Source organism: Nymphaea colorata, chromosome 3 (genome assembly GCF_008831285.2).
Source record: "Nymphaea colorata isolate Beijing-Zhang1983 chromosome 3, ASM883128v2, whole genome shotgun sequence".
Classification (NCBI taxonomy): Eukaryota; Viridiplantae; Streptophyta; class Magnoliopsida; order Nymphaeales; family Nymphaeaceae; genus Nymphaea; species Nymphaea colorata.
Genome location: NC_045140.1, coordinates 4,451,269 through 4,594,836, shown reverse-complemented (window position 1 = coordinate 4,594,836; position 143,568 = coordinate 4,451,269). Strand labels below are relative to the sequence as shown.

At 37.8% G+C, this 143,568-nt stretch overlaps 14 protein-coding genes and 2 pseudogenes across 16 annotated transcripts in view; 11 read left to right on the top strand and 5 right to left on the bottom strand.

Moving 5' to 3' along the window:
- The window catches only part of LOC116249616 (biotin carboxyl carrier protein of acetyl-CoA carboxylase 1, chloroplastic-like), a 4,654-nt gene extending 2,616 nt beyond the window's left edge, over positions 1-2,038 (top strand). For both annotated transcript variants that reach the window (XM_031622777.1, XM_031622776.1), the window contains 3 exons: positions 48-119; positions 1,623-1,688; positions 1,770-2,038. In XM_031622777.1, coding sequence (XP_031478637.1) covers positions 48-119; positions 1,623-1,688; positions 1,770-1,793 — 162 coding nt within the window. In that variant the 3' untranslated portion in view covers positions 1,794-2,038. The remainder of the gene's footprint in view (positions 1-47; positions 120-1,622; positions 1,689-1,769) is intronic.
- A 6,814-nt stretch (positions 2,039-8,852) lies between these two features.
- LOC116249952 (agmatine coumaroyltransferase-2-like) lies at positions 8,853-11,559 on the top strand. Its single transcript, XM_050076589.1, has 3 exons — positions 8,853-9,388; positions 10,674-11,014; positions 11,082-11,559. The coding sequence occupies exons 1-3, from the start codon at positions 8,888-8,890 to the stop codon at positions 11,557-11,559; spliced, it is 1,320 nt and encodes a 439-aa protein (XP_049932546.1). The 5' UTR covers positions 8,853-8,887.
- A 3,247-nt stretch (positions 11,560-14,806) lies between these two features.
- On the top strand, positions 14,807-19,593 carry LOC116249873 (agmatine coumaroyltransferase-2-like). Its single transcript, XM_031623180.2, has one exon. It carries the CDS (start codon positions 18,037-18,039, stop codon positions 19,408-19,410), a length of 1,374 nt encoding a protein of 457 aa, XP_031479040.1. The 5' UTR covers positions 14,807-18,036; the 3' UTR covers positions 19,411-19,593.
- Positions 19,594-28,396: 8,803 nt separating this feature from the next.
- LOC116249949 (agmatine hydroxycinnamoyltransferase 1-like) lies at positions 28,397-29,019 on the top strand. Its single transcript, XM_031623269.2, has one exon. It carries the CDS (start codon positions 28,410-28,412, stop codon positions 29,004-29,006), a length of 597 nt encoding a protein of 198 aa, XP_031479129.1. The 5' UTR covers positions 28,397-28,409; the 3' UTR covers positions 29,007-29,019.
- Positions 29,016-29,709, top strand: LOC116249948 (putrescine hydroxycinnamoyltransferase-like). The gene is made up of 2 exons (XM_031623268.1): positions 29,016-29,231; positions 29,329-29,709. Exons 1-2 carry the CDS (start codon positions 29,016-29,018, stop codon positions 29,707-29,709), a joined length of 597 nt encoding a protein of 198 aa, XP_031479128.1.
- A 3,897-nt stretch (positions 29,710-33,606) lies between these two features.
- On the bottom strand, positions 33,607-40,405 carry LOC116249947 (probable UDP-arabinopyranose mutase 5). The gene is made up of 4 exons (XM_031623267.1): positions 40,123-40,405; positions 39,834-40,021; positions 34,500-34,570; positions 33,607-34,303 (listed from the first exon to the last, which is right to left on the bottom strand). Exons 1-4 carry the CDS (start codon positions 40,403-40,405, stop codon positions 33,607-33,609), a joined length of 1,239 nt encoding a protein of 412 aa, XP_031479127.1.
- On the top strand, positions 40,406-42,974 carry LOC116249946 (agmatine hydroxycinnamoyltransferase 1-like; annotated as a pseudogene).
- A 5,739-nt stretch (positions 42,975-48,713) lies between these two features.
- Positions 48,714-49,398, bottom strand: LOC116249945 (probable UDP-arabinopyranose mutase 5; annotated as a pseudogene).
- Positions 49,399-49,893: 495 nt separating this feature from the next.
- On the top strand, positions 49,894-51,451 carry LOC116251083 (agmatine hydroxycinnamoyltransferase 1-like). Its single transcript, XM_031625154.2, has one exon. The coding sequence runs from the start codon at positions 49,955-49,957 to the stop codon at positions 51,260-51,262; it is 1,308 nt and encodes a 435-aa protein (XP_031481014.1). The 5' UTR covers positions 49,894-49,954; the 3' UTR covers positions 51,263-51,451.
- A 2,448-nt stretch (positions 51,452-53,899) lies between these two features.
- LOC116251259 (probable UDP-arabinopyranose mutase 5) lies at positions 53,900-55,338 on the bottom strand. Its single transcript, XM_031625419.1, has one exon. The coding sequence runs from the start codon at positions 55,256-55,258 to the stop codon at positions 54,209-54,211; it is 1,050 nt and encodes a 349-aa protein (XP_031481279.1). The 5' UTR covers positions 55,259-55,338; the 3' UTR covers positions 53,900-54,208.
- Positions 55,339-57,500: 2,162 nt separating this feature from the next.
- Positions 57,501-58,789, top strand: LOC116250912 (uncharacterized). The gene is given in 3 exon segments (XM_031624901.2): positions 57,501-57,919; positions 57,922-58,072; positions 58,485-58,789. Coding segments are annotated over 3 exon segments (687 nt in total). The 5' UTR covers positions 57,501-57,532; the 3' UTR covers positions 58,634-58,789.
- A 14,630-nt stretch (positions 58,790-73,419) lies between these two features.
- LOC116250523 (importin beta-like SAD2) lies at positions 73,420-94,664 on the top strand. The gene is made up of 22 exons (XM_031624202.2): positions 73,420-73,818; positions 74,712-74,847; positions 74,927-75,014; positions 77,629-77,778; positions 78,028-78,190; positions 78,291-78,475; positions 78,557-78,730; positions 83,007-83,152; positions 83,237-83,360; positions 83,467-83,647; positions 85,447-85,606; positions 85,703-85,744; positions 85,839-85,957; positions 86,032-86,230; positions 86,525-86,656; positions 89,025-89,128; positions 89,328-89,507; positions 91,112-91,251; positions 91,332-91,471; positions 91,607-91,761; positions 92,826-92,952; positions 93,922-94,664. The coding sequence occupies exons 1-22, from the start codon at positions 73,729-73,731 to the stop codon at positions 94,071-94,073; spliced, it is 3,087 nt and encodes a 1,028-aa protein (XP_031480062.1). The 5' UTR covers positions 73,420-73,728; the 3' UTR covers positions 94,074-94,664.
- Positions 94,665-98,064: 3,400 nt separating this feature from the next.
- LOC116250648 (probable UDP-arabinopyranose mutase 5) lies at positions 98,065-104,270 on the top strand. Its single transcript, XM_031624442.2, has 3 exons — positions 98,065-98,270; positions 102,492-102,621; positions 102,963-104,270. Exons 1-3 carry the CDS (start codon positions 98,160-98,162, stop codon positions 103,997-103,999), a joined length of 1,278 nt encoding a protein of 425 aa, XP_031480302.1. The 5' UTR covers positions 98,065-98,159; the 3' UTR covers positions 104,000-104,270.
- An 8,969-nt stretch (positions 104,271-113,239) lies between these two features.
- On the top strand, positions 113,240-115,633 carry LOC116249621 (uncharacterized). The gene is made up of 2 exons (XM_031622785.2): positions 113,240-114,054; positions 114,974-115,633. Exons 1-2 carry the CDS (start codon positions 113,545-113,547, stop codon positions 115,031-115,033), a joined length of 570 nt encoding a protein of 189 aa, XP_031478645.1. The 5' UTR covers positions 113,240-113,544; the 3' UTR covers positions 115,034-115,633.
- Positions 115,634-121,111: 5,478 nt separating this feature from the next.
- Positions 121,112-126,463, bottom strand: LOC116251495 (cytochrome b-c1 complex subunit 9, mitochondrial). Its single transcript, XM_031625804.2, has 3 exons — positions 126,222-126,463; positions 122,731-122,778; positions 121,112-121,415 (listed from the first exon to the last, which is right to left on the bottom strand). Exons 1-3 carry the CDS (start codon positions 126,339-126,341, stop codon positions 121,365-121,367), a joined length of 219 nt encoding a protein of 72 aa, XP_031481664.1. The 5' UTR covers positions 126,342-126,463; the 3' UTR covers positions 121,112-121,364.
- A 992-nt stretch (positions 126,464-127,455) lies between these two features.
- Positions 127,456-143,095, bottom strand: LOC116251489 (ATP-dependent DNA helicase 2 subunit KU70). 2 transcript variants are annotated; one of them, XM_031625797.2, is made up of 19 exons: positions 142,814-143,095; positions 142,562-142,636; positions 140,842-140,958; positions 139,628-139,742; positions 137,687-137,792; positions 137,486-137,603; positions 137,323-137,406; positions 137,170-137,228; positions 136,430-136,563; positions 136,293-136,336; positions 135,691-135,767; positions 134,233-134,380; positions 134,065-134,126; positions 132,611-132,671; positions 129,920-130,012; positions 129,687-129,807; positions 128,169-128,274; positions 127,895-128,081; positions 127,456-127,816 (listed from the first exon to the last, which is right to left on the bottom strand). In XM_031625797.2, exons 1-19 carry the CDS (start codon positions 142,934-142,936, stop codon positions 127,703-127,705), a joined length of 1,944 nt encoding a protein of 647 aa, XP_031481657.1. In that variant the 5' UTR covers positions 142,937-143,095; the 3' UTR covers positions 127,456-127,702. The 2 variants fall into 2 exon arrangements, with proteins under 2 accessions (XP_031481657.1, XP_031481658.1); XM_031625798.2 differs by having other exon boundaries at positions 142,871-143,094.
- Positions 143,096-143,568: the final 473 nt, after the last annotated feature.

The window sequence follows — 143,568 nt, the reverse complement described above, 5'->3', positions numbered from 1 at the left end:
TGTCCCTACCTGTTCCTTTGTCAACCTTTGTTAGCACTGTTTGTTAGATTGGAGATAAGGTGAAGAAAGGACAAGTCCTCTGCATCATTGAAGCAATGAAACTGATGAATGAGATTGAAGTAAGTCTTGACCTCCATAATTGCTTTAGCCTTACATTTAATTACTCAGACACCAAACTGTGTTTAAATTTCTTGAGATGATACTAGTCATTTTGCTTCGAACAAGCTATTTAATGTAGATTTTAACGTGAAAGTTTTTTCCTCCAGTAATGAATTTCTATTGTTTGGTATCTGATGCTAAATATTTGTGTTTAAATGAAATCTCCAATACAACTTCATAATGACAGTGAGTTGACATTAAATATAATAATCTAGTTCATGGTCGTTTTCCTTTTCTTTTTCATGATCATTACTCCGGTAAACGACCCTTGAGGATTTGATGGACTTCAAGCCCCAAGAAACCTACATGGTTGGTGCCTGGCTATCACAATCAACATTTTGTATATACTAGGTTTGCAGCACAAGATCTCTTTTGTTGTTGAAAAGATTAGAAATAGATTAAGTATCATGCAGACAAACACATGCAAGCCTTTATTTGTGGAGAGAGAGAGAGAGAGAGAGAGAGAGAGAGAGAGATTATGAACGTTTCTTTAATGTTGCTTCTGACTTTCTTTGGATGGTCATGTTTGCCACGTGGTAAATTTAATCTTTTGCGCTGTTGGTGACATGTTCCAAGCTGCTATACAAGCTAGAACTGTATCTGCTCTTATGTGCCTATTTATAGTTACATATTTGTGCCACAAGTTGTTCACATGAAGCAATTGCTCCACTCAATTGAAACCTCAAAGTAATGATAGTACTTGTGCTAGGAACTATTATCTTGCAGTATATAATTTTCATATTTTTGAAAATATCGTGTTGGTGCACATTGGTTGGTTTCAATATCCTAAAGACATTTTTTTTATCATGTTTGATTCATGTATTGCCTTCATTAAGGCTTCTTGTTTTTATTGCATTTCAACGGTGAGAGGAAAAACATACCTCTCTGTTATGTTTGTATAAATGATGTATTGGAAGGTAAACTTTAACAAGGCTACCTTCTTTCTTATGGCTAAAAGCATGGATAAGATATGAAGAATATGACTGTTAACTAGTTTATAGTGACTTCTTTCTTGTCAAGATATGACTTATTTGTTTGCATCAATGACAAAGGCATCGACTAAGTTGAAAAGCACAGAGACATCTGTATGTGTGTGTGTGTGTGTATGTGTGTGAAAGAGAGATGTGGTTGCCACCTATTTCACCTTCTTTTGTCACCCAGCCATAAGACTTGTCAGGGTACTGTCATCAATACACTGCAACCCTGATGGGATTGGGTGCAGGTGGTGACCTGACCTCAGATTGTGTGTAGATATGTGCATGTGTTTTGGGAGGGATGTAATTTATTTACCTTTCTTTGCAAAAACAAGTATAAGCATACACTATCTTATTACATGCATCTTAAGATGTACATGTCTAGAGTTTGTGCATGATAAGATGTATGATTACTTTTGACTTTTAAGTGACTGTATATGTGGAGCACTCGACATTATGAGGCAGTTAATCCAATTTTTAATTGCACAGGCTGATCAATCTGGAACAGTGGTTGATATCCTCGTGGATGATGGTAAACCTGTCAGTGCAGACACGGTAAGGCTGGATCTTTGTTGGAAACCTTCTTTTGACCCTGTTATTTCCTGAATTTGTTGACAGTTTAACTTTCACTTGCAGCCTTTGTTTGTGATTGAGCCATGAAATTTTGACACGCATCTGCTGAACAGCGAAAGCTTCTGTTGGTAATGTCTATATAGTGGGGAAGGGAGTAGAAGGATGCTTGTTTTTCTATTTTCTGTGTTCTTTAGTATCGAGAGAGAGAGAGAGAGAGAGAGAGAAGCGGATAATTTATTTGTGTGTTAACTTTAGTAGAAAGGAGAGAATTCTTGTTTGTGAGGAGTTACATTTTGATTAAATTAAGTTAAAGAGGTTATTTCCTAATCTAACCTTCTGCGACTGTGTTTCTGGAATCTAGTTTTCCGTCAATGAGATAAATGACTTTATTGATCTCATGTATGTTTCTGTTTTGTAATTGAAGTCTGAATTACTGCTAGGGCTCCTTAGACCTGAGTCGCAGCTGGTCTAACAATTGGCAAGGTTCCAACTTTGAGATACGCACACACACACACACACACACACACACACACACACACACACACACATATATATATATATATATATTATATATATATAACGGTAAAGTCTTTTTCGGTGAAGTTCTCCGGAAAATTTTGACAATTTTTTTTTTTTAAGAATGAAAAGATCATAAAGTCATAAAACCCTTTTAAAAATTTTAAAAATTAAAATCTCAGAGAAAATCGCAAGTTTTTCAAAATCACTTGATTTTTTGACTTTCAACAAAAGATGGTGAGATTTCGAAAATCTTGTGCTATCTGATATATATATATATATATATATATATATATATATATATATATATAGCGCATGACTGGTAAAAAATTATCTTGCTGTTGATGTTTCCAAAGAGAAAATCAGGAGAAAAAGTTACTAATTAATGTTATGCGACTAATATATCTCATTTCATTTTTTCCCTTGATTCTCTTTCAATTTTCTATCTTAAAAAATCGACGGCCATGATGAATCCTGGCATGTTATACCCCTGATCTTAGCATAATTCTTGACTCTCGTCATGAATGTTGAATATTCGAATGTAAAAAAAAGACAAAGAGGTGTTTGAGTTGTTCCTATATGTATTTGGATATTGGTATTGGGGGTCTCGAGCGAGTAAGCCTGTCTTTTAGAATAGTAAAAAATCCAATCACATTGATGTTGCATGCCAATGTTGCTGTTGTCTTCGTGTTCAAAAGCGTGGAAACGAACACATAATTCAAACTTGGTGGTTGTAACTCTTAGATAATCTTCTGCCCTTATAAAATCTTATAATATGTTTAACTTTGTATTCTTGAGCATGTATATTATACCTGCGCAGTTTAGTTTATGACTGACCAGCCCATAGTATGACCTCACTCGTAACTTGTGGGCCTGCAAAACCTGCAAAACCATGGGTGAGGGTTTCTGGGATTCATGTCATGAAAGTTGCTTTTATTTACTTATGAGTTGTTTGGTTGGTAGTACTTATATTTTAGAAATGTCATAGTTTAAACTTTGTCTGGTTGTTCTGAGCTAAGTGGTCTTGGAGAGAGAGAGAGAGAGAGAGCACCCACAGGAAATGATGAAGAATTTTGTTTCTTGTTGGATAGTGAATGTGATCTTAAATCATGAATTTCAGATGTTCCATACCTTGTTTTCTCTTTTCTTTATGCTGAAAGGCAATCTTTCTAAAATGCTCTTCACCAACATTTGTGATGCCTTTAAACCATGGAGACGCAGTCTAGGCCGTTGGCTTTTAACGACATGAAAAGCTGAATAAATATTTGGGCGCCATAATTCGGAATATATAAGCCAGCTATATAAGTATCCTGTCAACAAATCCATGGATTTGTTGACACAATCGTGTACAGTAAGCATTAGAATGAGATGAATCAACTTGTAAATGCAATTTTGAAAATTTGCATGATGATTATTCTCATAATGTCTCAACTAATATCTTAAACACACATAAAATGTAAATGTGAACATCTCTCTAAGACAAAACATCTCTGTATATTATTCATGACTCATATTCATCTCAAGGGCTAAAGGTTGACATCAAACAAAGTATTTTTATAGAATTTTTATTAAATCTACTGTTTAACTCTACTAATGGAGAAGCAATGACAACAAAAAAAATATCTACATGATAATTATATCTCACTGTAATAAAAATAGGTTTATAATGAGAACGTGATCATTTGACAAAATATTAAGCATCTATATAGAATGTGGATATCATGTGTTATACAAAATACTTTCACAGTATCTACAAATTTATCCTAGCTAGTCTCTTTTAAGTTCTTATAGGAACTCATTAGAATTGTAAACCATATACATTGCATTTAAATGTCTTGTTCTTGCCCTTATAATACTTCACAAAAAGTATTAGTCGGTCCCAAAAGTTTTTTTACCAAATGCAAAATAAATGCAAATTTAAATGATGTGATCATTTTGTATGCTAAATTACTTTGATTACGTGCTGACCCAACCCATTGTTTCGTGAACTTTTTGAAACAATACAAGTTGCATAAAATATTTTTATCAAACTGCAAACAATATGCCCTATACATATTTTGAGAATATCCTAACCATGTAAAATTTTGAAACCACAAAACTTGAATTTACGAAGATGATCTAAAGGACCTAGAAATGAATATTTATAAAACTTGTGCTAATATAACTCATAATTAATATAAGCTCGCCTAACTTGCCTAACTTGATCTGCCTCATTTCCTAATATCTCCCATATAACATGTCACAACCTTTAATCACACACCTCTTTCTACAGTTTGAATTTTTAAATACTTGAAAGGTATAGAATCGTTTTCAAAAAAAGCAACATCAAGAACTTTTAGAGTTGAGCAGTGATAACATATTTGTTTTGCCCTTTGCAGCATCTTAGTTTTCTTTCTCTTGCTCATTAACTTGTTTTTGTCTTTGAAATAATCATAAATGCTTTTCATCACCTTCTCAATAAACTTACACGAAAAGTTCGAAATTTGAAATCTGATTCCAAGTATAATCAAATAATTAACTAATTGCAGACCATGACATTATGACAACAAAGAAATTGTTCATATGGCCAAATCGCGCTGCTCTAGTTGGATATTTTTTCTATTAATATGATAGACAATGTCTCATGTTTCTACATTAGTATAAGAATATTAAGAAAAGAATGCAAATGAAATTATAAAAATTAAAACTATATAAAAATATGACATATACTAATATAAAAGTTTGAAAAGAAAAATCACTACTTTTAATCTCAATCAAAACTCCTAATTCTCAAATGAGTCTGCGTCTATCACAAACAAAACACCTCCAAATCTTCTGAATAAAATTGAAAACCCTCGTTGAAATACAAAAAGCAATCAAAAGGCCTTAATTAATCTAATTATATGCTTAATTCAAAATAAAAAACAAAAATTTAAGAGAGAACGAAGGAATTACTGTGAGAAAAAATAACATAAACCGATTACCGACTTAAAAAAAGGGAGAGGAAAGCGGGCTCACGCTTCAGCAAACACTGCAGCAGACAGCAGTCTCGACGGCCGGCTCTCTCTTTGAGTCTTCTGCCAAGCACGCATACAGGCGTAGCTGCATCACACAACTGATAATAAAAAGAAATCAAATTCTGTCATGACATATGAATATGATGTCATCTAAGAAGAAGACGAAATCAAAATAAGGAGACAGACCTCAGACCTGAAGGTCGAAGGCTGAAGCAGGCGGCAATGGGCAGTAGCACTCGCCATTTGGCATCTTGGTGGCTCAGAGACAACGTTATGGAGTTGGGCGTCAAGCATTCTGGCGAATAAAGCCACAGTGGCCGGAGGGTTTAGCCTCATTAAAATAAAAAATATATTTTTAATATAAAATAATATATAAATATAATTATTTATAATATATATATATATATATATATATATATATATATATATATAAATAACATTAAAAAAACTTATCTAGACGAATCAAGCCGAGAGCCAACCCAAACTGAACCAATACACATTTTTCAAGCTCAAGTCTAGGCTAGAGTCAGGCCAAGTATCATGTACCTGACGGTACCATCTCTAATGCCAGCCTTAACTGAACAATAAACACAACCATGAGAAGGTGTAGAAAGTTCTATACTGAGCATGAATCCAACTTGAGTTTAATTCGGTTTATATATATATATATATATATATATATAAAATAACCATCCCAACGGGTGAAAAGGGTGGTCATCAATACTGGTGGAGCCACAAAAGGGTTGGTGTGGGCCATTGCCTACACCAGCCAACATAAATTGCTTGTTAATGCATTAAAGTTTTAATGTGTTGATGACTAGGGGTGGAGCCAGGGAGCTGGCAAAACATGTAATTTTACAAAATTTTCATTCAGTCAATATAAAAATTTTGAAAAAATTTATATTTTGGCACCTGATAAAATTTTGAAACTATAGATCAACTCCATAAATGAAAAATTCCTGGCTCTACTCCTATTGACAATACAAAGATTATCCCTCCATATGGACCTGTAATATAAAGGCACATCAGTTTCCATAGGCCATTCTTGTTTACAGTGAATTTTAGATCCTTGGTGACATGAGATATTTTTTCCCCTCTCCATTGTACCTCAAATGCTAAGTTTTAAAGAGGCAGCATGGACCTTACACCCACGTACGCTGCTTCAAATGCTAAGTTTTAAAGATGCAGCATGGACCTTACATCCACGTACGCTGCCTCAAACGCTAAGTTTTAAAGAGGCAGCATGGACCTTATATACTAGATTTCATATAGTACTGATTTTAGATATCCAACCTGGGAAGCAAACATGCATGTCCTTATTGTGTTTGTTTAGTTGCTATATAATGCGTATGGGAAACATACCAAGATTTATAACATTAATGATGTTGATGAGGAAAGACGGTGCGGATCCCTCACCTTGCGATTGACTGTTAGCTGAGTTTTCACCTACCTTTTTCTATGTATGCCTGTTTCTTCTAGATGGTAACTGTTAGCTGCCCTTTCCATCTAACTGATCCACCTTGTAGGAGGATTTAACTACAATGTCATGGGAGTGTATGCCAAAACCTTGACATTGGATATAGAGTATATGCCAAAACCTTGATTCTATTACTAGTATATTGTTTATGTGACATGTGTATATACTCAATTTGTAAGACCATAAATATGAAGTTTGCAACCAACTTTTCAGGATGATGAATCTCTTCTGGGTGCGCCCTGATGAGTAAGAGCATCAACCGATTGGATTTGAATCTGATTCAAGTTAGAACTAAGAAAAACACATCTAAATCTGAATCCAAAATTTGATTTTTTAATTCTAATCCAATAGAAAATTTGAACCGAATGTCGCCGATTTTCACAAATTATAAGACTAGTTCAGTTATATATCCAATTCAAATCAAATAATTGACATTCATATTCATGAATTCTATGGAACGTTAGACTGCCTCCAAATGAAGCTCTTAAACCCACCAGACAACTAAATCTATTGTTGACACAAATTTAAAAAAAAAAAAACTTGGTATAGGTATGAAATCTCAACATACATTTTTCATTTTTTCTTCACCTTTTGAAAATCAAAAGTTAAGAGAATTACCTACTTAGTTTTGGTTTATCTAGATTGAATCCCAAGGTGAAATGGTTCAACTATCTGTTGGGAGGCATCCGATAAAATTGGGACAACATTGATGCTGATGTCAATAAGATGGTGCTGAAATTCCTTTCAATGACTTGGACTTTGCAGAGTATGCACCTACCTCTTTCCATCAGTTCTTCTAAATGGCAACCGGTTAGCATGCAGCTGCCCTTTCCATCTCTTGAAGAATCCACTGAGTATGAGTATGAAAGATTTAGGTGCAATGCAGTGAAACTTCTATATACTAGCTGACATACATTGAGCTCACATTAGGCAGTAAGTATTGACACAACTTGGGCCCTAGGTGCGAGGGATATCTATGCGGCGTGGGGTGGTGTTCATATTCGTAGGTAGTTGACTAACATGATGGTCATCTTGTGACACTATGGCTGTTAGATGTATAGACAATATTTCATGACATAAAAATTTTCAAATCTTGGACATTGGAATCTTTTATAGTTCTTAGGAAATTCTACCTACATATTCAAATAAATCTATTCAAGAATGGAGAGACAAAGTTCACATACCAATAGCTTCGGGAGAGAAAGATGGAGAAGGGGCAAGGGCAGAGCTAAAAATTTTTTATGAGAGGAACCAAATGAAAGTTTTTAAGTTTTAACAGAAGCCAAAATATAATTTTTCAAAATTTTTATATAAGATAAGTAAATTTTTTTAAAAAATTTATACGTAAATTAAAAATTTTTTGAAATGGGGTCAAGCCCCATTCAGCCCCCTTGGCTCTACCCTTAAAAAAAAAAAACGAGCTATGTTGGCAGGCCCTCTAGCATCGTCCATGGACGGCATGGTGGATGGAGGAAGGGCGGGAAGGATGGAATTAGTGGTGCGGCCACACCAGGGCTGGTGTGGGCTGACATTAATGATAACATTAATGATGTGGAGGACGTTTTTAGGAAGTGGAAAGACTGGCGTAGGGTGGAGATGAATAAGAGATCCACACCTTGGCATGGGCTGTCAGCTCAGACATTTAATCAGCTTCTAATAGAGATGTACAACCAGTCGACCCCACTCCAGCTTGACCTGAACTCACCCACCTAAGCTATGCTTGAGCTTGGCTCATGTAATAAACAAGTGGAGCTAGAGCTTTAGTTAAAACTTGATTTCAAACAATACAAGGTCGGCTCATTTAAATTTTTACAGACATGTTGGTAATTGACTAATTTTAATACCTTTTTGTGGTTTTTAGTAACACTAACTTAAATGTGTCGAACTAGATTTCGAACTCCGGTTACAAAGTTGAGCTTGAGCTCGAACGTGCCTCATAAAGTTAGATGCAGTACCAGCCGACTTGGGCTTGCCAGTTCTACATTCCAAGATTTAAAAAGTAGGTAGTAGGTGGAGACCACTGATATCTCTTACGTAAATGACAAGTAACCATCGTTATTTAGGACGTGACAATCTAGGGTTCTGGATCCTGCCTCAATCTTAGGTCATAAAAGGTGGACGGATCCGGCAGGTGGGAGGCGGTCACTCCGTCGGAGGCCGCATAAGAAAAAAAGAAAAAGAAGCAGCGAAAAATGAAGATCAATAGAGAGAGCTCAAGGCTGCTCAAGCCAACCTATTATACCCCAACCCACCCTCCTACTGATGCCTTGATCCCACTGAGCCCCTTTGATAATGTCACATTTCAGACCAATGTTAGCTTCTTGTATGCCTTCAAACCTCCCAACCCATCAAATGAAGTCATTGAACAAGGGCTCCGCCGGCTTCTTGCCGAGTACAGAGAGTTCGCCGGCCGCCTTACTTTCGATGGCAAGGGTCGTCAGTGTATCCTTCTCAATGACGAGGGCATTCGCTTCGTCGAAGCTACTTCCGGCTCCCCTCTTGGTAGCTTGATGGACAAGCCATCTCCATACTACCTCGACTTGCACCCACATAGCACGGCCATAGAGGAGGCATTGTTTCAGGTGCACCTCACCAGGTTTTCTTGTAGTTCCTTAGTGGTGGGCTGCACCGTCCACCATGCAGTCTCGGATGCGCTGTCTCTCAGCCTTTTCCTCACAGCATGGGCCCAAACTGTACATTCCTAACTCGAGTAGGTAATAGGCATTCCTAACTCGAGTAGGTAATAGGCATAGTGTTGGTGACCCCTGATATCCCATACGTAAATGACAAGTCACCACCGTTATTTAAGATGTGACAATCTAGGCTTTTGGATCCTAACTCAGTCTTAGGTGAGAAAAGTGGATGGATCTGAGAGGTGGAGGCTGTCACTCCGTCGGAGGCAGGATAAGAAGAAAAAGGAAAAAAAAACAGCCAAAAAATGAAGATCAATAGAGGGAGCTCAAGGCTGCTCAAGCCAACCTATCATACCCCAACCCACCCTCCTACTGATGCCTTGATCCCTCAGTCCTTTTTTCAATTAGAAAGAAAGCATTGTTCAGACGACGACCTGCTAGGCTACATGTGCTTTCGGCTTCTATGTCAAGGATCATAATCTGTACTATTGAAATTACAGCGGAAAGTTAATGTTCTGCACTTTTCTTTAAAACTTTCAGTCGTCCCTTGTTTTTTCTCTGTCCAGATTTGTATCCAGAAATCTTTCGAGCTCTTGCTGCATACTGTATCAGATGGCTGAAGAATTTCAACTCATATAAGTATCACTCTTGAAAGTTTATTATGCAGTTCGAAGTAGTCTGTGTCTCATTCATTGCCCATCTCCACATGAATGATAGCACGAATTTCTATTGTTGTACCGGTGGTCCGTATCGGGGTGACCAAGAACTGCTGATTTAATCGATGTGATTGGCCCATTCACATTATTTTATTTTTTAAAAATAATGATTTTTACTGTAACACTTAAGAAACTTATAAAAAGGTTTGTCAAAGTTCAATTTTAGGTTTTTTCAAGTTGCAACCAAAACTGCTAGGGATTGGTTGGGATTTATCGAACCAAGGTTTAATGGTTGGTTGGGATTTATACAAGAGTCGTTACATTTACATTTTAAATGGAAAAACTTTCCCTGTTTATTTTGATATGATTGGAAAATAATATGGATTTGATTGATCTAATGTTGGCAATGATGGAAAGCTTGCATGCGGGATTCCAGCCCACTCTCAATGAAAGCTTGCACGTGGGCCTGATTGGTTATCTGGAAAGCAAGAGAGTCCTTGAAAAATATTTGTTATACCAGCACATGGAAAGACAATAATTAGGCCTAGAGTGCAAATATATATATATATATATTCAAAACTTTATACCAGCACATGGAAAGACAATAATTAGGCCTAGAGTGCGAATATATATATATATATATATTCAAAACTTTTATTAATAATAATAGTTTGTTATTTCAAAACCAGCTTTGCTTGTGGTTCCTTGGTGGTGGGCTGCACCGTCCACCATGCAGTTTGGATGTGCAGTCTCTCAGCCATTTCCTTATAGCAGGGGGCCAAACTGTGCGCGATGGCATCCCAGTTCTTCCACTCCCACTGCATGACCGCTCCATCTTCGTCCCTCACAACCCTCCTCACTTTCAGTTTCAACACAGCGAGATTGAGTATGCAGCCCATCATCGGACCGCCAAACACCCAGAGCTACAACACACTATTGTGATGGAAGGGGCACACTTTTCTTCTGAATTTTTAGCCAAATTCAAGTCCAAGGCCTCTGGTGAATATCCTTATGATAAGCCTTACACTGCGTTTGAGTGCCTTACTGCCCACCTTTGGAGAAAGATTACCCGCGTCAGCAAACTAAAAGGGGAGTTGACTACCGGTGAACGGTTGCTTTAGAATGAGGAGTCCTACTGTGCCCATGAGCTACTTGGGCAATCAGGTGCTATGGGCTTGGCCTCGCTCAAAGGTGAAAGACCTATTGTCCAAGCCAGTGGGGCATGCAGCTAGGCTCATACATGATGCAGTGGCTCGAGTCGACGAAGACTACATCAGGTCATTCATCGACTTCTCAAGCTCGAAGGAAAAGATGGAAGCGCTGATGCCAAGCGCTTATGGGAGAGACGTGGTGTTGAGCCCCAACTTGGAAGTGTCCTCCTGGTTGAATATCCCCTTCTATGACATGGACTGTGGTACAAACTCCCCTTACCTCTTTGTACCTTCATATGAGAGAGTAGAAGGGTTTTTGCATATCGTGCCTTCCTCCACTGGCGTTGGAGATGTTGATGCCTTTGTTTCTCTGTTTGACAAGGACATGGGATCCTTCATAGATGCACTGTATTATTTAGATTAGGACTGCTTATATGCCAAACCTAGTGTATGTTGTTAAACCTAATTTTCCCTTTCACCCTTTCTACTTTCACTTGTTTAGGTAGTCCTCATGTTGTTTTTATGGACAACGTCAGTGAATTGTGGTGATCATATGACTTGGTGTCTTTCTTGTGTGGTTATCATATGTTTCAATTCAGGATGTAATTTTAAAATGATCATGGATTGGCATGATAAAGCCAATTAAACTAAATTTATCACATGGGCATGAATGCTAATACAAGTGCCGATACGACAATTTATCAAAAATAAAATTGGTGTGGATGATGAATATTATATAGTTATTTAAATATTAAGCAGTCTTATTTATTTGTATTTACCTATAAACTTTTCTTACTGGTGCTAGTTTAGTTTGGTGCACATTTGACATGATGAGCTTTGTCCCAATTCAACCAACCACATTAAACATGTCCTAATTCAGGATGTACTTATATATGTTGTTAAAAAAAGTGCACAATGAGAAGTCGTTAGACCTACTTATTCATGTCTTGACTTTTGAACTCAATTAATGGATGCGAACATAGCTGAAAGGGTCTTATTCCAAGGCATGATAAAGGAAATTTGGGACAGACTTCACAAGATTTCTACATATCAACTTGAGCAATTGAATTCAAAAAATACAACAAGATAACACCATGTTGAAAAATGAAGACGATGTTGTTTTGGATGTATTCTTTTAAACTCAGTCATACATTTCACTTTTAAAATTGATTTTTCTCGGGTTATAATTATACATAATAAAACCACTCTCCAATAATAATTTAACCAGATTCACAAGTACTGAGTGTAGGGTCGAGCGCATCGAACAGAAAAGTAAACGAAAAAACTGCGTTGAACACATGGAACACATACTGAGAAGAAAGGTAAACAAAGAAGTTGCGCTTTTATTGTTTTAATTACTAATAACAAATGTCAATGACATGATCTCTACCTAAAAAATAAAATAAAATAAGAAAATGAATCCTAATTCTTGCTTCTAGAGGAGCTCTAGCAAATCAAGAATTAAATCTTCAGCTTTAACTCATTCAAGCGCTGGGAACAAAACCCCCGAGTACACCTCAAAGAGATAGCAAACTAGTTTATACCACAAGTAAAATAGAAAAAACATGAATAATTTCTAAAGCAAGCAAAGGCAAACCAACACTATACTTAGCACGACTCTAGATAAAACAATAAATTGTAAATTAAAATGATAAAATTTTCAAGCAAAAGCAGAATCTAACCTGATGAGAAAAATCACTTAAAATATTAGAAAAATATAAAATATGATGGATGGCAAGTTAGAACAATGAAAGGGGACACTTAGACCTATGACACATGAGAGACACGATATCAACACACCTAGTACATTGCTAGGACATGACACTATGGTGAGTCATAGAAAAATTATGAAATGCCCTAAACTATATGCATAACGCTTATAAAATCTTAAAATGCCTATTACACCTAGTACAATCCTTTTCCCTTGTGGTCATGGTTGATATCATATGATCGTAACTTGTTTTTATGTAAAACTATGTAGGACCCATTTCTTTCTCTTCACTTTTCACTTCTTAAGAATTAGTTTACATGCCTCAAGGAGGCATACTGCAGCTCGGTGTGGTAAAGCTGTTTACATCAAAAGGGGTCCGTGGTTCAAATCTCATGGTCGTTGTCATGCATTTGTGCATTACATCTCTAAGCTGCAAATAGTGGCAAGCACAACACTAAACTAAAAAATAAAAAATAAATAAAAAAAGGAATGACCGCCGACGAATATTCAACAGTTTTAGGCAAAAGCACGGCCAAAATCCGATCGATTTGTACTCAAAAGTCCATCAAGACCATTCCTATAACTCCCAAAACTATTCTTAGACTGATCTAGGGCAAGAGAAACACAAAAAAGTAAAATCGCAATAAATCTTTGTATCTTTTTTACTTTTCTTCCATTTCCAATCACAAATAAGCATTCCCAAGATCTAAATCTTGACTTTAGATTCAAAACTAGGTCTACATCTGATCCCAAGTTCCAGAATCTAGAACCTCAATTGGGTTTGGATCCAAAATCCAAATCTACACCCAATCCCAGTTTCAAAACTTGGGACTGATTTTCTATCCATATTACAACAACCAAGATCCATTTCAAGTCTGGGTCCATATTTGGATTGTTATCCGACGTACCAATACCATTTTAGAATCACTTCAAAGACCTAATCGGAGATCCAAAGTCAAGCTCATTGATCCAAGTTTTAGCACGGATCCTTCCAAACTCTAATCCCAATCTAAAGAGCAGATCCAAAAGCTAGATCTAAATATAGGATTGAAATCCAAAATCAAAAGATCTTTTCTCAATTCCCAGAGAAGAATTTTCAAATCTAGAGCTCAAACAAAAATGCATGTATATTTCAAACCCTAGTCAACAGATTTTTTTTAAAAAAAAAACAACAACAACAACAACAAAATAATGGGAAAAAAAAAGGACAAGAGTAGGAGAGCTGACCGGTCAAGCTGACCTCCAGGTTTGGTGGGCGCTTGTCCCACTAGACCTTGGGCCTCCTGGGCAGACAAAAAACCCCGCCAGTGGCAGGGTCTTTGCTTCAACAGCACTCACGCACCCTGCACCAACCTCTAAATTTTCTTGATTTTTGTACAGGCATCTTTAAATATTTACTTGTATATACTTATGGGTGCCCCTCCATATATGAGCACTTTTAGATGGGTGCCCCTCCAAATAATTTTTGGACCTCCGCCACTGCATTGGACCTCAAATTATTAGTTCTAAAGTGGCAGCATGGACCTCAGATCCATGCACGCCACTGCTTAGTGCTGATATTCATTATTTGTTTAAAGAGTAGATTTCATATAATACTGATTTTAGATCTCGAACCAGTGAAGCAAGCATGCATGTCCTTATTGTGTTGGTTTAGTTGCTATATAATGTGTATGTGAAACAACTGAAGTTAAATAACATCAATGATGGGGACGATCATGTATAAGGTAATGGAAAGGCAGGTGCAGGGTGGAGATGAGGGAGAGATGGTGCCGTTCCCTCACCTTGAGATGGACTGTTAGCTGAGGTTCTCTTTCCATGAGTACCACTCGCCTACCTCATCATAAATGGTGGTTGTTAGCTGCCCATTAATGTCATAGGAGTGTGTTGTATTGGCTGACATAGACCATATATTGAGCTCACACCAAACTCTATGGCCTCCCAGACATTTAATCAGCTTCAAATAAGGATGTAGAATAAGTTAACTGGGGCTCGAACTCGCCATTTACATTTATTAGGTGGACTGATACAAGGGCCCATTCGCGTAGTTTATAACAGATATTCCTCCCCGCCATTACTTGGTCGGAGGCAACATACGAAAGAAAAAGGAAAAGTGGCAGAAAATGAAGATCAATAGAGAGAGCTCAAGGCTCCTCAAGCCAAGCTATCACGCCCCAATCCACCCTCCTACCGACGTCTTGATGCCTCTAAGCCCCTTCGATACCTCATAATTCCAGGCAGCTTGTATGCCTGCAGACCACCCAACCCATCAAACGAAGTCATCAAGCAAGGGCTCAGCTGGGTACTTGCCGAGTACAGAGAGTTCACCGGCCACCTCGTTTTCACTGACAACGGCCACCAGTGCATGCGTCTCAATGACGAGGGTATGCGCCTCATCGAAGGTACCTCTGATTCCCTCTGATTCCCCTCTCAGTAGCTCGATCGACAAGCCATCTCCATACTACCTTGACCTGCACCCAGATATCACGGGCACAGAGGAGGTGGTTCCAGGGTGCAGCTCATAGGGTTTGCCTGTGGTTCCATGGTGGTGGGCATCACCACCCACCAAGCAGTCTCAGATGGGTTTGCTGCCAGCCATTTCCTCGTAGCATGGGGCCAAACTGTGCGAGACGGCCTCCCTGTTCAACCTCTTCTACTTCATGGCTGCTCCATCTTCATCCCTCTCAACCATGCTTTCCTTCAGTTTGAACATAATGAGATTGAGTATACACCCCGAGCTACAACACACTATTGTGATGGAAAGTGCACACTTCCCTTCCAACAGCCATTAACATGGGACTGAAGGGCTATATGGGACTGATTTTTTAAGTTTTAGGTTCAGAACCGGCACTTTCGTGCAAAAATCCGGCACCCCTGCTTTAAAAAGCGCCGGTTTGCTTTCAAAACCATATCCGTTTTGCACAAAACGGATGAAACGATCTTCACGTTTCATGCTGTTGTAAGAAGCGAACGGACGCTTTCATGCAAAAACGGATAATGCGTTCTATCTTGACCCTTGTAACCCTTGTAAGTCATGTTTTTTATTTTGTTAAAGATATACCTAAGTTCTTTCATAGTCAATAAAAATGTTCATAAGATTTTTCTATGTGAAAATTAATCTCTAAATCAGTAAAACTTATTATCTTATCCTAAAGAAGATGAGAAAAATACGCCTAATTGAATAAAATATCCACTTTTTTTTGTTGCCTCTTTTAATGCACGTATCCACATGACATAGATATTCTGTCGGCCATTTTGTTGTTTCTTCGGAAAAGGAGGGTGACTCTGTGTGCTTTGGGTAGATCAATTTATCAATTCAATGCTAATAACTTAGTTGTCCTTAACAGAAGTGTAATTTCATCTTCTTACTCTGCATGACAAGGCATCTCCTTGCTTATTGCTAGATTCATAAGATTTTCTTGATTTTTGTTCAAGCATCTTTAAATATTTACTTTTATATGCATATAGGTGCCCCTCCATATATGAGTACTTTTAAATGGACACCTCTCCAAACAATTTTTTTGGCTCCGCCACTGCATTGTACCTCAAATTATTAGTTCTAAAGTGGCAGCATGGACCTCAGATCCATGCACACTGCTGCTTAGTGCTGATATTCATTATTTGGACCTCAGATCCATGCACACTGCTGCTTAGTGCTGATATTCATTATTTGTTTAAACAGTAGATTTCTTATATTACTGATTTTAGATCTCGAACCAGGGAAGCAAGCACGCATGTCCTTATTGTGTTGGTTTAGTTGCTATATAATGTGTATGGGAAACTTACTGAAGTTAATAACATCAATGATGGGGACGATCATTGTTTGAGGTAGTGGAAAGGCAGGTGCAGGGTGTGAGATGGACTGTTAGCTAAGGATCCCTTTCCATCACTTGCAACTTGCATGAGTAGGCACTTACCTCTTTCTATATATCAGTTCTTCTAAATGGTGACTGTTAGCTGCCCTTAAAGTCATAGGAGTGCATTGTCCTACCTAACATATATTGAACTCACACCAAACACCGATACAGCGTTGAACCTTGGGTGTAAGGTATAAACCAAAATTTTGCACGTAAGTAAATATTGACTATTATTGATGTCCAATCACGTCATAGTAATAATTATTTGTCCATCGGTAAAATTATTTACTGACATATAACTAAACGTCAGTAACATTTTTTTATCGACAAACCACCTGGACATCGCTATTACTATTTATCGATGCAAATTTATGCATCGGTGAATGACTTTTAAGTTTTTTTTTCCCTATCCAAGCCTGACATATATTGGGCTCACATTAGGTAGTTGACACCGACACAACCTTGAACAATAGTTGCAAGAGGAAGGGGTGAGGTTTTGACTCACTCTACGGCAATGAGTAGTTTGGTGCAATATTGCCACACAAAAACAGGTGACACTATGCATATCTAAACAACACGCACATTCCGCATTCCAGGTCAGAATGCCATATCATGTTTCCTCGTGGTGTGCGTATCGGTATCCATTTTAATTTTCACAGAAGAACGATACAGCCGTCAAATCAAGTAAAGAAAAATGTCCACCTTCTACAAATGGTAGGTTGTGAAGAGTTTCTTCACAGTCTTGGTGAAAACGAAATCCAAAAACGATATCTATTTTCAGAGCCTCATTGGCTACAAGTAGATAGGAATCTTGAGGATAGCCGATTCTTAAGTCAATCAACTTATTATGTTCTGTGAATTGAAGCAAGGTGTAGTTCTTAGAACCAAAGATATTCATGTTTGGGTTTTACTGGTAGGTGGAAGAATTGCGGTTACGTTTTAGGTGCATATGCTTCTTTTCTTTTACGTAAATATATAAATTTTATGTATCAGTCCCCTGCTTATTAGGAATTTATATTTCTAAATTATAAAAAAGAAAATTTGTTTTAAATAAATGGAGAAGAAAGATCAAGATGGTGAACCTTGTTTATTATGGTACCAAAGCCCATAATTAAATTAAATGGAAGTAAAGTGTCATCATCATTATTTAAGACATGACACTCTGGGATATTGGATCCTACATACAGTCATTCTCGCTGTTGTAGAGAAAAAAACCAAAAAAAAAAAAAATAGAAGACTAACTAGAAGCTGATTATATGCCTTGACGTATAGGTCTTGCACGTACCGAGCAGCTCACACAACTCACTCTTCATTTACATTTATTCAACGTTGACTGATGGAATGGCCCAATCGCCTAGTTTATAGCACATCTTCCTCCCCGCCATCACCAGGTCCGAGGCAACAGAAAATGAAGATCAATAGAAACAGCTCAAGGCTCCTCAAGCCAAGCTATCAAACCCCAATCCAACCTCCTACCAACGTCTTGATGCCTCTAAGCCCCTTCGATACCGTCACAAATCAGACCCATATTGGCATCTTGTATGCCTACAGACCACCCAACCCATCAAACGAAGCCATCGAGCAAGGGCTCCGCCGGGTTCTTGCTGAGTACAGAGAGTTTGCCGGCCGCCTCATTTTCAATGACAATGGCCACCAATGCATCCTTCTCAATGACAAGGGTATGCGCTTCATCGAAGCTACCTCTGACTCCCCTCTCGGTAGCTCCATCGACAAGCCATCTCCATACTACCTTGACCTGCACCCAGATATCACGGGCATAGAGGAGTTGGCTCAGGTGCAGCTTACCAGGTTTGCTTGTGGTTCTATGGTGGTGGGCATCACCACGCACCACGCAGTCTCGGATGGGCTTGCGGCCAGCTATTTCTTCGTAGCATGGGGCCAAACTGTGCGAGACGGCCTCCCTGTTCAACCTCTGCCACTACATGACCGCTCCATCTTCATCCCTCGCAACCCTCCTTTCTGTCAGTTTGAACATAGCAACATTGAGTATATGGCCCATCAAGGAAAGGCTAAGCACCAAGAACTACAACACACTATTGTGATGGAAAGGGCACACTTCCCTTCTGCATTTTTAGAGAAACTCAAGTCCAAAGCCTCTGGTGACAATCCTTGTGATAAGCCGTACACTACTTTTGAGTGCCTTACTGCCCACCTATGGAGGAAGATCACCCGTGTTAGGAATCTAGAAGGGGAGTTGACTACAAAAATAAGGATTGCAGTGAACGGTCGCTTTAGAATGAGGAAACCTACTGTGCCCATGAGGTACTTGGGAAATGTAGTGCTGTGGGCTTGGCCTCATTCTAAGGTGAAAGACCTCTTGTGCAAGCCAGTGGTGCATGCAGCTAGGCTCATACATGATGCAGTGGCTCGAGTCGATGATGACTACTTCAGGTCATTCATAGACTTCTCAAACTTGAAGGAAAAGATGGAAGGGCTAGTGCCAAGAGCGTGTGGGGGAGACGTGGTGTTGAGCCCCGACTTGAAAGTGTCCTCCTGGATGAGAATCCCCTTCTATGAGATGGACTTTGGTACAAACCCCCCTCACCTCTTTGTAACTTCGTATGTGAGAGTAGAAGGGTTCTTGCATATCGTGCCTTCCTTCACTGGCATTGGAGATGTTGATGTCTTTGTTTCTCTCTTTGACAAGGACATGGGATCCTTCATAGATGGACTGTATTATTTAGATTAGGAGTACTTGTATGCCAAACCTAGTGAATGTTGTTAAACGTAATGCTCTCTTTCACGCTTTCTACTTTCACTTGTTTAGGTAGTCCCCATGTTGTTCTATGGACAACTTCAGTGAATTGTGGTGATCATATGATTTGGTATCTTTCTTGTGTGGTTATCATATGTTTCAATTCATAGTGAAATTTTAACATGATCATTTGTTGACATGATAAAGCCAATTAAGCTAAATTTGTAGCTATATCACATGGGTACATGGTGCAGGTACTGGCACGTTAATACAAGTGAGGATACGACAAGCTTTCAAAAAAAATAAAATAAGAAAATAAATCCTAATTATTGCTTCTAGAGGAGCTCTAGCAAATCAAGAATTAAATCTTCAACTTTAACTCATTCAAGCGGTGGGAACAAAAACCCCGAGTACACAGAAAAGAGATAGCAAACTAGTTAATACCACAAGTAAAATAGAAAAGAACATGAATAATTTCTAAAGCAAGCAAAGGCAAACCAACACTATGCATAGCACAACTCTAGATAAAACAATAAATTGTAAATTAAAATGATAAAAATTTCAAGCAAAAGCAAAGTGAACTACAAATGAATCTAACCCGATGAGAAAAATCACTTAAAACATTAGAAAACTAGCATGTTAGTACATTGCTAGGACATGACACTACGGTGAGTCATAGAAAAATTATGAAATGCCCTAAACTATTGCATAACGGTTATAAAATCTTAAAATGCCTATTACACTAAGACTTGCCAGAGAATCACCAAATTTAGCAGCCTAAACCTGTGGATTCGATGCTAAAGATATCAAAAAACACTTTAACTGCACTGAAAACATGGATTAGCACAGTTAAATATGATACTCTATGATGAATATGCACAAAATAGTCAACTTCTTGTCAGGACTCCAGTAATCTAGTCGAAGATTGGATCTAGATCTAAAATTCTATAATATCATAAAAATGTAAACTTTGTATAAAAAACCAAATTTACCCTCAAAAATCACTTATTTTTTTTTGCTCCCCCACTACATTGGAGCTCAAACTCTAGCTCTAAAGTGGCAGCATGGACCTCAGATCCATGCACGCTGCTGCTTAGTGCTGATATTTATTATTTTTTTAAACAGTAGGTTTCATATAATACTGATTTTAGATCTTGAACCAGGGAAGCAAGCACGCATGTCCTTATTGTGTTGGTGTAGTTTCTATACAATGTGTATGGGAAACATACTGAAATTAATAACATCAATGATGGGGACGATCATGTTTGAGGTAGTGGAAAGGCAGGTGCAGGGTGTGAGATGGACTGTTAGCTAAGGATCCCTTTCCATCACTTGCAACTTGCATGAGTAGGCACTTACCTCTTTCTATATATCAGTTCTTCTAAATGGTGACTGTTAGCTGCCCTTAAAGTCATAGGAGTGCATTGTCCTACCTGACATATATTGAACTCACACCAAACAGCGATACAGCCTTGGACCTTGGGTGTAAGGTATAAACCAAAATTCTGATCCTACTACTATAATATGTAGTAATAATCATCGGTGTGGTCTACACGTAAGTTAATATTGACTATTACCGATGTCCAATCATGTCTGTAGTAACTAGTAATAATTATTTATTTTCAACATTTTACAAGCCGTCGGTAAAAACTATACCAACAATGGACATAAACGTCGGTAAAATTTTTTACTGACATATAACTAGACGTCAATATCATTTTTTACCGACAAACGACCTGGATGTCGCTATTGCTATTTATTGATGCAAATTTATGCATCTGTGAAAGTCTTTTAAGTGTTTTTTTTTTCTATCCAAGTATGACATATATGCTCACATTAGGTAGTAGACACCGGCACAACCTTGAACTATGGTTGCATGAGGAAGGGGTGAGGTTTTGACTCACTCTATGGCAATGAGTATTGCGGTGCAATATTGCCACACATAAACAGGAGAAACTTTGCATGTTAGATATATAGACAAGATTTTATGACATATAAATTTTAAAAGTTTGGACATCGGCAACTTTTGTAATCCTATCATTTTTGAAAAGGACTCTAGATTTGGTACTTGCCAAACAATGTGGAAGTCTGAGCCGAAACGTACAAATTAACTGCAAGCAGATTAATGAATCGGAGGCAGTCTTAACATTCTTCTTCCGATTGATATTGCAAACTTTAGTTCCACAAAGAATAAAAGCAACAATCTTGCATATCTCTCTCTCTCTCTCTCTCTCTCTCTCTCTCTCTCTCTCTGCTATATATACTTGACTTTTGTAACCAATTAGTTCTCCACTAGAGACTATCTCATTCTCTTGAAGCAATTTGAACATGACTCCAGTTAGATGGCTTCATCATGGTAGTATAAAGGCCTCGTAACCATGACCAAGGCCATTAACCGGAAAGAAGACCATATTTCTAAAACCCGCTAGCTTTCCAATGGCAGCCAGCTCATCACAAGTATTCTTAAAATTGTATATATATTGTGCAAGTTTTTGAGATCCTTTCTTTAAAAGTTTTTGCAAAAGAAAGCACTTGTTCTTGAGAGTCGGGAAAGCTCTTTTTAAGTGTGGACCATCCTTGACATATTGTTTCAAGTCCAACAGAACAAATCTTACTACCTCATCAGATGGAATTCCTACAAGCAACATACTTTGGATTGTCTCATCGACTAGTTTTGGTGGTTATATTTGGTAGAGGAGCATTGCTGCTGCGATAAATAAATAATTGCAGGTTCTGGCTTTCATCAAGCCACCATAAAAGATTGTTTGAATGTGTCAACTTGATAGACATGAACCTGATGATATTGAGTCGAAGAATAGGAAAATTTGGTATGATGTGATGATGCAGAGCTTGAGTCAGCCATGCGAGGTTCAAGAAGGAACTCTGATACCATAAAGTGAAAAGAAGAAGGGAACAAAACAAGGAATAAAGGCTAGAGAGAGTTAATGTGGTTCGGCTGGTTTTTTTTTTTTTTCTCTGTCTCTCTTCAGCAAGTTCAATGTGTAGAGATCAGCTATATAGCAGTAACTATTCCATTATTACTGACTAGCTCTTTTCTTTTACATAGGTTACAATTCTAAGCTTCTTTCAAGTTTACTATACTTTCCATTCTCTCGCAATAGGCTATTATGATTAAGTACTGTGCGTGTGTCGAATGGCATGCCCATCACATGACATTGCTGATCAACACATGTGTCAGATGACGTGCCGTTCACATGACATTGCTAATCAGGTGGCATGCCCTGCACATAACAGTGCTGGTTTGATGGTGTGCCCTTTGCATGACATGGTTGATCTCCGTTGTCATGGTCTTCAGCATGTTTCTTTCCATGTTAGTTAGTGTGTGTCATTTCTCTTTCCATGATTAGGATGTGTCACAATAGATTGGATTCCTGTCATTATTCTCAAACTGGATTTTGCTGGAAAATATAGCGTTTTGTGTTGTATTTCTATCAATGTATGAGCTCACAACACCGACCAGTTTTCCAGAAAAAATCAGTTGTTTTTGTGGTGAATCATTTCTTCAACCTACTTTTCTATAATGCCTCTAAATTCCCTTAATTTGGGCATGAGGATTAGGCCAATTTCTCTAAAGAGGATTAGAGTGTACATCGAATCTCGGATCTTGTTTTTTGGTAAGTCCCATTCCCTATAATACTTTTCACTTCCCTCCCATCGGATGAAGGAGATGGTTTGTTATGTTTTATTTAATTTTTGTCTTGAAATAATTTGATTAAGGGGCATTTTTGTAATTCACTAATTCATTTTAATGTTTTCGTCGAAAGACGGGTGTTGAACTCTTTGCTAGAAATGTTGAGTGGCTAACTGATGAAATTAAAAGTTGAGCTGTGATTTGCTAATCACTCATTTCTTAGGCGGCCCATTATAATTCTTTCGAATTACTTCATGTATCTTTTATAGAAATTGTTTGATCATGAAATGGTTTGTGCATATTAGCTAGTCTATGAATGTGTGTGTGTGTGTGTGTGTGTGTGTAAAGAGCAGAAAACCTCTTGGGTGAAATGATTAAGCACCATTTGATATAATGCATGAAGCAGTATCTTTTGAAAAATGAAAGGATTTATCCGTAAAAACCCAAATAAAGAAATCCGCAAATCATATATATATATATATAATCTTAACAGCTATTGTTTCAAAGATTTGTTTATTGTGTAAGTAATTTTAAAGTTTTTCTTATTTTTTATTTTTATATGTTCCTTTTCTTTTATTTTCAGGAAGATGTATATTGAAATCAGTGTGAAATGTTAGTGGGGTACTTTCTCCATTCCATGACCATGCATGCACCAAGAGTGTGCAATCAGATTAAGCATTACTGCTGGGGGTGTCAAGAGGATCTGGATCACACATTTGCAATCTGCACCAGATTTTATAAATTTTGGAACTTGACTATTGAGAACTTTGCAAACAGTGCTCAAATTTTGTAGGTAAAACTTTCAGTAACTATTTGCATTAGACTTGCACTGTCAGAATGAATACAACCATCTGACATGTGGAAGGTGTAATAAGCATACTGGACGGGTAACGAGCAGAGCCAACTTCAAGTCAAGCTTAATTCAGGTCTATAATTGTTTTTCTAATTTAATAGTTTAATTCAAAGACTTGCAATATTCTGGATACCAAATGGACATAAAAAAAGGTGTTAAAAGTGAAACTTTCCTAGGTTTCAACTTACACATTGGTGTCCTTCCCTCATCTCCTCGCCTCCGTAGGAATTAATGGTACAGGACATCAAAATGAAAATTGACTGTCTACCAACCCTCACTCCATGCATCCATCGCACCATCCTCCTGAGAATGGGGAGGTTGAGACAATGCAGTGTGTGCTTTCCAAAGATTGAAGGTCGACCAGGCTTTAGAAGGCTGATAGATGTGATCAACAGATCCTTTTTAGCGTTTGACATCTGGTGATTGGTTGTCATACTTAAGAATAATATCTATACTTATATCATGCTTTCTTGAAGTAAGAACATAATGTTTTTAAATTATGTGATCTAGTGTCCTTGCCAAATGCTCCACGTCATGTAGGTCGGTCTTTATGTAGACTTGCAGTGAAGGGAGGTGTGGGCAATTGTCTATGTGGACCCTAAAAATCTTCTCATTTTTATATTGATATTTCAAAGCAATTTATCTCATTTATATATTGATACTCCTTAACAATTTAAAATTTTATACATAGTGCCCCGTAACCAAAATTTTCTGACTAAGCCCCTCAAGTGAAATCTTACCTGTAGAGATCGAGTAACATATACCATCCTATACCCCAAATAGAGCTTCACACAAAACAGGTGAGTTTGAGTTCGAGTTCGAGTTCGGCTGGGTCTACTTGGCTTTCTATGTAGTACTTCGTCGAGGCCTGTCTTCTTGATGTTTTGCAACCAGACTAGACTAACTCACTAATCCGCCTCAGCCTAGGCTGGCTCCACTTGTGCACCCACTTGCTTTTCTGGCTGAAGTTTGAGTGGACCTCAACTTGGTCCAGTCGTAGAGTTTGTACATGCTTGGCCTAATTTCCTTTCCTTACTCAAGGTGGAGATCAAGACAATGGACACTTCACCTTAATTAGCCTTCTCTTGTTGCATTTTCCTTCCTATCCACAAGAAGTCCAGCGCCGTTAAGAAGATAAACTGTTAGTGGATCAATAATCTGTCTGTCATGAATCCAACATTTAACTTCCCACTAAGTAGGGCTGCACAACTAGTTAAGCCAACTCAGGCTTGACTCGAACTCACTCGAAAAAACTTGACTCATTTATAAACGAGCCGAGTTCGAGTTTTTCTCCCACAGGACTTCGAATACCTTTAGAGGATGTTTGCATACTGTTCCAGGGAACACCAAGAAACAAATGTCCATTTAATCCTTGGAATAGGTGCGTATTATGGCATTCATCTCCTTCTCATGCACTGAGTAATGTTGTTCGATGTTGCTTAGTTTTCATCGCTCGTAGGCAATGGGATGGTCATTCTCTAGTAGCATTCCACTATAAGGGTTGTGTCTGAAGCATCTCTTTTGGCCTTCAATGACTTGGTAATTAGGGAGCCGGAGTACTGGTTCCTTCAACAAGTCTGTCAATTTGAGGTGGAATCCACTTCACAGCATTCCAAACTGGGAATAGACTGTTCCGTGGTGGTGTTTGTTCCGCACAGAGACACTTGTTCACTTGCTCTTGCATCTTCTTGTGTTACGTGTGACACCACTAAGGGTGGGCATTGGGCCCGGACAGCCCATGTCCCATTTTGGCAGGCTGGCCTGGACAAATTTTAATTAAAAATATACCCCAGGGCCTGCCAGATTTGGACTTGGGCCGGGGCCAGCCCGAGGTCTTTTTCATGGCTCAGGCTCTGTCCAACTTCTAGACACCACGAAAGGCTACTCACTTTTATTTGTGAGTCATATTGTTGAGCACGTAAAACTGTCCTTTCGTCATAAGGCACAAAGATAAGAGAATCCCTTCTTCAATTGGTACTAAGAGGATGTTTGATTCACGGTCCAGGAAAAGTGCACATTCCACAGATGGGAAATTAATCAAACAGCGGACATATTTGTTCCACTGGTCGATGCAAACACAACCTGTCCCAAAGTCGTCTTTGTTCATTTTGTCCCACTGATCTCTTTTTGGATCTCGTGACGTTGAGCAGTTTTCACACGTAGCTGACAATTTACTTTGGATGTCAATGAATTGGACTATCCAATTTATCGGATGTTCACATATTTGAGTTCAAATTTAAATGAAGAAAAGTATATTATATATGAATTTGAATCCGAATTCTCCATCCAAATCTGATTCGTCTCTAACTTTAAATTCACAACCTCCGGTTTGCAAAAGAAAATAAGATTCATTGCAAGTTAAAGGGTTTGCAATACAAATTTCATTAAAATTTGGGTTTATAACTGAATCAAATGTGAAACTGAATAAAATCTGAACACAATGACATTTGCAAAATTGGAAATAAATTTAACACGAAAAAAGTGCATCAAACTCTTAATCTGGGTCCAAACCCAAGTATGTATAATGCCATTTGGTTGGAATTAGCAATTCCTGGATCGGGTCTAAGCCCGACTCCTTTAAATCCCTAACAGAAACACCAAAAAAGACTTGTCACATTCTTGAATTGAACGGCAAGACCAAATATCCGGTCCGATCCATGCACTTGCAATACAAGTAAAGCCCCTTCAACCATATGCACCATTATCATTTTAGCAACTATATTAATCAAAAAAGTTGGTACCAAATCATACCCAACTTCACTGCTTGGTATGCATAAAACTTTGCACCCACAAGCACTCCTCCTTGGCATCCGCGGTTCGAGCAAAGCTCGGGTCAGTGCGTCCGAGCTCCTCTCTCACCAGTTTTGCCATATCCTCAAAGCGTTCTTCTGCAGTGACTGCGGACTGAGGCAACGTCACTGATTGGAAGAATAAAACTCCCACCTCGAGGAGGCTGGTACCTTCCATGGTACGCTCCATCTGGATCTCTTGCTCAGTTTCACCGTCGGCACGTCTTTTGTATGTATGGCATACCGCTCTTGATACCATACCCCAAGTGATCACATACCACTTTCACACACATCCCACACCATAGATCTTCAACCGTCTCATGTCTCACCTTCCCTTGGAGAACAAAGCCGGTCCGATCAATTCCCGGTCAAATGCAACATTCACACTGCTCAAACGAAGAACGGTATCCTTGGGTACCGTCAAGTCTATCATTGTGCTTCCCGGACTTCAAAATGGATGCATCACAGTCCAGTATGTTGAGCCAAAGCCCACAAGATACTTCACAATTCACACCACACCATAGAGCTAAAGAATACCCATGAACAAAATCCGACCCCTTGGCATATGGGTCGTAGGGGGTAATGAGAAAGAGAGGAGTGGGTGCAAGATGGACTGTTAGAGGAGGTTCTCTTTTCATGACTTGGAATTTCCAAGAGTACTACTCACCTACCTCTTTCTACGTATATCAGTTCTTCTAGATGGTGACTGTTAGCTGCCTGTTAATGTCATAGGAGTGTGTTGTACTGGCGGACATATATGTTGTACTGGCGGACATATATTGAGCTCACACCCAACTGTATGGCCTCCCAGACATATAATCAGCTTTAAATAAGGATGTACAATTTAACTTCAGCTTTAAATAAGGATGTACAATAAGTTAACTTGGGCTCAACTTGAACTTGCCTATGCAAGCTTGACTTGTTTAAAAGAGTCGAGCTTGAGGTTGAGTTGATGCTCGAGTTAAAAATGTGGAGATCGAGATACATGAACTCGACTCATTTAAATTTGACTCGAAATGTGCCTTTCCTATTTCTTAGTCATTAGTGGCATGTTTTGGTAATATTTTTATGAATTTTAATGTTTTGGTAATATAGTTAAACATACGAGCTCAAACTTGCCTCATAAAGCTCGAGTGAGTTAGAGTTGTGCACGAGCTCAACAATATGTGATCAAGTTGAGCTTGACCTGAGCTTGCCCATTGTACATTCCTTGCTTTGAACAGCAGACAATAGGCATCACCACTAATATGTCATCCATATATGATAGGTATATGATAGGTCATCATCATTATTTAAGACATGACGCTCTGGGAAATTAGATCCTACATACACCCATTCACATTGAAGTTGGTTACATGCCGTGTCTGGTGCAGTATTTTTTTGTGTGCCAATATGCTTAATAATCAAAAGGCATCAAGTTAACAAAAGAAAAGAACTTCTTGTAGAGATAAAAATGAAACCTAAAAAAAAATTAAAAGACTAACTAGAAAATTTCTCTTAAAGCATTTTCAAAGTACACCAACTCCCACTTTTTTTTTTACTTATATGTCTTGCATGCACCAAGCAGCTCACGCTCCGTTTACATTTATTGGGTGGACTGATACAAGGGCCCATTCACGTAGTTTATAAAACACCTTCCTCCCTGCCATCACTAGGTCGGAGGCAGCATAAGAAGAACAAGAAAAAGAGACAACGAAAAATGAAGATCAATAGAGGGAGCACAAGGCTGCTCAAGCCAACCTATCCTACCCCAACCCTCCCTCCTACTGATGCCTTAATCCCTCTGAGCCCCTTTGATACCGTCACATATCAGATCCATGTTGGATTCTTGTATGCCTACAGACCTCCCAACCCATCAAATGAAGTCATTGAACAAGGGCTGCGCCGGCTTCTTGCCGAGTACAGAGAGTTCGCTGGCCGCCTCATTTTCGATGACAATGGCCACCAGTGCATCCTTCTCAATGACGAGGGCATTCGCTTTGTCGAAGCTACCTCCGGCTCTCCTCTTGGCAGCTTGATGGACAAGCCATCTCCGTACTACCTCGACTTGCACCCACACATTACAGGAATAGAGGAGGAGTTGTTTCAGGTGCAGCTCACCAGGTTTGCTTGTGGTTCCTTGGTGGTGGGCTGCACCATCCACCATGCAGTCTTGGATCCACAGTCTCTCAGCCGTTTCTTCATAGCATGGGGCCATACTGTGCGCAACAGCATCCCTGTTCTACCACTCCCACTGCATGACCGCACCATCTTCATCCCTCGCAACCCTTCTGTCTTTCAGTTTGAACATAATTAGATTGAGTATATGGCCCGTCAACCAAAGCCCAAGCACCCAGAGCTACAATACACTATTGTGATGGAAAGGGCACACTTCCCTTCTGCATTTTTAGAGAAACTCAAGTCCAAGGTCTCTGGTGACAATCCTTGTCATAGGCCTTACACTACCTTTGAGTGCCTTACAGCCCACCTATGGAGGAAGATCACCCGTGTCAGGAATCTAGAAGAGGAGTTGACCACAAAAGTAAGGATTGCAGTGAACGGTCGCTTTAGAATGAGGAATCCTACTGTGCCCATGAGCTACTTGGGCAATGTGGTGCTGGGCTTGGCCTCACTCTAAGGTGAAAGGCCTCCTGTCCAAGCCAGTGCGGCATGCAGCTAGGCTCATACATGATGCAGTGGCTCAAGTTGATGGCGACTACTTCAGGTCATTCATTGACTTCTCAAGCTCAAAGGAAAAGATGGAAGGGCTGGTGCCGAGCGCGTATGGGGGAGACGTGTTGAGCCCTGACTTGGAAGTGTCCTCCTGGTTGAATATCCCCTTCTATGACATGGACTTTGGTACAAACCCCCCTCGCCTCTTTGTACCTTCATATGAGAGAGTAGAAGGGTTCTTGCATATCGTGCCTTCCTTCAGTGGCAATGGAGATGTTGATGCCTTCGTTTCTCTGTTTGAGAAGGACATGAGATCCTTCATAGATGGACTGTATTATTTAGATTAGTACTTATATGCCAAACCTAGTGTATGTTTTTAAACTTAATGCTCCCTTTCACCCTTTCTACTTTCACTTGTTTAGGTAGTCCCCATGTTGTTGCTATGGACAACGTCAGTGAATTGTGGTGATCATATGATTTGGTATCTTTCTTGTGTGGTTATCATATGTTTCAATTCAGAATGAAATTTTAACATGATCATGGATTGACATGGTAAAGCCAATTAAACTAAATTTGTAGCTGTATCACATGGGCATAGGGTGCAGGTATTGGCACGGATGCTAATCCAAGTGCGGATACAACAATGTTTCAAAAAAAAAGTGGTGTGGGTGAGTGAATATTATATAGTTATTTAAATGTTTAGTGGTCTTATTTATTTGTATTTACATATAAACTTTTTGGCTGGTGCTAGTTTAGTTTGGTGCACATTTTAAAAGATCAGCTTTGTCCCAATTCAGCTGGCCACATCGAACTGCTATGTCAGAGAAGCACTAGCATCAGTACTAGCACCAGCTCTAGCATCAACATAAATTTGTAGGCAAATGAACACAACTATGTCCTTCTACTTGTTTAATTTTGCTCTCATTATGAAAAGGCATTTAAATTATGCTCATCAATGGAGCTATGCATACAATGTAACACTGAGGCTTAATCAACTACCACCATGGTGGTATATACTTGAGCAAAACCCAAGCTTAAATTACCACGACACCATTGAATGGGATAAAATCAACAAGCTGGTGCAAGGCAACTAGCCTCCTTGAAATCAGCAAATCACCCACGCTTATATATGTTGTTAAAAAAAGTGCATAACGAGAAGTTGTTAAGTTTGAGAAGTAGAAATCCAGGACCTACTTAGTTATGTCTTGACTTTTGAACTCAATTATTGGATGCTAACATGGCTGAAAGGTTCTTATTCCATGGCATGAAATGAGTAAGAACCTTGGACACATAAGGGTATTGTCATATGTGGGCTTTACCCTGAAGGCAGTTCATAAACATTAAAATGGGAATTACTTGAAAAACATACAAAAAACTGCCTAAAAATGTGCGATTAACCCTCAAACAGCCATCACTTTACAAAGAACATTAAAATGGACTATTAAAATGCTATACTGCCCTTTTAATCAAAATTATACCTAAAAAGATAAAAATTTGAAAAAACAATGTCATGGCCCTTGCCGTTCACAAGACAATGACAGAAAAGCGATGAGGGGTCCACGACATCTACGCCGGAGCGCACCATTTGGCCCCTCCTCAATCCATCTCCATTGGACCAGGCACAGCCAGATCTAGTATGGTATGTGCAGCTTCTTAAGTTTTTTTATTTTTATACAGGCATCTTTAAAAATTTAATTTTATATACATAGGTGCCCCTCTAGATATGAGTACTTCTGTCTAGTGTTGATATTCATTACTTGTTTAAACACTAGATTTCATATAGTACTGATTTCGTATAGTACCGATTTTACATCTCCAAACAGGGAAGCAAGCATGCATGTCCTTATTGTGTTGGTTTAGTTGTTATATAATGTATATGGGAAAGATATTGAAATTAATAACATTAATGATGGAGATAAGGAAGAGATGGCGCTGACCCCTTGTTTGCATTCCCAAAATTTACTTTGATTTTTGGAGTTCTTCATAAATATAAAATTTTATTTTTTTAAATGAGAGTGAAAGGGACTCGCCCAACAATACGAGAATCGATCGTTCCAGTCGCCTTTATCGGGGGCAACCAATCTAAGGGTTATGCTTTTTTTTTATGCATTTTATTTTCAGTTAAACCTCTTTTTCTTTCTAAATACAGTATGGTGTTTGAAAAAAAAATGTTGAATATTTGATGTTTCAAATTTTTGAGAAAGTTTTGAAGAAATATTTGAGAGTATAAACAATTTTGATTTGGGAGATTTTGAATTAAGAAATCTTTACAAATATTATTTGAAAACCTTTGGAAGATAATATGGGTATTTTAAAGATCACTTTTCGAAGTCGATTTAATGTTCTCTTAAGAATTTAAATAGATTTAAGATTTTACTCTAATTTGATTACTCATAACTAGAGTTTCATTTCATCTTGATTAAGTTCTTTTACAGAGGTGTTTGTGATCATTTGTGAATTGTACAAGTGAATGTCAATGCATTGACTCTTTATGATTGAAAACAAATTATTCATTCTTACCATATCATTCATCTAAAGATACCACATACATCTTGATTTGTTTACACACTTATGTTAGATATTCTCATCAAGAGAGAAAAAAATGAAAGTGAAATGATGTTGTAGACAATCAAGTATGATTTCAATACCGAGTCATTACTTGAGTTTTAGTCTTGATGAAGTTGATATAGGAAAATTTCAAATATTAAACCTTGGAAAATTAATATTCAAAAGAATGGAAGAAATAAAAGAAAGATTTTAATCCAAGAGGAATGAGGAGAAAGAGAAAGAGGTTTTAAAAATCACTAAAGAAAAAAATTTTAAAAAGAGAGAAATATGTATCAATAAACGTGTATATATATATAATATATATATATATATATATATATATATATATATATATATATATATATATGAAAGCTCGTGATAGGAAGGTATTAACTGAAAGAGAGAGAGAGAGAAGAAGAAGAAGATTTTAGGGAGAGAAAGAAGAAGATTTTAGGGAGAGAAAAAGATTTTAGAAAGAGAAAAGAAGATTTTAGAGAGAGATAGAGAGAGCCGATAATAAGAGAATGCATAACAAAATTTGAGGATAAGAAGTCCCCTAGATGCAAGAACAACCCGCAAAAATGAAATAGAAAAATGAAATATGCAAGACATCAGCACAATAAAGTGGAATAAGTGGGGTGGGAAGAGAGTAGATAGATGGAGTGACAGAGTCACACAGTATCAAGCAAAGGATGTTACCGTAGTCAAATAGCAAAGTAGACATCACTCTACCACAGAATTCGACGATGAGGAGGTGATCCTAAAGACATTGTTGTTGTGCTCCTCTCAAATGCACCACCAAGAGAATATAAGTCACAGCCTCCAAACACGACCCCAAGAAAGTGGCAGTTGGGGGGCGGACAATAAAGGAAAAAAAAGTGAATGGAGGGCGAGTCTACAAGGCTACAAACAAAGGAATGTCATGCAGAGGCCTAGGCTAAATCTCTCAGGCCTCATTGAAGAGGGTTATTATTTTAGAAATTATTTTGAAAACATGATTCCAAATATTTTTATATGTGAGCAAAAAACAATAATCATTTCACCTATTACAAGGAAATATAGTTTTTCTACCATTGGGTATGAAAGAAAATCAACCCCACATGAAATGGAGAATAACATAAGAAAGCTCTCATTGGTATCCCTAATCAGGTAGTTAAGAGAAAGGCTAAACATAAGAATGTCATGAAGATCTATTTTAACTTGTACATATTCATATTCGTGACAGGTTTTTTTCGAGTTGAAGCACCAGCACCAACATCAACATGGGTATAACACATATGTGACAGCCATTTAAAAACACCCATGTGACAGGTTGTATGCAAATGAACGCACTTTGTCCTTTTACATGTTGAATTTTGCTCTCATGTTTAAAACCCAAGCTTAAATGACCACAGACTCCATTATATGGGATAAAATCAATATGCTAGTACAAGGCAACTGGCCTACTTGAAAGCTGCAAATCATAGCTGGCTTACGTTATTTAGAAAAGAGCATTAAGAGAAGTCCTTACATTTGAGGAGTGGAAATCCAAGAGCTACTTAGTTATGTGTTGACTTTTGAACTTAATAAATGGACGCAAACATAGCTGACAGGCTCTTATTCCAAGCCATGATAAAAGAACTTTGGGACAGACTACATGAGATTTGTACATATCACCTTGAGCAATTGAGTTTCGATATTACATGAAGGTAACACCATCATGTTGACCACCACACCCGCACCCACTCCTCCATGGCATCCGCGGCTCGAGCAAAGCTCGGGTCAGCGCGTCCGAGCTCCTCTCTGACCAGTTTTGCCATCTCCACAAAGCATTCTTCTGCAGTCACCGCGAACTGAGGCAACCTCACTGATTGGAAGAATGGAACCACCACCTCGAGGAGGCTGGTACCTACCATGGTACGCTCCATCTGGATCTCCTGCTCAGTTTCGCCATCACCACCTCTTTGTAAGTATGGCATACCACTCTTGATACCATACCCCAAGTGATCGCATACCACCTTCACACACATCCCACACCATAGATCTTCAACCGTCTCATGTCGGACCTTCCCTTCTCCAGCCAATATCAACCCGGAGAACAAAGCCGGTCCGATCAATTCCCAGTCAAATGCAACATTCACACCGCTCAATGTAAGCATGGTACCCTTGGGTACCGTCACCACCGCATCTACAAGTCTATCATTGCGCTTCCTGGACTTCAAAATGGATGCATCAAAGTCTGGTATGTTGAGCCAAAGCCCGCAAGATACCGCACAATTCACACCGGAACGTAGACCGAAAGGATACCCACGAACGAAATCAGACCCCTTGGCATATGGGTGGTAGAGAGTATTGAAAAAGAGAGGAGTGGCAGGTGTCGGGTCGAATGGAAGGAGCATATTGCTGACAAGAAACCTAAACAAAGAAGTTGTGCTTTTATTGTTGCACCAATAACAAATGCCAAAGATATGATGCCTACCTATAAAAAGAAAACAAAATAAAGTAAGAAAATAAATCATAAGCCTTGCTTCAAGAGAAGTTCTACCAAATCAAGAATTAAATCTTCAACTTTATGTCATTCAAGCGCTGGGAATAAAAACCCTAAGTATACCTAAAGGAGAAGGAAAACAAGCTCATTTCTAATCCAAGAAAAGGCAAACCAACACTATACTTAGCATGACCCTAGAAAAAACACTAAATTGTAAATTAAAGTCAGAAAAATCAACCAAAAGCAAAGTGAATGACAAATTGGTCTAACTCATGAGAAAAATCACTTAAAACACTAAAAGGGGACACTTATACCTATGACACGTGTGAGAGACACGATAGGGACACACCTAAGACACTGCTAGGACATGACATTATGGTGAAGCATCGCAAAATTATGAAAATTCCCCAAACCATATACAGAATGCCTATAAACTACTAAAATGCCTCATGGTGGCCAGATTCCGGCCAACTTTGGCAACTTTAAATTGTGGAATGTTCGTCGGCTGTTATTTTTTATTTTGTAATTGATTTTGATCATTTTCAATCAGTTTTTATTTTTTCTTTAGTTTTGATCATTTTCAATCAGTTTTTATTTTTTTCTTTTCTCTTTCTTTTTTTGTTATTTTCGTCATCTAAACATAACTTGGATAGATTCAGGACTTAAGGAGAGCTTTTCTTGTGGATTTTCAGCTGCCAATTTGACCGGATTTCAGTTGATTTTCATTCAAAATTAGGACAACAGCATCTATGGTTGTTGCAGATGGTTTTTTTCATGATTCTTCACCAATTTTCATGTCATTGCTTGTCAAGTCAAAACGACAAGACGAAAAGTGAACGAAGACAACGAATAAAGGCTAGAGAAAGTTAATGTGGTTCTGCCTTTGTGCCTACGTCCATGAGAAGAAAGGATTTATTTTATTTCTTCATCTGAAAAGTCGGTCCAATGGGCATCTGAAAAGGCATACACATTTAATGAGCCATATTGTAGCATCCTAAGTCTAAAATGCAGAGTGCCTTTAATGTATTATAGTATTCTCTTGACAAGTTGGAAATGATTTTGAGTTAGTTTATGCACGTAATGACAAGTTTAATTCACACTATATGATAATTAAGTCCTTGTAAATGTTAAATATTGAAGGCTGCCAACGATGCCTTGAAGAATTTAATGTTTGAAAAAGGTGGGAATGACATTGTTGGTTTCAATCATCCAACTATAGGTATTGCAAGGGGTCGATTGTATATAAAGTCAATAAAATATATGTTAAAAAATATTATCAGTCCCACTTGATCCTAATTAAGCTCGGGTACCTGGCCTGATGCCCAGTCTTACTCTGGTGTGCCTCCTTGTTCTTGATATTATTGATGTCTTAGGTTCATCCAACTAGAAAAGAACTGTTGCTTAATGTCCGAGCAGCAGTAGTGTTTCCCATAGCTTTAAAAGGAAGACAACATTCATCAAAAACAATGTTTTGACTATGTACATGTGTCATGATGGACCATGGAGACATCGGTAGCTTTTGCGTGATTCGTTGTACCCTAAGAAAGCGCATTGCATGAATCTGTAATCAAATTTATCTTTTGCGTAGTTTTGTAAATGTAGTAACACCTGATTCCAAAAATTCTTAGATATGAATAACCAAGGTCTTGGTAAAATAATTTTTTTTATATGGTGTCTCTACGGATAAGGTTGTTGATGTTAATCTGTTTAAAATCCAAACCGCAGTTTAAAAGCCTCGACCCAGTGTTTTAGAGGCATATTAGCATGGAACATCGTAGACAAACGGTGCTCAATGGTAAATACAGTGCCGTCGATTTTGTTTGGATGTTTTAGGGTAAGACATGATATGTTGGGTCTCATGTCCCCTAAAGAATGTTTGATGTCTAGAATTCACAGAAGCAATCAAAGAAATCCGCCTTTCTTTTAATTAAATATATCCAAATGAAGTGTGAACGAACATCAACTAGCAAAGCATAGTGAAGAAATCCTTGAACTGAAATTTCAGGTGAGGGACCCCAAAGGTCACAATGCACTTTTATCTAATATTCCTCATAAGCGTTAGGTGAAACAAAAAAAGGCTTGGTGCAAGACTTTGCCACAGCACATCCGGGACACATGCGGACACTACTGTTGGACTTCAAAACCATGATATGACCATGTTTTTTGTAAGAAAGAAACTATGTTGGGATGTGGATCACCAAGCCACTGGTGCCAAACCTCAAAATTGACTGGACATGTCCTTATGGAGAAAAAGTCTACTAGCTGTTTTGTTGGGAGCTCGTACAAATTAGTGTTCCTCTTCCACTTGGCAATCACTTGCTTACTACTCATGTCCCTTATAATAAGCTTTTCTTCATAAAATTAAAGTATAAAAATTCTGGTCTTATGTAAGTTGACCAATAGATATTAATTTTTTTCCTAATGTTAGCAACAACAAGCACCTCATGGAGCTGCAGTATACCGTATCAACATGAAGACTAGTCTCACCAACATGTAATATATTTAGCTTACTACCATCACCTATCGTTATACGTTCAGATCTTTTACAAGGAAAGGCATGTGAAAGAATACTTGGGTCATTGGTAGCGTAGAAACTCGCACTGGTGTCCAGGAACCAAGCATTGTCCTGGTTGTGGTTGCCAGATAGTTTCATGGCTGCTAATGCCTGAAGGGAATGATTGGATTTAAAAGCTTGATTGAATATGTGAGAGCATTTTGTAGCAGTGTGACTAGGTTTTGAGCAAATTTGACAAATAACTTTTTCCTTGTCTATGAAGTATTGGCATTTTGTTGATTTGATTGTTGGTTCTATCGAGTATATTTTTGACCATGGGGTCCAAAACCATGGCACTAGATGAAAGCTGGTTAGAATGACTGACTGCCTCTTCTATTGTTGTATTTGCTCTGCTCGTTGTTTCTACATTGACCATAATAGATGATGTGAGAATTTGATTCTCCACTATAGACTATCTCATTTTCTTGAAGCAATTTGAACATGAGTCTACTTAAGGGCTACAACCTGCTTGTGAGATGGATTAGGTGGCTTCATCATGGTAGTATTAAAGGCCTCGTAACTAGAACCAAGGCCATTAAGAGGAAAGAAGACCATATTTCTAAAACCAGCCGGCTTGTCATTGGGAGCCGGATCATCACAAATATTCTTAAAATTGCCTATATATTGTGCAAGTTTCTGAGATCCTCCTTCCTTTAAAAGTTGTTGCAAAAGAAAGCACTCTTGTTATTGATAGTCGAGGAAGCTCTCTTTAAGTGTGGACCATACTTGATGTATTGTTTCAAGTCCAACAGAACAAATTTTACTACCTCATTGGATAGAGTTCTGGTCAAGCAGGTCTCATTCACTAGTTTTGGTGGTTATATTTGGTGAAGGAGCGTTGCTGTTGCCATCAATAAATAATTGCAAGTTATGGTTTTCAATCAAACCACCATAAATGATTGTTTAAATGAGTCAACTTGATAGAGATGAACTTGATGATGTTGAGTCGAAGGATAGGAAATTTTGGTTTGATGTGATGATGCAGAGCTTGAGTCAGCCATGTGAGGTTCAAGAAGGAACTCTGATACCATAAAGTGAAAATGAGAAGGGAACAAAGACAAGGAATAAAAGCTAGAGAGAGTTAATGTGGTTCAGCTTTATGTCTACATCCATGAGAAGAAGGGATTTATTTTCTTTTCTCTTCAGCAAGTTCAATGTGTAGAGATCGGCTACACAGCAATAACTATTGAATTATTACTGACTACCTCTTTTCTTTTACATTGGTTACAATTCTAAGCTTCTTTTAAGTTTGTTTCTACTGCTTTCCATTCTCTCACAACATGCCCTTCACATAGCAGTGGTGGTCTGATGGCATGCCCTTTGCATGACATGGTCGATCTACATTGTCATGGTGTCTGTCATATGTTTTTCTCCCACAGCCCACAGGACTTCGAATACCTTTAGAGGGTGTTTGCTAACTGTTCCATGGAACACCAAGAAACCAATGTCTGTTTAATCCTTGGAATAGGTGCGTATTATGGCATTCATCTCCTTCTCATGCACTGAGTAATGTTGTCCGATGTTGCTTAGTTTTCATCGCTCGAGGGCAATGAGGTGATCATTCTCCAGTAGCAGTCCACTAAGGGTGTGTCTGAAGCATCTCTTTTGGCCGTGAATGACTTGGAAAGCACCATCTTCCTCAATAAGAGCACTCTTCTGCCTACTGAAGGCTTCATCGCAATGGCCATCCATTTTTTATGAGGCTTGCTCCTTCAACAAGTCTGTCAATTTGAGGTGGGATCCACATCACAGCATTCCAAAGTGCGAATAAACTGTTCCATGGTAATGTGTCTGTTCCGCACACAGACACTTGTTCACTCGCTCTTGCATCTTCTTGTGTGACATGTGATGCCACTAAGGGTGGGCATTGGGCCGGGACAGCCCATGTCCCATTTTGGCGGCCTGGCCTGGCCAGATTTCTACTTGGGTCCCGGCCAGCCTGAGGTTTTTTTTACGGCTCAGGCCCTGTCCAACTCCTAGACACCACCAAAGGCTACTCACTCTTATTTGTGAGTCATGTTGTTGAGCACGTAAAACTGTCCTTTCGTCATAAGGCAAGAATGATAAGAGAATAGCTTTTTCAATTGGTGCTAAGAGGTTGTTTGATTCACAGTCCAGGAAAAGTGCACATTCCGCGGATGGGAAATTAGTCAAACAGTGGACATATTTGTTCCACAGGTCGATGCAAACACAGCCTGTCCCAAAGTCGTATTTGTTCTTCTGTTCTTGAGATGCCAGGAACAGGGGAAGCATGCTCTACTTTTGGATCTCGTGACGTTGAGCAGTTATCGCACGTAGTTGACAATTAAGTCAATGAATTGGACTATCCAATTTATCGGATATTCACATATTTGAGTTCAAATTTAAATGAAGAAAAGTATACTATATTTGAATTTGAATCCGAACTCTCCATCAAAATCTGATTCGACTCTAACTTTAAGTTCACAACTTCGAGTTTGCAAAAGAAAATAAGATTCATTGCAAGTTAAAGTGTTTGGCATACACATTTAATTAAAATTTGGGTTTATATCTGAATCAAATGTGAAACTGAATAAAATCTGAACACAATGACATTGCAAAATTGGAAATAAATTTAACTTGAAAAAAGTGCATCAAACTCTTAATCTGGTCCAAACCCAAGTATGTATAATGCCATTTGGTTGGAATTAGCAATTCCTGGATCAGATCTAAGCCCGACTCCTTTAAATCCCTAACTGAAACACCTACATTCTTGAATTGAACGGCAAGACCAAATGTCCGGTCCGATCCATACATTTGCAATAGAAGTAAGGCCCCTTCAACTATATGCACCATTATCAACTTAGCAACTATATTAATCAAGAGTTGGTACCAAATAGTACCCAACTTCACTGCTTGGTATGCATAAACCTTCACCCCCGCACCCATTCCTCCATGGCATTCATGGCTCGAGCAAAGCTTGGGTCAGCACGTCCGAGCTCCTCCCTCACCAGTTTTGCCATCTCCACAAAGCATTCTTCTGCGGTGACTGAGGCAACCTCACTGATTGGAAGAATGGAACTGCCACCTGGAGGAGGCTGGTACCTTCCATGGTACACTCCATCTGGATCTCCTGCTCAGTTTCACCGTTGCCATGTCTTTTGTACATATGGCGTACCGCTCTTGATACCTTACCCCAAGTGATCACATACCATTTTCACACACATCCCACACCATAGATCTTCAACCGTCTCATTCTCACCTTCCCATCTCCAGCCAATACCAACCCGGAGAACAAAGCTGGTCTGATCAATTCCCAGTCAAACTCAACATTCACACTGCTCAAAGGAAGCATGGTACCCTTGGGTACCATCACTACTGCATCTACAAGTCTATTGTTGCACTTCCCGGACTTCAAAATAGATGCATCAAAGTTCGGTTTGTAGAGCCAAAGCCCACAAGATACCGCACCGTAGACCGAAAGGATACCCACGAACGAAATCCGACCCCTTGGCATATGGGTCATAGGGGTATTGAAAAAGAGGGGAGTAGGTGCAAGATGGACTGTTAGGTGAGGTTCTCTTTCCATGACTTGGAATTTCCAAGAGTATTATTCACCTACCTCTTTCTATGTATAACTGTTCTTCTAAATGGTGACTGTTAGCTGCCCATTAATGTCATAGGAGTGTGTTGTACTGGCTGATATGTATTGAGCTCACACCAAGCTGTATGGCCTTCCGGACATATAATCAGCTTTAAATAAGGATGTACAATAAGTTAATTCGGGCTCGACTCGAACTTGCCTATGTAAGCATGACTTGTTCAAAAGAGTTGAAACTTGAGGTTGAGTTGATGGTCGAGTTAAACATGTGGAGTTCGAGAAACATGAGCTCGACTCATTTAAATTTGACTTGAAATGTGTCTTTTCTATTTCTTAATCATTAGTGGCATGTTTTGGTAATATCTTTATAAATTTAATATCCTTTTTGTGGCTTTCATTTTAACCTATATATATATATAGCGAAAGAGACAAGCTCAAACTTGCCTCATAAAGCTCGAGTCGAGTGAGATTTGTGCACGAGCTGAACAATACGTGACTCGAGTCGAGCTTGAGCTCAGCTGGCTTGTTGTACATTCCTTGCTTTGAACAGCAGAAAATAGGCGTCACCACTAATATGTCATGCACATATGATAGGTATATGATAGTCATCATCATTATTTTAGACATGACTTTCTGGGATATTAGATTCTACATACACTCATTCACATTGAATCTGGTTACATGCCGTGTCTGGTGCACAATTTTTTTGTGTGCCAATATGCTTAATGATCAAAATGCCTCAAGTTAATAGAAAAAAAGAACTTTGTAGAGATAAGAAAGAAAACAAAAAAAAATAATAAAAGGCTAACGAGAAAATTTCTCTTAAATTTTTAGATTACACCAACTCCCACTTTTTTTTGTTACTTATATGTCTTGCGTGCACCAAGCAGCTCACACAACTCACTGTCCATTCACATTTACTAGGTGTACTGATACAAGGGCCAATTCACGTAGTTTATAACACATCTTCCTCCCTGCCATCACTAGGTCGGAGGCAGCATAAGAAGAACAAGGAAAATAAACAAGAAAAATGAAGATCAATAGAGGGAGCTCAAGGCTGCTCAAGCCAACCTATCATACCCCCAACCCACCATGGTACAGATGCCCTGATCCCTCTAAGCCCCTTGGATACCGTCACATATCAGATCCATGTTGGATTATTGTATGCCTACAGACCTCCCAACCCATCAAATGAAGTCATTGAACAAGGGCTCCGCCGGCTTCTTGCCGAGTACAGAGAGTATGCTGGCCGCCTCATTTTCGATGGCAATGGCTGCCAAAGCATCCTTCTCAATGATGAGGGCATTCGCTTGATCGAAGCTACCTCCGGCTCCCCTCTCGGTAGCTTGATGGACAAGCCATCTCCATGCTACCACGACTTGCACCCACACATTACAGGAAGAGAGGAGGAGTTGTTTCAGGTGCAGCTCACCAGGTTTGCTTGTGGTTCCATGGTGGTGGGCTGCACCGTCCACCATGCAGTTGTGGATGCGCTGTCTTTCAGCCATTTCCTCATAGCATGGGGCCAAACTGTGCGCAACAGCATCCCTGTTCTACCACTCCCCCTGCATGACCGCTCCATCTTCGTCCCTCGCAACCCTCCTCACTTTCAGTTCACTTTCAGTTTGAACACAGTGAGATTGAGTATACAAGCCATCATCGAACTGCCAAACACCCAGAGCTACAACACACTATTGTCATGGAAAGGGCACACTTCTCTTCTGAATTTTTAACCAACCTCAAGTCCAAGGCCTCTGGTGACAATCCTTGTGATAAGCCTTACACTAAGTTTGAGTGCCTTACTGCCCACCTTTGGAGAAAGGTCACCCGTGTCAGGAAACTAGAAGAGGAGTTGACTACAACAGTAAGGATTCCATTGAACGGTCGCTTTAGAATGAGGAATCCTATTGTGCCCATGAGCTACTTGGGCAATGTGGTGTTGTGGGCTTGGCCTCACTCTAAGGTGAAAGACCTCTTGTCCAAGCCAGTGGGCAATGCAGCTAGGCTCATACATGATGCAGTTGCTCGAGTCGATGACGACTACTTCAGGTCATTCATCGACTTCTCAAGCTCAGAGGAAAAGATGGAAGGGCTGGTGCCAAGCGCATATGCAGGAGACGTGGTGTTGAGCCCCGACTTGGAAGTGTCCTCCTGGTTGAGAATCCCCTTCTATCTCATGGACTTTGGTACAAACCCCCCTCACCTCTTTGTACCTTCGTATTCGAGAGTAGAAGGGTTCTTGCATATTGTGTCTTCCTTCACTGGCATTGGAGATGTTGATGTCTTTGTTTCTCTTTAGACAAGGACATGGGATCCTTCATAGATGGACTGTATTATTTAGATTAGGAGTACTTATATGTCATACCTAGTGCATGTTGTTAAACATCATGTTCTCTTTCATCCTTTCTACTTTCACTTGTTTAGGTAGTCCCCATGTTGTTTTTTTATGGACAATGTCAGTGAATTGTGGTGATCATATGATTTCCTGTGTGGTTCTAAGAAAACAATGTCCCCAACTAAACCTTTTGTTTCTGCTAACAATTTTTGAAGATGCCATGCATGCTGACAATCCAAACACGATTTTTCCTTTTAGTATGAGAGAGAATGGAAGGGATTGTGTGTGGGAAATGGACAACCATCGGATCAAATAACCAATGGGTCCGATGGGCAATCCACTTCACAACTGCACATACAAAGCCAGCATTTTCTCTTATTCTCTCCCCATAGATATATATGTTTGTAGATAAAGATTTTGCAGAATGGTCTTTTTAATACGAAAGTGAACCCTATCAACATCTACAATGGCATCCTACCGAAACCTTCAACCACGTACGTTAATTCAAACCAGTACCATTGGTTAGTCAACCATTTGGGAAGGGATATACAGTGAATGATAACTCTGACTCTTGAGAGTCCTCCAACTAACTAACAAGCACCATCCAATTGAAAGGAAAGGAAAGAAAAAATGTTTGAACTAATAATAGATGACAAAAATGTCTGTTACTTTTTTTTTTTTTGCCTTAACTCCCCATCATGGCGATCAAACATTTCAGATTAGATGGCTGGGACATTTTAAAAAGCTGGAGTCACCATCCAATTGTCCTTATATATATATATATATTAATATGTTGACGATACAAAGACGACTTAGCCCCTTGCTGTGGACCCATAATGTATATAGGGACTTCATCTGCTCCCATAGGCCAAGCTTGTTTACGATGGATATGAAATCTATGTTGATATGAGAATCAAGATAACTAAGGATTTATCTGATCCATGGCTTTGAAATGGAACCCCTCCTCCTTCCTTCTCCATTGGACCTTTGGATCCACCTACACTGCTGTTCACTGTTGATATTCATCACTTATTTAAACAATATAATTCATATGGTACTGCTTTTAGATCTCTTACAAGGGGAATTAAGCAAACAGGCATGCCCTTATTGTGTTTGTTTAGTTTCTATATAATGTGCATCAGAAACAAAATGATATTAATGATAACATTAATGATGTGGAGGACCACATTTTTAGGAACTGGAAAGGCTGGTGCAGGGTGGAGATGAAGGAGAGATGGTGTTGTCTTTATCTTGAGATGGACTCTTAGCTCAGACATTTAATTAGCTTTGAATAGAGATGTACAATGAGTTGAGCCCACTCCAGCTCGACTCTAACTCACCAATGTAAACTCGACTTGAGCTCGCTCATCTAATAAAAAAGTCGAGCTCGAGATTGAGTTAAAACTCAAGTCCAATTGTCGAGCTAGATTACAAACTTGGTTTAATAAGTTGAGCTTGAATGTGCCTCATAAATTCAGAGTCGAGCCGACCTCGGCTTCCCAGTTGTACATTCCTAGCTTTGAAGAGTAGGTAATAGGCAAGTGATGGTGACCACTGATATCTCATACCTAAATGACAAGTCACCATCGTTATTTTGGACATGACAATCTGGGATTTTGGATCCTACATACTTACTCTGTCCCTCAATCTTAGATGAGAAAAAGTGGACGATCCGGGAGGTGAGAGGCGGTCACTCGGTCGGAGGCAGCATAAGAAGAACAAGGAAAAGAAATAGCAAAAAATGAAGATAAATAGAAGGAGCTCAAGGCTGCTCAAGCCAACCTATAATACCCCAACCCACCCTCCTACTGATGCCTTGATCCCTCTGAGCCCCTTTGATACTGTCATATTTCAGACCCATGTTAGCTTCTTGTATGCCTTCAAACCACCCAACCCATCAAATGTAGTCATTGAACAAGGGGACTTCTTGCCGAGTGCAGAGATTTCGCCGGCCGCCTTATTTTCAATGACAACGGCCACCAGTGCATCATTCTCAATGACGAGGGCATGCACTTCATCGACCAGAGCATGGACCATAGATCCTTATTGTGTTGGTTTACTGGCTATGTAATGTGTATCCAAAACATACTAATATTGATAACATTAATGGTAGTGGAAGGGCTGGTTCTGCGTGGAGATGAGGGAGAGATGGTGCTGATCTCTCATCTTGAGATGGACTGTTAGTTTAGGTTCCATGACTTGCAACCTGCATGAGTAGGCTCTTACCTCATTCTATATGAAATCACACCAAACACCCGTACAGCCTTGGACCTTGGTTGTAAGCCTAGGTATCGGGCCGGGCCGACACCTGAAACCCGGGCACAACTTGATTAAATTAAAGAATATATTTTTTAATATAAAATAATATATAAATATAATTAATTGTAATAAAATATTATATTTATATATAATTAATATAATAAAAATTAAAAACATTTATCAGGTCTGCCCGGTGCCTTTTTTTGTGGCCCGGGCTCGAGTCGGGCTGGGTACCGGTACTCGCCGGCGGCCCGACCAATGCCCATCCTTAGTTGGGTGTAAGGTATAAACCAAAATTTTGATCCTATTACTATAATATGTTCTTTTTATGACAACTATATATATATATATATATATATATATATATACACACACTACAGTAATCACCCTAAATTTTTTTATCTAAATTAGTCTAAAGCTGCAGGCCAGATCCAAAGCAAGCGTTTCAAACCTGAAATTTGACTCCAGATCCAAAGCAAGCGTTTCAAACCTGAAATTTGACTCTAGTACAAAATGACGGAATTTGAGTGTTGTGCGGAATTTGAGTGTTGTGCGTGTACAGAAATTTCTCTTCGTTTTAAAAACTCATTTCTCATGCCAAAACATGTTCTTAAACTCAAGTCGCACGTTTGAACGGGTCGACAACTGACTGAACCAAAATCGGATTTAAAGCGAGTTCGGAGTCGCTCAAAATGGAGTCAACCACCCATTTGTAACAAAAAAAATGAATTTTTATGCTTTCAAAAAAAACTAATTTTATATGCTTTTTAAATAAATTAAACAAAAATTAGATTTAAAAAAAAAATAGTTTGCATGTCCCGCTACGCGCAGTCATGTGACGCAAAGTCGCGTGATCACGAGTCGCGCTACGTGATAGTTGTAGCGCGCTACCGCATGCATTTTCCTAGCATCGGCCGCTGTTGCACCTGGCACGCAACAGCACCCAGCTGGGGCATGCAACGACGCAGGCCCCCTTTTCTTGCAAGAAAACTGCCCCTTAAGGGGCGGTTTTGGTATTTTTTGTGTGGACATTAGCCCTGCCCACACTCCGAGGTATTTGTAGGACTAATGGCCAATCCCATTTAGTCAAAACCTATTTTTTTTAAAAAAAAATGGAAAAAATTATGGGGATGCTAACAACTACCCAATTTGCAAGACCACATATATGAAGCTTACAACGTATTTTTCAAGATCATCGAAAACTGAACTCATTCTTGGTGCACCCCTATGAATAGGGTTGTCCATGGATCATCTTTGATTTGGAGATACCCTTAACGGTATCCACTTTTTCAAATATTCACAATCACATATTCCATTCCAATTCGGATTTGAATGTAAACAAAGAAAAACATATATGAAACATATTCCATTCCAATTCGGATTTGAATGTAAACAAAGGAAAACATCTATGAATCTGAATTATGAAATTGGATTTCACAATTCAAATCGGTGCCAAATCTGAATGTCAATTTGAAGTTTGAACCAAATCTGGTTGATTTTCAAAATATAAGAGCATTGGGTATAGGATATTTTTTTTAAAAACTAAATTTGATCTATATCCAAATTCAATCAGATATTTATATATATCTGAATCCGATTAGATGTCATTTCTTAATCCGAGTCCAGTCTGATGTCATTTCTTAGATTTGAATCCTATCGATTTCTTAATCAGATATTAATTTTTTTCATATCAAATCTTCTTAGAATGGTTCCGTCAGGTATCTAATCTGAATTGGAGATATTGACATCCCTATGATGAGTATGGAACATTAGACTGCCTCCAAGTGAAGCACTTAAACCCATCGGACAAAGGAATCTGCTGTTGGCATAAATTTGAAATAACTTGGTATATGTATAAGATCTCTACATATTTTTTTTTATTTTTCGTCACATTTCAAAGATTTAAAGGTTAAGAAAACCTACTTATCTTGTTAATGTATAAGTAAATTTATTTGGTTTTTCTAGATTGAATCCCATGGTTAAAGAAGCAGCGTGGACTTTACATCCACCCTGTTGGTTGCTACAGAAATCTATTTTTTATTTAAACATTCTTATAGCACAGATTTTAGATCCCCTATGAGGGGAAAGAAACTCTTGCCCTTGTTGTTTTGGTTGAGTGGTTACATTAACGTAGACAAAAAGACATTCACCACATTGATACCATCTCTTCTAGGACATCCCATAAAATTAGGACAACATTGATACTGACATCGGATGAAGGAGATGATTTGTTATTTTTATTTAATTTTTTTCTTGAAATAATTTGATTAAAGGGCATTTATGTAATTCACTAATTCATTTTAAAAGACTGCTGTTGGACACTTTGCTTGAAAAGTTGAGTGGCTAACTGATAAAATTAAAAGTTGAGCTGTGGTTTGCGAATCACCCATTTCTTAGGCAGCCCATTGCAAATTTTTTGAATTACTGCATGTATCTTTTATAGAGGTTGTTTGATCATGAAATGGTTTGTGCATATTAGTTAGTCTATGAATATGTGTGTGCGTGTGTAAGGACCTGAAATCCTCTATACATCTGAGTTCCATCTAACCATGGCCATTGATGCATTGCATTGGGTGAAATGATTAAGCGCACCACTTGATATAATGCATGAAACAGTATGTTTTGAAAAGTGAAAGGATATATATATAACAGTTTCAGTTCTGTTTCAAAAATTTGTTTTATGGTGTAAGTAATTTTAAAGTTTTTCTTCTTTTTTATTTGTTTATGTTCCTTTTCTTTTAGTTTTAGAAAAATGTATATTGAAATCAGTGTGGAATGTTAGTGGGGTACTTTCTCCATTCCATGACCATGCTTGCACCAAGAGTGTGCCATCAGTGATTTCAATAGCACGGCAAGTGAAACTGTCCATTCATTATAAGGCACAATGATAAGAGAATACCTTGTTCAATTTGTATTAAGAGGAAGTTTGATTCACGGTCCAGAAAAGTGCACATTCCGCGCACACGGGAAATTAATCAAACAACGGACATATTTGTTCCACTGGTCGATGCAAACACAGCCTGTCCCAAAGTCGTCTTTGTTCATCCGGTTCTTGAGATGCCAGGTACAGGGGGAGCATAATCTATTTTTGGATCTCCCGACGTTGAGCAGTTATCCAATTTATCGGATGTTCACAAATTTGAATCCGAACTCTCCATCCAAATCTGATTCGAATCTAACTTTAAATTCACAACTTCCGGTTTGCAAAGGAAAATAAGATTCATTGCAAGTTAAAGGGTTTGGCATGCAAATTTCATTAAAATTTGATTTGATATCTTTATCAAATGTGAAAAAGAATAAAGTCTGAACACAATGACAATGCAAAATCAGGAATAAATTTAACTTGAAAAAACTGCGTCAAAATCTTAATCTGGGTCGAAACCCAAGCATGTATAATGAGATTTGGTTGGACTTAGCAATTCCTGGATCAGATCTAAGCCCGACTCCTTTAAATCCCTAACAGAAACACCGAAAAAAATAATTGTTACATTCTTGAATTGCACTACAGGGCCAAATGTCTGGTCCGATCCATACAATTGCAATACACGTAAGGCCTCTTTAACTATACGTGCTATTATCATCTTTGCAACTATATTAATCAAAAGAATCGGTACCAAATAGTACCCAACTTCACTGCTTGGTATGCATAGACCTCCACACCCGTACCCACTCCTCCATGTCCTCTGCGGCTCGAGCAAAGCTCGGGTCAGCACGTCCGAGCTCCTCTCTGACCAGTTTTGCCATCTCCACAAAGCATTCTTCTGCGGTCACCGCAGACTGAGGCAACCTCACTGATTGGAAGAATGGAACCGCCACCTCAAGGAGGCTGGTACCTTCCATGGTACGCTCCATCTGGATCTCCTGCTCAGTTTTACCATCGCCACCCCTTCGTACGTAATACCGCTCTTGATACCGTACCCCAAGTGATCGCTTACCACTTTCACACACATCCGACAGCATAGATCTTCGACTGTCTCATGTCGGACCTTCTCTTCTCCAGCCAATACCAACCCAAAGAACAAAGCCGGTCCGATCAATTCCCGGTCAAATGCAACATTCACACTGCTCAAAGGAAGCATTGGTACCCTTGGGTACCGTCTCTACCGCATCTACAAGTCTATCATTGTGCTTCCCGGACTTCAAAATAGATGCATCAAAGTCCGGTATGTTGAGCCAAAGTCCACAAGATACTGCACCGTAGACCCAAAGGATACCCACGAACGAAATCCGACCTCTTGGCATATGGGTTGTAGAGGGTATTGAAAAATAGAGGAGTGGGTGCAAGATGGACTGTTAGCTGAGGTTCTCTTTCCATGGCTTGGAATTTCCAATAGTACTATTCACCTACCTCTTCTATGTATATCGGTTCTTCTAAATGGTGACTGGCTGACATATATTGAGCTCACACCAAACTGTAGGTCCTCGCAGACATGTAATCAGCCTTAAATAAGTATGTACAATAAGTTAACTCGGGCTCGACTCTAATGCAACCTTGACTTGTTTAAAAGAGTCAAGCATGAGGTTGAGTTGATGCTCGAGTCAAAAATGTGGAGTTCGAGATACATGAGCTAGCTCGAATCATTTAAATTTGACTCGAAATGTGTCTTTCCTATTTCTTAATCATCAGTGGCATGTTTTTGTAATATTTTTATGAACTTTAATATCCTTTTTGTGGCTTTCATTTGAACTTCACCAGGCGAGCTCCAGCTTGCCTCGTGTGCACAAGCAGCTCAACAACTCACTCTCCATTTATATTTATTAGGTGGACTGATGCAAGGGCCCATTCGCGTAGTTTATATATAACACGTCTTCCTCCCTGCCATCATTAGGTCGGAGGCAACATACTAAAGAAAAAGGAAAAGTTGCAGAAAATGAAGATCAATAGAAACAGCTCAAGGCTCCTCAAGCCAAGCTATCAGACCCCAATCCAGCCTCCTACCGACGTCTTGATGCCTCTAAGCCCCTTCGATACGGTCACATTTCAGATTCATGTTGGCATCTTGTTTGCCTACAGACCACCCAACCCATCAAATGAAGTCATCGAGCAAGGGCTCCGTCGGGTCCTTGCTGAGTACAGAGAGTTCGCCGGCCGCCTTATTTTCAATGACAATGGCCACCAGTGCATCCTTCTCAATGACGAGGGAATGCGCTTCATCGAAGCCAACTCTGACTCCCCTCTCGGTAGCTCGATCGACAATCCATCTCCATATTACCTTGACATGCAGCCAGATACCACGGGCATAGAGGAGTTGGCTCAGGTGCAGATCACCAGGTTTACTTGTGGTTCCATGGTGGTGGGCTTCACTGCACACCACGCAGTCGCAGATGGGCTTGCAGTCAGCCAATTCTTCGTAGCATGGGGCCAAACGGTGCCAGACGGCCTCCCTGTTCAAAGTCTCCCACTGCATGACCGCTCCATCTTTATCCCTCGCAACCCTCCTTTCTTTCAGTTTGAACATAGCGAGATTGAGTATACGGCCTGTCTAGGAAAGGCCAAGCACCCAGAGCTACAACACACTATCGTGATGGAAAGGGCACACATACCTTCTGCATTTTTAGAGAAACTCAAGTCCAAGGTCTCTGGTGACAATCCTTGTGATAAGCCTTATACTACGTTTGAGTGCCTTACTGCCCACCTTTGGAGAAATATCACCCGTGTCAGGAATCTAGAAGGGGAGTTGACTACAAAAGTAAGAATTTCAGTGAACGGTCGCTTTAGAATGAGGAAACCTACTGTGCCCATGAGCTACTTGGGGAATGTGGTGTTGTGGGCTTGGCCTCGCTCTACGGTGAAAGACCTCTTGTCCAAGCCAGTGGGGCATGCAGCTAGGCTCATACATGATGCAGTGGCTCGAGTCGATGACGACTACTTCAAGTCATTCGTCGACTTCTCAAGCTCCAAGGAAAAGATGGAAGGGCTGGTGCCGAGTGCGTATGAGGAAGTGGTGGTGTTGAGCCCCGACTTGGAAGTGTCCTCCTGGTTGAGAATCCCCTTCTATGACATGGACTTTGGTACAAACCCTCCTCACCTCTTTGTACCTTTGTATTCGAGAGTAGAAGGGTTCTTGCATATCCTGCCTTCCTTCACTAGCATTGGAGATGTTGATGTCTTTATTTCTCTCTTGGACAAGGACATGGGATCCTTCATATTCATAGATGGACTTTATTATTTAGATTAGGAGTACTTATATGTCAAACCTAATGTATGTTGTTAAACATAATGCTCTCTTTCATCCTTTTTATTTTCACTTGTTTAGGTAGTCTCCATGTTGTTCTATGGACAACTTCAGTGAATTGTGGTGATCATGTGATTTGATATCTTTCTTGTGTGGTTATCATATGTTTCAATTCACAACACAATTTTGACATGATCATGGATTGGCATGATAAAGCCAATTAAGCTAAATTTGTAGCTATATCACACGGGCACAGGGTGTAGCACGGATGCTAATAGAGGTGGATATGCAAAAAAGTTTTTCAAAAAAAAGTGGTGTGGGGGAGTGAATATTATATAGTTATTTATACATTTAGCAGTCTTATTTATTTTTATTTACATATAAACTTGTTCTACCAGTGCTAGTTTAGTTTGGTGCACATTTTGAGTGATCAGCTTTGTCCCAATTCAACTGACCACAACGAACTTGCTTATGTCAGAGAAGCACTAGTATCAGTACTAGCACCAGCACAACATGGGTATAGCACGGGAGTGGCAGCCATTTAGGAACACCCATATGTAGGCAAATGAACACAACTATGTCCTTCTATCGTCAACTTGTAGGCAAATTTGGGATAGACTTCACGAGATTTGTACATTTCAGCTTGACATCAACACCAAACACCAGTACAAAGACGATAGTATAATTTTAACCGGCACATGTCGAAATAGTATACATAGTTAATTTTATGAATGCGTTGACGATACAAAGACGTTTTAGGGACTCAATCAGCTCCCGTAAGCAGTGGCGGAGCCACATTGTGGCTGGAGTGGGCAATTGCCCACACCAGACCAATAAGCTTACATTATTTATGTATAAAAGCCTCATTAATTTTTCATTTTTTACATGTGAATGCCCATTCAAGTTTGAAATTTATACTTAGAGCGCCCCTTAATAAGAAATTTCTAGCTTCGCCACTGCCCGTAAGCCAATGCTTGTTTACTATGCATCTGAGATCCATGGTGGTTTGAGATAACCGACGATTTTTCTGATCCATGGCTTTGAAGTGGAACCCCTCCTCCTACAGTTTCCATTGGACCCCAAATTCTTAGTTTTAAAGTGATAGCATGGACCTTAGATCCTGATATTGGTAACAGTAATGGTGGTGGAAAGGCTGGTTCTGGGTGGAGATGAGGGAGAGATGGTGCTGATCCCTCATCTTGGGGTGGACTGTTAGTTTAGGTTCCCTGAGATGGACTGTTGGCTAAGGATCCCTTACCTCATTCTATATGTCAGTTCTTCTACATGGTGACTGTTAGCTGCGCTTAATATCTTCATAGGAGTGTGTTGTAGTAGCTGACATATATTGAAATCACACTAAACACTGGTACAGCCTTGGACCTTGGCTGTCATCCCAGGCGTCAGGCCGGGCCGACACATGAAACCCGGGCATAGCCCGATTAAATTAAAAATATATTTTTAATATAAAATAATGTATAAAATATAATTAATTGCAATAAAATATTATATTTATATATTTAATTAATTAAATAAATATTAAAAACATTTATCGGGTCTGCCTGGTGCCTTTTTTTGGGGTCCGGGCCCAAGTCGGGCTGGGTACCAGGTACTTGCCGGCAGCCCACCTCGGTGCCCAGCCTTAGTTGGGTGTAAGGTATAAACCAAAATTCTGATCCTATTACTATAATATGTTGTTTCTATGACAACTATATATATATATATATATATATATATATATATATTATAATCACCCTAAATTTTTCTGAAATGATAAGCTCTTTTATCAAAACACAAAACCCAATTTTTGGACTTAAATTAGTCCAAAGCCGTAGTCCAGATCCAAATCAAGTGTTTCAAACCTGAAATTCGACTCGAGTTCAAAACGACAACATGACCGTCCCTTTGTTTTAAAAACTTATTTCTCACTCCAAAATGGGTTTTTAAACCCAAGTCACACGCTCGAACAAGTCGACAATCGACTGAACCAAAATCGGATTTGGAGCGAGTTCGGAGTAGCTCAAAATGGAGTCGACCACCCATTTGTAACAAACAAAATGAATTTTTATGCTTTCAAAAAAAACTAACATTATATGCTTAAAAAAATAGTTCACATGTCCCGCGACACGCAGACGCGTGATGCAAAGTCGTGTGATCGCAAGTCGTGCTACGCAATAGCTTTAGCGCACTACCACACGGGTAGTCCCAGCACCCAGCTGGGGCCTACAACGACGCAGGCCCCCTTTTCTTACAAAAAAAAACACCCCTTTGAGGGTGATTTTGATATTTTTTGGGTGGGCATTAGCCCTGCTCACATCCCAAAGGGGTATTTGCAGGGCTAATCGCCAATTCCAGCCTGTGTCCCAAAGTCCTCTTTGTTCATCCTGTTCTTGAGATGCCAGGAACAGGGGAAGCATGCTCTTTTTTTGGATCTCGTCACGTTGAGCATTTATCACACTTAGTTGACAATTTACTTCGGATGTCAATGAATTGGATTATCCAATTTATCGGATGTTAACATATTTGAATTTGAATCCGAACTCTCCATCCAAATCTGATTCGAATCTAACTTTAAATTCACAACTTCAAGTTTGCAAAAGAAAATATGATTCATTGAAATGAAGTGTTTGGCCTACAAATTTCTTTCAAATTTAGGTTCTTATCTGAATCAAATGTGGAACTGAATAAAATCTGAATACAATGACATTGCAAAATTGGGAATAAATTTAACTTGACTTAGCAATTTCTGGATCAGATCTAAGCCCGACTCTTTTAAATCCCTAACAGAAACACCAAAAAAGACTTGTTACATTCTTGAATTGCACGGCAGGACCAAATGTCCGGTCCGATCCATAAAATTGCGATAGAAGTAAGGCCCCTTCAACTATATGCACCATTATCATCTAAGCAACTATACTAATCAAAAGAATTGGTACCAAATAGTACCCAACTTCACTGCTTGGTATGCATAGACCTCCACAGGCGCACCCACTCCTCCATGGCATCCGCGGCTCGAGCAAAGCTCGGGTCAGCGCGTCCGAGCTCCTCTCTGACCAGTTTTGCCATCTCCACAATGCATTCTTCTGCGGTCACCGCGGACTGAGGCAACCTCATGGTTTGGAAGAATGGAACCGCCACCTCAAGGAGGCTGGTACCTTCCATGGTACGCTCCATCTGGATCTCCTGCTCAGTTTCGCCATCGCCACCTCTTTGTACGTATGGCATACCGCTCTTGATACCATACCCCAAGTGATCGCATACCACCTTCACACACATCCCACACCATAGATCTTCAACCGTCTCATGTCGGACCTTCCCTTCTCCAGCCAATATCAACCCGGAGAACAAAGCCGGTCCGATCAATTCCCGGTCAAATGCAACATTCACACCGCTCAATGGAAGCATGGTACCCTTGGGTACCGTCAGCACCGCATCTACAAGTCTATCATTGCGCTTCCCGGACTTCAAAATAGATGCATCAAAGTCTGGTATGTTGAGCCAAAGCCCGCAAGATACCGCACAATTCACACCGCACCGTAGACCGAAAGGATACCCACGAACGAAATCCGACCCCTTGGCATATGGGTCGTAGAGAGTATTGAAAAAGAGAGGAGTGGCAGGTGTCGTCAGATTTGCCAAGTGTTGTCTCACGATATCGATCGGACGGCCAAGATTGTCCTTGAGCGGTACGCAATCAGCATCTATGGATACGACGTACCGCCGCTTAGACAGGAGGTACCCATAGTACCGAGTAGAGAAGCCAGTGAACCGAAGCAAGGAGAGTGATTCGGGGCCTATTCGCGCCTCCATGTCGGATCGGGTGTAGACAGACAGACTCGGGAAATCTGGGGGAATCTGGAGACCAGAATCAAGTTCAGGATCTTTGACGATTATGATATGAAATCGCGAAATCAAGGATCGCCATTCTTCCAAGAATCCGAGGTCCTGGTTGAGTGCTGCGATCACGATATCCACCTCGTCGTCTTCCACCATCTTAAACATTCTTCCTTCCTTCCCTCTGATCTCAACTCTTTCTTCCTGCTTTTGCTGTTCTTTGGAACAAAGGTTAGATCTGTAACAGGAAGTGCTTGCCCCCATATATTAAGAAGAGTGAAGCGACTGAGTGAAGAGATGTTCTTGGAAAGCATGTCAAGGAGAACGACGACCCGATCCCTCAGGCGATTCTTTTGTGGTCTTTTTTAGAAATTCTGGCACCCATTCCTATAGAATAGAAGAAAAGTGTGGTCAGATCTTTTTCTGATCTTCTTTCTTCAACGAATTCTTTTGACAATAATCATCAAGTCAAGATGATTTGAGAAACACTAAAGATAGCTCTCTCTCTCTCTCTCTCTCTCTCTCTCTCTCATAGATAGAAACCAAACTTTTATCATCACTAGAAAAGTTCTGAAAATATGAATCAAGTCGCCTTTTGCTGTAGTTGGTATTAGCACATATGCTATGCCATTTGAGGTGATAATAGATATCCTTGTGTATGCTTGTTTTTATCAATTGAATTTTTTTATTTGGATGATGTTGTTCGTGATTTTCATTTCTTCATCGAGAAGATTTTCATATGCTGCAAAAATCAGCACTAATATGCAAGATAGCATGGTCATCACCATGAGACACCAAAAATAGGTATGTTATCTTTAGAGGATAGGAGAAAGGGTTGAGGGCTTTGGTTTTGAGTGGAGAGACAGAATGAAATGTCCTTTCTGTTCACCCAAAACTATACATTACTTGGATTCTATCAACACCACTTTCTATTTTTGTGTCTAACTTTGTTGTATTCTTTAATATGCCCTTTAAATTCAATCTCCATATCTGCAACATTGAGTTTATTTTTACATTAGAATGTGGCTGGAGAATCACCTTTTTTTGTTGTTGTTGACCAATCTGATGGCATAGAAATAAGATGACTCATGAAGAAAAACTAGGTGCAGCCATTAAATTAAAGAAGACATTTGGTTTAGATGTATGGACACCTTCTTGGGTATCAAATGGCCAAAGGGGACGGAAGACACAATGCGCATTTGAGTTATTTCTAACTTAATATGCTTTGTAAAGCATAAAAAACCTTCAAATATGTTTTCCTTTGAGGTCACATAGATCAAAACGTGACGTAACTAATGGTATGTTTATACTATTGAATTCAAGGGGTAAGGTACTTGCAGGCGAGTTAGAGGTGCTGGAAAAGATGTACATGTATTTTAAGGAGTATGGCGGTTGTATATCTATCTGTGCCAAGGTGAAAGCCCTCGTCTAAAAGATTCTGCAATATTATGAAGGTAATAGGCTATGGTTGAAGTTCTATAAACTGGTCAAAGGACTTTCATTACAATGTTAATATTGAAATAGATTATCCAACGGTTGATTTTGATTCCTTCATGAAGGAGTAGAGGAACGTAATTTGGTGTGTAAGCTACCTTATGTTATGTTGATGTTAAGTCTTTTCCTATATTTTTGTGATATGATATTTATATTTTGAAAGTTTCGAGTCCGCTTTTGATTATGTTGTAGCTGCTCATAGGTTTTAATGAACGACATTTTAGCTGCAAAAAGAAAGTCAAGTTCGCGTTTAGTAATTCTCGTAATAATTTGTGAAGCTACATGAAGGAGGTGAAATTCTTTTGACGTATCCAAACTCTCTGTCCAGCTTAAACACACTTATCGATGCAATGTCTCCAACAATCTGTTGTGAGAGGTTGGAAGTTTTCTTGGATATATTCTTAATAATATTTATTTTTTATATATTTATATGTTTAGATTTAGATTTGAATTCAAATTTAAATAAAAATTTATATTCGAATCCGAGTCCGATAATTTTGAATCGGATTTTGTCAATTTTTAAATTTAATTGTATTAGATAAAAAATATTTTTATGAATCTGATTCTAATTCGTATCCAAATTTCATCGGATATTTATATATATTGGAATCCTGGTGGATGTCATTCAATCCAATTTTTGAATGAGATATTAAAATTTTTTTTATATCCAATTTTTGAATGAGATATTAAAATTTTTTTTATATCCAATTTTTTTTAATCGGTTCGATGGGATATTCATCTCAAATCAACGTATTGACGATCCGGATACCAAAATCATCCAGCCCAATGCAAAGTAATGAATATAAGTAAAGGGGTTTAACTTTTCCTGTAATTACAGGAAACTAGTTCAGAGTTTATTAAATTTATCTGACGGGGATAGCTGAGAAATTGTTTCATAAAGGCCATCTCTCTGCGTTCTGTGGACTTCTGTGCACCGTGAAGGGTGAGATGGGAGGACACGGAGGGCTCAACATCCTCCCGCAGAAGAGGTGGAACGTCTACAACTATGAGAATCGGGAGAAGGTCCGGCGAGACGAAGAGGCGGCGGCCAAGGAGGAGCAGTTGAAGCAGGAGCAGGCCAGGCGGCGGGACGCTGAGTTCCGCCTTGAGCGCCTCAGAGCCCTCCGCGGCCTTCCCTCTCGAACCAACGAAGAGGCTCCCGATTCTGGCCCATCTTCCGTTCAGGATGAACAGGCGACTTCGGATTCCGGGCACATCAACCTCTTTGAGGGCCTCAAGGTCTTCCCCTTCGGCGGTGAAGGAGAAGACAAAGGCGAGAAGGAACGGTCGGATGACCGGAAGAAGGGGCAGGTGAAGCGGAAGAGGGAGGAGCCCCCCCTAGGGTTGTGACGGCGGAGGACGAGAAGTACCGGATGGGGTATGGGGTCGCCGGACCAGGCGTGAAGAAGCCCTGGTACCTCTCGCGGACGATCGGCGTTGTGGCGGAGACTGACGAAGCTGAGAGCGTCTCTGAACGGCGATCGAGCGGTTTGTAAAATGTTTTATTCCTTTTTTTTTCGGTTGTATTGTTTTTATGTTCCTTGTCTTTGGTTCTTGCTGGCGATCTTCTTTTGAAAAAAAATCTGTTGGTTTGTGGATGAGCATTTCAACTTCCTTTGATTGAATGGATTGTTAGTGTTCTGTAGTTGCAATTTTCTGTTTAACGTTCCTCCTTTCTGCCGCTGGTTTCTTGAGATCTTTGATACCATCTTTATTGGACCTGAATGGGTTTCTAGGGTTTGAGAATTGCGAACGGTTCATATAGATATTGGGGAAAGTGATTCCGTTTCTTCTCTATGTTTGTTTTGGCGGTTTCGTGACTGTTGTCTAACTGATTCTTCCGTTTTTCATGTTTGCTTTGTTGGTGCGGTATTAATATCCATAGTGGTTGGTGTTTCAGAATCTGTGAAGAAGAGCGGGAAGAAATCAATTGCAGAACTGAGGGAGGAAAGGATGAAGAGGGAGAAGCAAGAGAAGGAAAGGGCTCGACTGTTGCTGTCTAAGGTTAATGGAAAATTTGATAGACAGAGTAGGAGATATTCAAGATGAAACACTCTTTTGTGTTTCTCTTCTTTGTTCGCTAAGTTTTGACTGTGTGTATACTATTTTGATTGTGCAATTTGTATATCGTGAAAAATATCAGTCCAGCAGTTGAAAAAAAAAATGAAAGAGAAAATTGGTCTTCTGTTAAAATCTTGTCCGATATTTTACAGTGATTCTTCTTGCAGCTGGTTCATTTGGGCTTGAGGTTGGTGGTGCTGCTTTTTCTTGTTGAATTTCTATGTTGGTGATGCAGCTTTTTCCTTTTGAGTTTCTGTAATGCGCATATATCAACTGACAGAATTCTGTTTCTACAAATTTAGATTTTACAATGGTTCTGCATCTTCCAAAATATAGAGACAGTTTTCTTAAGCTTCAATGTTCTTCTGTTAGTGCATCATATGGGGCATAGTTTAGCTGGTTAGGCTGGCAGGCTGATGAGAGGCTGGCCATCAGTTTGATTTCCATGGGTGTAATGCTTCTGGGTCAACAGGGTGGGGTGCGGTACTGAGTTGAAGGTACACTTCAGCTGTGCTTGGGAAAGTTACTTCAAGATGAAACAGTTTTTGTGCTTCTTTTCTTTGTTCGTTAATTTCTGGCTGTGTGCATACTCTTTTGATTGGGAAGTTGTATGTTGTGGAAAATATCATCAGACTATTTAAAAAAATATAAAAAGGAAATGGATCTTCTGTTAAATATCTTGTTTGATATTTTAGTGTAGTTCTTTTTGTGGCTGGTTGAGTGGGCTTGAGACTGTGATAGTGCTTATTCTTTTTGAGTTTCTATAGCACGCATCCATCAACTGACAGAGTTCTGAATGATAATGTCTTAAGTTTGTGTAACTTCCATATTCTCAGTAATCTGATGATATAATTGGAATAGCACACATATGTTTGCGTGCTTTTCTAAGTGGGCTAAAATCTGGTGATCAGAAATATGGTAGGCTCCTCGAGTGGGATTTTCGTACGTGTATTAATGGCTTCTACATGATTGATAAAATGATTCCTTATTCCTGGCCTCTTTATAGGCACTGCAGATTAGCTCTTGCTTTGCACCAATTTTATATTTCTTAGAGAGAGGGAGAGAGAGAGAAAGAATAGTTACTAATGCTCTCGGTTGATGTACTTCCTTGTTATGTCTTCTCTGCGGTGATATGAAGAGTGAGTAGATCAAGAATTAGAAAGGAATGTCAGTATTCATGAGAAGATTATCTGCAGGCTTCTTCAATGAATGGAGGCAATACGCTTATGACGGATTTAGAGTTTGGGGGAACAGATCCCGGGTAACCCTTTCAGGATTGCATTTTGTCAGAACTTTTCTTTTTAGGTTTGGCCTCAGTCAGTTGCATTGGTTTGGGTTTTCGTGAAAGCCTTTTCATCTTGTTTATTATCCCGGCAATGTCCGGCAAGTTTCTAGGAAAACTTTTTCTCCCTGGTTAGGATCTGCATTTCTCTGTGAAGGAATGTTACCTCTCACAGTTGGTTTTGACAGTCCATTAAAATTTCTGGATTCCCGAACACTTTTTGGCTTTTGCTCTCGGTTGAGATATCTGTCCAGTTCATCACAATCTTCTTTCCGTGATGTGCCATACAATCTCCACTCAGGACTAATCCAATGTGAATCTTCTCTATCGGTGTGAGAGATTCCTGGATCATTTTTTTGTTTTTTTTTTTTACTGTTGGCTGCTTACCTTAATCATTGTGCTAGCTACTCGCCTTGCGAGATTTTTACTCTTGATTTCGAGCTTGTAGAAGCTGCATATTTATGACCAAGAATCGGGTTCCCAGTTCTAAGTATTTTGTATACCATTTGTCTAGATATTTTCACCATAGGAAAGCAACTATTGAAGTCTATTATATGCATCTTCTGTTCTCTTGCAGACAGACTTTCAGTTGTTAATTGCCGATTTCTGTGTGGAATGTGTATGATGATCCATTGTTACGACCTCAAGGTTTGCTTCTTTGTGCACACGGATCATCTTCTAACATAGTGTGATGACATTTTAGGAAGAGGAAAAGTCATTTTCCTGTCTGCGTGGCAATGGCATTACCTGGCTGCAAGAGGAATCTCTTCTCCAACTGTGCCCCAAGGCATGATCTGGGTAGGCTAGAGCCAAGTTTTTGTAACTGAACGCCAACAGCTTGTCATGAGACAAAGCAGAACGGCGCCAATAGCTGCTTGTCATTGAACAGCGTTGGTTAGCGCTTGAACAAGTTTCTTATCCGATGCCCGTAGGATTTGAACCTCGAAAATCTAGGCTTCACTGATTGCGTTAACCTCGTCTGGGTTGAAGAAAGATGTTGGTTTGTAAAAACGGCAAGAGGGCGACAAGACGTTCTTAAGCATCAATGGAAGGTTCTAGAAACATCTGACCAGAAAACATCGGTGCTTCAGTGGTTCATCAATTGCTCGCAGTTTCAAGCTAGCTGGTCATTGATTCGGGCTGGCGATGGTCAGAATAAGTTCTGGGGATCTGATCGTTTTTTGCTGTATTGTGTTTGATTGAATATGATTTTTTATGCATTTAGATGATCCGAGCCTGAATCATTAACACATCTCTACCGTTGTTACATTTTCTTAGCTTCTATATCCAAACAGCAAGGCAGCTGGAGGCGTTTTCCTACCATCTTTTACATCATTCCTTGCTGTCCAGAGGCTCCACAAAACCATGGAAACGGATGAGGGCCAGCATTTCCCAACAGCTTCATCCCTGAGCCTGTCCTTCATTCACCTGACCCTTCACAAGACGCAAAGCTATCCTTCTTTGCTCTTTGCTCTTGATCCCATTTATTCCTAACGTATGATTGGTTATCGTAATAGCTGTTCAGGTCAGCTAGGCAAGCCCAGCCTTATAGTCAGGCTAGGACTTGAAGAGCGTGGAACTATCTGACGTTAGGGCCGACTTTTACATGTAAACATATTCCGGGTTTACTGGGTCCGGCATTAGGGTCTGAAGACACGAGTCGTTTGATCAGTGGGGAATAAGTTCTTCTTAGAAAGGACTTTGTAGAAGGACCTTTCTAAAAATTGAACACGCCCTCCTCCTAATATAGACAGTCGCTCAAAGGTGTACATCTATCATGGGGTTCAGGGCTGCATGGAAACTGTGTGATTCGGCGATGTATGAATTGCATTTATGAAGCCTAACTTCTTCATGTATGACGGCTATACGTATATTTATCGAATCAGAATCTAATCGCTCTATGACCCCCACATAGCCAAATTAGGTACGATTCGTAATCTGCCTCTAAGATTTTTTGGGCAAGTGGGGAGACTGATTATTTGACGTTGGTGGTGAGGAATGCACTAATAAAGCCCCCACTGATGTTTCTTCTGATTAATCATCATGAGTGGGACTCGTTATTGACTGAAATCGTCTATCTTGATGTTGGCATCAAACAGCTGTCCTGTCATAGACATTGTGGCAGCGTTTAAGCTTCCAAGCAATGTTGTCCAGATCGGCCGAAGTGGCAAGTTAATTATTTAGTGTTTTGTACTGAAATTAGTTTCTGTATGATTTTTTATTTATATTTTTTAATATCATTTTTTAATTATTTTTGGCCAATTCACAAGAATCACAACCAATTCTGCTGAATCAGTTAATAGGCCGATTCATGGAACTGGCGGCCCTGGTTTATGAAGGTATTTTTTACACATTGCTTCTAGCGTAAACACATAAATTATGATCCATACAACCATGGAATTGTGTTTGTCTTTAGGTTGTAGTGTAGCTGGTTGTTCTGGCAATTTAATCGTCAATGTGATTCTTATGTGTTGCAATTCCACTGAAATGCCAACCACTGAACTGCAACAATGTAGGTGAAGAATGTTTTGTATCTCACCCAAGTCCTGAAAACAATTCTAAACCTCAAGAACAAAAAAAAATGTAAGAGAGCTTTGGCCCTTCTTCGGGTCGCTTCTGCTCATCCGTAGCATATACATTTGTTTCAATTACATATTAAATATATATATATAATTTTCATGTTATGGAAATTATCATATTAAGCATAAAACCACTTTAATCTTAAGAGCATATACCAGCATGTATTTGAGTTTGTATCCGCGTGTGGGTTCATGCATGCATTCCTTATGTGCCATGTCAACTTATCCATACCATCCTTTTCCAATTTGAAACTTGAAGAAAACCTGGAGAAATTTTTTTTTATGGGAGCACTTATTCAATACCTTTAATTTTTTTGGGGCACTTACATGCATAACAAACTAACAATCAAATACATCAAAACGTTAACATATATATTAAACTAATTTTATGAGGTTGGTGCGGGCAACTGCCCGCACCAACCACCATGTGGCATGCCACTACTCCGGTCCATGCAATGATGCAAGTCTGGAATCGGATACAGGAGTGGCGAGGTCCACATTAGGGTTGGAATAGACCCATCCCGTTCACTTCTCCTATTTCTTGAGAAGATCCAAATCTCAAACCACAGATCCGGATCAGATCCAAAACTGGGGCTACCATCCAATCCAACGTTGGGTTGGGAACTGAACTTTTGAGGGTTTTGAAGACGTTAAGAACATTTTGGGAGTGTGCACTAGCGGCCGTCAACATCAAATAACCGCTTTATTACACCAAAGGCAATGATTGATAAATTTTTCTCTTTTTTGCCTTTTTCAAGTCTAGGGATGTCATGGAATTGGAGGTGCAGTTATCTTTTTTGGGTCCTTTACGATTGTTTGGAGATTTGAGCATCTGGCTTTTTTGTAAAGCTGTTTTACTCGTTACCTTTTCCCTTTCTTTTTCCCAAAGATACTGTAGAAAGTAGCTGCAATTCCAGATTATGCCACAGTGACACGGTAGGCTAAAAATGTGGCATCTTCCTAACCTCGCTCATCATATCAGATTCTTCTCTTTATCCAACCTGCCTGATAGAATTTAATATATATATATATATATATATATATAGATAGAGAGAGAGAGACTGCCACTTGAAATTTTAAATATGTATGAACACCAATTTTTATGTTTTAGTTTTGTTGACACACCCGCATAGGCTACATGAAAAAAAAATTACATGTAAGTTTTAGAAAATTTTATTTACCCTATATAAAAATTTTTGAAAAATGATATTTCGATCATAGTCAAAATTTAGAAACTTTAATTCGGCCTCCTCATAAAAAATTTCTAGTTCTGTCCCTGGTGTCGCATGATGACATGGGCACCATAATCCGGCAGCGGGGAGGGTTCCTCCTTCCCCTTTCAGCCGTTCATCAAAAGGGGAAGCAGAGAGGAAGTTCTCCTGTCAGTTGACGACGGCGTCCAAGGCATCGGCTGGCACCACTCGTTTGTCCCGAACTGTCAGAACAACTTAAACAAATTTCTGTCTTTGTTTAAAGATTTACTGTTTGCTAGCTTGATCATTCAGAAGCTCAAATCGTCATGTTATTTATGTTTGGTTCTACATACCTATTTGGTGCTCTTGACAGCTCTGCAGGCCGGAGCAAACTTTTCGATTAATATCAAGATTTGAACTGGCTTCATCTTTTATGGGAAGCTCTTTAATTTTATTCCTTTTTGAGAGCATTGTATGGCATCTCTGTTTTCTTGCTTCCAACTTTCCTTATCATTTCTTTTCAAGTAATTTCTTATGTTGTAATTGTTTCCAACACATAGCTAATTTGGTATTGTAGACTTTCAAATGTATTAAATAAGCTATTACTCTGTGGTCATCTAAGCTTAAACCATGAGACAAGGGAAAATTGCATTTTGTGTCCTCTTACACATGCAAGAAGAGCCACTCAGTGAATCAAAGAATTAAGAGATTAAGTCAAATGGAGAGTTGGCAAACTAGCTTAAACAAGTCAAGCTCAAGCCGGGACTTGGTCTATAGAGTCGAGCTTGAGGTGACCTTGTACAGCTGAATTCAAGCTTGAGCATAGCTCGACTCGAGGTTGAAGGGTTGAACACTGGGTGCGTGTTCTGGCCTGAATATCCACAAACCCTTTCTTATTATGACTAGAGACGCAAGGGCAGAAAAAAGTTTGAAACAATGTACGAGACTCCGACAACATAAAACTCCTGATCTTGCACCGTGATTGGTTCTAGCTATGCTAAGTCCCTCGAGGCATACTTTGACCCCCAATCAATCTTTAAGAGGGAGTTTGATAACGATTATATTAGTTTGTTCGGGTCCGAGCCCGATTAAGTCGGGTACCATATACTAGTTAGATACTCGACCCGATGCGAAGTCTACGGACTACTACAAAGTATCGCACATCATATACTATTCATCTTTTTATTATTTTATATACTTAAAAAAATTAGTTAATATTTGCCAAGAAGTAGCAGTTCTTAGTTGGATATGGGCCCGCTTGGTCCCGTTGACAGCACTAAAGGGAAAAAGTGAAGTGGGAAGGAGAGGATACCTTCCCCACTCCAAAAGCTTTGATCTCTTCGTCTTCCAACTTTTTTTTTTTTTTTTTTTGCCTGATTCTCTTTTGTGCAACAGAAGGCTGTCCCCTCCTTTTCCTACTGCAACCCCTGCGCTGTAAAAAGTGATCCGCCTGAATCGGCCGATTCATAATCGAACGGCGACGGTGGCCGATACGGCGGGGCAGTTGCTTTTTTTTTTTTTAGTTATTTTTAAAATATGTGTTTTAAAGGGGCTTTAATCTTTTTCTTTGCTTATATTTATTTTTTAACAATAAACAACACAACAGTTTTTGTGGATTAATTTCCCGCTTGGCCGAGTCATTGAATCTACAGATTCGATTCGGAATTTTATTTTGGTGACACTTCTCAAACGGTTCTCTTCTCGCCAATACATGGTTTATCCTATTTACTATATATCACCATCGGACACGAGCCGAGACAAGCTCGAGGGCTGAACTTGACTCGACTTAAATGGCTTGAGATCGAGTCAATTGTACAAGGTCAGCTCATGTTCGACTTGAGCCCCAACTCGAGCTCAACTCGTTTTAAGCTGTTTGTATCAATTCCTCATTTGACTTGATCTCTTTCCTTTGATTTAATTTTGAAAATTGCAAAACCAAAATCCTAGATTAGATTAGCTTACTTGAGTTCAATTAATGTAACTCGAACTTGACTCATTTATAAGCTTGTGTTTCCAGTTAAGCTGGAGGCAAGGTAGAACTAGAGAGTTGTACATCCCTAATTAGAATCTTCCCTTTTCTAGATCCGTTTAAATAGATCTAGTACTAATTGGATCTGTGTTAGGCGTTTCTGCATGAATTACAGGTCCAACTCGGAAACTACCCGAACCTGGGTATGGTTTTAGAGGACTTGATGCTTGTTCGTCCTGAGTCTGGATCCGGATCTGATTAAGTCAGATCCGGTTCGGTCAGCGGAGAGGTGAAAAAAAAAAAGCGACTAAACCCCCATTTCAGATCTGACCCGTTGGCAGCCTTATGAATTTTGCAGTTATGAAATCCGGATCTGGATTTAAATATGGGCCTAGTGAATGGTATGAGGATTGCATCTGGGCCTGATGCATGAAACTCCGTCGTTTTCTACTTCATTTATTTGAATGGCATCCTACACAAATTGTGATCCATTTTCAAAAGGCCTAGTTACACGAGCCAAGTAGAGCCCGAGTTCATTGAGCTTGAGCTTGGCTCGAGTCTCGAGCTTGACTCGGCTCAAGCCCGATAATAGCTCAACCGAAGCAAGTAGAGCTCAACTCGGCAGTTATGTGTTGAGTTCGAGTTCAAGTCGATTAAGGCTCGACAAACTCGTTTGAATAAAATTGATATTCATTGTTACGTGCTGAACTCGACTCGATTAAGGCTCGACAAACTCGTAAACTCGTTTGAATATATCGACTTGATTAAGGCTCGAGCTCAACTCGGCAGTTACGTGTTGAGCTCGAACTCAACTCGATTATTTGAATGAGTCGACTCATGAACTCAAGATCGACTCATTAAGAAAATGACTCGGCTCGAACTCGTTCACAAGCCGAACTTAATCAGCAAAAGAAATCCTAAGTGGACCACCAATCAGATCCGATTTTGGTACCACATTTTTCTAACTAAATCTAAATCTAAATATGATTGGGGAATGGCTCTTGAGAATTCCACAACCACCTTTCCCCAAGTATCTAAAAACTTTTCCGATGAAATCATTTCCAAATAATACTGAGTTTTCTTCGGATAGGTCTCAGCTTTCTCTCTCTACCAAGTGATGGGTAGAACAATTGGTTGAGTTAGGCGGCGTGTTACAGTCATGTCCTCAATTCAAATCTGGGAAGGTGCTATTTTGATTATATCGATTAATGTTTAGCTTGAGGGTGCAATTGTGGATGCTAAGTGGACCTATTCTTGTCTCTTCCTCTTCCCTTCATCTTCTCTCTCTCTCTCTTTTGTTCAATGATTCACTGTGTTTTATATTTTTATGTGGAATAACATTTATTCTCACTGTGTTTATATTTTTATGTGGAATAACATTTATTCTCAGCGAGAGGCTTTTGTTTTCTTTCAAACATGGATGGGGAGCATTTAACGCTTGACAGAATCCACTCCTGGTCAGAAAAAATCTGAAACTAACTGTTCACGTACACCTTTAATTAAGGAGCCATTGATTTTCAAGCACCGTCACGTGGAGCCACGGAAATGTCATTGAATGTCCAGAATTGATTGAATAATTAATACTGGTGCTTGCTCGAGTCAAACAACGACTCAAATGTCACAAAGGGAATTGATCCAAATCTAATATAAAGATTTTGATTTCACTTCAAGGAGTACGGTATGATGGCGTAAGATTGGATAAAATCGGTGTTCGTGATGATACTTGATCCGTATGAAAAAGGTTGAAATCAAGTTCCTACATGTGGATTGTGATTAATGAATCTGACTCTGAATATATGATGGCATAGAACATCTTTTCAAACTCAAAAAGATTGTGAAATGTCAGATTCAATCAGAGTAACCTGCTAGCGCTTAACCAAATATTAATTTCAATGTTGATTCTTCTGCTCTTTGGCATCCCTTTCTCTTGGATGAGTACCCTTTAATAGTATTTGTTTTCATCTCTCTCTCTCTCTCTCTCTCATTATATATATATATATATATAAGGTGTGTGTACCTTTTTATTTATTTACTTATATATATATATATATATATAGAGAGAGAGAAAGAGTTCAACTCTGCTGTCTGCTGGAATTTAGTACTAAAGAACAATCATTAAATTAGTATATTTACTACAGTCTATGTATGGTATAAGGTGGTTTTAATGATGATTTATGGTCCAATTTATGTAGCATATGACAACATTGACTGTTATATATATATATATATATATACATGAAAACGGGGGCTATTTATATCACGGCTGGCCAGGAAGGGGACTTTACTTACCCTTCAGACAAGTTTTTCCTACACAAAACGACCAAAGAGAAAATGATTTTCGTATAAACAAATAAGACAGCAGATTTTGTTGTGATAATAAGAAGCCCGCCCAACTCGTGAGCCAATAAGAAACGACAGTCAAGTCTGACTTTTCATGCACAACAAATAAGTGCTTAAGGTTTTATGTAATTCTTGACCTCACATTAAAAAAAAAATGAAACTAAAGGTGAAAAATATCTAGAAATTTAAAAATTCATAAAAAAAAATAAAAACAAACGCAAAAAGAAACCAGGTGTAGACAAGGAAAAATGAGTTTCAAGCAGAAGTATACATACTTCACTGACGGCAATGACAAAACCACAAAATTTTTTTATGAGGCAGGCCGAATATATTTTCAAAATTTGGACAATGGCTAAATACAAATTTTATATAAAGTAAATGAAATTTTTTAAACTTGCATATAAATTAAAAAAAAAAAAAAGAATTGAAAGTTGAGGCTAAGGCACCTTCCAATCCCCCTTGACTCCGCCTTTTGTTGAAAGACACTTACCACATAATGAGAGACATTTTATATGTAAGTAAGCAAGAATTTAAGGCGGACCAATATATAAATAAGAAATTTTTATTGAATTGTATGGACAATTGTCCAGCCCCTGGTTTCAAGAACAATCAATAATTATTGAGCATCCCATTAATCATGCTAGCAGACAACTCAACACATTTAAAAAACTCAAAAAAAAAAATGTTGGGAGTTGGGTCCCGACCGTATTATTATCAAAATACGATAGAAGCAAACGATACGAGATGAATAGAAAAGAGCATTACAAAAAAGTACATCCCCAGCCAACACCAACACAGTCGCTCCTCTCTCATATACGAAATTATGTATAGTTCCTGCACAATAGTGAAAGTGTATTTAACTAACCAAACATATATTATTTGTCGTTTTGTACCCTGGGGCGTATGCAGATGTGGACAATTACCGGCATCGGCCCACAAGAGTGTTTATTTTCATATCGAAACTCTATGGCAGATCTCACTTACATGTAGGTGCATCTTAAAAGTTTAAAATGATATAAAATTTTTTAGCTTTGCCTCTTTTTGTATCGTTACAATCATCATCAATCTACCTTCTACCTACCACATCTTGTCTGATGACCTGGAACTTTTGTTCTTCCATTTTAAGTAAAACCCTAATGTCTCTGCCTCTATGTCTCTCTCAAAAGTTCAACATGTTTAGGTGGAACTCTAATGCTGGGATAAAAATACCGAGACCAAGCAAAAACACTTGGTTTAAAGTTCTATGTTTGTTTTGCCGTGAAACTTTCCTAGATTTCTAAGTCTCGGCTCCACTTCTACAGTGGAATACCATGTATTCAAACGTGGCGTAAAGGCTGCCATTATACCCCAAAGGGTGGTATCGTATTGGGCGGCAAGGTGGTCTGTCTTATCTAAGGACTCATGTTCGAATATTGGAGTGGTCACTATCACATCCCAATGCGCTTTACTTAGGGACTATAAAAGGTCTCGAAGCATGCTCTGTGAACCCAATGGTAACTCAGGGGGGCGGGCACAAAAGGGCCAATGCCTTCTCTTAAGAGTGGCAGAATGAATCACTCACCCTTATTTAAAAAAAAAAGCCACCATTATATTACAGGTCATCATCATTCTTGACACAGTATGAACTGAACTTTCATTGTCTACTTGCTTTTGGAGCAAATGAGGCACATGGACTATGCGTGACCATATCTGCACCAGCTACCTTGATTCTTCATCTCATTGTATGGCCCAGACAAGCATTCTTCCAAGAGTTCGAGACAAAATTACTAATGATGATAAAGTTTACGTGGCCGCTATCATTATCTGCATGGATATTTATACTTCATCATATACGTTAACCAAGTTTGACATATTTTTGCTTTGCCCCACATTATAAACTTTGCAAGAAAATTTTGCCATGAGATCAATTCAATGGGTATAATGGTTACTCTCATGTTATTTTTTGCAAAGAATGCACCAACAGGGCATACTAATAAACATAATAGTGAACCTTTCCAAAGTAGGAAATCCAAAATTCGAAGCGTTTGATTACTCTAGACATAGGATCCAAGGTTGAATTTGATGTGGGACCCAAGGTAAACCAAACCCTAAACTATTTTAAAGATACCATCTAGAAATCAATTGTCCACCAACTCCAACCTTGCATCAATGTATATTTCAGTCAATATATCTTATGTCCTTTCGAAAAAATTTGTGGATTATTAAGATCTTAAGTCACTTGAAACGTCATGCCCAAGGGGCGTAATAGAACTGGTCGGGACGTGGTATACGTTGATGGCGTGTGTCCTTGTTTTGATTCTCGTAGGTTCTACTCTTCTGGGCTGCAAAAGGTGGGGTGTTCCGTCATGTGTTTTCTGATCTTAGGGTTGCAAATTTAGGAGATGAGGGGAGTCCATTGACGTTTTGTCAACATGATGTTGAACAAGAATTAGACCTTAGTTTAGACTTAATTTGGGTTCAAAACTCCTATAGCAATAGCAAACTCATAGCACTTTTGCGCGTACCAAAGGCTTTGATGTCACTATGTGGCCAAAATCTTGGATTTGATGTTTGATTGGAGGGAGTCTGAGCTCAAATTCTTGGATACTAGATCCTTAGTAGTATCATATCACTTTGGATTTCAGATCCGAGATAAACAAGTGCTCGTTAAATATTTGGTCTAAGTTCAAACACACAAGCATTGCAAAACCACGTTGTCTTTCAAACAAAAGGCTTCAGGGCATGTTTTGGGGAGATTTCAAATCAGTGTTGTATTGTATGTATAAAATATAGGAAATGTCAACAAATTGGATTTCAATCAGATATATATAAAGAAAAAAAATATATATCATATCTGAATCCAAAATCCAAATTCATAATTTGAATCTGATCGAAGTTTAATTTTTAGATTAACATCTGAATCGGAATCCGAATTTTAAGCCAAATCCAAACCATATGATAGATTACTGCTGAGAGACGACGTTCAAGTAATCGCGGACTTAAGATCATACATACCATTGATTTGAACTTCGAATCCTAAATTCTTAAGAACTCATATCACCTTGAACGCAAGATTGAAGCAATCAATCAAACACCCTCTTAATGAGGACAACACTTTGGTTCTTGGCCGCCTCTCATTCTGACCTAAACCCTTCCAATTCAGGGCAAAAGGTGGCGATTCGAGCTCATGCCCGGATTGTCAAGAAATGTGATTAATGAGCTTATGCACCCGAATAAAGCTTTTGATTTAGTCAAAATTTAATTATTAGTAGGCTTTCGTACCAAACTTGTCTAATCAAAGTTGTGTGCTACATCGACTTTGCTTGTTTAATAGGGACAACGACTCCCATGAGCGCGGAGACCAGCTAATTTGCGGTTGGTGAAATTAGTGTCCCGTTTATAATTCATGTAAGTTTATTTGTTTTTCAATTAATTTATAATATTTCATTTTAGAATATCAAAAGAATATGGCTCCCAATAAATGTCATATATAGAAAATTGAAATAAAAAATTAGATTTTTTTTTTGTCATTGAAAACTATGGCGAAAGGTGCATTTTAATATTAAAAACATAGTCAAACGTCACACATAAAATAAAAAAATAACCATCCAACTACAAAGGTCATGTGTTGTGCTGAAGTTTCCTACAAAACGCAAGCAGCAATAACGAGGAAATGTTTTTCCTACCAATCCCAAACAGCAATAATGACGATATCTTTGTCTAGCTTTTGGTTGATCTTCTCCCCATCGCAAATTCTGAGGGAAAACGTTTTACCAAAGGTGGGAGGTTAATTTTCCAATGAAAGAGTTTGGAATTTTGTTTTGGTTACTAAAAGGATGAAGCAACGGTTTTTCTTGCAAATAAAAGGAAAAATTAAAATGATTTTTTTTTTACTTTTATATTTTTTTGTTATTGTGGTTTTGTTTTTTGTTTTATTTTTTTTTATGTCTGCTTGTGAAAAAAAACTTTTTTACTTTTTTTTAGCGTAAAGCCTTAAAGATCCATAAGGTTTTACCTTGTTTCAAGCCTAAATAAACATACAGTACAACATTCAACTCCCAAGTGTCGTGCTTATCATCATTTGCAACTTCGAAAAATAACACACCAGAATACAACAACAATAGTGAGATGCAAACTTCAAATTGTTCAATTGCATTATACCTCTTGAGACAAATGTAATTTCAGGGAATTATTAGATTTTTTATTTCAATTTATTTTGTTTTTTTCTTTGCATTTTTCGACATTAAATGAACATACATGGGGAAAACTATAGCTTCACCAAAGGGAGACACACCTTCATTGTTGGACTCTTGTCCTTCTTCAACTCAAAATAAATAAATATGAGATTCGAACCGAGTAGACTCATACAAACTTGTAGAAGTTGGTCAATAGTCTTAATTTTTATTGGAAAATACTATTAATGTCGACTGATTGGATTCAAATCAAATATTTAATTCAAATGCTTCAAAAATATCGGACATGAAAAAAAAAATAACCCATTAAAAAATTAGATTGGATTCAATTTTAAGAGACGATGGCATTTGATTGTACTATCAAATTAGGATGTATACTCAATGTTAAATAAGTATATCCTATATCCAATGCTTATAAATTTTGAAAGTCGGTTATTAACTTATCACAATTAATTCCGTTGTATATTTAAAAGTCAATTCATATATGAAAATTTTGTCATAATCAAATGGGACTGTTAATCTAAAAATCAGATTCATATATTGTATATAATTTCTCTTCACTTGCATTGGAACCCAAACATGTGAATGTCTGGTAAGTTGGATGTTGTAAATGATATGTTATATCTAATTCGATCCGTTATATTCATCAAATTAACTTTCTTCTAAATAAAAAGTTAACAATATCTAAATTTCCAAGAAGTTATGTATCAAAAATTAAGTGTTCAAAATTACCATTTGTTCAAGAATTATAGTTTTTCTCCTCATCTCCTTAAAACATTTGAAAATCAAGCCTCATATGCCATTCAAAATATAGCTTCTTTATTATTCCGTTATTAATGTGATGTAAGCATTCTTTCTATGTTTCGTAGTTCGAACATATATTTGTATGATACTGCTAATAAATACATTGAATTTAAAGTTATTGGCATTTTTAAAACAAATAAATTGACTTATAAAAAAAACACTCGCCTTGTGTAGAATATAAAATAATTACTGATTTTTTTTTTTCCAAATCCGAATGGTGAGCTGAAATGAAAATATTTATTAATTATCATAACTTGCTTTTTGAGCTCTCTTGAAAATCAGGATAAGAGAGAGAAAGTAGAGAGAGAAAGGAAGAGTCGTCCATTGCCTCGTCAATTTTCCTCCTATTTTTCACTAATTAACTTTCAACTGCTGTGGTCGGAGTCAAAAACCCAGTCGAGAAGGTCATTTAGGGCTCTCTCAACACAACCCTAGGGTTAAATACGAACACTCTGCTTTCTCTCTCTAGAATCTCTCTCTCTTTCTTCCTACAACCCTTCTCCCGGTGCCTTCTCATTTTCGTCTTCTTTGTCTTCCTCTGGTTCCGATTTCGTCGTCAGACCCTAGAAGACAACAGACGACAGTCTTCCTTGATTAAGCGTCTTCTTCGAGGCTGCTTTTCTTCGTTTTCTTCTTCTTATTTCTTTAGTTCTTTGGCTATTGGGTTTCAGCTTTTCTCTTTCTTGCTTCTTGGGGTTTGTCGGTTTTCTTCGATAATTTGGTGTTCGGGTTAGGGTGTGATTGATGGATCTCCCTAACCTGACGCTCATTCTCCGTGGGGCGCTTAGCCCGAATCCCAAAGAGCGATTAGCGGCTGAGGAGAGTCTCAATCAGGTGAAAAGATATTATTAGCTCTGTTTCCAGTGGTTGGTCGGAATTTGTTGTCCTGGATTTGAATTCTGAGTTTTTGTCGATTTGTCGTGCTTATTCCGATTCACTGTAGATGTTGTTTTTGTTGGTTAACTGAATTTCTAGGCCATTTTTTTAGTTACCGGATCAGGGTCTTGCGGCTTGCTAGTGTTGTAATCATTTGAATTAGTTCGTTGATAGTGATTGTTTTTAATGTTCCTTGTTTGGTGGAGTTTGTGGCTGTGGCTGCTACTTCGTGATGCTCTTCACTGATCAATTCAGTCTTATCTCTGGATTGTTTTTTTCCTGACTGACGGAATTGTAGTAATACGCTATTAGGTGTCGTCGCTCTATTTTGCAATTGTGCATTCCCTTGAGTACTTGAAAAATCAATTGTTGTCTTCTCTTCCATGATTGATTTAGCAGTCTACCATTTGATGCGCATATATATTTTGAGTAGTGCTGAATGTTCAGAGCACGAATTATATCACTTCATTAGTCCAGTATTTGAATAATCGTTTCAGGATGAGCTCTTCGTTGGTATTAGTAGTTGGGTTTTATTCTATGGTTCAGCCTGGAGACGTGGTGCTTCCAAGGGCTTAGATGCTAGTCTCCATCTCTAACTTTCGTTTGCTGTTGTCTGACTTGTTGATTGTATGTTTCCTCTGTTGAGTTAAACCCAAAGAAAACGATCATATGTTTTAATGCATTTTCTGAACTAAGAAGTTGATCATAGCAATCTATGCTCGATACAATTTGCATGTACTATATGTTACACGAATGTCCTGGCTAGCAAACATATGCAAACCTGTGATGACAGAGATTGGATTTACTCTGGAAAAAATGTCTTAACTTTTCTCTGGTATTGTGTGGTGCAGTTCCAGTATACTCCACAACATCTAGTCCGGTTGTTACAGATCATTGTTGATGTTAATTGTGATCTAGCTGTCCGTCAAGTTGCCAGCATTCATTTCAAGAACTTTATTGCTAAGAACTGGTTGCCTCAAGAGCCTGGTTTGTTATTTGTTCCATATTCATTCTTTCCTAGTTTTGAAGTCTTCCCCAATATTCATTGTTCCTTCTTGTTTTTCAGGTAATCAGCAGAAGATATCAGTAGCTGATAAAACCATGGTCAGACAAAACCTACCGGCTTTTGTTGCGCAAGTTCCTCCTTTGCTTAGGTGGCAACCTAACTTTGAATTGTACTTATTTGAACATGTTAAACTTTCCGACTGTTGAGCTGAATCATAAATTGAATTTATTTTCCTTTTCCATCAATGTAAAAAAGACGTAACATATTTAAGTTTCATACCACCCTTCAATTTGATTTGCATATGAACTTTTATGATTCAGATTCAGACTATCTCACTGTCTGTGGAGCTTATGTCGAATTTGCATGTTTGGAGACATTATATACTAATGGCTTCATGGAGAGAAGTAGTATTGTGGTGGCTGTAGTCTGATAGCGCTATTTCTGCATTCTGAGCTTGAATAACTTGATGCATTTTGAGATGTCTTTAACTATTTAAATTGTTTCTCCTAAAAAATAATTTTCATATTCTTTGTTCCATTTACCTTTTTTTTTTGGTTTTTTTTTTTTTGGCTTTGACAATCTGAGGTTCAGTCCTTGCGAGCTATTGAGTTTACTAGATGCACCTAGCTGTGGGATATTCAAAGAGGATTAAGTGGTGCCTTGGAAGGTCAAAAACTGTGAAAGGAAGAAAGAAAAAGGTAGAAGAAGAAGGAAAAAAAAGGAGAAAAAAGCCTTTTTATGACCTCTAACTTGGCACCTAGGTGCTACAGCCTACTTGAAAAGGTTGCCTCTCTAGGGGCTAGGTACGCCTAAGTGGCTGCATCAACACACTTTTGACTAGATAGCTCATCACTTTTGCATTTTATGGCAGTGATGCTTTCCTAACATGCAAATTATTGTAGAGCTACCTTGGGTTTTTTGCTCTTTGGCATAATGTTTAGAGGCTGTCAAAAGATGTCCAAATTTGAATATTGGATGAAGAGCGGCATTCTAGGAAACAACTGATGATATCATGAAAGACACATTGTCTTATGTTTTGATTTGTGGATCTTTGACAATTAATTTTCCCTTCTATCACAATGAAGAAAAGGAGTTCCTAGCAGCTTCTATTGGAGAATATTTTTTTTTCTTTTGAATGCCTATGCTTTGTATACTAATTGGCCAATGCTGTTCCTCATGGTTGCAGTTTGCAATATTGCGATGAAAGCAGATACAAGTTTATATGATTAGATCTATAGGGCTTGCAGTGTGTGTCCAGTAGTGTTCTTTGGATGAAGTTAAGTTATAACCTATGTCACATAGGTGCGGGGTGCGAGTGTGGAGCAGCATGCGGCAAATTTCAAAAAAAACATGGGTGTGGGTGCAGTGAGGGTGTGCATATATGTATGATACAAAGTTTCGGATTTTACAATCTTATTCATAACATAAGTAGGCGTTAAACAAGTAGCTGTTGTATACCTAGTATTATAAATTTATAACTGTATATTGTATAAATATACTCCATATATTACATATGACTGATTAATAAAACTGGTAATACATATATAGAACTTATATATATATATATATATATAAGATTAGCGAAACTTATGCACATTATTCAAATAAGAAATCTTGTTCACAGATTTAGAACACTTATAAACAGCAACAACATATATGACCATATGGCATATTCACTATATAAAGTTAGAACTTATATGCACCATATGATATCCAGTATTGAACTGCAAAAGTATGCAGAAATACTAAAAAAAGTCTAACAGATGCAATAATACAGAAAAAAACTGAAAAACGAAAGCATCGTTTCCAGAAAAAAAGGATTGAAAAGAGGACAAAAATGATCTTGATGCGGTTTGACTACACCAGATTCGTGTTGTCTGCACCTGGTGCCGTGTCGGAGCCACATGCACAGTCAAGTTGTGCCGACTTGACTGCGGCTGCTGTTTTGGTGAGTCCATGCGACATAGGTTATAACTTGCTACTGAATATGAAGTAATATGAATGCAAGACCGAGCAACTGGGATGCTGCAAGAAGCTTAGGCTGTCTTGGAGATGGAGTTGATATGGAGATGAGAATGCATTTGTTAGCAGCATCGTCCACAGGATGTAGTTAAAAAGCATTCAGTTCACTCACAGTTTCAATTTCAAGAACCATACTTCTCTATAACTGGGGATAAATTTGGTGGCAGGAACTCAAAATTATCAAATACTCAAAAGTGCTCTTAATTCCCATTTTAGGATTGTAAATAATTGAGTGCATCTCTGAGCGTTATTGTTCTTCAGCCATCTCACTAGCTAGCCACTCAATTTAACTTCTGACCGTAAACAGTAGCATATATTTCTAGAAGATAGCTCTTCATTCAGTGTTTATTCCGCCCTGTTTAGTGATTGTTAGCTTGTCTGGTTTCACATTTGCTGATTAAAAAGTAGATGAACCGTCAGAAAATTGATACTATCTTGCACAATCTTATGATGGCTTTGGAATTAACAGATAAAAAGGAAAATTCTGATGATAAATTTTTCATTTACTGTTCTTATTTAACTACTAACAAGAATTTATGTTTACATATTGTAATTTATTATGTTCTTTTTTTTGCCATTTTATGATGCCATTGCCCTTCTGAATTCCTATTGAATTTTGAGCCTTTACTACGGTTAAGATTATATAGTAGATATAAACATGTAGTCATTACTACATTCAATAGTGACTATAGCTGAAAGTTGAAGATAAGATCTCTTCATGTGTTTATGTAATTTTACAGAGTCCAGCTCGGGGAGTGCATGAAAACTATTGTTCATGCTGATTATCCTGAACAGTGGCCTACCCTACTTCCATGGGTGAAACACAATTTGCAAGCTCAACAAGTTTATGGGCCCTTATATGTGCTTAGAATTCTTTCAAGGAAATATGAGTAAGCACTTTCTTGTTTTCATTCTATCTCTTTTGTTGAATAATGTCTATATAAGCTATTCTCGGAAATCTTTTCTTTTTGTTACTCCATCATGGTCTGATCTGTGTATCGACATCATACAAATAATTTTCATGTTGTAGTTTTGCATGGTTAATTTCCCATAGTTTGAAAAAATTTTGCTATTTCACATATTTCTGACTTGTTTATTTTAAAAGTGCAGTGCTTGCTTACTGCTGGCATCTTCTGTAGGTTTAAAACAGATGAAGAGAGGATACCAGTACATCTTATTATTGAGGAGACATTTCCTGCTTTACTGAGCATATTCACGAGACTAGTTCAGTTTGTAAACCCGCCTCTGGAAGTAGCTGACCTGCTAAAACTTATCTGCAAAATATTTTGGTCTTCAATCTATGTATGTCTATCATGCTGTTGGCTCATGTGGTATCTAGATCTTTTCGTTAATAAATTATTCTTGATTAATTTCTCTGTACTCATTATTCTAATTTTTCCAGTTGGAGATTCCTAAGCAATTGTTCGATCCTAATATATTCAATGCATGGATGCTACTATTCTTGAACATTCTTGAAAGGCCTGTCCCTCTGGAGGGTCAGCCAACTGATCCGGAGCAAAGAAAGTCATGGGGCTGGTGGAAAGTTAAGAAATGGGCAGTCCATATAATGAATCGTTTGTACACAAGGTACATTTAGTCTTATTTTACTCATGAGTTCCAGGAAAGCATTGTTCCTTCATCAGTATAATGATTATTTTTTCCATGCAGGTTTGGTGATTTGAAGCTTTTAAAACCAGAAAACAAGGCCTTTGCTCAGATGTTTCAAAAACATTATGCTGGGAAGATCTTGGAATGCCACTTAAAATTATTGAATGTAATACGGCAGGGTGGATATTTGCCTGAAAGAGTTATTAATCTGATTCTCCAGTATCTTAGTAGCAGGTAGATCTTGTAATTCATTTGCTCATGGGTTATCCTGTCTAGGCCAGTATGCTATATGTTGGATTGGTCAAACTCATTTGCACCTTTTTATCATGTTGGAGTAGTTTTATTCTATAGTGGACTTTATTCAGATGCTTATGCTTAATTCCCATGGACCATACCAGAAGATCTATAATTTGTTGGTTGCTTCACTTAGTGGGCTTAAGCATTTATTTTCTTTCATCATAAGGAAAATTGCAAATTATACGTAATTTATGCTTTGGTATTTCTGATTTATCTTTTCGAAAAAACATACACCATGTAATTGCAGGGCATTAGACTTACCTTTGAACAATGATTAAGCAGTTGTATTATATTTAGCTAGCAGAATAAGGGAAGTCACCACTTCTAGGTGGTTCAACTAATTTGCTGGGCTCTGCCTGGTTAAAGTTTTCGTTAGTTACTAGCAAGGTTCACACACAAGTATGATCCATTGCAGCCCTGAGCAGCTTATTCAACTTAAAGAGTTATGCACTGGGAGGGAGTTTTCTTCTTGGGCCATCTCTTATGAGCTCATGTAGAGCCAATATACAATTCATAAGTGCCATTTATATTTTGGAAAAAAAAGTTCTAATTAGTTGGTTGTAATATAAGGAAGAGGATATTTGATTGCACAAAAATTAAAGACTAATCACATAATGGATGTTCTGTTCTATGCTTCCTGCCGATTTGGTGAAACTTGTAAAATGTGTTTTACATGTTCCTGAGGCACAAGCATAAATACATGGCATCCCTTGTTTGCATCACCATCTTTCACCACTGTTTGTGGGAACTGGGAACACTGCATCTCTGGAATGTAGCGTTCAGTGCAGTCAATCATTTGCAATTTAGAGCTTGGGTCTCATTCTTCTTGCAACATTGCAATTTCAGTAACTTATCTATCGATTTCTTTAATTTTTCTTGGATCAGCTACTATCCAAGTCAGGAATTAGGGACAATATGTTGGGAACCCAATTTATTCAAGTCAATAGTTTGACTTTGCCGAGTCTGTCAAGAAGCAGCCAAATAATGTGGCTTTTGTTATTGACCTGGTTAGTTCAATTTGTGTGAAATTTTGACAGTCAAGGGAAAGAATACAATTTCATATTTTTCCATTATAGAATATACAAAGTATACACAAACCAAGAGTAACAATAAAAGATAAAAGTTACAGCATAAGGAAAAGAGTTAAAGCAAATTTTACATCAAATTTCATCTTCATAATTTGAGAAACATGACACATGCGGCACCAGGAATTATCAGTTCGTTTTTCATTAATTGCCTTTGGTTTCCTTTTTCATGAAACAGCAGTTGTGTTTTTTCTGTAATGCATATGAAGCTTTGCCTTTGATGCATACAAGATTAATCCTTCAATAATTCATTCACATGATTTTCTTTATCTAACATATGATAAATACAAATATTTATGTATTTATATATTCTATGATAAGTAAATATATTCTCATGTAAAGTATAATATGTTAATTAAAGTATTTTGTATATGATATAATATTTTATGTAATATGATAGTTACGTGCACATATATGTGTATGTGTATTTATGTATATATGAACTTAAAATACACTCCAATTTCTTTACATCCAGTTGCACTACATGTTTGGCTGAGATTCTAATTGCAAGCTGTTTTAACTCCTGGGCAGTTAAGCCCAAACCTGCTCCACCACAAATCTAATAATAGATGGAAAGTAAATACAAAATAGTAAATATATGAGAAGGTGGAAACAACAAATAAAATAACAATAAAAAGTAGATAAGATAAAGCCCCTTTTTCTAATACCTGGACACAAGGATGTCCTGCATCGAATTGTTGTGTCTCTCCCCATGTTACCATAACAAGTATCATATTTGATCTACACTTGGACAACTTCTTGTTCTCTATAATCATTTATCAATATCTCAATACAATCCAACTTGCCATACTCGACCTCTCTTTCCTTCTTAAAAGTGGGAAGATATCTAATAGTAGGATTTAGGTCGGACATGAAGTGGCCGATGAAGTTGTCCAGACCACCTTTCATCTATAATCTTTCATATAGGCATGTACAACTTCTTTTTTCCCTTCAGATTATCTTTAATGACCTCTTTGGCTATGTCCATAGCCTCTTATAAGTATCCAATAGAAGATCTATCTTCACTTTCAACCAATATGAGGACTTTCTCTAGAGGTACACAAACCTTACATCAGTTCACACATGATTCTCAAAATTCATTGTTGAATATAGTATCCACGACTGTCGTGGCCTTTCTTTTATAGGCATGCAGCCAATCATCACTTCAAAACATCTGCTTGAAAGGATTTCTTTGTTTGACTATACCCTGCACAATCAAAACATTTGTGGCAAACCGTGTTTGTGCAGGTTGAATAAATTCAGCCCCATTTGTCAATTTTCTCAAGTTCAAGACATAAGCATGATTACAAATAAACTTGATTTCTTGGCATCTTGAAATGTCCACTTCATATTATCTCTTTCACCAAGATCCTGAATCGTTAGATTTAAACAGTGAGTAGCACATGGGCTCCAATAAAATGTCCTATATCGTGCTGCTAACATTTCATTTGCAGCTTTATAATTCGCTACATTATCTGTGATAAATTGCATGGCATTCTCAGGCCCAACTTCTTGTATAACTTTATAAAAAATCTCACATAAAACATAAAACATCAACAGTCTTAGGAGTATCAAACAAATCAATAAATTTTAAGAACATTGTACATAAGGGGAAATATACAAGGAAGTTATATCAATGTTCTGTTCTTGATGTCCGTCCACCCGTCTGCCATTACACTGCACCCTTTGTCTTTCCAGCTCAATTTCAGTTCATCACAATATGCCTTGACATCTTTAACTGCATTATTTAGAATTTTACCTCGCAATTTATGATAAGAGCGCATTTTATTTCTTCGGCCTGCAGAAGCAATCACATCTGTTATAGGCTGAAATTGAACAGAGTTTGCTTCATTGAAGGAAATGGATGTGTCATAGAACCACCTCCCTATGGTATCATCTTCTGTGGCAATAATCTCCTTTGAACATATGGTTGTACGAATCTCAAGCTGAGCACTTGCAACAATATAAATGGGGAAAAAATTCTTGAACGAACCGGATCTAATACTCGACCTCATAGTAGGCACTCTACCACCACCAGTTCCAATAGTACGGCCATGACTCCTCCACGTCCTCGTGAAATTGTACTTGCACCTCTTCTCTTTTTGGTTGCAGCTGAAGAACCACCTCTATGCATGATGCCTTTCCCTTTATCTGTTCCCAAACTTACACCATCATATTCTTCTTCGAGCTCAACATCTTCACCTTTGCTTCCTTGTTCTTCGTATGGGTTTTCATATCGTACATCTGTCTCATGCCTTTCTTTTTCAATCCTATTTGCTTTCATGACATTAATGAACTCCAAACATTGGTGCTTGACATAGGGTGGCAATGGGTTCTCTTGGGAGCCAGTGCGTTGAGCCACATCGTTGTGTGTGCCAGCTATATGGTGTTTAAAGTGAGAGATCCCTCCTGATATGATTTGCTTACAAAAATTACATGTAACCTTTAACCTATCTTTGGGATTCACCCTTGTACACCATTGCCATGTAGGGTCCGACATTATATCTTCACAAAACAAGTAAAAACCTATGATTAATTGTAGGAAATAAGAGAAATGTATGATTGAACAGTGAAAATGAGTAATTTTTTACCTTCTTAGTGTTAGAAACCAAAAAACCCTCTTTCTCCAAGCTTCCAACCATTTCCACTACGAGAAAGCTTCTTCACCGGCTAGTAGTCTCTCCCAACTCGATGAATCCTTAGTGATTTTTGGTGAAAATGAGCAAAATCTCTCCCTCCCACGTCTCTTGGAGTCCTTAGAAATAAGCAGAGAGAGAAGTGTTTAAACTTTAAAACATAAATCAAAAAGGGGCCATCAGGCCCCTTTTTTCGTTTTCCCCGTGTCGTACGAGATGAGGGTGTATCGCCTGTATCGTACGATACGACACCCATATCGTACGATACGGGCGATATGCTTACGATACAAATAACATTGGGTATTGTGGTTTTATTATTTGGAAATGATTTTTCTTCCTAATCTTAAAATGATTTAATACTAAAGTGGATTTTGTGATGCTTTATTACATTGGCGTCTAGGTTTGAAATCTTGAATGCCTAGGTTATTTGAAGTTTGATGATGAGAACGTCCTACGTCTTTGTCTTATCTGAACATTTTTTTTATCTTGTAGTATCTCAAAGAATAGCATGTACCAGTTGCTCCAACCACAACTTGATGTTCTTCTTTTTGAGATAATATTTCCACTCATGTGCTTCAATGACACTGATGACAAGTTATGGCATGAGGATCCCCATGAATATATTCGAAAGGGCTATGGTAAGTTTCTATACAAATGATACCAGGATTAGTAAATGTGTCCTTACATTGAGTTGTTGATGTATATCCGACAATATAATGCAGATATAATTGAAGACCTATATAGTCCTCGTACTGCTGCTATGGACTTTGTGAGTGAGTTGGTCAGGAAGCGTGGGAAGGATAATCTTGAAAAATTTCTTCTTTTTATTGTGCAGGTCTTCCAGAGGTTGGATCATTTCCCTTCATATTTGTGACAAAGTTCCTTGCTTCTCCTGTTATTGTGCACTTGATGTTTGACACATTTCACTTTTGACAAATTTTACTTCAATCAGGTACAATGAGGCCGCAGAAGGTTATAAACCTTACCGTCAGAAAGATGGTGCTCTTCTTGCTGTTGGAGCATTGTGTGATAAGTTGAAGCAAACTGAGCCTTACAGGTCTGATTTGGAGCGCATGCTTGTTCAACATGTGTTTCCAGAGTTTAGAAGTCCAGTTGGTCATCTTAGAGCCAAGGTTGTTCTTCTTGTCTTTTTATCATCCTTTACATCTTCAATCTTGGCATTCAGTGTTTAATGGGACCATTATCTTGTGATATACTCATTGTATCAAAGAACAGTAAATGTTTATCCATAGAAAAGCTCTAACTCATGAAACAAAGTTGCTCTCCACAAATTTAAGTAGAAGAGGTGGATTGAGTAAATCATACCCGAGTTTCAGCTAATTTGGTGATGTCCATCATCTTCAAGTTCCATACTGGCGCAAGACAATGTTGAAGCTATTGAATCACAGTCCCCAGCATCAAATACTAAGTGAGATGCTCGCTTGCTGGTTCCAGAGTGGAGGAATGGAAGAAAGAAAAGCTCTCACACGAGAAAGTAGATTCTTTCTAGATGGAGGCTTCCATGAAAAAGTGTAGATGCTTTGGAGGATAAATTTGTCTTGTGAAGAACAATAATATATCAACTCATTTAATGGGCTTGTTTATATTAAAGGATGGTCAAGGTAATTTAGTTGCAAACAGTATTTGATTCTGACCATAGTCACAGAAAACCTGTCTTTTTCGAAAAAGACCCCATAACAATGTTAAAAGTTTAAAACCAATGAAAACAAAAAAAAAAAACCTGTCATTTTCCTTTTTTTAAAAAAAATAAAGTGTTTTTTTTTGTGTTTTATTGTATTTTTCTCATTATTTTTTGTGTTTTTATCGTGTTTTTTCCTTATTATTTTTATATTATTTTGCTTTAAGGTGTAAAACTTAAGTTAAATTATTTATCTACATTTCTTTCATTACTAAAATATCGTTTTTTTATCATTTATCAAGTTAATTTGTATTTTCTTGTTTGTTTTTAATTTATTTTACTTTTTCCTACTTTTTAGGATTTTCTATTCTAAAAATTGCCGATTTTTTCCCAAGTTTTTTTCTGAGATATTCAGCTTAGCCAAATACCCAAGAAAAACTTTGTTGTTTAAAACTGTCAATGATATTTGTGACTATGATTCTACCCACATTGGTCCAGATGGCGTAAATATCTTCCTGTATTTATTTTGTTAGCATGGAGGGAAAAGGGAAACATGTGCAGTATGTTAGGCAAATGATTACACTTAGATGTTAAATTGTGTATGTCAGTGTATCTACTCTTTCAAAATATGACGAGATCTTTGTTTCTACAATCAACATTATGGGCAGCTTGGTTACCTATTGTATAGAATAATATGCAGTTTCAGTGGGAGACTGGGTGCAGAAAAAGGAACAGGAACTTGCTTTCCGTTGTGTTCATGAATAAATTGGGGGACCTAATGGAAGGATATGTCCCTAACAGAAACTTCAGTAGGTTTTGATATTGCAAGGAGTTTCTTTTATGATTCTTTACAAATCTAAAGCAAAAAATATTCCTTCATCCAATACAATTGGGATGTTCCTGGTACCTGCAAGAAAAAGTATGAATTAAGAATTCTCCTTTCAGTTTCTCCTCTGGGATATATTTTGCTGTCCTGGTACTTGAAAGTATTTTTGATTTTATGTTGGAGGGGAAAATGAGAATTGCAGTCAGAAGAGATAATTGTAAAGAGAAAGAAGTGGTAGTCTTGTGTGTGTGTGCGCGCATGTGGATGGGCAGGCCAGGCTTTTAAGTGAATAATAAGATAGTCCCATACCTTTTAGATTATTTATGCTAGGCCAGTGCTTTCATCAAGTTTCATGTTCCAGTTTTCTGTTTTTTTGTTTTTTTTGTTTTTTTGAGTTGCCTGAGATATTGTAGTATGCTTTCTTGTAGAATCATACTTACTAATACAATTCTTCAATGTTGTTGTAGGCTGCATGGGTTGCTGGCCAATATGCTAATATCAACTTCTCTGATGAAAACAATTTTCGAAATGCTTTGCATAGCGTGGTCTCTGGGTTGCGTGATCCAGAACTCCCAGTACGTGTGGATTCAGTGTTTGCTCTGCGTTCTTTTGTAGAAGCTTGTAAAGGTAGGCTATTGTTTCCCTGAGAAAATTTCCTATGTTTCATTTTATCCTTTCCGCAATTGACCCACAATGTAATTGGGAACTTTCTGTCTTTGGCAGATCTAAATGAGATACGGCAAATTCTTCCCCAATTGCTTGATGGTATGTAGATATGGCTAATTTGCTGGATTTCCCTGCTGTAGCTATTTAGAATCAGTTATATGTCTAATGTTTGTATTCGTATCATTTGTCACAGAATTCTTTAAGCTTATGAATGAGGTTGAGAATGAAGACCTTGTTTTCACTTTAGAGACTATTGTGGACAAGTTTGGAGAAGAGATGGCTCCATACGCTCTTGGCTTATGCCAGAATCTGGTAGCTTACATTTTGTGGTCCCATATTGGATTCTTTTTGTTCATTTTTGTGACTTGTTTCCCTGTTGGTTTTAGGCTGCTGCATTCTGGAAATGCATGCAATCTGCTGAGGCAGATGAAGATGCAGATGAGTCAGGTGCACTTGCTGCTGTTGGCTGTTTGCGTGCCATAAGCACAATACTAGAATCTGTGAGCAGGTTGCCTGACCTTTTTCCTCAGGTTGAACCTATTCTATTGCCTATAATGAAGAGGATGCTGACAACAGATGGGCAAGGTACCTATATATGATGGGGTGCTGATAATTCTTGAAATACTTGATTCTGTCCTGTCATGTTCGACAATTTCTACATTTTCTTGAATTTGTGGCAATTGAGCATTCATTCTCGTGGTCTGCATGGTGCATTTGTGTTTACGTGCTACTGAGAATTGTCTCTTCACATTGGGAGATACTTGTTTTAAGCATTATTGGTTTTTATTTCTCCTTGCAGATGTCTTTGAGGTCCGTATTGTCTCTTCACATTGGGAGATACTTGTTTTAAGCACTATTGGTTTTTATGTCTCCTTTCAGATGTCTTTGAGGAAGTTTTGGAGATCGTGTCATATATGACATTCTTCTCGCCAACAATTTCATTAGAAATGTGGAGCCTTTGGCCTTTGATGATGGAAGCTTTGCATGATTGGGCTATCGATTTCTTTGAGAGTATGTCACTCAGTTGTTTCATTTCTTTATATTTTCAGGATGCTCATGCATGGATGTTTTGGGTTGATTTTTCTGTGCAACACGAAATAAGGCTATAGGGGTTTCAATTTGCCTGGGAATTGAATGAATTGCACTTAATGGTTTCCTTCTTTAAGTTGTATTTAGTCATATTTGATATTTCTTTCATTCGGATAGATGGAGAAAAATTGTGATTGTTGGGTATTGAAGTTGTTCTAATAGTGGATCCTGGTGTTTTTATGACTTTGAAAAGGCCATGTATGTGTTTTGTTCCTTTTTTCGTTTTGTTCCTTTTTTCATCTAATGTTCTGAAATCTTTTGTCATACATGATATGGTTGTCTGACAAGGCAGTTAAAAGCGTTAGGCAGGATTATGCGGCTGACTCCAAAAAATAGCCTGACTCCAAAAGATAGCCTATTCTGGGGCCTAGCAGACTTCAATTCCTTTTTTCATCTTATTCTCTGTAATCTTTTGTCATACATGATATGGTTGTCTGCGTATGTTGTTGAAAGCTCTAGCCAGGAGTATGCGGCTAACTCCAAAAATAGCCTGACTCCAAAAGGTACCCTACACTGGGGTCTTGCAGATTTATTTGACAAAATACAGGGAAAAAGGCAAACATGAAAAAGAAGAGGGGAAAAATTGAGGGGTTTGAAATTTCTCCACAGTCCACCTTAGGCAATATACTAGAAGCTATGTCACATAGGTACAGGTTCCGGTATGGATAGGGGGAAGCAGGTATGGGCAAGTGTGTGTGCATGCACGTACGTGTGTGTATATACACACACAACACATCAGTAAGACAATTTATAATAGTTCCTTTCATAATTTCTACATATAATCTCATACAACATAAATAAACTGACAAAAATATGGTTAAAATATAAGAAAAAATGAAAAATTGTGGTTTGGATCAGTTCCAACCCAGAACTGGTCCAAGCACACCATCAACACACCGCTGTACCAGAATTGGTGTATTACCATACCGGTAGTGTGACTTAGACTAGAAGATTTAACAAGCAAAAAAAAACTGTTAGATTCTTGGCATTATTTATAAAATGTACCTTTTTTGTTTGAGCCCCCCCCCCCACACCCTATGATTCAGCTTAGGTGGATGGCTGCTGTCCAATGCCTTGCCAAGCGCTTGGGCACACTTTTGACAATATACTTTTCTACTTCTACAAGTCATAGGCAGCCATGCATTTGCGCATGTTAAGTCCACTTCCGTATTCATATGCATACAATCATTATCATGCTTTGGTCTTTTAGTTGTTTTCCTTGGAACAGAACATCTGTGTTATTTAGTGTAGGAAAAAGAGTTTTTAGTGGGAAGGCAGTATTAGACCTTTAAGGTATGGTAAAGAATATCTGTAATATGTTGACAATAGCTGGAGATTATTGCCATTCTGAAGCCAGCCAAGGATAACTGTAAAATATACCTAGTGTTCCAATATTTCCAAAATATCACCAAAACTATAAGTATAAATAACTTGATATAAATATTATCTCAGCATATTGCTGATATTGTTTTGGAAGTACTTCAAAAAAAGCTCCTTTTCATATTTTTGAGTGTGTAATTTTTTGTTTTTTATGTTTTCAGAGTCTTTGTACTTGTTTTTTATGTTTGAGTGTGTACTTGTATTGTTTAAGTATTAAGCTATGTAACAGGGCCATTTCTAAATGGTATAAGTACCCCTGTCGGCATGACTCGACACCTGTGCTGGTACGAGACATTTCTTGGATACGGCAGACTTAATTTTGTAATTTTTGGGTAGATTTTGTATTTTTATATGTTCTTGATATATTTTAGCATCTTTTGTTGAGTAATGTATATTTTATGATGTAAACAACGAATTTGTGTTTATTTGCTTAAAATCTTATTTTATATGTACATATATATGCATATATTTATGTATGACAGTGTCTCCATTACCCAAGTTTTTTGAAAGTACTCTGTGCCCGTATCTGTACCAGCACCCATATCTTAATACACTTCTCAATACTTATTCGGAAAAAATTTGCATCTTGCAAAATAACTTCTGAAAAAAATCATGCTGAGAAGTGAGAACAACATCAGTCACTATGTTTTCAAAACTAATTTGGAGTTTATTAACGTTTTTGTAAGAAAATTAGGAAAACTCATAATTACATAAATTTTCTATTATTTTTATATTTTCATATTTTTTTTAAATTCCCGATATTTTCTTGTTAAAAAGAACTTAAATTACATAAAAAAGGTCTGCTGAAAAAAAACTTGGACATTATTTAAAGTTTTTGTGAAGTCTGCCTTTATACTGTTTGTATGGTGTTCCATCTTCATTTAGATGCTTACAGAGTTATTCTCTGCAGATATTCTTGTTCCATTGGACAATTTTATTTCCCGTGGGACTGGACATTTTCTCGCATGTAAGGATCCTGATTATCAGCAAAGCCTTTGGATGACAATTTCAAGTGTAAGTAATTGCACGACACCTTTCTTTATTCCTTCCAATGCCAGATTCTAGGTCTGTTGGTATAGCTTTTCCAGAGGATGTTTAGTGAATTAGTATCGCAGATGCATGCTTTTTAGTCAAAATACTGTTGCTGGTTATTCTGTAATTTTGTATGCTCTGATTTGCTTATGGTAAATACTTGGTTAATCATTCTGTTCAGGTCATGTCAAATAAAAATATCGATGATCAGGACATTGAGCCTGCTCCTAAGCTTATTGAAGTGGTCTTCCAGAACTGCAAAGGCCAGGTTGACCAGTGGGTTGAGCCATATCTTAGGATTACCATTGAGAGACTACAACGAACACACAGAGCATATTTGAAATGTCTCTTGATGGAAGTGGTAAAATATCTTTTCCTTCTCTATTTTTGTCATTGAGGCTTGGGGATATCTTTTCGAAGCTTGTTGTCATTTCTGCCTCTACCAATTGATTATTGTGGAAGATGGACAAATACTATGAATTCTCTGTATATTGAATGCCATGATTCAATGCTTATTGTATTTGGCTTTGTTAGTTGGAATGGAGCTGGGAGCAGGTGCATCTTGTTCATTTCTCTTTATGCATTTGTGTTTATTCTCAATTGTAAAACTAATGAGAGCTCATCCGATGTCTTCTTTTTCATGTATTTCCAAGACATGCGTCTTCTTTCTTGCACTTTTTGTACTTGTGACCCTATCTGAGTGAGTTGGTGGTGTTGGTTTTATGTTATGCAGCCATAAGGCTATGAAACATGGGTACAGCTAAAAAGGTCAAGTACCTATGTGTTGACATGCGTCGACATGGGTTTGGATACGACTTGCGAGTATGGGCCTGGACATGACAGTTTCTTTTTGGGAATATTTTAGTATTTTTTGTTCAGTAATATATTTTTATGGAATGGAGCAATTAATTTATGTGCTTATTTAACTAAAAATCTTATTAATATGCATATAAATATATATGTACTGCCGTACCCCTGTACCCATGATTTTTTAACTTGCTCCACACTTGTACTTGAACCACACCCATACCCATGTGACATAACCGTAAAGGTCCTTCTTTTGACTAGTTGATGGATGTTTGTACTTTGTACTTCGTGGTAACTGTGTTTTGGCATTAGGAGGACAGGTTTCTCTCTTGCTCCCATGTTAGTGTGGTTCTTGACTCCTTTCATTAAAGATGACAACTTCATTAATTTAGTTGGGTCTACTTGTGCATGTGTCCATTGTTCATGATGAATCTAATTTTGATTGGGTACAGTTACTGTCAACTAGTGAACTTTTTAATGTCTTGCTGCATATGATTCAAGTGAAAATCTAATGTGTGCAAAACATTTTACATGTAATCATATGGTTATCTATCCCATATGATTATGTATCTCCACATGGATTTTTCTGTAATTGGGTATGAGACGTGTATGACCATCGAGCTCTCTATGGCCCTTTTGGCATGGTTCTATGGCCCCTTTTGGCATGGTTTTCTTGAAGTGAACGTGAAAGTTCTTCATTTCTTATCATGAGAAAATGTAAATAAACATGTCTCACCTTACCTTGGCTAGGTTTTTGACTGAATTATAGTTTTTTTTTAATTTTATTTGCACAGGCTCATGCTTAGATTGTAAATATATGTTCAAGAAAAATTGCTATCGAATGTCTAGGTCGAATTTTATAAAATTACCAAAATTCTTCAATTTTGCTTATGTTACAAAATTCTATATAGACATGGCACCAAATGTTGACGTTTTCCGAAACATACATTTTTGGACAAATTGGCCACATGGATGTGATCTAATTTGTGGAAAGCAGCTGGAATCTTGTCAAAAAAGCCAGAAGATGCAAGTATTGGATCACTAAATCTAATCTGATCTCCCTCTCCCCCTTTCTCTCTCTCTCTCTCTCTCTCTCTCAAATTTGTGAGATCTTTCATGGAGTAGATTCATTAATGAAGCTAGCCCGCTTTCTTCCAGGTTGCAAATGCCCTTTACTATAATGCAGCTTTGACACTGGGCATACTTCATAAACTTGGGGTTGCCATGGAGGTTTTCAGTCTCTGGTTCCAGATGCTGCAACAAGTAAAAAAAAGTGGTGCACCTGTCAATTTTAAGAGGTCTGCTATAAATGTTTGGCTAAGTTTTACATTAGTGGAGAGCATAAGTAATCATTTTAATGTCTTCAATTTGATAACAGGGAACATGATAAGAAAGTTTGCTGCTTGGGATTAACATCTCTTCTTGCTCTTCCACCGGGTCATTTACCAGATGAATCCATAGGACGCATCTTTAGAGCAACCCTTGATCTGCTTGTTGCTTACAAGGATCAAGTTGCAGGTGATGATCATAGTTTCATGGTTCATCATTTTAGAGATTGTTCAGTATGACATTTTCTCATTGTTGAGGTCAATATCTTGACTTTGCTGTAACTTCATTGATTTTTTTTCCTGGGTCTGCTTAATTTGGTTACAGCTGCTTCAAAAGAAGATGAGGAGGATGGTGATGATGACATGGATGGGTTTAGGACAGAAGATGATGAAGATGACGGATCTGATGGAGAAATGGGTGATGATGCTGAGGATGGTGATGTTGCTGATAGTCTTCGCCTTCAGAAGCTAGTTAGTCAGGTTTGTGACGCTTCTCAGAAGAATATCAATCCAATAAAAAGTTTCTTCTTGCATTTGGAGGTCTGCTAATATTTCCTATTTGATTCAGCAGATTTACGCACAATCATTGTATGCTCACTTCTAAGGATGGAAATCTCTTTGCACATAGAAGCATAAATTTTTTATGCTGTTGCTGGATTTCATACATTAAAAAATAGTTGCTTGCAGATTCATAGACTGTTATGCTGTTTGCTGGATTTCATACATTAAGAAATACTTTCTCCACTTCTGACTGTTTTTGCTGCGTGTAGTTTACTGTGAGCTGATGGCAACTGCATCTCTGAAATATTGAAGTGCATTTTGTTGTTTTTATTTTTCAACTTGGTGTAGCTACACTTAAAAACAAGTTTTTATCTTCCTCTGAGGATGCTGATTTTCTTCTGCGTCCTTTCTTTCATCATCATTGGTTACCAAGTGTTTTGGTTGTTATTCATGTTTTTTATAAAAAACATATTCTGAAGGTGTTTGTATGGCAGTGGCATTACATTTCCTCGGGAAAAGCAAGAGGTTAAATTTGTCCTGTATATTCATTATACTCAAATATTTGGCTTGTCCTTAGTAGCTGTTTTCTTGTTTGCATGTGTCAGAAGAGCTTGCTTGCTTGGTATGTTCTCAACCCAAAGTTATGAAGGTCTTAGTTGGGAAGCAGTACATTGGAAATTTAGCTCATTCACCTTAGGGAATTTCGGAATTTCTTGCTTCCGGTTTATGTTTTCTTTGGTAGATCTTGTTTCTTGGGATCTGACTGGTCTTGCTAGGTATCGTGGATTTTGAAGTTTATAATAGTTACAGTTGCATACTTTTAAAATTGCATATTTTTATCAGAACTAGGTTCCTTCTGTTTAGTTGTTCCAATCTTTCTCCTGCTGAAATAATAACAGTATTAAATAGTTTGTGTTTTTCTATGAATGTAATTTGATCTTCATGCTTCATGGTTTATTTAAATGCCAAAACTAATTTCGACTCATCTGTTTTATGTCATTTAACAAAGTTATTACATTTTGTGGCTACTTGTGAAATTTTAGGCAAAGGGTGCACGCCCTCTTGATGATGATGATGATGATTCAGATGATGATTTTAGTGATGATGAAGAGTTCCAATCTCCAATAGACGACATTGACCCCTTTATCTTCTTTGCAGACACTGTTAAAGGTAAATCTGTTTTAATGCTTTTGTAGAATGTAATTTTTGGTCGACTTTTTGATCTTGAGATTTTTGGTGAAGCTTTTCTAGGTAAGTTTTGTTTACTGTTTGGTAGTCCACAAGTTCTGGTGAGTCAAGGCAGCAGATTCAATTAATATGATCCAACATTTGTTCTTTCATTCCCATTGAATCAGAAAAGGCTCTGTTTGTTTTGATTGGGTTGAATTATGACACAAAGGAAATAGTATCTTTCTTATTGATCCCAGTCGTAACAGTTCTCTTTCTTTTTTTTTTTTTAATTAATGGAAGTTCCAATATCTGTAATAGTCCAAGTTTCAGTTATGGTAAGTCATTATTTTAATTGTTTGAATAAATTACATTGTGTTAATTAGAACGAGTGGTTTAACTTTGATGTAGGAATCTGATTTGTTATACTGGTTCATGCTGTGAGACATTATAGAAATGTAATCTTGTTCTTCCATCTCTATACTTTACAAGTGAAAGGTTTTTGTGTCTTGCTGTTAAACTTGTACTGTTTATTTGTATAGCACTTGAAAAGTGAATGTGTCATACGGTGCTGCTTTCTGCCAGGCAGTGGCATCATTTGCATGGAGTATTCTGACAATAAAACCTTATTTTAGAGGCAAAATGACTTCATTTCTTGCTTGAGGCACATGCCTAATTTTGGTTTCTTGCTGTTATTAGTATGTTTTAGTAGTATTAATGTAACATTCCAGTTATAATAGTTCTATGAGATAGTTTTAGTGGTCATATATGCTTAAATGTTTGACTTCAGTGTGTGGATATTTCGTTAAATTCGTCTTATAAGATATAATGTTATGTGTGCCGGAGCCTTCTGCATAATAGCGTGGAACATGCACTCATACATACATGCATGCAGATGGACTACTGATTTCTTATTATTCTTTTTGCCATTATTCTACTAGGATGCTTATCTTTTGTCTTCTAATGCAACAGCCTTTTCAGCTTCCGATCCAGTAAAGTTTCAAAGTCTCATGCAGTCCCTAGACTTCCAGTACCAGGCACGTGCCAGTGGAATTGCTCAGCATGCTGAACAGAGGAGAGTAGAGATTGAGAAGGAGAAACTGGAGAAAGCAAATGGGTCATAATTGGTTCACAGTTGTAAAGTTTGTGTTGCTTGTCTTCATGTTGGTCCGATTGTTTCTCTTAGAGAAATAGAGACGAGTCATATACCCCACAGCCATTGGTTCTTCTGCAAGGTCAGCAGAACATGGTGGGTTCAGTCATGGATCTCTTGATCCTATTCCAGCAGCTAGGGGAAAACAAGATGCTGCAGTGAAGAACAAGATGTCTTGTGGTGTAATGCACGCCACAGGTGTGAAATGCTCTCAGGATAAGAGCATTTTAGCGATTGGGGTCTGTTTTTGCTGTCATGAGAGTTTGGTTTCTCTATGGAGAGAAGCTCTCACTCTCTCGTTTATATTTTTTATCTGCCAGTTTATTAGGCAGATTTGCTGCAGTCAGGTCCAGGTCTCTTGGTTTTACTGAATCAGGATGTTTCAGTTGTAAGAGGTGCTATGGAGCGGGGAGATGGGGTGTGTACTGTATTTTTTCTTTCTAGAGAGGGAGTCGGTTTACTTTGTTTACAAGGTCTTTTGGCTCTTGAGAGAAAAGGATTTGAGGCGTTATTTTTGTAACTTCGATCATATTATTATTTATATTCTTTTTCGTGTCCATAAGGAATGGCCTTTCTCTCCATTTTTATCTTAAAACGTAGCTGAGTTCTTTTGTGGTTGGTAATGCATTAGACCCTTTTTAAGAAAATAGATATAGTTTTGATACATTTTGTATTTTTGTTTTTGTGCTGTGGGCACAAGATAAAGCCATGTGATCGGATGAGGATTGTCTATGGGTGTGCTTATTGTGTGTGGGTGCGTGGATGTGTGCCACAGATTGTTTATATCACGTGAGGTGGATCCATAACTCCATTTCAACACTAAACTTGAACACAGTTCTCAATGAATAACTCGATCGTTGCACTGATTAAATGTTTTCTACTTTTGTCACTTCGAGTTTATAGATTTTTGACAATGTAATTTGCTTATTCAATATTAGTTATTTGTTTGCTTTATTTACTTTTTTAAAGCATATTAACTGTAAAATTCATGTAAGGCGATCCATGAGACAATTGGGCGAATCTGTTTCCAGTAGTATCAAGTTTCGCATGCTGTGCTAATGTTTCTTAGGAACTTTTTTCAGCTGCTTGAGCACATTTTAGCTGAAAGTTATTCCATATTTTAGAGGCTCTCTTCTATATTTATACTTATATATATTTTTCACACTCTATTTGCGCTCTCATACTGTCTATAGACTATTTGCTTAATAATCGTAATTGCTTGCAGCAGCTTCAATGCGGACAAACTGGATATGATATTGGCAGTCCTTTCTTTTAACACTTGATCAGGGCATTTGATAAGAAAAATCCTTGGGTTCTTGAAGACTATATATCAAATCAGTGAGGTTTCAGGAAATATATAGTGTTTTGAGTGTTTGATTGTAGAATCGAAGAAGCAACAGGTTAGTTAGATAATGTTTCTATTATCTCTAGATACTTGTTTACTTCATGTTTAAAATCCATGGATCTCATGTGGATGTGATGTGACACGTTTTTGTTAAAAGGTCCACGGTAAATCCATGGTTTGTCAAATTAAGAGTCTTGGGTCAAATTCACACTTGAAAGTTGAAACCCTTGTTTAGCTCTTATGTATTGAGATTTGAGAAAGAAATAAAAGTGTTTGATTCTAAATCCATGGTTCTCAAATCTTTAAGGGTCTTTTATCAGACACAATCAGACACCTCTTTAAAGAATATTTGATTTACAGGAATTAATTGGGCGTTTAGATCATTATTTTAATATTTTAAAATAAGGTGCAATGGTTTGAGAAGTAGGGTAGAAGGTTGAGTGCCTACTTGATTTTTTTAAATTAATGATGAGTGGCGATTTGTTATTGTTCTTTCTTGAGAGGGTTGCTTTGTATGCTATGGGAAAAAAACAGACCATAATGCCATGCAGTTGATGCCGCACCCTATGGGTTGGGGAGACATTTTGCATTTATGAAAAATGGACAGTACATAGCTTTATGAAAAATATTTAAAATGCCACCACCTCCTCCTTTCTTTTCCTTGTGTGCACACCTCCATAACTTACAAGTTTATATGGACAACCAAAAGATGTTGGTAAGGAAGACATCGAAGTCACAGGGGGTTAGTATCAACAAAAAATGCCGCTATTAATATTTATCTTTCATATTCACTTCAAACTCTCGTTTGACATAGTTGTCCTATCACAGAAAACCCCAAAATGTTTCTTTTAATTTAAAGTTAAAGGTAGGATTGAAAATAAAGAAATATCTTTCTTAATATATATTTTTCATTTTTTTTTCATTTTTTAAAACTAGTTAAGTTGGGGTTTTTGGTTACCCCGTTCATTCATCTTGAGTATAGATCTACAGTTCTTTTTCTTTCTTTTTTTTTTTCCCTCTCTCTCCTTTTATCTAGATTGATCTCCAACCCCTCTTTATATATATATAAAATCCAGAAGAAGCATCTCTCCCTTCCTCTCATAACAAAAGACGACCCATAAAGCTGTCCATCCAGGTGTGCAGCGATGGCAACCACCTCTCCCCATTCCTGCAGTTGCCCCCTACTGTCTCTGGCGAGCCGTCAACGGCAGCCTGCTGGTGACGGTATGGCGAGGGGCCACCGGAATTTGGTGAGGTGATGGCCTCCACCACTATACTTGAGAGATCATTGTCTCTCCGGACAATGGTCTCGATGTCGGCGACCTCCTGCTGCCGTCCAAAGCCCTTTTTTTTTATCTTTACAATTTACATCCCAGATTTTGGTTAGCCTTGTCAGCCATATTAATTTTTTTATCAGTGAATCATTTGGTCAATGAACACAATTTTAATGAGGGATTCGTTGATGATCCAATAACTTGTTTTGTAAATCTTTGATTCAATCAGGACTCACGTCATTCTAAACATAAAAAAGAAATTTCGTACTTTGTTTTTCTATAAATAAAACTATTTTAATAATCTATTTTTTTGTTGTTGTTGAAAATCTTTACGGGGAGAAAGAAGCAAGAATCTGAGACATCCAAATGGACAGTTTATACTATTTGAGTGTTTCCTTGGCTGAGGTTTGGCGTATATATATATATATATATATATATATATATATATTGAAATGTTATCTATGTATAAACCATTTGATTCATAGTGATGAACGGTCGAAAGATAAGCAAAAAAAAAGCTTTTTTTTTTCTCCTTATTGTTTTTTTCGACGGCCCTATCCATGGACAATTTACTCACACACTTTCTTTGTGTATATAATACATAATATAAACACAATCAGTCTCAAAAAGTGAACAAGACTTTTGAGTTTTTTTTTCTATACAGGATCTACAAATTCTAAGTTTGGGAGAACCTTTTGTCGCAATAAGTTATTTTTAGATGTCAACAAAGGTGGGAGTATATTTGAAAAATACCATTTACTTGCTGACCACAGAAAACTATTATACAAGCATCACTTTTCCCGTAGATAAAACAAAAACAAAAAACTTGTTTGTAAGTTTTTAAAGAAAAATTATTTTATTAGAAGTGATGAAATTAAGAGGCTCCCCTTGATTCATTGCATTTCATTGAACTAGTTCCCCATCCTTGGGCCATTAGTTTAGACTTCAGGGGCTAAGTCAAAAAATTCTGATCAAGTAACACTAGTTGTCAAATTTTCAAATTTCAAGTATCTTAAGAGATACTTGATGCATCAATATAAAAATAAGCATTTGCTGGTGGTCTGTGTAGGCAATTGCCCACACAGTTCCCGTACTTGCCTCTGCCTCTGCCAGATTTAGAAGTATTTTGGATCCAGATCTGTTGTATAATCTCTCAACAGCATATGCAAAAGATAGGCCTGACATCCATTCTTGCATGCAAGACAACGCCGGGAGACTCAGATGCCCACATAACAGGCCCTGGATCTGGATCTGGATCTGGACCAACGACTCATAATCGGAGCAAAGATCCGGAATCGCTTAAAGCAGGTCCGACCCGTTTGAAGACAGCATAATTTTGGGGAGTACCAGCACGAAGACTCAAAGGGCTCACGTCTCTCGGTCTCTTCGTTCGTTCCCTTCGGGGGAGCCGATGAACGGTGGCGTCCTGTGATATCACATGAGACCTCCATCCCTTCTCTCCCTGACCATTGCTTCTGCGCTTGCCCACATCACTGACATCGTTGATCTTACCGATATTCCCGATTTCCTGCTCATCGAGCTTTTTCTTGTAAGTGTTCGTGTTGTTCTCTGGCTTTCCTCTTTCAGAGATGATTTTTGGTACTTGGTTGGTGTTATTTTCCCCCATTGAGTATGGGAAGGTTGGGTACATTTGCTGTTTGAGTGGAAGTATAGAAGAATGAATTTGGGGCTCTATTGTCTTTCTCTTTTGCGAAGTCTTGATGATCTGATTGAATTTCCAAGCATTGGTTCTGCACCATTTGTTCATGCTCTAGTCAATTCGTTGCATTTCCCCTTTGTCCTAATTAAAAGTTTCGGTGGTTTTTTTCCCAATTTTAGATGTTTTATGTTATTTCTTGCTTTAGTCCAGTCTGTTGTTGTTCCTTTTGCTCTCTCTTTAGCATGTGTAATATGCGGCTTGCCGTGTGATGGCATCATTTTCCCCCCTTCGTAACCATTAAAAGCTTGACCTTCATTACCTGTAGAACTAACTGCTAAACTCGACCTACTGACTATTGCCCTGCAAATGTTTCCAAGATTGCAATTCTAGGATTTACTTAAGTCTGTTGATGCTTGTAATAACAAGTTATTGTAATAACAAGTTATGTATACTGTTCAGTACGAAATGCCGCTGATAATGAATGTGATACTTGTTCCTGTCAATCTTGCGGAAGTAATGTTCCTGGTGCGCTTTGCACTTGCTCTCTTGACTTAATTAAAGCTAACCTCGTGGGAATTTTGAGCATGATTTCAATTTTTACTTAATTCCAGTTGTTTTGACCAATTGCAAAGATGTGTTCAGCATGATTGAAACTTATAAGAGGTCCTTTATTTGTTTTTGAGCTTACTAAATTTGATGCATTTTCGGCCACCTTTTTTTTCAATCACCAAGAAACCTTGATGCATGTCAAATTCCAGTGAACCAATAGTTGATCTCCACTAAATATGCCTTGTAGACAACATATGGGGTTGATTTTACCCAAAGAACAAAGTATAAAATAGAAAATCTCTACTAGGTTTTGTGTGTACAATACTAGGTTGTGTGTGCGCATCTCTCGATATATGTAAAAATTGGTATATTTGAATAACTGAGGTCTGGAACAAATGTAAACACGTTAATTGTAACTAAAACATGTTGCTGACAATCTAAATGTGCAAAGTGGGTATATTACTACTTATTTATTAGAAAATATGCTTTGGTTTAGGTTGATTTCATACGGTTGTTGACCTTATGCTATCAAACTTCTGGTGTTATAAGAGCTGTTTATTTTAAAGTAGCTTAATTAATTTGTCTTTCCTAATAACTAATTGTATAATCACATTTACAAGACCAGAATACACAAAAAAATAGATTAACTTGTCTAATTTATAGATGCATGGCACATGTTCAAGCCTTCAAGGGCCTAGGAATCCATATATATCATATAATATGTATAACTTAACAGGGATTTCATAATATAGAATTTTCTAATTCAGAGGTCTGAGGTCTTTTGGATTAGAAAATTTACACAAATGTCAACTCCCAGGGTTTTTCAATTCACAGAATCTATCCATGTTGTTATATCTGTGAAACATACTGCTAGGCAAAGGTCAGAATTCCAGATGCAATGGAGCGATATGTAATTGGTTGCTTTGTGAATAGATTCCAGACAATGATGTCCTCCTTTTCTTGGTCTTGTCATGTCAATAGTTACTTTTTTTAATTGAACTATATGCCAATAAAACCAGATACATATAGCGAACAATACACTACACGGTGAAGAATGTCTATGTAACAGTTGAAACATAATTAGGAATTGCATAGTTACTGTTGGTCAAATATCATGCCGCGTTTCATGATGTATTCTAGTATACACTTGACTGTTAGATTGGTTTTTAAGTTTGTCACATGAATGACGTTTCTTGTTTTTATAATCTGCAAATATGTGCATGTAAGCCTACACAACAGATAGGTAAATGCACATATATTTCTTTATTTCTTTGTCCATTCTTATGTGTGAAGGTTGGTGTGTGTTGCACACGTATATGCATTTGTACACATCTCTCAATTTGTAGAGTTGACAAGTTTGTGTCTTGGATAAGCTTTTGTCTCTAACCTGTCTATGTCCTTGATAGGGGAATTGTATTTTATTTGTTTCACCATTGGATTGAACTAGGCAATCGTGGTTATTTTGGGGATATTCTCATCTACTTGTTTAATCTATACCAATTCTGGATTCTATGGTTTTCTATGCTTATATATGCAAAAAGAAAAAGGAAGATTATATATATATATATATATATAGCAAGAGAGAGAGAGAGAGATCAGTCTTGTATATTACACTATGTGGTTATTCTGGGGAGATTCTCATCTTCTTGTTTAATCTATACCAAGTCTGGATTCTATGGTTTTCCAAGCGTGTACATGCAAAAAAAAAGGTATATATATTGTGAGAGAGAGAGAGAGAGAGAGAGAGAGAGAGATCAGTCTTGTATATTACACTATGTGGAAGTAATCTCCAAAAACTATGAGCTAGATAGTGTACTGATCATTCCAAGGAATAAGTGCATGCAGATCTAGACTATGTCACATGTGTAAGATCCACATACGTGTGTCGCCGTACCCGCACCCGTACCCAAAATGGGTACGTGGACACTCTTGGGTACTTTTTATATTAGAAACTGATCCAAACTGTTTAATTGTACATGGTTTGTTTTTTTTCATCTCAGTTTCATTCTATTTTTGGAGTTATTGTTCATTAACATGTAATGTTTTTATTTAAAATCACTTGTTTAGTTAAATGTTACTTTCATTTTGATTTTTTTTGTGTTTTTTTCATGTATACATATATATATCCTTCCGTACTCTCGTACCCATATTTTCTAAAGTTGTTGTGTCTGTGCCCGTATTTCCATACCCATACCCGTGCCCATGTGACTTAGGATCTGGAAAATACACCCATTTTTCTGCATTCTGGCAATACATGAACTAAACATCAGGATTCAAGGATGAATTTGTGCAGTAAGAATGACCAAGATTAGTCCTATCAATGGCCAAGCACCTGCAAATTGGACTTCAATATTTACCTGCTGTGTCTATTTGGTCTCAAAAAGATGGTCCTGCCTGATGCTGGAAGTATTGGAAATATGGTACCTGAGATGAGGAGAAGATAGGTGAAAAGGATGAAAATTTTCAAAAATATGTGAAACGGTAGAGTGATTCTTGGCAACAATGGCAGTTTGTACCAGTCTTATCTTTCATATGTCAATTAAGATATCTGATTTAAGTCAGAACTACACAGTTTCAGCAGATCTGGTTAGTGAAATGCCTTTGATGCTTGATGTTTCTCTTGTGCTTGTCATTTTGTGCAAACATGGATCAGAAGAATCCAGTCCAATCTGTTGGATCTGATTTTAGGTTCTTTAGCATGAATTGTGTGAATAAGCTATTTTTGAAGATCAAGTGCCTGCTCTTCATGGTAAGTCTGTTTCTGAAATTTTGGCAACTTCTTTATCGATCTTGGACATGATATCAGATGTGTGAATAAGTGGAATGCGCCTCCTTTTGTATACCGATCATTATTATATCAAACAAATTGATGTTCAGAGTTCAGATTGCAAATGAATGCTTGAAGGTTGCAATTCTATTATGTATCTGGTAGAGCCATTCTTGATCACATATGCTTGCGATCATATTATTGCAATTTAAGATACGGCCCCTTTTTCTTAAACCATTCACTATACTTGTTTACTTTCCTAACACAACTTTTTCTTTTACCATGCTTTGAAACCCTACTTAACAATCTTATAAAAAGTACAAGCAGGAATTGAAATGAAATATCGCTGCTCTCTAGCATTAGAGTGTTTGTTCATGCTCTGCAGGCTTCACTTAGCACTAGCATCAACTGTACATACTAGGGATGCAATTGCAAGAATGAATATCGACTGGCCTTGAAAAAGTGGGATCCACCCTACTTATTTGATTGCCTTTTATCACCTGGGTCTTTCTGGTTTTTGCCAGCTTCCACTAGATTGACTTGTGGCTCAGCCAAATCACGTGGACTTTTTAGGCCTTAGTTATTTGGGCTTTCTCACAGGACTTGAAAGTCCCATGTTTTTTTCCCGCTTTTTGAAATTGCATTGTGATGAAGGTTCTTTAATTTCCTAAATGAGTGTTATTCTCCTAACTTCATGGATGATCATTCTAGCAGATAGACAGCTTCAAATAATGAAAAGAAAAGAACCATGTCATTATCCTGATACTTGTTGCTTCCATGTTGTGAGTGTTTAGGGCACACTGCGGGCTGGGAAACTGACAGAAAAGGTGCTGAAGGTGTTTATAGCAACTGGGAACCCACATATCCTCTCCTTTATTGAGTCCTTGGGTATCAAGATTGCCCTAACCCCCATTCTTCCCACCCGTAAGAATGTGACTTCTTTGCATCTCTCTTACACCTTTTCATTTTTTTTGTTATTATTATTATTTTTTATTTTTAATTGATTACTGGATGTAGACTGTTAACATGCACACAAACATGTGCACACAAGCACAGTCACAGTTATTATATGCTGTTGGTTAAAGTTAGAATCGAAGTTACCGGACTCTCTGTTCTCCAGGATGCTCGGAGAAATTTTAACACCCAAGAAGTTGCCTGAAAGATCAGGTCCACCACATAGTGCTTCATCTCTCATATCTGTGAAGAATTCATAAGTCTCTGCCCAGTGGGAGGAAAAAAAAATATCAGAAAGATGTTCAAGACAGTGAAGGATGATGAAGTGGACATTGTGATCACTGCACTCAAGCCAGATCTTGGGTTTTTGGAAGAATGGCGACCTGTGTTTTCCCGCTTTCATCTCATAATTGTAAAAGATCCTGATCTGCTTGATGCTGATCTCAAGATCCCACCTGGTTTTCCGAGTCTTGATGTCTACAACCAATCTGATATGGAGTCCCTTGTTGGCAAGAAAGCACTTTCCTTGCTCCAGTTCACTGGATTCTCTGCTCGCTACTTTGGCTACCTTGTCTCCCGCAGGCGATACATCATATTCATCGATGCTGATTGTATCCCGGTGAGGGATGATCTTGGCCATCCAATGGATGTTGTGAACCAGCACCTGGTGAATCTTACAACACCGGCCACTCCTTTCTTCTTCAACACTCTCTATGATCCATACATTAAAGGATCAGACTTTGTTCGTGGATACCCATTCAGCCTCCGTTGTGGTGTGGATTGTGCAGTCTCCTGTGGACTTTGGCTCAACACACCAGATTGTGATGCATCTGTTTTGAAGTCTGGGAAGCGCATTGAGAGAATTGCAGATGCAGTCATCACAGTCCCAAAAGGGACTATGTTTGCACTAAGTGGAGTAAATGTGGCATTCAACAGGGAGTTGATCGGACCAGCATTGTTCTCAGGGTTGGTTCTAGCTGGGGAAGGGAAAGTACGGCACAAGACCATGGAGGATATCTGGTGCGGGATGTGTGTAAAGACAGTCTGCGACCATCTGGGGTATGGTGTCAAGAGTGGGGCACCATACGTCCAGAGGTGTGTAGATGGTGCAACAGAACAGGAGAGCCCGGAGTGCACTATGGTTGCTGCTAACCTATTGGAGGTGGCAGTGCCATTTTTCCAATCAATCAGATTGCCGAGGACTGCAATAAGCACAGAAGCATGCATGTTGGAGATAGTGAAGCTGGTGAGGGAGAAACTTGGCCATGCAGATTCGAGTTTTGCACGAGCTGCAGATTCCATGGAGGAATGGGTAGGCGTGTGGAGGTCCCTGCATGCGAAGCTGTGATGGTTGTGTTCAAGTCACTTTCGCTTTATTACTGGTTATCTGATGGTAAAGGTGCATGCCATGGTTTTGGTTCCTGATTTACGAAACAGAATTTAGAGTTCCTGTTGTATGTAACAGAATTGTTGTTGTGCATACCTTGTAAAAAGCTGGGCCTGCGTTGGTTCGGGATGTTCAGACCGTCCATGATTCGTGTCCTAGCATTAATTATCTGAATTTTAGAAATATCATTCTGTTGAAAGTCCTAATGGTTTTGCTAAATGCGACTTTTTTATACTCTGACTTACATTTTGTTGGTAGTAGCAGCTGCGCCTGAAATGCAATTCAAAATTTACGAAAATATCCCAACTTCTGATGGCATGATAAAAATACTTAATACATGTTTAAATGACATTCTTTTAAATGGCATTTTGGAATTTAATTGTTACTTTGCCTTTAAAACATTGTTTAAGGCCTAAGTCACATGGGTACTTATACGAGTTTGAATACAGGGTTATGCAGGTAAGGACATGACAAATTTAGAAAAGTAAGGACATGATTAGAAAACCTAGGTACCAGGTATGGGAGTTTGTTTATTACATTTATATTGATAAACTTATAATTCTGTTGCATTACTTGGTAAGTTTTATATTTAAGTTTGTTTTTGTAACATGAATACAATTTTTTGTAATATGAATAAACTTAGTAGACTAAGTAAAAATTTTAAAAAGTTAAAGATGCGAAAGAAGAGGGCACTGCCAAGGTGCAATTTAATTAGGATGTATTGATCTCCATGTCTTTGAACAAAGCTTTTAGCCAAATAATCTCGTATGTACAAGTTGCCTTTGCCTTTAGCACTTGTCGAGCCACAATATTCTGTTTTTGTGCTCAACCAATTTGCCACCCACAAAGGTGCAGTACGTAGTTGTAGGCTTTCTTTCGTTCGGATCTCCTATCTAATCTGCGTCGGCATACCCAACAAGAGTGAGAGACGTGTTTCTTTATAATAAAAGTCATCTTTTAGAACCCCTTTCAAATATCTACTGTCTCTAGATGTCTCTCCCTTTAACTTATGCATGAAATGACTGACGTGACTTACAACATGTGTGATGTCAGGCCGCATTGTGGTAAGTTAAATTAATTTACGTACCAGCCTCTGATACCTTTCTTGCTCAACTTCCTCACCTTCATACTTTGGAAGCTTACCATCCAACTCGAGAGGAGTTTCAACTTCTCTAGCACCGAGCATCCTGTTTTTTTCAAAGATCATGGATACTTTCAATGACATTAAAAAAAACAAAAACTCCTTTTAACAGGACGTGCCATTTTAATGTCCAAAAAATATCTAACAATTTCAAATTGTTTATGCAGATACAGTTTTACATTTTTCATGAAATCTATGTCATCATTTCTTGCCATTATTATGTCATCAATGTATCCTTTGATCTTGTTTTACCAGTAAACATTGTGTAGTCTGCCATACTTCTTTTGAACCTTACCTTCACAAGAGCATCACTTAGGTTGGTGAACCAGGCACAGGGTGATTGCTTTAGCTGATTGTTTTAGCTTAGCTTACATACATGTCCCTACTGGTTCTTTTTGGTTCTTGATTCTCTACATCCCCGCAATGCAGATTTCTTCTTGCAGCTCCCCATGCAAGAAGGTGTTTTTTCATATCCAGCTGCATAAGATTTCAATTTTTGTTAGCAGCACTTGAAAGAAGAGTTTGAATAGTATTCGTATAACTCACTTGGGCAAAAGTCTTATTTTAATCTATCCTTTTCTTTTGACTGTACCCTTGTGCTAGACAAGTCTTATATCTCTCTATACTGCCATCATTTTTTGTATTTGATCATGTAAACCCATCGACATCTAATAACCTTTTTTCCTTTGGATAAGAGAACCATTTCCCTTGTTTTATTTTTTAGGAGAGCAGTAATTTCTTCAGTGATAGTCTTCCTTCATCTAGAGTTTAGGTTGGCTTCTTCAAACTTAGTAGGTTCTTTGTGAGAGTAGGTGTTGAGAGTATATTTTTTATAAGATTTGGATAGGCTTGATAGGATAATATATTTTTTCTATAGGGTAAGCTATTTGGGACATGCCATTGCCTGTACGACTTATTTTCAGCAGCAGCAAGAGGACTAAAACCAATGGTGTCAAGCACATAAATCTCATTCCCTTCAACCCCTCTACCAATCTCCTTCTTCCTTCTCACTTCTTGAAATATCACATTCTGTTTGGAAAAAATTAGTAGGGCAGTTATACTCCTTTATATGCTTACTGACAGATATCAAATTGAAATTGAGATTAGAAATATATAAAAGTTCACAGCTTGGTTCTCTAAAAATTAGAAGTAGACATGTACGTATGTATATATGTATGTATGTATTCTTTTAATTTTATTTCACCAGAATGTATGTATATATATGTATGTATGTATTCTTTATAGGGCTGGGACAGCCTGATGCTCAGCCCTATTTAAGATCTCCTATAGCTCAATCAAGGTCCAGTTGGATATTGAATTTAATTATTTAGACTAAACTTGGGTATGGTTCAACTTCTATATTATAGATACAAACTTACAATGGTTTTCAACAATAGGGATGGGGAACTGTGCATTCGCCTCAAGGAATATGGTGCGACTGTTTTTTCGGGTCAATGGCTGGTACACAATCGTGTACTAGTTATGCAAATGGCAAAGAAATGATGCATGAGGTGAGGTGCTGCTAGGCTCCAACCCAGACATCAATACAGCTGTAGACCCTGGAGGCGAGCTTCCGCTCTCAGTTGGGCAGTGAGGGGCCAAACACGCAAGCTGTTTCTAGCAAAGTTGTAATTCCCTTTGCCAAAGGAAAACAAAAGATATAACTGTGACTGCAGTGGCGGAGCTACATTGCAGCTGGCGGCTCACAAATTAGTTTATTTACGTATAAAACCATTATTAATTTTCAGTTTTTACATATGAGTGCCCCTTAAAATTTAAGATTTAATTTTAAAGTGTCTCTCAACTAGAAATTTCTGGCTCGGCCACTAGTTTAAAAGATTAGTGTTTATTGGGCAGTTGCCACTAAGAATGTGACCAGCTTGGACTCAGTCTGGAGTCTGGACACATGCTCCACCAAGTTCAACCGAATCGAATTTCATTTGACTTAGTCTCAAACTTAGTGCTTTCTTCGATTCATACACGGACAAATCACCATTACACATAGGTCGAGAGGCTTAGTCGCATGCCCAAGGTCTCAAACAATCGGATATGAATGTAGTGTTCTTAAAATATGTATTACAGAAATATATGTTTTTGAGAATAAAATGCACTTCCTACCACACGCTCTTCTTGTGTCTTTATTTTAAAAAAATTATTTTGGTTAGTTCTTCTTGGAATTCATTCGGTTTAACTAAGTTCTTGGATCCAATCCCGTTTGGATTCCAGGTCCAACCAAATCAAGTGCACGAATTGCTTTCCCAGCTCTCCATGCGTCTCACCAAATGTTGGGTCCCGAATGGATCTGGACCAGGTCGTGTGGTCCATTCCAAAAAAATTGAAGCAAAAAGTGGGGTGTGTACAGTGGGTCTCACAACGTGGCCCGATTTGCCTTTGTCGGACAAAATTTTGCCAGACAGACAATCTCCAACTGGTAACAGGTGGCCCGAAACCGGATCCAGCTGAGCCCCAAAGCAGATCCACTCTGCAACAGGACAAACAAGACCAGTGTGAATGGATCTTTCTTTTCTGACCCACTCGGGCCAACTGGCTTACTCGACACTTGTCGCGCCCTTAAGCTCAAGCCAATCAGCTTGATCCTTATCATTCACAAGCTTTGTGCCTTTTCCTGCTGTTATCCACATCCCATATGTAGTTTGGGCTCGAACAATCTCATGTATATACATCACAAGATGGTTCAAACTGGGTGTTTAGAGGGATAATAATAACTAGGGGTCAACATGAGCCGACAGCTCGAACTCGGCTCGACTAATAAAACTTCAAGCTTGACTCGGCTCCAGCTCAAAAATAGCTCGATGGAAATAGCTCGAGCTCCACTCGGTAGTTACGTGTTGAGCTCGAGCACAACTCGCTTAAGGCTCGACAAACTCGATTAAGGCTTGAATTCAACTCGGCAATTACATGTTGAACTCGAACTCAACTCGATTATTTGAACGAGTCAGACTTATGAACTCAAGCTCCACTCATTAAGCAAATGACTCAGTTCGAACAAGTTCACGAGCCGAGCTTTAACGAGTCGAGCTCGAGTTGTGGAAAGTAGCTTAATGTTTGTCTCATGCATACTAAAAGTGTGTGTATCGTTGCGGCTCTCATGGATGCCTTTCCTGTCATACTGCCAGCTTATGGTGACACACATCCATAGAGTCTATGTCACACCATAAACTGTCTTTATATTATGATCCTATACACCTATTCATGATGGGACACTCATATCTTTTCTTAACCATAACATTCTGTAAGGGTGACGATGCTTTTCAAGATTTTGGTTCGCAAGTGTTTAACCAAAGAATCTGGCACCATATTTTCATGGGCTTCGCTGTCAATCACCACATCACAAATGTGTCTCTTGCACTTGCAATAATGTAGACTTTATATGTCATTCTAGAACCCTGAAACATGAGGGATAGACATAGCATGCTTAACGAATACAGAATTGCTGACATCATTCACGTCAAATTCTACCAACTCTTCATCTCCCTTACCGAAGACTAAGACCACCCATCAGTATCATGGTGAGAATCCTCACTGTGCATGTTCCTGATCTGCCAGGTTGGCAGACTTGACTAATATGGGATAATAGAAGCTGCGTGACCAGATCCATGGCAACAAACACTTGAGCTATTTGTCTTGAACCTAGTATTGATCATCAAAAACTAAAAATATGACTGTCATCAATTTTGTTCCTTTTTCATAGATGCATGAACATCCTGGCCCTACCATCATCACATAAACACATGCATTACACATGCTGGATCAACGGTTAGATGATACCATCATCACACAAACACATTCATCATCAGCTTCATTCACTCATACGTACCACCATCAACAGTCCTTTCCTTTGTCAATGGATCAGCCTTGAATCGGATATACGCTTAATTGTGTCCGTCTTTTTTTATATTCACATATTCTGCTTCGAACTCAGATCTAAACTTGGAGGATTTCATCGCCTAGCCTATGTGCCTCATCATATTATTGATAATAACAACGCAATATTTGTCCTCGGAAAGCTCCAACATGCAGCATCTTGCTGCTCTTTAACAAATGAAGCGCCTTCTCATAGGCCTCAGGCAGAAGCATTTCGTCTGTAATTTCAACATAGCCACACATCATCCAGTTCTCAACCAAATATTGTATTCTAAGCTCATGGCTATCAACAAAGAATGACCAAGATACAAGTAATGCTTTAATACATCGTTTAGCTGATCAGAACTTAATTTGAATTGTTTAATGTTTGAACTCCTGCTCCATGCTATTGTTCAGTGGTCTAGACTGTATCATGGTACTCAGTGACCTTAACCACATTACCTTATCACTTGTAATACTCTTGGCCTTCGCAAATTCTTTCACAGAGAGCAGCAGATTCTCGCATTTGGCTAAGGGCTGAATCTTTGGAAAGAGGACTATGCTGCCAACTTATTCACAGAATAAGTCTCATGCATTTTCCTGGAAAAAGTTGGAGCTTTGATTTTTGCTTGGGCACCCATGAGTTCATAAACGTTACGAATTCGGGTAATGAAGAAGAGCTTGCAGCCTTTTTCTTTGTTGGGCTCAGGAATGCCCAACTCCTCAAGGCTCATAGTTTCCCATAAGTTGTCCAGAACGGATAAGAATCTTTTTCCCTTCAGCCTATGATTCAACAAACTTGTCCCTTGATTGTCATTTAACTCTTCCTTCATGGATTGCTCCTTCATTATGTTATTCCTCACATGCCTTACGCTCCATGTAATGCTCACAAAACTGATGCGATCAAATAAGCCACGTCTTGTTTCTCTTACCATTTTAGTGGCATACTTCAGATTCTGTTTCTGGGTGAGCTGGCACAACAGAATAGTTGTTCTTATGTAATTCAAGACAATAAGCATGACAGAACGATGGAAGAAGCAAATGAATCAGAAACCTTGAAGAAAAAAAATTACTTTAACAAGCACTTTTTGAGGTAATGATGAAATAGATTCGCAATTAAAACTTATCCTTGTTCTCATGTTGAGAAACATTGCAATATGCTTTCAAAATTAAGGAAGAGTCAAATGAGTATTTAGTAATTCATCGCTGAGGGCAAAGCCTTGCTGTGGGGTAGGAACTGAAAATAACCTTCCAATATGTGTCAGGACTCAGCCGAGCTTTTATATAAATAGTTTGACATGTAAGCAAAAGAACTTTGCAACTGGTTCTAGCTTGAATGGCTATCACCATGTAGATAGGGAATCTAAAATACATAAAAAATTGTCAGATGCATTTAAGCAGAATCTGGGACAAGCTGCTGCGCTGCCTACTTACTGCTGACAACATGCGTCAGATATGTGTCTGCTGAATTTAGTAACAATGAGCTTCATTCTGCAGATTTCCACATGATTGGCAACAGCTCATACTTGCAGCAGAATGCCTCAAGACCTCATTTATTAGAGTCAGGGAAGGATTACTTTTGACCTTTTATGCTTCCAAACTGGAATATGTATCGCAGGGATTTCAGGTTGAACTTGTCTGCAGATGCCATGAAGCTTTAGCAGCATAAGTATTAGATATTTTTTGTATGTCTGGTTCCCAACAAATTGTTTCATGTTCAGTAGTCAATGGGTTCACCGTTATTGGTAAAAAGTAGAACTTCTTTGAATCTTTCCCTTCTCATCTCTTTAGAAACTTGTATATGTTTGTTCTTTAAGTTCTAATGGCCAAGCATCTAGGAGTTGAATAAACAGGGACATGGCATTGTGTTTTGCAACACGATGTTTCAGTGTTTTAAGCACCAAGATTATTCTCCACATAAGAATTGTCGAATCCCGAAACCTCCTGTCACCACATGGCTGGCATCATCACAGGACTGTGTATATAACCAGCTGCGCTCTCTAACATCCAAATCACTCAGATTGGAACGAGTACAGATTTCATTCACAAATTGATTACACAATACAATATTACAGTTGCGTGTCTGCCAGCAGCAATCTCATGTGTGCTTATATTTGTTTTTTGAAAACAAAGGTCGTTAAATGGATATATTTGATGAGTTTGATGATAGTTTTTTATCTTTAGCTTTATTTTGCATTTTGCATTTTTCATTAATGCAAGAAGTGGAACAAGGGGGAGGAGCAGATGGCATCACTTTGCTTCCATCTGCCTCTCTACTGGTGGTGGAGGAAGCACAAATTATTATTACTCCTATATTAATAGTTCACGGTCATTTAGTTGTTTACATTGGCTGCAAACTTAATGGTTAGAATTTGATATATTAGTGCTCTGGTCAGAAATTTTTGACTCCGTCACTGCCTTCTATAATCGACAGTATGCAATGGTCCGAAAAAGTATAACCAAATTTGTAGTATGCTTCTGAAGCCGAATTTAAGTATGGATCCAAATAAGTACCGAGGAACTCGAATCAGACCGAGCTTCAGTGCACGCATCAAGAGTATCAAAGATACCCAATTGGCACCAGAAGCCGCAGCAATGTAATTGGAGTAATTAGTAGATGCATTTAAACTTAATGGTGAAGGTGGTGGTTGTTGTATGACTCCCAACCCAAGGGTGGAGTCAGGAATTTTTTGTTGTAGGGGCCAAACTATAGTTTTAAAATTTTAACAAGGTTTGAAATATAAATTTTCAATTTATATATATATTAAACTTTTTTTTTTTAGATTTACATGTACATTTTTAAAGTTTTTAAAATCTGAAGGGACACAAAGCCCGGCGCACTTTCCCTTCGCCCCTATTCCAACCAAAGTTCTGGAAAGCTAATTAAAAACTTTATGATTAGAATATGAATCTGGAAAACCTCTTGATCACTTTGATCTCCTACATCCGTAAGGAGGCTAACTAGGAATCAAATCCACATAAGATAAAAGAGAGAGAAGGAATAACCAGACATGCAAGGAATGTCATCTCTTTCTCTCTCTAGCCAGATATTGCAAAAAAATACCCCCTTCTCTCTCCCTCCTCTTGCTCCAGCCAGATATGTAAGGGATACCTACACCTCTCTCTCTCTCTCTCGTGAAACTGGCAGGGCCAGGTGGCGAGCAACTGACACATCCCTTATTCGATTCCAAAAAATGTTACTATCATGAGAGAAATGTTGAGATTGAACTACACTTAATGTGGTTTGACTGATGGAGTGTTGCGTCCCCTTTCCCTTCTTTTTCTCTAATTCTCTCTCTAAAGTGTATTATTATGCAATGGATGTGCTGTGGGCCTCCACTGGCATGGGATGATGGCAAAGACAAAACCATAATTATCAAAGAACAGAAGAACAGGTCCTCCATTTTACATGCTTCGCCCATGAGAGTTTCTCATCTCAATTATGCAGTCTGCTTATACAGCCAAAAAGAAAGAAAAACGAAACTGTTTTTCCTCATAAATTTTTAATAATTTTGTCATGGTCTTACTTATTTGTGTAATTTTTTTTAACGTATTTCGAAATGTAGAATTTTGAGATTCTAAATTACTTCTATGATCATTTATGCCACTCTTCAATTGAAACGGAAACTTGTGTCTTTTTGCTCTTTTTTCTTTTTGGAAAAACTTGGGAGCCCTCTTCTTTTGAACACTTTTTAAGTACAATGTTTGGAGGCCGGCTCTTGGTGACCAGAGCTTTCTGCTTTACTTTGTCTTGAATATGAAGTATTAATTTTTGTATTAGTTATGCTTTAATATCAAATGTATTCTGTCGCGCAACAAAATAAGAAAGTTGTTAAACTAAAGAATTAAAAGTTCATGCGTTATTTTGGGGAAAAAAGTTTCATTTAGAGGACTATTTTTTAAGAGACTGAATTTTTTGATATAATCTTTACTTTTGCAACTGCTTCACTTACAAACCAAAAAGAAAAATGCATTGCTCTCATTTCTTCCAACTTACTTCCGTTTTAGCTAAAATTTTATTAAAATGGGGAAGCTAAGCCTCTGGCTGACTGTTAAGGAGCTACCAACGAAAGTGAGACTCGAATCACAAAAATAACAAAATTAAAGCTTTTCCTTAAAATTATAGCAAAAATTGAGGAAATGGAAATTCTCAAAACATATAAAAATGGTTGGACTTCAGAGTCTGGGTATTTGGAGGGTCGTCTTGGTGGTGGACGCAGGTCTCTCTCCGATCATTCGTTTCTCCACCCTCTTCACGGCTTCACCACAGATTTTCAACCTCTGTCTCTTCCCTTCATCCCATCTTTCTGTTTACCTCTTCTCCTTTTCCTCTCTCCCCACAATTATTATTGCTTATTATTTTCTTCTCCCCCCTCTCTTTCTCTCTCCAAACTCTAGAGCCCCCATCTCCCATTGTTTCGTTATCTCCATCTCTTCCTCTTAAAAACCTCCTGTTTTTCCTTCTTTTCTTGTCTCCCACCTGTGACGAACTTCATAAAAAATGCTTTCTTTCTCTTCCCGATCAACAATTCTCCTTGCCCTTCTCGTACTCCTGGCTGCCACGCGCGTTTCGACGTCACAGGAGGACTCACAGGCCAATACAATCTATGATGTGCTGAAACTCAACGGCCTCCCAATTGGGTTGTTGCCCAAAGGGGTCAGCAACTTCAGCATAGACGAGCAGGGGAGGTTTCAGGTCTATCTTGATCGCGCCTGCAACGCCAAGTTCGAGGACCAAGTTCACTATGAGAGGAACATAACGGGAAACTTGACCTATGGGCAGATTGGAGCTCTCTCTGGCGTCTCTGCGCAGGAGTTGTTCCTCTGGCTTCCTGTGAAGGGCATAAGAGTTGACATCCCTAGCTCCGGTCTCATCTATTTTGATGTTGGTGTCATCCACAAGCAGTTCTCTTTGTCTCTCTTTGAGACACCCCCGGACTGCCAAGCCGCGGATCAATTCAATGGCGATGATCTCCTTGAAGGGAAGAGAGTTGCTGATGTTGTTCTCCAGGTATATATGTGTGGGACCTAAATTTTCTCCTTTTCTGGGTTTTCATGATATGGTTCTGTTATTTTGGTCCGCTTTAAATGCACCGTGTTTGGTTGGTGGTGGTTTGGTGGTGTATCAAGCAACTACGGTTGTTTCTTTACTGTTTAGGTCTCCTTCTGTTTTCATGCCTAGTGGAACTTGTTCGGCTGAAAAAATTTATTATTTTTGGTTTAAAAATGTCGCAGCATTTGATTGAATTGACAGTCACTTTTTATCATCGTTCTAAGAACTTGATTTTTTCTTTCTGTTTTTCAAAATCTTCTATCCATTATGTTTCATTACCGAGTCTTTTTTATAAATTCGACATCTGTATCTCTTCATTCTGAAATCATCGCTCTGTTTCTCAATTTGTTTTGCATCTTTCTTTTGTCTTTGGTAACTACATGTTGCTACTATATTGTGAGGGCTGATGCTCAGTTTGTGGCATCGGTCATTGTTTTACGTTGCTTTTGGTTTGTAGGTGATGGAGGTCATTGTCCATCTAGAGCTTATGGTTCAGTTGAAATAAAATTACCTCATGGTCACTGCCATAGTGCCATGGTCAGGGTTACTGGGTTGTCGTTGGTCTCTTTGCTTCATATTTGTCTGATTTCCTTAATAATTGAAATCTTAATTCATATTCTTAGAAAAATTGATAAGACTTGAGAATTGAAGTTCCAGTACTCTTTGTTCTTTAAATATTAATATCCGCGAGCATCTGAGTTAATCCATGTGTTTTCTCATCTAGTGCTTCTCATATCTGAAAGTTGACACGGTTGTAGTCTGCTTGTTTTTCCCGCTGATACTCCTTTAATTATATCTGAAAGTTGATGCAGTTGTAACCCCTTATTGCTGTTGGTATTGTAATACGCTTAATTAGGCTTTTGCTCCTTTATTTCAGAGTAAAATGGCGACTCCACGAGGCACGTATGATCGGAGAGTTCAGGCAGCCGTCATGTGAGTACTTCAGCCACTCGATCAGTTAAGATTGAGCAACCATAGACACAGGTCTCCCTTTCCGTTAAAGACGAAGTCTCAGAAAAATTTGGTTTAGCAGATTGTAATCTTCTGTGGCATGCTTGCATTAGAGTACAGATTAGTTGGGATTTGTTTACATGGAAGAATGAATTTTTTGAAGATGGGGAAGGATTTTTTTTATGCATGTTCTGATAGACAGGAAGAAGGAAGAGACAGGAGGAGGATGGATAATGGAATGCCCGAGGTGATATTAAATGGTTAGTTGCTAGACATGTGCAGGCATAGTACTATGTGGAAGGCAATTTTAACTTGTGAATATGTGGAGTTGAGTTTATTTGTGCGTGTGCTTTGGTTCGAGCCTTAAGGACTCCTGGTGCAGTGAATCCCAAAATGAGTAAATTTCTGTTCGGGACCTTTGATTTGTTTGTATAGTCGCATGTATTTAGATGAGGTAAGGGGTTGTCTGGAGCCCTGCTAGGGAAATAAGTACCTTATGTTTATTTGTGCAGATGTCTACTTTCTTTGTTGTCTGTGCCTTCTATAAATGGACTTTACATTTAATTGATTCAAATTTGTTTTCCCATTATCAAAGCCTTCCATTGCTCAATTAGATGCAGATATCTATTGATACAGTACTCATAATTGCTTTCATGATTATTTCTCTGTATATGGCTGACAAATAAATCAACCTTCAAAATATTGTGATTGTTATTCCAGCACATTCTTATTTTGATGGCATGCTTGACATTACTAGGCATCTCTAAGATTTGTTGCTATTTGTTCACAGTTATTTACATGGGTTTCCTTAATACTTCAGTTCCATCTGCTATTGTGGAAAGTGACAGGTATAATTCTGCCATGAAAGTGCACAATAAGTTCTGTTTAATATCAGATTAGTGCTATTTGTATTCAAATATGACCAGGAACATGAACAAGCCAATTTAGAGCCCAGCACTACTGGGCGAGTGACATGAGGTGTTTGATTGTCGGCACCTGATCCAAGAAGCATGTTGTCTCATGTTGCCTCTGGATTTGAGTTGCATAGGCAATAGAGCCTAGAGTGAGTGAGATTTTGCTGTAAGATGTGTAGGACAACCTAGCCATGCGACATGTAGCTTCATGAAAAATGCTTGACATGCATAGCAGTAAATTTTTCATTACACCCCCACACTTCTGACCCTCAGCTGGAAACCACATGATTCTTGGCAGAAGTTCATTAAGTGCCCGTGATTGCTCGTCTTGGTGTCTGCATCCTTTGAGGAGGGATAGTAGTAACTGAACTGCTTTATCTGCTTGGCAATGTATTGAGCAGAAATTGAAAGGCGAAATGGCATTTGGGTGAAAACATGGCGAATCGTCATTAAAGGGTTTTATTTCGATTATAATGTCAATGGACGAGCGAACCCTGTGGCTTGTAGCACCAAGATAAAACTTGAATTGCTTCAGGCAGGAGAGTGGAAGAAAGATGACTGGAAATTCCACGAGTCTTTCTGGAAACTCCCAGACAACAGAGATATGAACTTGCAACTAGTTTTCTTTTATAAAATGAAGTAGTTCCTGACTGATGTTAGTGTATCGTTTCAATTTTATCGGATGTCTTAGAAGGTAACTCATGTTAGTGATTGGATCCTTTGACTAGGAGTTTTTGGGCTTACTATATCAAGAACAGATCTGATGCAATGTAGTGCAGGATTTCCCACATGGAAACCCACTCTCAGATCTGTTTGCTTGGATGTGCTTATAGGATTTATCAGGATTGAAATTTTAAATTTAAAGTTTCTCAAGGTAGTCAGAAAATTTTATCCAAGTTCCCAAAAAACCTGATCTAAGAATGTATTTCTAGGTTCTTAGATATGAGGTCACAAAATCTCATCGGAGCATCGGGAACAAGAGGATGTATTTCTAGCTTCCTCATATGATGATTAGTCACGAGCTGTTGAAATTCAGGGAGAAAAAATGATAATTGTACAAAATTCATATAATTTCATTCCATCCCATCTTCGTTTTAAAATATCTTCAAGATCACATACTGCAGGTCAGATTAGAAAATGAGCCGTAAGTGATGAAGGCAGAAAGAGGAACACTGCCATCATATCTATCGGTCTCTTTATACTTACAAGCAAATTGCAGTGGTCAGGAGCGGAGTCAGGTGTGTGCATTGTGTGGGCAATTGCCCACACAGACCAACAAAAAATGCTTATTTTCACACTGGTATTTCATGATAATCTTTATCATTTACATATTGATGTTCTTTAAAATTTTACAGTTTTATAACTAGTGCCTCTAGACCAGAATTTTTTGTCTCCACCCCCCTGACAGTCTCGCCGATAGTACTAACAATTATCAACAGTATAGGCATTAATATGTACCCGCACACACAGAATTCTGTCTTCTCTCTTGTAATAGTGTGTGCTCTATGATGCTTGCGCACACATACACTGACATGCATGTGCAGAAGATATGGGCAGCCGCTGTTGACAGCATGATTGTTGAGCCTCTTGTGGTTGTGGCGCAACTTGGGCTGCAAATGGTCGACTTCTTATTTCAAAATCTTGTCATTTTCCGTTGTACCAGATCTGATTTCGACTCCGACAACTAATGCATTTAGCTGTCTCAAGTCTGACCAATTGGCAACCCAAGATACGGTATGTCATTTCACTACTTACCATTCGCCCATATGGGTTTGGTAGATCTCATGGCTTCAATTGTGGAGAGAAAAAAATATTTGGTTTGATTATGGTGCCTCCCCACAAAAACGAAAAAGAAGAAAACCCGTAATTACAGTGACACCTTTCTCACGAGTATCGCTCTTTCCAATCGGATGATTACTATTCACCTTCAGACACTATTAGGGGGAATAGTATAGTTGGTCCACCTCAGAGTCGTGTTGATAACATGTTCTTAATTTGATTCCAATGAATGCTGTTCTTCTCAAAATGCAAATGGTGCCTCCATGAAGGGTATGTTGTAAACCATAATGATAAATAACATCTTGGAGTTTTACATCTTGGAATTTTAAATGGTGAAGTTTTTTTCATATATAATATAGCGAGCTTGAAAAAAGAGAAAAACAAGCAAAAAATATGGTAAAATTTTAAAAATTTTAAAAAACTAAAAATGAGGGGGAAATAAAATAAGTGAGAAACTAATAGCACAAACATCACGCGATAAGTAAATTTGTAATAAATAAAAAATAGAAAATGAAAAAAAACTGTTTGGTATTAAAAAAACTGAGAAAAATAAAAAAGGAAGAAAAAAATGCAAAAAACGCATTAAAAATGTGTTTTTTTTGTTTTAACGTTTTTTAAAAAAAACACGTTTTTTTAGTTTTAAACGGACATTAATTTATCGTGTCCTTTTCACTTTTTTTTTTTTTCAAAAAAACGTGTTTTCTGTAAACCAAGGGAGAAGGAATCAATGGCACATCAAAAGTTGTTCCTCACCATGAAATCAAAGTCTGATCGCCCTCATCAAATGCTCGGCCACGTATTGTAATTGAATGATTCAAAGGTTTGTTACTAAAATGAACCATGTTGGATACATTTATATGTTCAAATTCAACCAAAAAGCATGAAAAATATTTAAGAAAGATTTAAGGAAACTAAAGCTCTCGTCTTCTTATGATTATGGGCAATTTCCCACATGAAACCCAAAGGACTTCATATTTTTATATTAATATTTTTAAGCAATTTTTCTCATTTACATATTGGAACCCCTTAAAATTTTACTTTATACCTAGTGCCTCTTAACCAGAATTTTCTAGCTCCACCCTTGAGACAGCCACTCTATAATGTAAAAGCAAAAGTTCACAAATAACAGTGAATTAGTATGATGTCAGGGAAGGAAGTTATCTTTTGATGAGCTACCTCTTAATATCAGGTATTCAGACAAACCAATTGTTATATTTAATGGTGTACACCATTGAATTGTTACTAGATGATTAAATGACTCATCCACTCTTAGTCATCACATCTGTTCTACATCAAAAGAAGATAATTAAAGTAGGAACTGACCTTGTAGACTAATGGCATTTCATATTAGCTATTAGGCTCGTAAACAACCTGCATTTAGATAATCTAATGACACAGTGAATTTGAGTGGGACAAGATCTCCTGCAGTCAAGAAAAGTAAAAATCCTACACGAGCCTACCAACTTGGGTTGCCAAATGAACTGAAAACATGGAGCTTGGCTGTTGAAGATTAGCCTGGCAATGGTAGACCTGGCTTTAGGATTGGGATGTGTGCATCTCAGGGACATATCTTATGCTCTGCTGGTCAATAAAACAAGTATTGGGCAAAAAGGATAAGCAACAGGAAGCAGAGTCCTACTTTTTATTCAGTCCAATCATACTCAGTATTATGTTTTGGCTAGAAGATCTACGTTCTCCCATTGATCTTGTACCCAAGTTAACCGCTCATTTTATAACTATTCAATTGTTCTTCAAATTGAATGAAGCGGGCAACGTGAAACTAGGGATGTCAAGGATTGGATATCCAGCTAAACTATTCCGAAAAATTTGGACAAGGAAAAAATGTAATATTTAAGTAAGAGATCAGACCAGATTCAGATTCAAATATGATGTATATTTGGTTATATTTGAACCCAAATATGTAAATATATGAAAAAATAGATATGATTAAAAGTATAGTTAAGGATAAATTTTATTTGAATCTGTTCCATTGGCATCCACACGTAAACATTTAATGTGGTGTCTCTCATCTGAAATCGGTCACAAGACCAGGAAGGGAGATATTTACAGAGGACAACGGTTCAAGCTGCTCGCCAAAGACTCGACTTGCATAAAATGACGTTCACTCCCATACAAATTCATCCGTCTCATTGGCATCAAGAACTTGTCACTGCCTTTTTATTGCAGTGTAACAAGATCAGTGCTTATTAAATTTGTCAAGTTAAATATCTCTTGGCTCTATGAAATGACACAAGAACCTGGAAAGAGAGAGTGAGCTGAACTAATAGAATGACGCGAACCCCATACTGTTAGGTACATGAATAAGACAAGCTGCTCATATCGTTTAAGTTAAAAACAAACGGAATTTCAAAATAGTATGAATGTCGGCGACCGGTTTGCAAAGTCGATGTTACCTTTTGCTTATAAGTCGGAAATGAATTATAAGAAGTAATCCCCTTTTTATAAAGATAATGCGTTCATCCATTTCCCTTTGGTAACCAACTCTCGAAATTAAGCCATCAAAAACTTCACCCAGCCAACGGGTGGAATATATGCATGTGGTTGCACACACACCCCAATGCACACACACACACATATATATATATATAGATTCTAATGGGACTGACTTTTCCAACTCATTTTTTTCTCCCATCTGTCACCAACTTTTCCTCTCGTTTCTTTTTCATTTGTTTTCTTGCAAATATACACAAAATAATATCCAAACATAGACAAAGAACCCAATAAATTGATCTTAGCCCAGTCAGACTTGCCTTTTCTTTCATGCGTTGCAATACATTGCGTTCGATGTAATGAGAACGCACCAACGCACTTAATTTTTTTTTTTTCTCAAAATCACTCTATCTAGTTATTCGCAAATTCCACTTGTTCAGATCATAGCTCCTACAAATGACTCCACAGGAGTCACGATTCCTAGGAACCGAGACCTCTGATCAGCAATTAACCCTAATCCTCGAATATGGGAATCCTGGCTCACCATTTTGTTTTCAAAAAATCTTAGAGATCACCTTTTTTTGAGAACTTTATTTCTCTTTTTTTTTCCTTATTTGCATTATTAATATGGTTTCACTTGTCAGCAACTAAGGTTCTCCAAGCAGGCTCCTCCCAGCTTCCTTTGATTTTAATATCTGCTGTACAAGTGCGGAAGATTTACAGTAACTTCATATCTAAATCTCGCCATACTGTGACGTTTTCAGGTTTGCATGTGCAGTAGCCTTCGATCCCGGCAAGATCAACTACTACATCATAAAAAACACTGCAGGATCAATTTTGGCGTTTACTCCACCACTGAGTTAAAAGGTGGGGAGCCAAGATACTTTTCATAAATATGCACATTGAAGATAGCAACTATGTGCTGTAAGAACAATCTCCATATAGGAACTTATTAGCATAAACAGAAACATGCATGATTACCACAAATTTGGCCATCGCAGCAGGGATTACAAACAACTTCAAGAATTTACTAGCTGTATTATGTCATCCAAAGGCAAAAAAAATGCCAGAGCAATAAGTTGCCTTACAGACCCATTAAGCAGGCAGTCAATTATTTGTGAAACATGAGACGCGCCCAAAAATAGTACCATACCAAAATGAGAGGAAGACATCTTATTCTTCACTTTGTCTGGTTCCTAAGACTGGGATGTCCTCATATCTTTTCTGCAATTGGACAAAACCACAATTAGACAGCTTAGGTTATAAAGGAAGAGGGAAATGGTTGAAAATGAGCATTTACTAATGACCTAAAAGGAGTAAAGACGATGATAAGCAGAAGAGCACAATCACTAGTTGTATGGCAAATGAGAGTAAAATCAGTCCCATTTGGGGACTGATTTTCAAGTCTCTTTTCCAGAGGATGGTCTTGAAAAGTAAATAAAATAAGAGTGAGAAAAAAGTCCGTGAAAGACTGAAAGAAGAAGGCAGGTAGGAAAAACCAGTCTCAGAAGGGGACAGGTTGAACCCATTTCCCTAGTTGCATAGAGACAATAACTTGGATGCTTGGGCAGACTTAACCACTATGCATCTTGAAGAAGCACATGACAATCAACGTATGTCAATCATAACATCAAGTCTGTTTTGCAAGATCCATTGGAGCAACAATAATTAGATATGTAAAGAAAATCTCAGAAATCAAACACATAGGATGAGGTCCTAAATAAAACCACATAAACAACAACCACCTATCATGTCAGACAAATGCTTTAACGCATCTGTGATTCCATGTGAGCACGTGGCCAAAATCAGATACATGTTAAGATGATTGATCATGACCACAAACTTTAACATAACAAACATTGTTGGCAACAGAATATGACAAGTACCACTTTGAAGCATGAACGCATTCTAGGCTTGTTCAAAATTGACAATTCAAATGAACATTGAAGTTTGCTAAATATCTATGTCAGGGAGACCAGAAACAAATCTTCTAAGTTTTTGCAATAAATACTGCATGCATAGAGCATTTAAATTTCGAAAGAGGGTGCAGAGGAAGACATTGATATTTCTGCAAGTTAGATGACAGTCTGACATGGGACAAAATGCAGAAAATCCGGATGATAAGTCTTGCAGAAAGCACAAAATAGAAAGGTAACTACATGAAGCCCCTCAGAAGCAGGATATCTATGGGGTATGGACAATACCACTTCCCAACCCAGTAACTGGATAATACTCAAGTAGCACATATAATCACGTGCATGTAACACTTTTACCAATAAAAAAATATATTTGAAATTTTGAACTACATAAAAAGGAAGAGCAGAAATAGAAAGGTGCCTTCCAGGAAAGTTTATAAACAACAGTAATATCTAAACACTATATAGATCATGCTCAAGTAGCACATAAAATTATGTTCATATAATATACTTCCAACAGGTAGAAGTGGAATTGTTCATATATATATATATATATATATATATATATATATATATATATATATATATATATATATATAGAGAGAGAGAGAGAGAGAGTATACCCCAACGTTGTTGTATTCCCACAACTTATGGACTCCATAGTCCACAGCCTGCATGAAGAGAAACAATCCAAGTTAACCCAATTTATGAATGTTCTGCATGGAAAGAAGAATGCCTTGTAGTTCATGGCAAAAAGTAATTAAACTTCTTCAGCAGCCCATGTTAGGAAAGATAAAGAGAAAAACATGTGAGTAAAAAAACATAAAAATTTCAATTAGAACTTAGAACACAGTACCACAACCACAGGTACCCACTGAAAATGGAAAAGAAACAATCAGTTGAGCTATTTTGAATCAGAAGTACGCAATGACATCAATATACTTGTTTTAGAAAATTTAAGCATGCCAAAAAGGAAAGATCATTCCCGTAAAAGCTCAATGGAATTGTAGCTCGAAAACGAGGTAAATATAAAAATGCATAATCTAATATAATACAACCTAAGGCGACTCAAAATGGAATGGAGAACAAATCATCAAGCGAATTAATTTCTCAAAAAAGACAAGCAAGAACATCGCAGCGTGATTGAAAAAAATTAAGTTTAATGTAAGACAGAAATAGAAACATGTAAAAACAGGATGAGCATCTTGGAAGACTCCTGTGGTTAAACATAATCAGATAATTAAATTCATACTCCACAGAACGCATTAAACACAATTACACAAGATAGCAACTCAGCATGCATATTGCATAAAATAAAACTAAGATGGTGCATAAAAGAAAAAATAAATCCAGTAAAACCCCATCTTTCATAATTAAACAAGGTACTGAAATTATTTGGATAACGACAGAACTTGGTACCACAAACCAAGTTTGGTAATATGAAACTCATCCATATAATGCTTTTCTTTTTTTAATAACTAAAGCTGAGGCTCGCAAATAGGCCAGACCACCAAATAATCCACTTGCCTCTTACCCAGAGACCACCCTCATAGATTGAAAACTTGAAAATTGAAATAGCCCAAGAGGCTAAGACCATTCTCCATAATAAAAATAACAAAAACTAAGATATATAAAAACAACGAGAAAGTTACAATACTTTAGGATGTCAAATACAAAATACAGTTATAGTATAATTTTTTACTAACCTAAAATACTAAGGGGGCGCTTGATAGCCGCTGATTTAAAATCCTCAGGATTTGAGAACTGTAGATTTCCCGCTCCGATTTTAACCCAACCCTTTTTGAAGGTAAGACGAGCATTTCAACCATAGATCTTATGTCCATTGTCAAAAACAGTCATTTATGATTTTTAAAACGGCATGATTTTTCTTAGGAATAATACAGCAAAGTTAAAAAACTTGGGAAAACCTCAGCATGTTTTAAAATAATAATAATAAATCCTAAAAATAAAATGTAGAAATAAAAACTACGAAAAAATGACAAAAAATACAAAAATTGCATTTTTTGTGTTTTTTGGCATTTTTTTTTGTTTGGTATCTTTTCTAAAAAAGTGGGTTTTTCGGGTTGTCTATTTTTGACGTACAAAACTGGTGTTTTTTGAAAAAAATATGTTTTATGTGACAATGCTAGGTCTGACCTAGGATCCTTAGTTTAATGAACCATGGATTTGACCATTGATTTTTAGCCACATTAGCGAAAGCATATCACATTAGATCCACGAATTTAAAATTTGAAGTAATTGAACGGCCCCTAAATGTTATCATTTAACAAGATCCAACTTATAGAAGCCCGGCTATCAAGAATCACATTTTGAAGAAAGTTTTGTATATTCATAATTTCACTCACAAGAACTGTGTTTTCCATGATGTAGGAAGGGAATTCCAAGGGTAAAGGAACCATGACTCACACAAGGAAGAAAATAATTTGGAACTCAGTTTCTTACATGCCAAACACTTCAGAACTTGTCAATGCTATCTCAACATAAAATGGTTATAACTTACACTTCAACAACCCTGGGGCCAGCAAGGTAAAACCAACAAGAAAAAAAAATGAAATCATACATGTAGACAGTTATGCATAACCATCAGAAAAAGAATATCAACAATGATCACTGCATCAGAAAAGATGTTTACAAAATATGGAATCAAACTAAATCTATTTGCTACACCATGCAAGACACCTGCAATTCAGTTTCTTTGCATCATGGAAGCATAAAGTTCTTGTCCCAAAAAATGTACGATCAACAAACTGCACTGCATCAAAACTTGAAACTTCCGACTTACCATGTCCTTTGAGTCTCCTAGAGTTAGTGGGTGGCACAAAATATATTCCCTCAAAATCACCACAGTGAGAAGATAAGTTCATCATAATTCATATTGATGGATCAAACTTAACCCACCAATGAAAATTTAAGAAAAAAAGACAGGAAAAAGGAAGTCCTACCCTGTGATCAAGGACCATATACTACTCAAGCTGGAAACGTTCAACTTCAAGTTCAGCTGAGGCAAGCTAACTCAGCTCCAGCTCAAGCTGGCTTAAATATGGGAAAAAGAAAATCATTTCTCCTGGATGTCTGCATCTAGACATGCTAAGTCCAAATTGAACTGGCTGATATGCGAAGTATCTATTTGTTTAAAACAAAAAACAATATGATCTAGTCTTTAAACCTATCTTTTATAAGACAAACACTTTGTTTCTGAAATATGTCTTAAGACATATACAACTGCTACTGCAAGTATGCAAGCGAAGCATTCCAAGCACCTGTTTTTCTTCTTAGGCTAAACGAGTGTTGGAGTGTGGAGCCTGATACATACTTGATAGACTTCCCTAGTCATACTTGTAAGGCATCTATGTCATTTTTTCGCATTGTGGGTTTAGCGTTAATCCCATGTTTATGAAGGTACCGTTTTTGCTTGTATTCTGTATTTCTTCCCTAGTCATACTAGCAAGGCATTTATGTCATTTTTTCGTGTTGTCGGTTTTGCCCTAATCCCATGTTCATAAAGGCACCTTGTTTGCTTGTATTCTGCATTCTTCTGTGATAGTGAAAAACTGCTATGTGTGGCAGCCGTAGACACAGGAGAACGCTGTCTCCAAACCACGTAAATCTTTGTGTCTTCTTCCTCTTTCTCTTCTTCTTTTCTCTTCTTCTGTTTTCCTCTTCTCTTGGTGCGTTAAGAGAGTGTGAGAGAGCCACATTCCTAACACCGACCGTAGGACCAGCTCTTTAAACCAAACAAGAGCAATTCGTCCCTTTTCCCAGAGCTACATGATATATACTGAATTGAAAAGAAGGACAAGAGCCGATTGGCACATTATGTCCACGAAACAAACAGAAGTAATCATCCAAATGAGTTAAAGCACAACAACCAAAGTTAAGGGGAAAAGGGGAAGAAGAGCAAATAACAAATTATAAGTGCCCATCCTGCCATTTTATCAACGTTCCCAGATGTGAAACTATGGCAAACACCCCCAACCAGCCGACAACGACAGCATCATCTAATACTCGCATACGGAAAATCGATCAAAAGGTAACGGAAAAAAGAAGGAAAGTATTGGCGGGAGGAGAGGATAGAAGGTGGAAGAGGTGTTACCCGTTCGCCAAAGAAGGCTCCGGCGACAATAAACGTGACATAGATGGAGTTCCTGCGCATGAGGAGCCTGTAGATCCCCTCGTAGAACCCTGCTCCGCTTCTTCTGTAAGTCGATTCCATTGTTGACGCAGTGAGAGGGAAGAATCGAAGCAGATGAAGATCAAAATCAAGGGTTTCTCCTCTTCTCAAGAAGGTGGGTGAGAGAGAGAACGCCCGCCCCGATACAATGACCTCTGCTGCCCTTTGACCGCAGAGCGGCCTGGGGCTTGTACTCCGGATATGGATTCAGGAGAATCTCCTCGGGTCTCATTTCGACCCGGATCTGGATTCGGACAACGACATGAAAAAATAATGAGAATGGGATTCGGATTCGATTCAAACATAGTGTGGCCCGTACTTGATCTGTTCTTAAAGGACCAATCTTCTGAAACCTGAGCATCTTTCTTTATGAGCATTGAAAAGAACAAGTTAAGTTGAGAAGCTTGTTTTGTTGTATGATTTGCCAAAATTAATCAGAAACCAACCGTTTCAGTGGGTCAAGTCCAAATTGGATCCGAATGACATGCCTCATTAAACATGCACTCCCTACTGAACTCTGAAACCGAGCCTTTAACCAATTCCAACCCATTTTTTCTTGAAGTGTCCAAAAGCCAGAAATTCGTTCCTAGGTCCAAAACCAATGCTTTCACGTCTTTAAAATTTGAAGTTAGTTTCTTACGCTAAACTAAATTTAATGGTGGCAACCAATCTAAACTAAATTTAAAGGTGGCAACCAATTGCCTTAGATCTCATATTGATTCCTAAAATGGATCTGAAATTTTTTATGCATAAATAATGTTGAGTTTGTAGTCTTTGCATTTTAAAATACATGAATCGTCAGTCAAAACCTCCCCTCCTTCAATTTGAGGTTCAAATTTTAACGCGTTGGTTCTCAATTCAAATTTGCAATTTATTAAAATCATGAACTTGAGGGAAGCTTCACCCCTAATCAGACCCTCAAATCACGGACACTAGTTATTCAAGTGCTCAGGGTTCCTTTCTAGAGCCCCCATCCACAAAGAAAGTGCAAAGTGCAAGAGTGTTAGCCCAAACCATACCAGCTGTGCATAATTTGTCTCGATTTTGGAGCCTAAAGATATGAAGTTTCAAATAAAGAGAATGCTGAGACTATGATGAAGCATTTCTTCTTGAGCCATTTGCAGATCATGATTTTGGAACCACACTGACCTTCATATACATGTAAAGCCAATAACATAAAATTAACTTGGTTATGCTACACCTCAAGTTATTATGTACATTTGTCGTTGATCTGCTAAAGTGCATGCAGCTTCTGCACATTCTTCAGACAAGCATCAAAATAGCTGAGCTGCTGGAAAAGCAACTTAATACACGACGATCTGTAGGCAAGAGAGTTCAACGAACACTTGCTGGAAGCGCACTGAATTTCCAAGACTATGACCAGATGAATGCAGTCTAAAGGTCTACTTTCCCAAGTGTGTCAAGATTCTGCTCACTAAAGCCTCCTTCTTCCCAGCAACTGGAAGATTGTGAGCTGTTAGGTAGTACTTCAGCTCTGAGACAGTCAAGTCCTTAAGCTGCAAACACAGCAAAAGTTATAAGCCATAGGATGTAAATGTACAGTCAGAAGAGGCTGATCATGGAAACATTTTTACCTTTCCACTGTCAGCAAGTACAGGCCAGTCATAATTTGAAGATTCCTTGGCAGCAGTTTCTGCTATCGCCTTCCGCTTTTTGGAAGCCTCACTGGTTGAGGATTTACCAGCTGTTGCTTCCTCCAGATCATGATTTTCTCCATAAACAGAAACTTTAAAGGCATCCAATGCACTTACAATTCCAGGCCTGGGGTTTGATTTATGTGACAAGTATCATGAGAAACACTCAAGCATGACCTAGAACATATCTAGAAACATGGAGAAAGATACTAACTTTGACATGCCTTCCTCATCAGGCATAGTTTCATCTTTTACATCTGGCAGCTCTTCATCTTCTCCAAGAGCCAGTGCCTGCAATATCGCATAATGCCTCTGCAAAGCTGAAGAAATTCCACATTAGAAATAAACCTTCAGAAGAAAATCAAACACTATTCTGACTTGTGAAGATGACGCTAATCTCTTCTAGATACAACTTTTTAGCCAAAAATCATGAGCAGCCACAACTAGAGCATGAAAAAAAAAATTAAAGGGCTAGTAAGTTAAAAAGCAAATAAATAAATTTTTTAAAATATCTAGACTTATGAAGAGAATGTTGATCTCTTCTAGACACACTTTATGGCAAAAAACCATGAGCGGCTCAGAACTAAATCATGACAAACTACTTGTGGCAAAGGACTAGTTTTAAAAGATAGAGAGCGAAAAAATACATGCCTACAACTCCACTCCATCTATGCCTCTCACATTGGATACTGAACATGCCATGACATTTTACTAAAATATGTACAACTTTCTATATATATTTGATAATATCTTTCATGCAATCCATGTTCTTAATAATCCCCACATTTTACATGTTCATCTTTCATAATTGTTATTCATTATCTAAGAACTGAATTTAAATTTGGACATATCATTTACTGCTTATTAACCATAATCTCTTAATTTGTACTCAATGTGCACCAATACACATGCAAAACCCCATTATTGTAACAAACAAATGCCCCATATCATGTTTTTGCATGTGAAATAGATCATGGCCTTCGATCACTCAGTTTTGCAGTCCAATAAGTTCAGTACTTAATCAGTAACATTTTTCGGTCTGAGATTGGACGTAGTATACAAGCAACTTGCAATTGCATGGTTGACCATTCAAGATGCAAGGGAATGATATGCAAAGAGAAGAAGGTGGTGATGGAAAAGAAAATTGCATCCTAGATATGACTAACAAGAACATGGTTCTCAATAAAAGATTGAGAGAATGACCAGACATGCAACCCTAGTCTACAAGCATAACTACACTGCTAAAATATGTATAATGATTTTCTGGACACATATTAAAACACCTATCTTGGAGATATTCCCTTGAGCATAATTTTATTTCCAAGAGCAGCCACAACCGGAACACCCAACTGATGCCTTCAGCGAAAGTTGACAACCTAAATCTTATGACAAGATTAGTGTGAGACATGGAGGAATGTGGTGATACAGAAGCCACTATGCTCCTGTCTTGCAATTTCAGGGACAAACAAGCACTCTCATGTTCCAATATCTGTATGAGGAATCATGATAGCATTTTTTAGGAATACTTTTAGTATGATGGCCTGACCATCTTAAACAGGATCTCTAATGATGATTGGTAAGAACTTTTCTGTATAAAGGTGCAAAAATAATTCTTTCCTAAGCAAAGCATACAGTTTGTCAGCAACCACTGGGATCTTTAAATGAGCCAGAAGCACTTTCTTTGAAAAGCAAAAACAGCAAATGCAAGAGCTATTAAGTGTGAGAAGAATACCAGGATTTGCAAACTGGCAGACAGAAAAATCTCTCAAGTCAACCCTTTTCAATAGAGAAGTGGCACTCTTCACCTGATCATCTGTTGCATGAGGAATGTTATCTTCATCATCCATCTGCAACTGCATGTTCACGTAACATCCATATTAAGTCAACAGAAACCAGATACTACAGAAACTTTTATAGACAAACGTCGAGAGCTTGGGGACAGTTCATCTCATTTCTTGTTCTCACCTCTTCTACGTGCCTGATATCATCAGAAAATGGAAGGTAAATCATATGCATCCCAGGAGGTTCAACTTGACCACCTGGACTTGTAACCTCATTCTGCATGAAAATAGCAAAGCAACCCAAAAAGAATAAGGCACACATGAACCAACATATACAGAGAAATCTGTAACAAATTATATCAGAATCAACATATACAGAGCAACCTGTAACAAACTATATCATTTATCATAACCATGAGGCGTGAGCTGTATGACCATATGCATGTCCACTAATCTGCTACCAATTGCAGCAACTAAACTATTCAACTAGTGGCCCAAAACAGCGACCAGATACAGCAGCAAAAACTGCAAACGGGCTAAGATTAAGCACCAGTAGAGAATCTCTGAGTATATTCTTCTGTGAACATTCTATAGTTATAAATATATCAATTACATGGCATATCTTACATTGAGACAAATTTGTAAAAGAACCCCATCAGCAAATCCTAGCTTATATAACGCAAATAGAAGAAAGAGATGGACACAGAAAGCTGGGACAGCCAGGTGCAGGTGGTGCCCACTCTGGTGTGGAAGATTATATGTACAATGATAACACCTAATTGTGCACAATTAGTAATCCAGGCCATCATATACCTACTAACTTCCATGTTATCTGAACCTATATAGCATAAAAAATGTTTCATATTTTTCATTAGAAATTGAAACAGCATTTTTTTTAACTGTTGTCACATATATCGTGTATGGGTATTATATGGCAAGAAATTTGTTGGGTATAATACGGCAAAGTTGTATATCTCGGAAAAATTTCGGCAAATTTTAAAATTTAAAAAAAAATCCTGAAAATTATATAAATAAAATAAATGAGAAATTAAAAAAAAAACATTAAAAATGACTAGATAAGCAACAAACTAAAATTAGAAAATGAAAAATAACAGTTTGGAAAATACATAACTAACAAAAGTTTATAGCCCTCACGCCTTTGCAACACAAATAAGTAACCATCAAACGGATTATAAATTTATAAAAAGCTAGCTTCAGTCCCATATTGCATAAAAGAGGGCATGATCAAGTATACAGCAGCAAATGAGATTTAAAACCAGCAAAAAGATTATAAGATCAAAATAAAGAGCACTATGAAATATAGAAAAGCATATTAGTTATTAGATAAATAAAACAGTAGCCATCAATCAACACAACAAAACGTGAATAAAATGAAGAGACGAACCATTGAAGTGATGAACATAAAGTTATGAAACATGAACGTAACAAAAATATTTGTACAATATACAACAGCATATTAGTTACTACTTATTAGAGGAAGAACCTACCTTCCGTCCGACGACTCCTGTGGCTGTGGTTGCTCGCAGTCGCAGGCTTCAATCCTTCAACGGTTCAACCTAGCTAACGTCCGACAACAACTTACCTTCAGTCTGGCAACTCCTGTCGATGCTTGCAGCTTGCAAGCTTCAATTTCTCATGGCCAGCCTCCGTTCGCCGGCCCCTCTCAGCTTCCGTCCGTCCAGCGACTTCCCTCTCAACTTCAAAATTCAAAACCCCATTTAACCAGAACGATTTTTGATTTTAACCTAATCCATCTTTTTTTACCTAAAAGTATCTTTTTTCCATTAAAAGGGAAGGTCAAGTTTAAAAAGAACCAACTTTTCTTTAATATCACATGTGGTGCCATCGTTTAAAAAACAGACCTCGGCTTAAAAAATAAAAGTTTGTGGTAGTTTCAAAAACACATATACTACGCATTTTTTTGCATTTTTTTTTATTTTCTGCCATTTTTTTAAAAAATAAGTGTCTAATTGTGGTTTAATTCAGCTGACCTATTTTTTTGTACATTTATTGTGTTTTTTATGATTAATACGTGTTTTCTGTGACAATGCTTTTAACATATTATCTAGCATAAATTATATGTTGTATTGCTATATGTGTCAATATAATAATAGTTGACATAATAAACACTTAGTTACATTATGATGTAACCACTTTTTATTCTTAAAATTCTCTGGGGTGCATGTCTCAATATTTCATAATAAGACAGGTTCAGACTACCAGAATGTTACACGCTTCTGTTATGTCTTTCAGTGTGCATTTGGATATTGCACAAACCAAACTGCACAACCAGTATTCCTGTACAACTAAGGCCGTGAATCTTTCTCCCTTGAGTCGTGCTGGACTATGATTCCTAAGTATTACACAGTCCGATGGTGCAGAAAAAAAAAAGAGAAAATAATGATACTTTACTGAATGTATCTATGTGGATGCGAATGAAAGAGAGAGAAAGTGAGAGAGCAGGCAAAGCAAAAAGTCCTCAACGTTCATCTCACATGCACGCTTTCAAAGCATATTCTTTTTGACTGACCTGGAACTGGAAGCATAGGCATACCAGAGAGAACCTTTACCCAGAAGGCTAGAACTTCACAAGGTATTTGGTCATTCACATGGCAGTACAATATTACCCGTTAATCATGTGCATATTTCTTTTTCTTTTTTTTTCCTGACAAGGAATCACAGCCATCCCACATACAACAACAAAGCAAAAACTGTATAGAATCTTACCTCAAGGTTAACATTCTCCAGACATTTAACATGGCATAAGTACAATATTACCCATTAAATCATATGCATTATGCTGTCCAATCACATGAAAGGGAAAAAAAAAGACAGAAAAACTTGATCCACTTACTTGGGCAAGAAGAGCAACTAACTGAGGATGAGACAAATTTCCATAGAATGCAACAGCATATCTGCAGCAACCCACAGTCAGCATGCACTTTAATACGTTGATGGAAAAAAAATTAAATAGATCAAGATAATAGCAAGTATTTACAGGGGATAATGTAGACATAATAAACAACGGAACATTAGATGAATCGTAACTCATAAGGTACTATGAAGGTAACTTCAAAACTAACACTTATTAAGTCTCTGGAATGGCCAGGCAAATATTTACCCCACCCAGCCCATAAACAGTCAAAACTGATGCAGTTTAGCCAGGCCGTAAATTAACATGAGGTTGCCCATGTCAGTCTCAAGAATAAAGAGACATGTATATGAGCAAATAAAACAAATGTCAACATGGCTTGTGCATGAATCAAGATACAATTTACTGGGTTACTATACCACCTTATCAAGTTATCTCTGTCTTTGAAATCCACTTCCCTCAAATGTCAACAATGTCTCCATTTATTTCTTTAAATCGGGTTTGTCATACTACGATATTTCTGTATTAGAAATCCACTTCCTTTCTCTTCCTGTTGTTGGAATCCTCTAAAATCTTAAATACTGCTCAAACCTATATTATTATTCCTCATCCTTTTCTCTTTTATTTCTGACTCGGTATAGTTACTGTTTAAGTTACGCAGTTACCATGGCCCATGCTGATGGACCAACTGGCCATCAATCAATTTCCTCTGGACCTCTACAAGCACCCATTTCAACCCATTATATAATTGAAATAAGCAGTGCACCATGCTGATGGACCAATTGGCCATTGATTAATTTCCTCTACAAGCACCCATTTCGACCCAATATATAATTGAAATATGTACTGATGAGCTGACATGTTGAGTGCTACACTGCATGCAAGCATACACCCCTAACTGTATTAAAAGAGATGTATTTTGAAGAACAGGGAAGCAAGACCATAAGCAGAATATGCTCAGAAGTTGTCAAAATGTACCAATATGGAAGGTGGAAAATGTTTCTTTAGACCTCAGTACTGAATCACTAATGGCTGAAGGAGGGGGGGGGAAGAGAGAGAGAGATGTTCAAAATGAAAAAATCTTCCTTTGAGAGATCAGACTCGCAAATGTGTCATCTGAAAAAGTCATGGTAACCACAGGTCATTCAAATTGCTAACAAGCTTTTTACTTAAAACTTTCATCAGGTACAATCTGGATTCCAAATAATTCAATTTGGCTCTCTACATAAATAAGTACAAAAAACCAAAAATGTCTGTGAGTAGCCACTAGCCAGTAAGCATAGAACACTTATGCCTTAAAAAATATCAAAATATTTTTGCACCAGAGTTCCATCCCAATGAACAGCTCAATAAACTAAACAGCTAAAAAGAAAACATAAGGCAATAAGGCCTGTATAGCAAAAGCATCCTCAGAACTCTCTTTTGCAATTACTAACCTCCCAAGACGAATCATTGCTCTATGAAGAGCAACAAAAACACAAGTGCTTCCAATTATTTCCTACAAACAGGAAAATTAATGAGCTATGTAACTGGTAGGAATATGACACCAGACGAACTGATTAGCACAATTAAAATATTGGGATGAAACAGGATTAATCACTTGCCTCATCATTTGGATAAAGAAATGTTGATGGCCTCAAATTATGATAATCTTTTAGACAGTCTAAGGGTTTAAATCCTAAAAGGCGAAGAACTGGAGCTGAAAGCCTCTTCACTTCAGATAGCTCATCCACCGTAAACTTGATATTTTCACTAAAGAAACAGAAATATCATATTCAGATATACAGGATAGCATAAATTGATCATCAAACTTTACCATATTTAAAAATAAAAAATGGGTTCCATAAGGGGCACATTGCTAGAATACTCAAGCCCATACAATTGACATATTTTTGGAGTATAAGCATACAAACACACAAACCTAAATATGCACATGGATTCAAATGCACACACATGCAAAAATCACATGTATACACACATACACAGATGCACATGCACTCACATATGATTATGTGAATCCATTTACAGTATGTATTTGACGCCCCCAAACCATGACAGGAAATTCTTCTGACAAATTAATTAAAAATGAAAAAAGATATAAATTGCCATATTATAACAAAAATATACTTTGAACATTTTAGGCAGTTTCCTGTTTTATCGGTTTGATGTTTTAAGAACCTTCTCAATGATTCTTTAGTAGTTTCTGCAACAAGCACCAGTGTCCAAGATCTTCAAGATATTGTCTCTGTGTGTGCATTACCTGAAATGATTTTTCATGGTACTTCATTCACGAGTCAGAAGTCTTATTTGAAGGTTTTCTTGACTTATTTGAAGGCTCGCTTGGCTTCCGACAGAAATTTCTACGATGCTACAAAATGCAGAGTGTCACAACCCTACAGACTGCAAAGAGGTGTCTTCTTATGAGCATAATAACACTCCATCAGAGGAAAACTACTAGCAGCTTGACCTATTTTCCTTTCCTCCACTTTGCATCAATCAAAATCACCAGTTGATCAGTAAGAATTACTTTTCCAAGGCCACCAAATCCAAGCATTATCTAGGAATCTTGAGAAGAGATCAAGTTTCACAGGTAAATGAAACAAATGGATCTGACCTCCAAATAGCATAAAGAGTGGACAAGCAACCTCGAACAAAAAGTATAGAAAGCTCCCCGAACCAATACTATCCTTGCCAGTTGCACTTAAAATTGGAAGAGAAATCAAAAATAACTTTCTCATGTCATATGTGTTTGTGTCCTTGGTCAGAAAGAGAGAGTCCTAGCTTGTATACCCTAAAGAAATCAAGAAAATGTGTGAATAGAAGGTAGAATATAACAGATCTCTATAAACTCTAAGCCTCTCCCCTAGTGTCATCCTGGCGAGCATACATGAACGGAAAACAGGAATGACTTGCAAAACGTACCCATATGCAGGGAAATTATTATAAGAGATACATTCTTATCAAAGAGATGAACATCAGAATAATGCAGAATTTATCTGACTAGAAAATGGGAGTAAACATTCCACGAGGCAGTAATAATAAATCAGATCATGAATACCAACTTTTTATATGGAAAAAATCGCTGCATTGGCTCCACCAGCAATGCACCAGTATCAGCACATATAAAGGATCGTTCTGACTGCATAAAATACAGAAATAGTAAAACGAAGGTGACAAGATGAACTCTTAACTTAAGCACTGACTGCTGTGAGAGGGTTTGTACAATTGAAGGTATCATATTATGTTTTTTCTTCTGTAGGAGGATTACACATAGAATTAGTACATTATTTGTTAGAACAATAGAATCTCAAAGCATCTAAAATTTCTAAAGAAGTTAATTGTTTGGGCGCCCCACACATATTTTCAGCTTTTCCTATCGCTTTATTTTTCCTCTCCATCAGTTAGCCATATTTTAAACATGATAGGAAAGTAATATATATGCTACAGAAATAAGTTCATAATTCATATTAGCACTGGGCGACTGATATTCCATTCCACTTGCAAGTAAACCAATATAGTACAACTTCAGCCTCACAGCATAAACACCTCAGCACTGAGAAGACAAGAACGTAATCTAGCAGAGGCACTCAATCCTGGCTCTTCTCCAACTCAAATGGTCAGTGCAAGCGAAGGAGTGTCGCAGACTTGTGGCAGTGATGAATACCTTAAGAGGAAGACTGGTCACAGAGTCGAGCCATGTAATGGTTCCTGGAAAAATAAAAGGTGGCTGTGCAATGTAATTCCAGGCTATCTGAAAAATACTAGCTAACTAGGTCCCCAATATAAGATTTAATAACGCACCTGGAATAGCTGGGCGTATCAAAGCATATGTATTCAATTCTATAGACACGCCATTGGCTATTATAAATCTGATCCTTCTAACTTTTCGCTTCTTGTAAATTCTTCTTCTCAGTTGATCTGTCATGTCCTCAAGCCTGAAAAGAACTCTTCTTTAATAATCATCTACCTTTTGAAACTAATGGCAAGTTGGAGAATAAAACTCAGTACAAGCCACAAACCAAGTCTTGTCCAGTATCACTACACAAGAGCAAAACTACTAGGCACAAAGGCCCGCTTACAATGTACACAAACACACAAAAAGTTAATAAGGTAAAGCTTTATTAGACACTCAAAATGTTAGAGAAGCATGGTTCTTAAGGGGAATGTTCCCTATATACATTCAAGGAGGGAGAACTGAGGTAGCCTGACACCTAGCCCCATCAAGGTCATGGCCCAAACCTGACCAAACAGAAAAATAAAAAATAAAAAGCACACAGACTGTAAAATGTATATACACAATACATGCAATACATACATATATATATATATATATATGACAGAAATTATGTGTTACAGGTATATACAGAAGTATACACATATAATCCATAGTGTTGTGCTCACACACATATATACACAGTACACACCCTCACACCTTTCTTAAAAGGCAGCAAAATGCGATCAGTTGATTGCTCTATACTTAAATGACAAACTTGTCCATGAACAGGATGCAAGAAACAACAGGAAGTTATTGGACAACTTACTTCTCAACAGCAGATGGCATGAACTCAGCTATTTGGTCATCTTCAAGCCCAAGTAATTCCTAATAAAATAAACCATGTAACTCAACATCGATCATATACAGTGCACAGGAAAGCCAAACAAAGAAATAATGGATAAAGATTGAATAAGCATACAGCATAGAATTTAGAAACATTAAACTCCTCGCCTGGCCTATTCATAGGAAGGAGTTCAATTGAGATTCCAAGATCCTGTGCATCCTATTAAGGAAAACAGACAACTATGTTAGACATACAGAAAAAACTTTTGGCAGGCATTAAAGCACCCTTTATCCAATACTTTAGCCCGCTGCAATGTAGTTCTCTTCATATCCGACTTGATTGCTCCTTGTAAACAACCAAAGGGATCATCTTCATTTGTGAAAAGCAATATGCGCTTATCAACATTTTTCACAGATCTGTCAATGGCAAACCAGCTAAGTATACACTTCCAACTATTACAGACCAAAAAAATACAATAGAGAAAATCAAGGGTACTCACCCCTTACGCAATAATGCTTGTGCAACCCAAATAGCATTATAAAGAGGATTCTCCCTAGCTCCAGAAACAATTCCACTTCGACTTCCAATACTTTTCATGAAACTTTCTGAATATGCATCAAATCCCAATGAACAGTCTAAAAGAAAGAGTGTGTTGAAGGGAAAAAAAACAAGTTCCAGAAAGAAGGAGTGACCATAAAACACAAAAAAATAAATAAACAATATTGCAAGGAGAAGATACACGCACATCTCTAACAAGTTGAGAATTTTGTTTTCATATTTTTATGACCAAGTTAAATTAATCAACAAAAAGTTTAATATATTTTTCAACCTAACCCATCTATGATCAATGATACAGGTGCTTTCTCCTACTTGATTGTGCTTCCAGGGGGAGGGGAGAGAGAGAATTCAAAGCTTTATCATGTTTTTCCACCTATCCATTTATAATTAATCAAGTAGGCTTTTTCTCCAACCCAGATAAATTCAAAAAAAATGAGAGAGAGAAAAAAAAAGAGAGATTATAGGGATAAAATGCCATCAACAATTAGACTCTGCCCCCTAGTTGAATAAGCTTAAACTTTAAAAATGAAAAATGATATGTAGATTATGTTTAATAAGATAGTGAAAGAGAGACAAAGCATAACTGTTTGACCATTTCTGCAGCACCTCAAACTCATGAACAGTAACCTCCACTTTTTGCTGCACTAAATTTGGGATCTCATGATGGATTGAAGGTTGTAGACCTTATTAACATTGTAACAGAATAACACTAGATATATCCATGATGACCTACTATTGTTGCTGCACTAAATTTGGGATCTCATGATGCACTGAAGGCTGTATATCCTACATACATTGTAACAGAATAACACTAGATGCACCCATATAGTCATATTGAATGTTTCATGCCTATTATGGATGTATGAGTGAATGAGTGGTTTGTGTCCATTATGAATGTTGGAGAGGACATAATAATTTGTGTATGTATCAATGTCAACGTGTATGTGATCTATAGGAGAGTCAGTTATGGATGTAACATTATAATGAACACGCAATGAGCATGCAGATTATAGTGTATGTATTTATGTCTTCGTGTGTGTCCCCTGTCCATGTGTGTGTGCACAATTGCGGAGAGACTTTGGAGCACTTCGGCAGGATGCATCTCTAATGTGTTTCAGCTTTTATATTATCCTTAAAGAAAAATGAGATGTTCTTATTTAATTTGTATTGCATGGTCATGTTGACATTGTTCCACAGTGAATATGGAAAATTAGATCAGCGATGCTTAGTGGCATCAACATCTAAGATGGATCCAATTAATCCATGTGACAGATCTGTCATTGCATACCTCTTTTATGACCAAATGAATATTTCTGAATACATTATTAACATATTAAAAAGGAGATAACTGATGCTAATGCAAAGGCAAGCTTGGGGGAAAACATGCATGCAGTTTGTCGAGAACCATGACTTGGAAATAAATACCACAAGTACATAAAATCTCTGCTAGACAGAAACAAGCAATAGCCACCATTTCAGACATGACGCTATTTCGTGGGATCAATGGTTCACTCTCATGGACAGTTGGACTCACTCACAATCAGTGCAAGACAACAAGCAATTCAAATGGATTTGTTCCTAATTAGTACAAGATAACATAGTAATTGTGCTCGTTCTCAATTAGTACTAGAGAAAACGTGATGCAGAATTCTCTTTCTCTCTGACTTGTTTTGAATCGGTACAACTCAGCAAGCAATATAGTTGGACTTATTCTCAATCATTACAAGACAACATGCAGCAAAGAATGTTCGGAAAAAGGACTTCTTCTCAATCAGTATAGAACAACATGCAATGCAGAATATGCAGACTATGCAGAATAAGGCATATGACGTGGGAAGGCCTGCATCCAAAGAAGAAAAGGTCATTGTTGGACAAGGCATACCATTTATATGACTGAGTTCATTTATCAATCTTGCTGTCGGCCTATCAAGATCATCACGTTCAAGAACATTGAAGACAAAAACACCACCCAAATCCTGTAAGTTCTTCTTTTCCCTCTGAAAATAAAAATGAATCAAAGAGAACAATTAGCCAATGGCAACTGAAGCACTGAACATGATATGAAGCAACTAAGAACCATGAATGGAACTGAAGCAAACAAAGCAACTAAGAACTGTAAATGGAACGTGATCAAACTGACAGACCGCACTATCCATAGATGTGAACATTTTAAAATGCAAATCATATCCTATGCCACATGGACTCTTCAAAAAAGGGGCAGCACCCTTGTCGAGATGATGCGGGTGCTGGTGCAGCACGGGTGCAGCTCCGACATGCACCCTTACCACTTCCAATTATTATCTTTTTCAGTTTTTTTCCTTTTATATTTTTGTATTCTCTCTCCCTCTCTCTTTCCTTTTTTTCCTTTCTTTCTCTCTTTTTATTTCCCTTCAGTACTCGCCCTTTTTAAAGGACAACCTGGCGATCCTTTCAAAAGGAAGACCATCTTGTTGTCCTTGATGATAGCAGGGCCTAGTCTACCAATATTTTTAAAAAAAACTTTACTTTATGCAACATAAAATTATAAAAATAACTAAAATGACTTTCCTATAAAATTTGATTTTCATCAAAAACCATATCATTGTACAAAATTATAATTATATATATTATAAAATTTTCTAAAAAGGGGCAGCAGCCTTTATTTAAAATCTTGGACTAAAATAGTCTTCCCATAAACCTTTATTTACAGTAATAAAAGACAAAAATAATTGAAAAATAATTTATTTATTTATTGCCGCACCTCAAGTTTTTTGGGACACACTGGCACCGGCATTGCCACCAGCACCCACACCCTGCATCCATGTGACATAGATCATAACCCACCCATACAGGCCATTCAAGAAAAAAAAAATCATAGAGGGTCCCCTTTGAAAATTATGGAAGAAAGATGGTATTAGCCACCAAAAAAAAAAACTATAATAGACATATCAAATAATGCTAAACTGTACAAAATGGTGTCAAAAAATGAGCACTGAGGTGCAGAAAGAAGAACTGAAAAGGATCCAATTTAGCTGCAAAACAAAGTGCCTAGAATCAAACAGATGCAGAAAATGAGAAACTACTTAAGAGAAGATATGTGGCACAGTAGCAGCTCACAGTATTGAAGAAGCAGACAGCAACTTCATCATAATCACGGTTAACAATTAGGGTCTTCAATGACATGGAGATACAGTTCAGAGCAACTTGAAAATGGGTAATATTTGTTCCATTCTCCTGAAAGCATTAAGCAATGAGTTAGCAATGTACCTTTTTTTATCAATCCTGAAACTTTTTGAAGGAGAAACTAACAGTGAAACTTTTGATGCATTGCCAAAATATTAAAAGCTAAGAACAAAGTAGACAAAAATCATTCAGAGAAGTGAGAAGCATGCTGCTCCATCCTGATAAAAGAAAGAGATACACAAGGTTGTTAACAAAGATCAAAACATTGTCAGGAAAATGTGGCAGTTGTTGAGGGCGAAAAATATTTTACTTCCATCTACTAAATTCTATAATGAAGATTAAAAATATAAAATAGTTCAACCAAGAACAAGAACCTTATGAGTCATTTTAAAGGTGGCTTAGCTGGATTCACTATATGCCCCATGTTTTCTTATACATATACTTTGAAGAGGAAAGAGAAGAGGATAAGCTTCCAACAGCTCCAAGTTGAGTACTACTAGTTATTTCCTGAAAACACTCTTTTTGCATTACCTCATGGGAAAGGCGTTTAACTTTTGAAGTTTTCTATTATGAGGTTCTATCAGAGTGGAACCCATACATGTCAACGATATGTTCAAGTTTTTAATTTATGGACTATAGAAACTCGTCCATTCATGCAATCTGGGAGAATCAACCATTTCAGCATTCAGCTCATTTCAACAATTATAACGGCTAAAACATATATTGTGTTCTGTGTCATTTTCACCTAACTTGGTAACAGCCAACAACATTGGTATTGCATTTGAGGCATTTTAATTCTTTTTCATTACTTGGCATCAAGGAAATAAGAAAACACCAAATTCACACCAATTAACTGACACATAAACAAGGAAAATGACAAAAGAAGAGATTCTTGAAAAAGCATGAACCTTATGCTTGGAAATGAAAATTATGGCATTCTATCACTAATCAAAATTCATTGCAGCACTCCTATTTATGACAACTATAACTCTGTCTCTACTCTTCGGGCTTTGGTCATATTTTAACATTTTGTCATTTACTTTATATTTTTGTGAGCGAGAAGCTTGCTGAACACCAACTCAATTCTAAAACTGCTCAATATGAGAACCGAGAGAATACATGAATTCCACAAGAGATTTAAACCACACAAGGTTGAGCTTTGATACTTTAGCAAGTGAGATAGTACTTCGCTCAGATGACCAGTGTAAATTTTCATCAAAATTACTACATAATACGTCATCAGCATAAACTGCAGTAAGCCTGGACGCAGCTTTAGGTTGCAGTTTTGCTTGAAACCATCGCCAATTCCTGCCCTTAACTAAGTTATCGTGTGATAAATCCAAAATCTTGCCAACCTAAGCGTTATGCCCTGGAGAAATAGAAAAGGATACGTCCTCCTAAGATCAAGCCAACCGCGAAGAGCCCTAAAAGGTCTCGAAAACAACGCCGATACGAGATGATAGTTCCCTCAACCCATAAATCTCCTAAAATATCTCACGGATTGCCCAAACCATGCTGAATGAATTCTCCCACAAAAAGTGCAGATCCCAAAAAAAAAAAATCGAAGATGTCACCATGCCACGCAACCACAAAACCCTGAAGAAGCACGAGAAAAAATAAATGGGCGATCCAAGTCAAGAAAGAAACAACTCACATCTCTAAACGGCACAAACATGCTAGGCGCCGCATCGACAAGATAAACCACGAATTCCTTTGTCGCCTCTTTCTCCTGAAACCAACGTATTTCGGACAATCTCATAGTCAAATAGCAACAAGCAGTAATCCAATATATTTCAAAAGAACGGACACAAAAAGATGGACGGAAACCAGAAACAGAAAAAAACCAAAACCTCATATAACTAACAGCGTCGTATTCAGTAATTGTCGATGACAGAAGGGAACAAACCGATGAAAAAAGAACTAAAACAACCGCCAGTTCGACAGAGCAAAGAACTGGAATGACCTCATAGAACTCGTTCTCGGGATCTTCATCGTCGTCGCGGAAGAGATTCTCGGCGTCGATATCCATTCTCGCTCACACGAGGATTGTTCGTCTTCCTCGACGGGGATTAAGAAAAAAAAAAAGACAGAGAGAGAGAGCGCGGAATGGGGTTTTTGAAGAAGCGAAGGAGGATTCCTGAGGAAGGAAGCAACGGTGCCTTTTTCTCTCCATTTTTTCAATTTAGGGCGCGAATGGGCATCGGGGATTTGACCGCGGGAATTCAGTCAAACCTTTCGAGACAGAAACGACGTAATCCCTCGGCTAGTTCTGCTGCAGAGCTCCAATCTTTTGAAAATCCTCGTTTGGTGGTTTAGAATTTTTCATTTTCTCAGGACGAGCCTCACATGGACTCACAATTTACCAAATAACTCAAGAGAAGACGTGGTAGTTTTAAAAGGCTTTCCAATGTCAACGTTTTTAAGTTGAGAACGAATTTTCATTTTTGTATTGAAAGATGACATTTCAATTTTCAGGCCGAGTCAACAGGGGGCCCACCTTGGCTTCACCTTAAAATTTTTTTTAAATTTACATAAATTTTAAAAAAAATTAAATTTATATTTCAACCCATAAAAACTTTAATTCAAACATCCTCATCAAAAAAGCTTCGACTGCCCCTGATTAATAATCAGTTTGACTATATTTAGTTACTGGACAGCATT

Excerpts from the sequence above, each read along its gene's own strand:
- LOC116249947 (XM_031623267.1), bottom strand. The coding sequence starts at position 40,405 with ATGCCAAGGGGTCGGATTTCGTTCGTGGGTATCCTTTCGGTCTACGGT. Across the intron at positions 40,022-40,122 it reads GAGACGGTTGAAGATCTATG|GAGATCCAGATGGAGTGTAC; the intron begins GTGTGGGATGTG and ends GAAACTGAGCAG. Across the intron at positions 34,571-39,833 it reads TGAATGCCATGGAGGAATGG|GGTCATGCTAAGTATAGTGT; the intron begins GTGCGGGGGTGA and ends TGTTTTTTCTAG.
- LOC116250648 (XM_031624442.2), top strand. The coding sequence starts at position 98,160 with ATGAGACCTCCATCCCTTCTCTCCCTGACCATTGCTTCTGCGCTTGCC. Across the intron at positions 98,271-102,491 it reads TGCTCATCGAGCTTTTTCTT|GGCACACTGCGGGCTGGGAA; the intron begins GTAAGTGTTCGT and ends GTGAGTGTTTAG. Across the intron at positions 102,622-102,962 it reads AACCCCCATTCTTCCCACCC|TGAAGGATGATGAAGTGGAC; the intron begins GTAAGAATGTGA and ends TGTTCAAGACAG.
- LOC116251495 (XM_031625804.2), bottom strand. The coding sequence starts at position 126,341 with ATGGAATCGACTTACAGAAGAAGCGGAGCAGGGTTCTACGAGGGGATC. Across the intron at positions 122,779-126,221 it reads GAGCCTTCTTTGGCGAACGG|GCTGTGGACTATGGAGTCCA; the intron begins GTAACACCTCTT and ends CTCTTCATGCAG. Across the intron at positions 121,416-122,730 it reads GGGAATACAACAACGTTGGG|AAAAGATATGAGGACATCCC; the intron begins GTATACTCTCTC and ends GTCCAATTGCAG.
- LOC116249948 (XM_031623268.1), top strand. The coding sequence starts at position 29,016 with ATGGCCCGTCAACCAAAGCCCAAGCACCCAGAGCTACAATACACTATT. Across the intron at positions 29,232-29,328 it reads AAGAGGAGTTGACCACAAAA|GTGAAAGGCCTCCTGTCCAA; the intron begins GTAAGGATTGCA and ends CCTCACTCTAAG.
- LOC116251259 (XM_031625419.1), bottom strand. The coding sequence starts at position 55,258 with ATGTTTAAGATGGTGGAAGACGACGAGGTGGATATCGTGATCGCAGCA.
- LOC116249621 (XM_031622785.2), top strand. The coding sequence starts at position 113,545 with ATGCTTTCTTTCTCTTCCCGATCAACAATTCTCCTTGCCCTTCTCGTA. Across the intron at positions 114,055-114,973 it reads TTGCTGATGTTGTTCTCCAG|AGTAAAATGGCGACTCCACG; the intron begins GTATATATGTGT and ends CCTTTATTTCAG.
- LOC116249873 (XM_031623180.2), top strand. The coding sequence starts at position 18,037 with ATGGAATGGCCCAATCGCCTAGTTTATAGCACATCTTCCTCCCCGCCA.
- LOC116249949 (XM_031623269.2), top strand. The coding sequence starts at position 28,410 with ATGAAGATCAATAGAGGGAGCACAAGGCTGCTCAAGCCAACCTATCCT.
- LOC116250523 (XM_031624202.2), top strand. The coding sequence starts at position 73,729 with ATGGATCTCCCTAACCTGACGCTCATTCTCCGTGGGGCGCTTAGCCCG. Across the intron at positions 78,731-83,006 it reads CTCCAGTATCTTAGTAGCAG|TATCTCAAAGAATAGCATGT; the intron begins GTAGATCTTGTA and ends TTTATCTTGTAG. Across the intron at positions 89,508-91,111 it reads AATGTCTCTTGATGGAAGTG|GTTGCAAATGCCCTTTACTA; the intron begins GTAAAATATCTT and ends GCTTTCTTCCAG.
- LOC116251489 (XM_031625797.2), bottom strand. The coding sequence starts at position 142,936 with ATGGATATCGACGCCGAGAATCTCTTCCGCGACGACGATGAAGATCCC. Across the intron at positions 139,743-140,841 it reads CTGTCTGCTTCTTCAATACT|AGGGAAAAGAAGAACTTACA; the intron begins GTGAGCTGCTAC and ends TTTTATTTTCAG. Across the intron at positions 130,013-132,610 it reads TAGTTGCTCTTCTTGCCCAA|AATGAGGTTACAAGTCCAGG; the intron begins GTAAGTGGATCA and ends ATTTTCATGCAG.
- LOC116251083 (XM_031625154.2), top strand. The coding sequence starts at position 49,955 with ATGAAGATCAATAGAAACAGCTCAAGGCTCCTCAAGCCAAGCTATCAG.
- LOC116249952 (XM_050076589.1), top strand. The coding sequence starts at position 8,888 with ATGAAGATCAATAGAGAGAGCTCAAGGCTGCTCAAGCCAACCTATTAT. Across the intron at positions 9,389-10,673 it reads TCACAGCATGGGCCCAAACT|CTTTGCTTGTGGTTCCTTGG; the intron begins GTACATTCCTAA and ends TTTCAAAACCAG. Across the intron at positions 11,015-11,081 it reads TATGATAAGCCTTACACTGC|ACTACCGGTGAACGGTTGCT; the intron begins GTTTGAGTGCCT and ends AAAGGGGAGTTG.